We start from the raw sequence: 144,179 nt of genomic DNA on the forward strand, positions 1-144,179 counted from the left end.
CAGATAAATACAGAGTATGAGAGAAGGCTAGGTGAAAGGAAAGAAGCTGGGATTGAATAATTATTGGAAGGTGAAGGAGTGATGCTGTGGATGCAGTGAGTGATGGTCCAAAAGAGAAACAGACGTAGAGGCAGTCACGGCAGGAAGCCTGGAGGTCAAGTGAGCAAGGCCGGGGAGAGATACGGATAATGATAGAGACAGAGAAACATAGTAATGGCTGTGGGCAGTATTTAAATGAGTCTGTGTGGCGGTCCAGTGCACAGATTGACTGTGAATTATAACCACTGTGTGCTCACTGGGGCTGCTTGCCTGCTAGGCCACTGGGCACTTCGTAATTCAGAAAGACAGAAACAAAGAAAGGAGGGCAGGGAATTAGAAAACCTGAAAAAGAGTATGCCATGTTAAATGACATTATTCTCTTCAAGATAATGAATTACTTTGTAACTTGTTACCCCCATGGTAGTCAATTCAAGTTTAGAACACAGCATCCTACAGTGTCTCAATGGGCTTTACAAGTTGCAATGTGCCCAACCCAGCCAACACTCTCAAAGAAAACAAGACTCCCCACGTCCACCCCGATGACGAAAGCTGCAAATGAGGAAATGTCAGTTGTGTACCGAATTAGAAAATTGTAACTGTTTTACAAGATACAACATCTAAACATATGATTATCCCATGTCTTTATAGTTTTTGCAGTGTTTCTTTTCATTTTGTCTCACCCTCTCGCTATTTTCTTTAGAGGGAGGGAGAGAGAGAAGTGTGTGTGTGTGTGTGTGTGTGTGTGTGTGTGTGTGTGTGTGTGTGTGTGTGTGTGTGTGTGTGTGTGGAAATAAAGAGCTTAGATCTCTGGCAGAGTGGAGGCCGTGGGCAGAAGCAGGGCGCTGGCCCCTGAGTCCCAAAACCATCACCAATACTGCTGCCCTCAGCTAGAACCACACACACACACACACATACACACAGGCACACACACACACACCTCAAACAGCACACATATCTGTGTGTCTGTGTTTCTTTAGTTTTTGTGTTTGCTTGTTAATATATGAAAAAAGTGTGACTTTGTGAATTATGTTCATGTGCATGCACATATTCTGGCACGTTCACAGGCTACTATGCTGGAACCATTATGTATGTAAGGCATTCAGTCCAGTTGTTATCATATGTTTTATCACCATCAATCATTTCCACAGCTTCTTCAATTCTTAAATTCAACCGTCCTTTTTTTACCATCATGTCATTAAACTGCACTTCTTCTGCATTTTCTGCATCACTGTGCAAATTAGCGTGCTGCTTAAACTTCAATCTCTATTCATTGTTTGAAATGCATTTCAATTTCAAGTCAGTATCACGTCACGAGGGGGGGGGACCTGTTGTTGTTTGGTGTGCAGGCTCTTAGTTGTAGTGTGTTTAGGCTGAATAATAAAAGCTCTTCTTTTTGTTGGGGAGTAAACAGCTGCCTGAGGAGGCTTTGTCTTTTCCCACCTGGATACTTTGTTAGCTGTCTAACTACTATCAGCTAAAGGAAACTCTATAAGACAGGCTTCTCTGCAAAAAAGGCTTAGATATATGCACATTTCTTCTTTTTTTCTTGTCTATGTCTTCATGCCCAGCGTGTGTCTGCCTTTGTCTGCAGTATACTGTGCTTACATCTACACTGTTGCCTCTCTGTCTCGCTCTCACACTGTCTGGCCCCCCATGAGTCTGTTTTCCTTCCTTGACTTATTGATTCTGATTTTGGCACTATACCACAATGTTTAAGCGAATGGTACTTCCCGCTGAGGCACCTGGGTGTTTGGTTGTGTGCATGTGTTTTTATCCTATAAGTGTGTGTGGACCCCCCTCTGTCTCTGCTTGGGCAATAGAAAGAGATAAGTTGTCACTACTTGTTGACACTATTCTGTACCAATGTCTTTTTTAGCTGTCTGGAGTTAAATTAGTGTGAGTGGTTCAGAAATATGGCTGTAAAATCTGCCTTTTAAACCATAATATCATTTAATATAATCTGTCATGCTGTTGGCTGTACATCTGCTCACTTACAAAACATGTCATTACAAATGGCAACATTGGCTGAAATTACTGATATGCAACTGGTAACATTTTGTTTTCACTGTTAAACCACATCTTTGGCAGAAAAACCACAAACGTGCATCCAATCCCCCCCCCCCCCCCCCCCCCCCCCCCGAACTTGCATGATGTATAATGAAGCCTCAACTCTCTCTAGAGAATTGCCGGAGAATTCATGATCTTCCATATTTTTCCTCCTCCAAGGTGCTTTTACCACAGATCCACCCTTGTAATGTATGCAGTCAGCAGAGAGATCAAAGATACATCATATTTTGGTGTGTGCATTCATACATGTATGGGAGCTGCTAACAGGCATGCGTGTGTGTCTTCAAAAGCACCATGGCTATAGACCCCGAGGCAAGAGGGCAATGAATACTGGTTTCATGTCAGATGCCTCTACAGTATGTGCCGCCTTCGTGCAGTCACATTAGCTCCAGCTTCAGCTCCAAGCTCCAGCACGAAGGTGAATCACCAAATATGAACTATCAAAGCCGTGCCAGTTTGTGACCACTGACCTTCAGTAAATACAACGCTGCATGTTACAAGTCCTGGGAACACGCCGCTAAGGGCCTCGGGGCTATAAATAATACAATGCGTGGCTTTATCACATAAAGGGTATAGCGATGTGTATTTCAAAAAATAGTTTTGTGAAACACGCTTATTTGCTTCTTTCTTGCAGAGAGTCAGATGAGAAGATCGATACCACTCCCATGCTTGCACAGTAAATATGAAGCTACTGCCAGGAGCTGGTTGTATTAGATTAGCATAAAGACTGAAAACAGGGGGCGGGAAGAGCTACCCTTGCTCTTTTGAAAGGTTAAAAAAATAAAGGCCCACCAGCACCTCTGAAGCTCAATAAACACATTATATCTCAATTATTTAATCTGTACGAAAGCTTGTTTCATGTGGACTAATTTGGGGATTTTTGTTATCACCGTCATCAGCGAAGACTCAGAAAGTCACTGCCAAGAACTAGTCTGGCACATATTCCCAAATTATGCTTCTCTGGGCTGCATGTAAGGGAACAAAAATGGGTGATGTTCAGACATATTTGTGTGTGTGTGTGTTTCCTTTCAATTTATGTTTCTACTAAGAGGCAATGTATGGTTGCCTATAACACCCCTCTCTGCTTAGGTAAGTCAGGTATATTGTTAGTGGGCAGATGTTGGTACCTTTGGATGGAGCCAAGCTAGCTATTCCCCCCACTTTGTATGCTAAGCTAGGCTAACTGGCTGATGACTGTAGCCTTATATCTAACAGACAAATATGAGTGAACTCTCAGCAAGAAAGCATGTACGTGTACTTACCAAAATGTTGAACTATTACCTTACTGTTTAAGATATCATTCACCGACCATAAATATTTCATCATAAGTATTTACACAAACTCATATGTAACAGAAAAAGTGATGTAAATCAAACTGTTGCCCCATCTTGTTCTTCACTGCTTAATCACTGTTGGTCGTTTAATACCAGACACATATTGAGGTGCATTGTACCATTTCCTGGCACTGCACCGCGCTGCACGCATTGTATTGATTTGGTCTTCATTTTAGAGTGCTAGATGTCATGTTTGGTGGATAATAGACTGGGCTGAGCATTCAGTGAAAAATTGCTGCAATCATGGCAGGGTGCTGTTCAGAAATTTGATGTAAGAAACCAATCCAAAAGGCTTTTAAAGGTTAGGTCATTGCTCGTGACAGTTGGAGGAGAAATAAAATATCTGCTGGGATTGTGCTCAGTCTGTCAGGCTAGAGATGAGGGAGGGAGATAGAGAGACATAGAGAAAGAGAAGCAAATGTGTTCAGGGGAAATAACAAAGTCTGATAAAGCCAATGAGCGCAAGAATAAAAGAATTGTTGATTTCTATGCCCTGGATTAAAGGCTGGACTGTCACTCATGAACAGTCAATTTGCACATGTGAAGTTGTGTCCTTTTTTTCAAGCGTAGAAGGGTTTCAGTTTCCCTCCAGGGGGCTAAAAAGTGTTTTTCTGTAAATATGAACGACACCAAAGCACAGAAATAAATTGAATCCCTGCTCCCCCAACAACATGTTGGACATAATCTATTTACTTCCCTCTCAAAGGGAATGTATGATGGTGAGAACCGAAGGTTGATATCTGTCTGGATTAAACATACACTACCTGAGGCGATAAATCATAATCATGGGAACACAGCCGCTGTTTCCTTCCCACTGTACATTTCTCCAGGTGCCAGTCCGTCTGTCTCTCCATCACTCACCTGACCTCTCATACATCAGTTCAGCCACCGAAAAATGGTCATCTCCTCTGTTATAACCTTGCCTTGTAGCTGCAGCTGCATCTCAAATATGAACTATGAAAGACAGCAGTACATCTGACAGTCAAGGTTTAAGTACAGCAGATGAAACCACGAGGGCCTGACACAAAGGCACGGGCAGGCCTGATATCCAGCTGCCCTGACATTTGGAAGAGGAGGCTTTTTGATGTGGGAGGCAGAATGGAGTTTTTTTTTTTTTTCTGCCTCTCTGTTGCTGCAAATCTGTCCAGAGCTGTCTCTCTCTTTCTACGCCTCTCACTGCATGTCTGTCTTTGTTTCTGTCAGTTTCATAATTTCTCTCCTTTTTTCCTTTTATATCGTTTCTGTTTCTGAATGCCTGAAATAGGGTGCTGTGTGTGAGTGCAGATTGAGTATATCTCTGTATTGCAGTCCTCTCTGCACTGAGTGGAGCAGCAATTAGCGGACCCCTTCACCTCACTGTCAGAGGGTTATAAGAGTAAAGCCTGGTGTGTCTCCCACTGAGCCAGGGGGCACAGATCTTCCCTCCATCGGCTTTCATCTGGGCCTGAATGCAGCTGCACTGAAAGCACACACACACACACACACGCACACACACGCACACACATATTGTTTATTTGCCAAACTGTCACATTCATTTCCAACCCCCTTTCCCCTACTTTTTTACTCCCAATTTCTATTATCTTTGCTTTCTTTCAAGAACATTTGATGCTTAAAGTGGTGCTCAAAAGCACACATGTGCAGCAAAAGCTTCTAGCGTTAATGAATGTTGATTTTTCAGCGACAATTATTTGGTATTGACAAGTTGATTGGAGTGTTGTTTGTTCAGTGATAGAGCCGATGCAGCTCTGGGTTGAGTGTTCTAAATTATCCAAAAAGTGTTCGCTTGACTCTGATGGTGCACACATTAACATGGACTGACTTAGTGCTGAATTTGCATCCTTAGTTAAATTAGCATTGATTATTTCACCGGGATAACATGTGCACAGAGTAAAATACAGAGTCACAGCATTGAAAAAAACAAACACTGAAACACATACATCATGCTGTGTGAAACTCATAAATTTACCATTTCCGCTGACATTATAGTGGTCTATTGTGTATGACTGTGCAGCACAAAGACCTGTAAATGATATATGTATACAACATGTGAGACAGAGCTCCCCAAGACAGGAAATCTGGGCTGTTTCATATCCTGCTGGGATTTGTAATTCTGTTGACTTATCTGTCCAGATCAGTCTTTCCTGCTTCTGGTTTTGCTGACAGGCCAAAGCCACTCTTTGGTACCCAACCATGCTCAAAAACACATGGACACACAGAATAATAGCCTCAACAAAACCCCTTAGTTGTGTACTGTCTCTCTGAACAGTTTGAAGCATGGGTGCAAAATAAAATGAAGCAATTTTCAAACTACAAGGATTCAGTTCATTTTCTTTCTTCAGCAGCTGATTTTGAGGCCCGGAGGTCTATGTGTCAGACCTGCAGCAGCATATGAGCTCATCAGAATAACAATGACAAAGATAATCGTATAATGTCGGAAATCCCAGATCTTAATCAGCACCAAAATGTAATTAACTAATCAAACTTGACTTTGGGTTATCTCTCCACCCAATTTGAGTTAAATGAAATCAGAACAGCAATGTTAGACTAGTTTGTTACCTTAAAATAAAGTCATATTAAAAAAATAATGTAGCCAGCTGATAGATGAAGGTTTGTCAATCATTAAGTTTTACTTCAGAATAACACATAAATGTAAACACTTACACATAAGCACGTGGACATAAAACATGTTCTCACACGTTTCATAAACCACCTACTTAACATATTCACTGGGATCATGCGGCATAATGATTTTTATAAAAAGCAGAGCATTATGGAAATTCTCATTTGCCTTATATTTTTCTGGGTATCATCTCATTCTCTCTCTGCAGCCATGTTTTTACCAGAGCTAACCTAACTGCTGACTTTCTGCTGAATCTAAGCATTAGCGATTACGGTGTGTAATTCCAGCCGCTCGGGTTGATGGCTCTGCATGTTGTCACAGGTGTCACAGGCTACAGTTAAATGTGTCAGCATGTTTTTATGTCATTAGTGCAAGTAAACATACACCCCTGGTAATCACACCCCTCGTGACATTTTTGTTCACCCAGGGCCTAATGCATCCAAAAAAGTAGAAATGATCAGCTCGCCCGCTGGTGAATCTTATACGCCACCTCTTTCTAAAGATTACAGGATGTAGGTGGGGCTGGTACTCTCATCGCAGCACAGACTGCTCCTCACACCAACACCCACGTGCCAACAGGCGGACAGAACAGCTAAACACCAACCAGAAAAGAGCAAACAGCACTTAGCTGAGAGCTGGTTGCGCTACTGCTGGTCTGTAGTTTTTACAGATATGAGTAAGACGGATGACTAAGCAGAGAAACAAAAGATTGCATGTTTGTGTGCTTTCTACTATTTACATGTTATTCAATCAGGTGATGAATCTTTAATTTGAATAAAAGTCAAAACAAGTGGAACAAATCAAGAAACTAAGTACAGTTTGATTCCTCTTCCCTTCATCTTTCTTTTTGTTGGATTTTCTGTCAGCAGAATTTTGGTTCTGTGCTTTTTCTATCCACTTCTACTTTTGTATTCCTAATAATCCACTTTTAGCACATATACAATGTTGTCACTTCCTTTATAGTAGCTAATTTTACCATTGGAAAGTCCATTGTTTTTGCTGAAACAACCAATGGTATTGGTTTAATGAACAAACACGGATGTCAGACAGTAGTAAACAAAAGCAGCTTCTCAGTAGCTGCAAATTGTTGATTTGGGAGCTGAAATGACTACTGCCTAACATTAGTTCAATTTGCTGTTTGAAAACATTGTCTCCAGCTGACTTTTTGATGGTTCAAGCTGTTCTGTTTTAAATCAACCTCATGCAAACTGCTTCAGCATGTGGATAAATCCAAAGTTTAGCAAGCTTGCTGTGCCTGGTTACGGTTGCTAAATGGGCAATCTATGTTTTTGCAAACGGTCAACTGGATATTTCAGCCATAAAGTATTAAAGTGTTACTTTTAAGTCATAAAATATGACTTGTTATTTTTTCTGTGTGTGTGTGTGCTGCGATGAGATGAAACATGCATGTGGGCCGGTGGGGAGGTGTCGGGAGGGGACACATTGCAAAGGATTGCTTTCAACTTGCTAACAGATACAGCCATTTATGACAGCCATCTGTCCAGCATGTGTGTGTGTGTGTGTGTGTGTGTGTGCATGCACTCGCAGGCACAATTATGTTTTTCGCTGGTGGGTGTTGGGGTCCAGGTGGCTGTATATTGTAATATTGCACCCACAGTGTGCAACAGCACGAGGAACGTGGGAGCCCTGCAGACCATGTTAGTCATAAAAGCACATTCATAGACGCCCAATCTGGGGCTTGTACTAACCATGAACCAAAAACTGTAACTTGAGAAAAATGTGACTTTTGGGGATACAACTAGAGTCTAAAGACAATTGTTTAGGTGGCCGCATCCAACACAGTTTGTGTTTTCCATACAGTCAAAAACCCCATGATCATCATGGACTAGGGGACTCACAATCATACAAAGCAGGGGAAGCGTTTTAAATGAAGTCGTCTCGATTGTTACCAGGGTGGCAAATGACCACATCATATATTTTGTGGGCAGCTGAAGAGCTCGTCTGTTTGGAGGCTCACTGGAGGCAAAGCGGATGAAAAAGACCACTTCATAGGCTAAAGGAGATAACAGATGACGTTTGGCATAAAGGGGACTGAGCAGCTCCTTTTGACTCCACTTGTTGATATCTTGAAACACGATCTGGGTTCAGATCCCTTGGGCATCAAAGATCTTTGGGAATGTGGTGAAAACTGAAACCCTGTATGACTGAAGAAGCAAAGATGTCTTTCCTGATGTAAATAGCAGCTGGAAACGAGCAGTCGCCGAAAACAAGAAATAATAACTTAACCGACTGAAGTCGACTGAAGACTAGATAGGAGAGAACATGGGAGGAAACACTGTACCTTTCAGTCTTTTGATTCCCATAGTGAACATTTTTCAGGTGACAGGATCCATTTCATCCATCAGTGTATTCCGTGATGATGCTAAGGAAGGTGACGGAGGAGGTCTATTTTTACATCTAGCCAAAACAAGGTTTGATACGAAGGTCCAGCGGAGAGAGGAGGAAAATGTTGAGCTGATGTGCCACTCTCACCCAGAGTCTGCAGATGCTACTCTGTCATTCATGTTGTTCAGATGGAGACTGTTAAGGATAATACTCAGATACCTGGCATTAGGTTTTGAAGGGTTTTCAGCAGCAGTAGAAGTGAGGGTGGAAGGATGGATGAGTGTTGAAGCCATGAGATTTGGTACACACGTTCACATTCCCCTCAGAGTGGTTTTTGTAACTTTTTATGATCCCTAAACTTTTCACCGAACACAATCATCAGCTTAAAATATGAGTGTAATTTGCTTTATGACTACAAACCAAAGGCAGCTAATGACATTCTCATAAGTCGCACCTTTACTTTGTGTTTTGCGTAAAGTTAGCACGCTAACCGGTAAACTAAGACAGTACACATAACATCAGCAATGTCACATTGTCACTGTGTGCATTTTAGCACACTGATATTAGCATGTAGTTCAAAGCCGCTAGCATGGCCCCAGCAGTCATTTGAAGATTTAAGCGATTCATTTTAATTTCCCCCCCATTTGATTTCTTTTTAATGCTTTTACGTGTCTGTGTTGACAAATTTATATTTCTGTCAAATTCACGTTGTTCTTTCACAGTGCTTGTATTGTTTGTGGATCCCACATTGGCTGCTGTTTATTGTACACCATGTGTTATACATAATATGTGTCCATGTATATGTGTATACATACATATATGTATGTATAGATCCACATGTTTGTATGACTGGGCTTTTATGGGTAGATTATATCCTAAGAAGGCATTACACATGATATAGAAATAGCAAATGACTAATTTCTTTCAAAGCTACAGTTAACGTGCCAATACTGTCAATGTGCTGTCTAGGAAAAGCAAAGTAATTAAGGCTACTGTTCCCTTATGAAGATCCTTCATCACACGTATGGGGCTATGAAATGCATCCTTCATATGCACAATGTACAGTGAGGGGTGTTGTTCTTGTAAGGCACAGCCTATTTTCATGGCTATTTTTAGAGGCCTGTTTCTTATGGAGGTGAGGATATTGCCTGCTGTGTGTGAGCTGAGGGAAGCATATGTTTTTTTCCCCCATCTGACCTGCACTTCCTGGTGTGAATTAAATCAAAGCTGAGAAGTGCTTAGAAGAGGTGATAGGCAGTGGTCTCTTGAGATAAGCCTTGAGTATCGTTTTTTGCTCCAACCGGCCAGCAAAGTAAATCAACCTTGTGTAGTCTCACTTTCTGACAAATAAACCGGGTTGTAGTTAGAGTGTTTTAATGCCCAAAGGGGGAAAATGAGAAGACAGAAGAAATCAGGGTTGCCCTTCAATGAAACCTGAAAACTCTAATTTGCCTTGACAACGCATCACTAACCATGTCGTCTCGTATCTCCTTTACAACTCGTTTCAAAAGTGGTGGAGTCCTGGTTGATGCTAAAGCAGTTAGCCATTTTGATTCATGCGTCACAGATGTTGGGTTTATATGTGGCCATGGGCCAGAGATGAAAAGAGACTGGTGGTTGAGTGGTTGGAAATGCTGAGCAATCTTCACCGTCCATCTGGGCTAGTGGAACTGTCTGTGTAAATGGCCGACTCCATCTTCTCTCCATCATCTTCAGTCACGCTCCCAACTATGACACCCTGCAGGGAACATGTGGGACCCCTGATGAAACTCGGAGCAAACACAAAGGTGTGTACGACCACTGGGGATGGACAAGGGATAAGAGGGAAGGGAAGGGTGAAAAGATAAAGGGAAGGAGAAATCAAGCCCTAAATAGAACCCTGGGTGTCTCAACCTGTCCTCAGTCCACCATTAAATCCTTTCAATAAACAGATATGAAACCTCTGATCCGCCTTCTTCCCACTTTTTCCATCTTCAGCCCCTCAGCTGCCACTTCATTGTTCTCAATGTCATCACAGACATTGAAAGGACGGTGAATTTGTCGATAAATGTACTATGAATTAGTATTTTACTAAATTTTAGTTAAATATGGATTAGAATTTTTAGCCACAATAGCAATTTGGTTGAAGGGATGGCAATGTTGATTGGTTGATCTGTTGATCGGTTAATCACTTTGATCCAGGCTAACTTATCTCAACTATTGGATGAATCGTCATCAAATGTTGGACAAACATCATCATCAAGGAAATGCTTTCCTATTATGCTATTGATTGACAGTATACAAACAGATGTGTTTTAGAGGCAATGATAAAAAGCATGTAATCACTGTTCTTTCCAAATATTGCATTTCAGTCAGGTCCCGTTTAGCTGTAGGCAGTCAACAACATCTTTCTTATCTGTTCCACTCCTGTTTTCTTGTTTACCTTGCCACATTTTTCCACCTCCATCACAAGCAAAATGCGATGGCAGCCCATAGTTTGCGCAGTGACTCGCTGATGCAGATCACAGTCTAGTTTCCAGTTGCTAAAAGAGCAGACTTGTCCCAATCTCCTGTCCTCGCAGGGATGAATCCATCGGGCTTCTATCTCACTTTGCTCCACCGGCTTATGATTTATTCATATGTGAAGTAGAACATTCCAACAACCCCCTACACCCCACCCTTTACCCACAACCCCCCACCTCTCCAATCAGAAATATCGAAGGAGGCCGAATGGGGATGAAGCGCTGCAACAGGGATACGCACTGCAAAATGAATCCTGCTCTATCTGCTCCTGCGAATACAATATTTAATCAAATGTTGTATTCCGTGGCATTTACTTTACATGCTGTATTGTTGTGTACAGTGAGAGAAACAGGGCAGAGAAGAAAAGGGGGATGACATGCGACACATGAAGCCGTAAGCACATGGTTTGTACTTTAACCTACCTAGCCAGCAGCGAGCTTCGACTTGCTTTTTCATGGCACATGCATTCATAATTCACCATGTAAACTACAAAGCCGGATGGGTAAGTGGACATGCGAACTAGTGATGAGAGACAGAGAAAAGAGAGGCACATTTGACACTTCAAAGCATTTTAATGCACCATTTGCAGCATGGGAAATGAACGTGCATTAGAATGGGTTTTGACAAAAAAAAATCCTTTGTACTCAACACAACACCAGCAAAACCCCAGCAGATGATGAGAGTTAGTAGGGAATAAATAAAAAGGGTTGGGGGTGGGGGGTGTATGAGTGCCATGGATTTATTAGATGGTGAGGACACTGCTCGTAAAAAATGTGTGACATTGGGTGTACATGCACGCCTCCACTTGCAACACAAGCATGCACAAACTCACCACACCGTGCACATATAAGCACACGCATAGCTGTGTTGAACTCTTTAATTTTTGGCTTTGGAACTCCCTCCAGTATTCTGCTTCCTCTCATTCAGTCTCATGTATGTTTCATGAACCAGTTGTCCAAGCAGAAGGCCTGTGGGTCCAAGTTGGGATTCTCTACTGTTACAAGGTCATGTTCTACACTGATACCCTGAAATGTCTATTGGGAATGTGTGCTTACATGTATTGTTATCGGAGGAATATGAGAGATTCCCCAGAAAACAATAAATTCATCTTTCTTTCTTTTTTCTTTCTTATAAGCTAACTACTCATAGAAAAGCCAAAAACGCCAAATACTCTCACGACTGTAAAGATACGGATAAAATGTGATTTTCATATCCAAATTGACATCACTGGGTTATACTACAAGTCCCAGAATGCTTTGCTCTCGTTTCTCGCTGCATTCAAGTACTCCTCGGGGCTTCCTATTTCCTATTTTGTAAATCACAGCTACTGCTTGCAAACTCAAGTGGTTGTGATATAAATCAATAAAAACCCAGGTGGGACATCTTGGTAAATCGTCTACAGTAATGGAAAAGTCCGTTGCAGTGCTGTGGCAGAATGAGGAGGACTTATGTAAGTTGTCATCATTGTATAACTTGTTTTATAGCAATTATTTCACCCTGTGTGTGGATTTGGTGATACCTGTGGGGAATGTCACTAATGTGTCATGTCAGTAATATAAGCTGTTGTCTATAACTTAACAGAAAATCATCAAAAACTATTTTGTAAAAATGGTAAAGGCAGCTAGCATGTTTAAACTGTTTCATGCTAGAATACTAGCTTACGTTAACGCATGCTTTTCTGTGTTAAAAATGAATGGCTAATGTTAGTGGCACCATTACTAGCCTAATTAGTCTGCGTTAGCTTTAACTATTGTGTCAGAAATTCACTATATATATATATATATATATATATATATATATATATATATATATATATATATATATATATATAAACCTATTTCTTGTTTAAAAGTTGTATTATTATTTTGAAGCAACTTCAAGTCAGTAACACCAATATATACACTAATGTTAATGCTTAACCTATAGCTTACATGTGGGGGAATGGTAAACCACTAGCACCAATGAAAACTTACAGGCTATAGAGAAGCTAATGATGCCAACATGTCTGCCTATAAATCCAATATTTTCTTAATTTAACATCGCAACATCAAATTGCTTGTGTAACGAAACAACTCGGAACTAAAAGTTGATGGTGAAATGAAGAACAAAAGTATTGACACACGTCAATTGAAACATTAGCTACTGGCACGTAACTCATGCTCTCTGCCCCCTTATGTCACGAAGCAGTTGAATGACGAGACAATCTCATTTCGCCGGGCCCTTCGCGTGCCGCTGACCTCGTAATCCTCACATTTCCGACAGCACTAGAAGGCAGCAAGTCTCCGTACCACTACGAGCAGCGGCAGCAGCAGCAGCGGCAGCAGCGCTCTCTCCCTCTGTAACCTAAACAATGCCTCCTACTACAGACCGGAGGAGAGCACGCCAGTAGAATGCGTTACACAGCACCAAAAACCTGCATTTCCCCGCGATTCCGACCGCTCACTTAAATGTGCCGAGACCGTAAACATGTGGATACCTACGGAACATGAAAAATACGGCGTCGGTGAGTTTTCGTGCTCTATGTTTATTTTTTATTTATTTTTTTAAACTGCTATCCTTCAGTTGTAGGGCATGTGTGAATGTGTGGACGGGTTTTCTCGAGGTGAACTGGCTCTACGGATGATGATTACCAGCATGGCGAATTGTTTTATGAATTCTTTTTTTTCTGTTATCGGAAGGCAGCATCAGCTCCATGATGAGAGCTTGGATCGCATCTGACTGCCACATTGCAGAGCATAGGGTTGTCGCTCTGACCCCCCACGGGTTTTTGCTATATGAACAGCCACATTTTATTTATTTGTTTTTCCTACTCGTGATTTCCCCCTCGTTCCCCTTGCATTGTCAGGATCATAACTAGTGGGCTATTTTGACTCAAAGGGCTTTGTGATCGCTCTCGTTATGTTATGTCTGTTTTGAATGAGGGGGGGGGGGGCACACACACAATCAGCTGCTTTGCTGTGTTTGTCTGTATTTGCGAAAACCTCTGCCAGTTCTTCGAAATAAATACAAATCTGAGAAAACAAACAAAGAAGAGAGCTTTATTTTGATGTGGGATCGAGATCGCAGTGGACCTTGAGAGGTCCTGGTTGTGTGTGTGTGTGTGTGTGTGTGTGTGTGTGTGTGTGTGTGTGTGTGTGTGTGTCTCTCTCTCTCGGTGCATTGTTCCAGGCAGTCAGAGGCTCTGGATCAAACACTGAAGTGAGACAAACAAGCGACAACAACGCAACCGACCAAACGTAAGGGGGGGGGAAATCCCACACAGACTTTATCTTGTTGGTGTGTTTGGAATTTCTTCTTTGCATGTCTTTACCCGCAAAAAACAGGGGCTCATTGAGATGCTGGAGCTGAGAGGCGGCTTATATGTCTCATAATTATATTCCCCAGAGATATTGGTGTGTGTGTGTGTGTGTGTGTGTGTGTGTGTGTGTGTGTGTGTGTGTGTGTGTGTGTGTGATGCGATGCTCTGGTCCCTATACATGATCCCACAGCCTCCGTGAAAAGCAGCCAATAATCATTTAGTAATCTTTGCAAAGGGATGCCAGGAAAAAGTGATCTTTAAAAACTACTATACAGCTGTGATGTGATAAGAGATTATACATGTTTTTCTTTTGCCTCATTGTGCTCTGTTTCTGGTCTGGTTGCATAATAAAGCTGGCTCCCAGGCCTTTCTTAAATTTTGTTTACTGTCCCACCCCAAAAAAATGCTACCTTGCCACCACGACCTGAAATCAGCGAACCAGAAACTAGCCTTCGGCCTCTCTCTGTCACACTCCATGGTCCGGTCACTTGACTGCTAAATTTCCCCCCTGGTGTCGACTTGTTTCCCTTCTCTGTCTGTGTAAGTGCTAAAGCCCTGATACTTTTAGTATCGTCTCTGTGCAGTTGTATTACACTTAATCCTGTGCAGTGCAAAGTCCCCCAGAGCCCACGGCTCCCATAGCTTGATATAGGACAGAATGAATTTATTCCATTTCACTTCCTAAACCCATCTGTCAAAGTTCAATTGACTGGATGAAAGGAAGACATTTATTTTGAAGGCTAAATACTCACCATTGTCCCCAAACTGGGAGGGAGGGTTCTGTTAATTGGATTAAGTTTCTCCCCAAATCCCGTATTGTTCCCGCTGTGACATCAATAAGACTTAATTGGCTGTGATTAGTTTTTTGAAGACATGTTTTGGCAACATGGCACTTCTTTGTGGTCTTTTCCCTTTTTTTTTTTTAAGGAAGGAACTAGGATGTTGCCTGTTATGCAATTCAGATTACGTGATACGATACACACACACACACACAGAAATACACGACGAGGAGCTGTTTGATTGTGCATGTTAGTTTTAGTTATGATAAGAACAATTTGAAAGTGTCGGTGTTGTTTCAGGCTGATGCTCAGAAAGCTTGATGCGCTTGTGATGTGTGGTTTTGTTTGTGCTGTACATTCTCTGTCTGGAGAGGAAGTCATTCATCCGGATTAAGTGGGTAAATGGAGACTTAAGAGAGGCTTCGAAAAGTCACAGAAATTGTTGAACAAAGTTCCCTCTTCCAGTTCCTGTAGGAAAGATGTGAGGGGGGGGTTCCCAAAGCTGTCTGACCTTCTGACGAGCACTTCTTAGGAAACATACTGACATAACACAAAGCTAGTCCTGTATTTAATATTCATCAGATAGTCCCAATGAAATTTGTGAAGTATTTGCTGATTGCAGCTCAGTTAGCCTGGTTATTACACAGGCCAGGGTTAGATATTCCATTAGCTGGTCTCCATGTTCACCTTTTCTTACAGGGGACAAGGATGAATGAATCTTTATCATTGTGGCAAAATAACCTCTCACCAGCACTGACCTTTGACCCCCAGACTGAGTCTCATCCTAAATTATTCAAGCCAGCAGGAACAACTGTTGCCTCTCTACAGGTCTCCACACACACCTCAGGAGAATTAACATCATTGAGCTTACGCCTGTTATTTCTCTTTATGTCCAGTCCTGTAGGGCCTTTTATGAATATCCATCACTGTGATATCTAAATATTGGTACAAGTAAGTCCCCACCTTCGCCATTATTAGATGTGATCTCCTCCAGGTGCTCCCAGCAAACATTTTATCCCCTTTTGACAGTTAGGCCGGCCGACTGAAAGGGGCTTGGAAATCCTCTGGATCCTTGCGGGAACATTTGATCTCGAGCCAAATCAAGACGAGATCAGAACATCTCGCTGTGTAATTTGGAAGGTTGCAACTTTTGATGTTCGATTTTGCCTTACGAGTGAAGCGGGGGCCCTGGGAGGACGGGGGCCCGCTGCCATTGATGAAATATGAATGAGCTCTTGGCGAGTTGGTGTTAAGGCGGCTATTATAGCCCGCCAGTGGAGTGATTACTGCTTTTTAACCTGAAGCAAGAAGGTTGGAAGATTGATGAGATGATGTTAATATCTGATTCCTAAATGGAGACGTTAGATTGAGCAAAGAGGGAGAAAATCTTTGACATCAAAGTCATGTTTTTGAACACAAAAGAAGGGTTCGGTTTCCAGTAAAACTGATAAGATTAGGCAACAGAGGATTAAAGGAGGCATGAGGTATAATGGTGAGATTACTGGATCACAGATGTACCCAAGAAAGTCTTTCCAAAATGCACAACGGATAATCTGCCACAAATGTCACTGAGGACGAACACACTTTGACTCAATCGCTGGCTACAGAACACACCGGAGGCTGCATTGTGTCGAGTTTGGAGTGGAAGTAGACTTAAAGCTGTCGACAGACAGAGTTTCTCCTCATTAAGACCCTCTGATACAACCAATCAAGCATGTCATTGCTCATCATAATTTAGACACATAATTAAGCCGTCTTTAACGAGTCGGTTTGGATCGGCGGGGTTGGGCTCTCCACCGATTTGGCCGGAGAGGCTCGATTCAGTGCTCCTGGTTTGTTCTTTTGAGTGTTGTGGGAGAAGCAACTACATCAGATAAACACAGAACGTGCACAGCGACCTGATTGAATGCTCCCCGCTCGAGGCCCCGCTGCGATGGAGGGCCAGTGTCGGGCCTAAGGGTTTCCTGCTCTCCCAGGGCCGACATCGCTGGTTCCTTCCCTTAGGGGAGATGTCTCTGCGTTTGATGGGGGGGGGGGGGGGGGGGTGATGTGTGGTTGAGGGTGCTGGCGCGTGTCAGGGGTGGGACTCATTGTCGGAGGGGGGCGTCCGCCCTGCCCTGTTACCCTCCGAATTCAGCCCCCTTCCCACTCCACAGGGGATTAGCAGGTTGTTTTGGAGGGGGGAGCCCCCGAGGCCCATTCCACCATTATACCCATGATTCCCTAATGCAGCAAGCCCCAAGGCGATGTATATGAGAGGGTGTGTGGGTGGGGGGGGGCGAAGTGAAGCCTACCAGCTTGTAATTGCTTCCTCGCCCGCTGCCTCGTCTCCATGTGCAGAGATTGCACCCCTTCTCCTCACACATTCAACATGGAGGGAGACTGTGGGAGGCTCCCCTGTGACTTGAACAGATGCCGAAAAAATAAATAGAGAGCAAGAGAGTTAACCAACTAGCCCACTATTATACACAAGCTGTTCCCCGATGTGTGCATGATGTATGGGTTAAATAAATCGACACGGACATGTGACATATGACGGGCTCAGCGAGCGCTCTGCTCATTGCTGATTCACCCTCCCAATAATAAGCCACTGTGGCACAAACACGGCCTGAGACGTGAGCACGGAGTTGGAGAAATGCCACTGCTGGTTCGTTCTGTGTTGTCCAATTAAGTCACGCTCTATTTATCATGGAGCCCTCAATTATGAAAGAAAACACCCAAACATAGTCTGTTTGTTTAGACCCATCACCAGCAACCATACACACAGTAGCGTCATCTCAGTTATATTTTGTGGAAATGATCATATTTTACCTGTTTTCTTTTCACACACTCTTGTGTATCCCAGAATGCATGTGGCTATTATAACATGAAGTATTGCTTTCAAATGCTTGTCTAATATGTTTCTTAGAGGCTCACTTTTGCACTGGTTTTAGATCACGAAATGAAATGATGGCAAATAGATTGTTTTTGTTAATTAGATTTTCTTTCCTTTTAAGATACTGAATGAAATGTGTGGCTTATTTTTTTAGGCTATAGCTTCGCTGTTATGAAACAGGCCTGTGGTGGAGTGGTGCAGTTGAGGTTCAATCCTCGATCCCTGTGTGAAAGAGGTTAATGGGATATGTCCTATTAGGAATTCAGCAGCTTAACTGATCAGCAGCGCTCCTCTGTGTGTGTGTGTGTGTGTGTGTGTGTGTGTGTGTGTGTGTGTGTGTGTGTGTGTGTGTGTGTTTTTATCTTCTGCGTGGGCCGGGGGGGGATGACTGACATGCCATTTTCATAAACGAAGGGCGTCTGCCGGTGACAATCACTGTGATTGGCGGGTGAGAAGAGCTGTTTATGCATCGAGAGACACTTGTTTTTATTTGTTGCTCATTTACATCAGTTAAAATAAAGCCTGCACTGGTCTGTGTATTGCGGCTGTAATCTAGGCGTGCGCGTATTGACCGTATAGGAAGTGTAAATTGATTTGTGTGAGCGTTTGTGAGGCTGACCCTGTGCAAGATAATGACCTCAAGGCCTCCATTTTCCCATAAACCTCTCTTCAGTAATAGCCACCTCTGCTCACCCTCAAGTTACTAAATCCAGTGTGCTTAATTCATTATTAACATGCTGATAAAAAAAGTAGTTATTGTCTGTTCAGCATAAATCTTATCCCACTAATGTAGCATTGATGGCTGATAAAATGTCACGGCTTGCTTAAAGGACATATGCATAATTTAAGGCTGTGCAGGACTAATGGTCGTCGTTGTGTCTGTATTTAATCACCCTGTTAATACTTGAAGATCTGACACCGTCATTCACACAGTCACAGTGGGGGATGTGCAAGAGGAGACTCGTACAGATCACTTTGGTCCTGTTCTTTGTTTTGCTCTGTCATCTATTTCTATTTGGGATGATTGACCCTCATCAGGCCACATCTGTATTGGGGCAGTTTCCTCAGAGCATCATTTCTCTTCATCCCAGCCCTGTGTGGTTCTATGAGGACACTAAGGACATATCCTCCCCAATGCAAACTGTATATACGTCCACACAGTGAACTGATCGCGTGTTCTCTTTTTTCTTGTTTTCTTTTAGTTTTCTGATGATTGGCAAACAACAAACTGGTTTGTTGTTTGCCAACAACAAAAAAATGGTGGTTGGACTCTGGTGACATAACAGTACTCAGCTCAGCTTTATCCTAATCATCTGTATTAGCAGCTTATAGTAGCTGATCACATATGTAGGTGCTGCCATTAATACATGTATGTGTGAAAAATGCTTTTATTCTTCAAATCAAAAACCCTAAATTCCTTTCACTGACGAGATACTTTTAACAACAAAACGGTCCCCCGAAAAGACTCTGGTTCAGTTCCTCTGAAAAGCTCGGGTCACTGAGGACGTTGTTGGGAGTTGATGAGCAGGGCGACGGTCAGGATGTGTGTCAGCGAGAAAGGCCGAGACAGTGGAAGAGGGTGAAAGGTCTCCAGACAGAAAGCTTGTTGACGCCATTGCTGGACCTTGACTGGCCGATCGCTCACAGCACCGTCCACACCTCATCTGTTCTTCAATTCCTAAATTAAATGAAGCTGCTTTTGTATTTTTTGTGTTATTGAATTGGCTCCTTTAGCTTCTCCTCTTTGTATCCTTTTCCCTCCACGCTCCTGCTCCTGCAGAGTGAACTGTTTCCAGAGACAGCAGGTCACACCGTGATGACCCTTATCTCATTTTCTGCCTCTTTTTTCCCCTCATCTATCGCTCACTCATTCCTTTTCCTGTCTGGGTTTTGTTCTATTCTCCTTTTTTTCAGCAGCCAACTTCCCTCTATCTGTGCTGCAGTCTGTTCCACCTTTATCTCTCTTCCACATGTCTCTTTCTCTCTCCTTTCCCCCCCTCTTCCTCCTCTGGATCCACAATCACCTGTCCTAGATATCCCCAGATACTGTGTGTGTGTGTGTGTGTGTGTGTGTGTGTGTGTGTGTGTGTGTGTGTGTGTGTGTGTGTGTGTGTGTGTGTGTGTGTGTGTATGTATATTGTTGCGTATTCAGGTTTATATGCCTGTGTGCACGTTTTGTATGTCGTATGTCTGTGTGTGTCTGCAGCAGCCTCAGAGGACTGGAAGTCTGAAGATGATGAAGCACTGAGACGCCCCACAGGCTTTGGAGTGGAGCTTTTTCTGCAGCAGATGTCGTACGTCTTTTTGTTGTGCTGCATACTCGCGTTTCCCATCAAATCCCACTCAACAGTGTTTCCCTTTTGAAGGAAGCACATCGTCCTAAAGTGAGATCTGAGAACTGTCGTTTTGAAGTTGTAGCTAGTGCAAAATGTAAAATCCTTGTTTTAGATTAAGAGACTTGGCAGTGGATAAGATACAAACATTTTAGGCCAAGGATTCTCACTATTTTGAAAATATCACAAATTACCCAAATTGATCATCTAGCACTTTAAACTTGTTACCAGATATAGCTTTACTTTTTCCGTTATTTCCCTCCACATCTTCAAAGGCCTCTCTCTCCTCTAAAAGTGAAAATACGAACAATAAAGCCTTTATTGTGTTAAGTTTATTAATCTCACCTCTCTGAGAAAAATCAATGCTCGCCGGCTAAAAACGAGGAGCTCGCTCTGGTCTTCCTCTGCGTGAAATTCGTTTCCCATTGTTTGAAAAAAAAGTAGCTGTAAATGTCGAGTGGTAAGTCGGCCACTGTTTCCGCTGCAGACTGCACATGTGCACCAACGGAAAGCTTGACAGGCATAGCAACGGTAACTATGACGGACAGGATGTGTCTGTCATAAGTCCATTAATTTGACGTGTGCATAGCAGGCAGACATATGGCTCGTTCTGTCCCATTGTGTCTGTTCTATTTCTGGCCTTGGTACCCGTTTCATCAGTGTTTTCTTAATGGCAGAGGCAGCTGTTTCCCAGCTACAATGCAGAAACGACAGCAGAATAACACTTCATCTTTTTAATTTATGCTCCGCTGTTTATGACTTTTGCCTCTATAAAAAGCGAAGGTGTGATCTTTGTCGTCTTCTCTCGTCTATCTGTCCGTTTTGTCTTCCTCTGTGTGCACATATTCGAATCGGAGTTGATTTTCTTTAGTGACGACCTGTTCAGAATTGACCACGTTCACCACAGGTATGCCACATTAGCAGTGTATATCGGCCGTGGGCCCGCGAGCTGTGGCCGTGACATTGATCGGTTTAGATCCCTCTCTGTCTCTCAGGCGAGATTGAACTGTTTTCCTCATCTCCATCACTCTCTCTGTCTCTGTAAAGATCACATTGGGAGGATCAGCTGCCGCCCGGCTGATTTCTGGCCGGCGGCCTCTCCGACCTTGGCTACTGTTGGCTGTCTTATTACACCTGCACGTGTGTGTGTGTGTGTGTGTGTGTGTGTGTGTGTGTGTGTGTGTGTGTGTGTGTGTGTGTGTGTGTGTGTGTGTGTACGTACACCTCTTCTGCAGTTGCATCAGTGTTTATACAGCTTTTACATTTGATCTTTGTCCAACTCGAGGTGCATGTGTGTGTGCGTGTGTGTGTGTGTGTGTGCGTGTGTGTGTGCGAGCGATCTGCTTCCTGCTCTCGCTGTGCCGTCGAGATGATGGCCTGCCTCTCCTCTGTCGGCCTGCTGCATGCGAGGTGTTGGCTCGCCGCCTGTCCTCCTCCTCCTCCTCCTCCTCCTCGCCTCTGTCGGCTCCCCTCACTTCCTCTCTCTCTCTGGCCTGTGCACAGAAAAAGCCAGTTTGATGTCAGGTTGACTTTCAAAAGGGCTTTTCACTGCAGCCCACTATACCGCTCGCTTTCGACACAGCTTCTTTTTTCTTTCTTTTTTTCAGCCAATTTGAGACTGAAGTGTTGAGGCCGATTGCAATTGATTTTTTTTGGCGAGCAAGAGTGCTCAGCTGATTGAAATAGCTTTATTCTAGAAGAAGAAGGCACAGGATGTGTAGTGTTCTGCATTTATTTATTTTTTTCTTCTTTTAGATTTATGGGGCAAAAAGAAAAGAGGACTTCCAACTTTGAAATGAGATTAACTCCGGTCTCGGTGACAAAGCCCCAAAAACATGATTACTTCTAACTGACTGTTCTCCTCAGCCCAATGATTCTTATGAATCCCTAAATTAATTGTGTGGGAGTTGTGGAGTGTTATTGCCTCGGAGAGTCTGTTTAATACATCAGGTTGACTAAACCTCCGACTGCGACCCAGTTCACTTCTTACGTCTCCTCTTTTCAACCCGACCCGTTTTCGGGGACTGTTCCCGTTTGGAATGTTTATCCAGTTAAGAGGAAAGCCTTGAAACCACGCAGAGACAGAAACAGATCTCTTAGCTAAATACTCGTCTTGAATTAATAAGTCCCCCCCCAAACATCTGAGCTACTGGATTGTTTGAAGTTTTGTTTGTCTGAGGGGAGACGACCACGTATCTTCCCGCTTGTCATCGTTGATTGAATGGGGCCTTTTCCAGCCTTCTTCTAGCAACACCAAAGGTTGGCATGGCAGTGCATTGTGGGCTTGATTGGCTTTGTTTTTTGCCCCTTTTCTGGAAGTTGCACACTGAGAATTGCTTATGTTGATTCAGTAGGCTGGGTTTGACTTCTCCTACCATTTACCACCAGAGAAGTGCAAAGAGAGGGAGCTAACCGGCTTCTGCCTGGAGCTTTACTGCACACAATATGAACCCTAATCCTATATTATTAAAAGATATGTACTGATGTTGCGACGGATACTAACCCAGGCACCAGGGTCACTCCAGGCGCTGGTATCGGTTTCTTTTCCTCCTGCCAGACATCCAACCACTGTGGGATTGGCTTGAAGTGGCTCTGTTTGCCACAAGCCCATCCTCTTCTCCAAGCATCCACCTGGTGCCTTGAATCCCCCCTTCCACTAGTCGCACCCTCAGGGGAGGGAATCTGAAGAACCAAAAGCGCAAAGTGGCGCTGCTAAAAGCGGTTGAAATGGATCCCCTTTGTGCGGGGGCGAGAGGGGAAATAAGAAGGAAACCCCCACTGTGGGAGCCTTTTGTGCGGGGAGTGAAATCACTTGGTCTGGGCGGTGGATGGACACCTCAGGCTGTTGGTTCAGTTGTGCAGAGGAGATGACAGCAGAGCAGAGTTATTGTTTGTATGTATGCTGGCTATGGACACAACATAAGCACAAAACCTGATCCCAGGGCAGCTTCCCTCCTGGCGGATGGTTTCCATACCTCGTGAGGCCCCCCTGGCTATTCTCGCTAACAAGCAATTTGTATATACAGACGCTGGCGTGGAAATAGTGCAGGCGCTTTGATGTCGGTGAGAAAATGCCCACTTTAACTGGTAATCGGAGCAAAAGATTCCTTCTTTTTGGACAGCAGATGGTTTCGTTGGTCAGGTGATAGATTGTGTTTGTGGTGGTTACTGTTTTGTCCCCAAGGGCATCTGAATTTCAGAAATAGCATCAGAGCCCTTCTAGAAGTACTCTGTGCCCAGAGAGTAATCTCTGCTGTTAATGGATCAATAATGCAGATCTCCTTTTGGATCATGTATCCCCCTACCTATTTATCTGCAGCCTAATGACCTGTCAGCGCTTCCCATTTTGACCTTGATGGTCATTACAAAGCCCGGTATCATATTTCAGTCTTGGAGCACTTTTTGAGCTTTTTTTTGAAGAAAGACGCTTTCATGTTGTTTCAGTAGTTGCACTTGAAAGGGCAGCGAGACGGATAGCTTAGCATCAGTGATTTATGCCTCCTGTCACGCGTCCCATCCTCTTTGGCTTTGTTCACGGCGGCACCTCCAGAGCTCGCTGGTATATGCAGCTACAGCAGCGAAACGAGGCGTATTTGTTTTGCCGTCACCCTCAAAAATAAACTTAATTGGAGGAGTGAAGGGCGAAACACATTCTTCGCAGCCAGGATACATGCACGCCGTAGCAGATGCCCGAGTTGAGGCAGAACCGTGCATTGTCTTTCTTCCTGTCTCTCTCTCTCTCTCTCTCGGCTCACTCAGACCAGCTCGGGCCTTCTGCTGTATCGTGCTGACATAATGAGTGTGGGGATGCTAAAAATACTGATGCACAAGCGGAGCATGCTGCACTGCACACGTTTAGGACATATGTTTTTAGCGTGGCCGCGCTGATGCGGCTGTTGTTTCCCCGAAGCGGAAAAAAAGAAGAATGTCTTGCCTTGTGATTCTGATCAAAGGTGCAACGGCTTCCTTTCTGAATCCGCAAACAGTAACCTGGGCTGCACATATCTACGATTGCTAGTTGAAAAAACAATATCAACACGTACAAGGAATTCCCCGATTCCCGCCTGATTTACTCCGGCTTGTGTTGAGTTCAAAGGTTAGCGTGGTGATGGTGGTGATTGAATGGACGTTTGGAACCAGGCCATTGATTTGTAGAGGAATGTTTCCAGGCATCATCAGTGGTGATGCGTCACCCGTAAAAAGCTCCCCCCGGGACCCTCATCTGGACTACAGCCACAATCCTCTTTGCACAGGCCGTCCTAATGCACTAGTAACCTCACCATCACCACCACCTGGGAATACAGACTGGGTGACTGCGTCGGGCTATAACTGTGCTTGCTTTGCACACAGCTGTGAGATTGGACACGCATGTACACACACATAGATATGTTTAAGGCCAGGATAGTACTCCACATAAATACAGATGCCAACATCAATATCACATTTCTGAATGCAAGAACAAATACACCGTCCTGTCATCCTGTTCTTTTACATACGGGAAGAGCTTTGTCTGCATTTAGCATCAGTTATAACATTTCATAGGTGATCTTATGCGATTTAGGGCTGCAACTAATTATTATTTATTATTTTCCTGATTATTTTTTTCACATAATTAACTGTTTGGTTTAGGAAATGTCAAAAAAATAGCAAAACGTTTCCAAGTTGATATGTTGTTTTGTCCAACCAATAGTTCAAAAGACTAAATATTCAGATTATGATGATATAACAAAGAGAAAGTCAGTATATCTTCATAATTGGATACTGGAACTGGAGAATGTTTGGTGATTTTGGCAGAAAAGATTTACTTAAAAGATTAAATTGCTATCTAGAAAAGGAATTAAGGCTGTCACGATATTAGAATTTCACTAAAGGTTTTCAAGAAAACGACATTATCGCGCTTTGATTGGTAGGAAGACTATAAAGGCACAATACAAGTACAAGTGCATTTACCATTTAGTTACATACAGAGATCCCAAGCTCTGACTATGTGAGCCTTTAGAGCTGACATTGGCTCATCGTGATATGAAGGATGGGGAAAAAATGAAAGGGAGGTGCATGTGGATGAGATGGAGGAAGAGATATAGCGATGCGGAGAGAATCAGACACTGTGATGGTTGACGGGCTGTCAATCGACGGTCCACATGGGGTTCCTCCTCCTCAGAGTATAGAGCTGCCGAGGCTGGCCGAACATCGTCCCAGTGCACCTCTATCTGCCCGCTGGAGTTTCAGGAACTCTTCCTCCATAGCTCATTAGGATCTTTATTACCCCCCCCCCCCACACACACACACACACACACACACACACACCCAGGGAGCACCAGGCGCTGAATGGGCACACAAATGAGGCTACCTTTCTACTTAGTGGAATGGTGCTCACTCGCAACTGTGGGAGGAGAAAAACAAAGATGAAATTAATCACTCTCGTGTCTTCCCTCCCACTTCAAGTCCACAGCTCCTGCAGACTTTTTAACTAGTTTTATTTAATTACAGACTGCATTAGGGTGCACACAACTGGCGTTGACCTACATCAGGAAACTGGGGCGTTTTTATTTTTGTTTTTTTTCTACTCGCCCCCCTTCAACTTCTTACCCCACTCTATTGATTTTGTCTGTGTGAGCATGAGCAAATTATCTGAGCATGGCCATCAGTTTGACACCCGCTGTCTGTCACTGGCTGTCCGTCTGCCTCTGTCTTTTGCTGCAGCATAGCCTAGTTTAGCCTAGCCACAGCTGTCCCCCCCCCACCTCAAATTTGATCTGGAGGATGTGTAGAGGAGTTGCGAATGTTACACTGACAGGACGAGAGGCATTATACAACAAACTGGAGGGCAGTCTCTTTGTTCGCACTGATGCCGTCGCAGTAATGGCCAAGATTAAGGCAAAGTGTGAAGCGGCTCCTCGAGCTAAAGCGAAATTCAAAGCAGGCACTAGGGATTTTCTTGCGTGACAGTTGAGTATTGGTTAATTATTTTTACGGTTCGAGATGGCTCGAGTGGCTAATCTCTCTCTCTCTCTCTCTCTCTCTCTCTCTCTCTCGCTCACTCGCTCACGCTCTGTGTCTTTTGCTCAGTGTAGCTCTTGGCTGTGTGATTTCCTACGTGGTTTGCTTTGACACACACACACACACACACACACACTCACGCACACACTCCGCAGTCCCTTTTGCTTGAGTTCGATTCCTGAAAGAAAGCGTTGTCTTCTCTTTTTCTCTTCTTCTTCTTCTTTTTCTTTTTCTTTTTTTCCTCCATCTCTGCGATCCCAAAGTTATCCAAGCCCAGGAATAATCCTCCCTGATCCACCAATGGCATGCGGTGCACAGGAAAAATAGCCCTGGCGACAGCTGAACCCCTTTAGCCCCGCAGGAATGTTCGGCCACGTGCACACAGGCCATACATTCAGGCACACAGTGCGCAGCCCAACAGAGCGCCTCATTCTGAAAGATGGCTGTGTTGGAATCAGTGGCAACCAGCCATCTGCCGGTGTTTACATTAGCGCCTTTAGGCCTACGTTTCCTGACAACAAGCGCCATGCGAGGTGACCGAAGCACGTAGAAGGAAGGAAATCCATTTCCTACAGGAAGCCATTACAATTGTAATACTAATGATTTCCCTGATATTGTTTTGATAAACTAAATTTGTACACAAGAGAGTAATTATTTGACTTTTTTTTTGTGTAGGTTCCAGTCCATCAGTGTTTTCTAATCTGCCCCTACACTTGCCCATATTTCGGCATGATGGTGACATGTGTGCTCCATCCATTATTGATCTGTCAACGTTACAGCCGGTGTCAGAGGAACTGGTATGCCAACCAGCCGCGGAATCCAAACCCTCATTTTTCAGTGTGTGAGGCTCTCTTTAAAGGGAAAGAATGAGAATCAGTGCCAATATAGACACGGATACACACATACATACATACATACACACACACACACACACACACACACACACACACACACACACACACACACACACACACACACATTCATTCTCCAAATCTTGTGGCTCATGGAAAGGGGAATGCATACCACATGAAAACATTTTATTTTTATTCTGAGGCTTGGGCTCGATGACATGGTTTCGTACTTGTCGTATATATCTTGGTTCAGCCGGCCCTCATCGCTGTCACTATCTTGTCATTGTCAGTGATGCTCTACTGTAATCCCCCCCCTGTTAAACGGCCTCCTCTGTCGACTCTGCTGAGCTTGAGGGACTTGTGGCAGAGCTCACAAACTGTTGCTGTTGCTCAGTGTTGCCTGATACCCAGCGGTACACCCTGTACTTGGACATGCCTGTTGAATGGCTCTTTGTTTAGAGGCCTTTAGGAAAGTGTATTGGTTCCAGATTTGCAGACTGTAAACTATGGACTTGCAAAGCAATAGTCCTTAACTTATGGCAACACAATGCTTCATTCAGAGTTACAAACACAAGAGTTATTACAATTTAGGGACTTATATATACTTATGATTATGATGACTTCCCTGTTATCCCTTCTAGTTCCCTCTCTATCAAAGATGGGAGATACAAGAACTACAACGATGCTCAGACATCTCTCTTTATATAAGCCGGAGTCGGCTGTGTTGTGCGCTGTGGTTTGTGTTTTTTAATTTAATTCCTTCCTCATTTGCTCTTCCTCTTCTTTACGCTCTGTCTCACTTCTCTTCAGTGATGTATTAATTGGAAAACATGATGCGCAGTGTTCACTTAACACATTTATTGGGTTTGGGTGGCAGTACTTTGCTTTGTCTTATATCTATTGTAATATTTATCTGTGCTGATAACATGGGATTTTGTCTGGCTTCAATAGAAAATTCCCACTGTGATGAGATTTTTAAAGCTGGATTCATAGGGAATTATTAAATGGCAGAATGTACACAAACGCCCACAAACATACATTGTTGAGTGTTCAGTGTGTCCAGCGAACATCTTGCAGCTCTGCGCACACACACACACACACACAGTTAATGGTTATAACCACTGTCAGGCCTGTCTCTAAATCATTAAACAAATCATCCATCCATCCATCCATCATATATCCTCCAGTCTAGTGTCCCATTTAATTGCTATGCTACACAGGATTCCCTTTAGGTTGTTAGCTTAGCTGCTCTTTTCCCACGTCAAGGGAAGCCGGCGTATTTAAAACTGCAGATAGGCTCCTATTGTGAAGCGGTGACTGAGCTAGCTTAGCTGATGATACGCTACGCTCCGGTGGCTTGTGTTTGTGTAGCACCTGCCATCTGTGTGTCCTTGAGTGGAGCCGCTATGTATGTGCGAGTGTTCAGAGTTGCTCCTCACTGCAACTTCCTGTGAAGTGTCTTCAATTTGCCCTGGCTGTGCTCGGAGGCTACCACCGTCTGTCAGTGTGTGTGTGTGTGTGTGTGTGTGTGTGTGTGTGTGTGTGTGTGTGTGCTTTTTAGCAATCACGCATGTTCATAAACACGTCCTGTTCGTGTGACAGTCGGTGCTTCTTCCCGTGTCTCAGGCCCCAATGCGCTCAGCGCAGGCGACCCACACTGTGGTCTTTTCATTCACTCTCCGTGCTTTTCATTCACTCCCGAGTGACTCGAATGACTCTCTGATGTCTGAGTGCTCTCTCTTCCCTCATACAGTCTCTCTGTCTCTGCTTGTCACTCAACTCTTTGTTTTATCTCCTCGGGAGGAGCGCGGGATGAAGGCTACTAGGCCAGGACGGGAAGTGAACATGTACAATAATGGCTAATATTTGGGATACAAGTCCAGTGGGACTCTCTCTCTCTCTCTTTCTCGTCTGTGTATGATGCTTCTTTTATTCTTTTGCTTTGTGTTCTATCTTGTTTTGCAACAAACTAGGCTGAATAAGACTCTTAAGATTGGCAACTTTGCGCAGACATGAAAACAAGTAATATAATTGCTTCAATTGTCTTCAACTCTATAATTAGCTTCAGGCCTATCACCGACATTGTAATTTTCCCTCCTCCACTCTTTCTTTTGTCATTGTCTCTTTTTCCTTTGCACTCCGGTTACTGCGTCTTCTGGGAGGCTTAGCATTTAGCGGTAGCGGCATGGGGTCATTTCTCTGTGACTGGCTTATATCGTGCTTCAAAGGGACATGTACGGTCAGCCTCGTCCCTAATGGAAGACTTATGATCCGAGGGGGGAATTAGATGAAAATGGCTTACGAGGCCGAAGTCAATATTAACCGCATGGTCCACTGCTGACATTTATCTTCAGGAACCGTCTTCTAAATGCAACTTATATTCTCTTCTTTTTTTCTTTTTTAATTTGACATCTTCCCCATATTCTCACATTTGACACCTTTTCACCTTCTCTTCTCTTTTCTATGAAACTTCCTCGTCCTTTCATTTTCATTAGTTCATCGACCCACGTTGATCGACCCGACTCTTCCCCACTCCCAGGCTAACCTTTCCCCTCATCCTTCCCTTTCTCTGCTTATGTGTGTGTGTATTGCTCTAGATCTGTGGGTTGGTAATCAGGTTAGGCAGAAGCCCATAGGGACGATGTTAACACAGCCTCTTGTTTGGATACTGCTGGCATGAACGCACTTTAACCGACAGACACACACAAATACATATTGTACAGGCGCATACGATGCCACAGGTATGTTTGTGTTAATAGCAAAGAGGCCAGGCTGTGTTTTTTACAGAAATGAAGCTGTAAAGTTTCACTTTTCTCAGCCCCATAGCCCGATACCCTACAGAGCTAAAGACTATTACTGCCCTTTTATTACCACGCATGCATGATGGAATTAGCCCTAAAGTACGTCTATGTGTTTATCTGCTCCCATTTAGCGCCAGGAAACATGTACGGATCTCCTTCTGCAGTGAGGAATGCCGCACAATCGTTTTCATTTCAGCTCTGAGGAGGTGTTTGTGTGTGCTGTTGAGTTGCCGAAAGTTCATCCGTTGTCTGTGGGCTTTTGTGTCACGGCTCGCACCCTACAATTTTAGAGTGCGGGCGCGCGATGTTGTTGCGGCGCGTTGCCTTAACAACAATAAAACAAAAAAAAACACCCCTGCATCTGTGAGTAATAAAATGCCTAACTTGTTCCTAGGCTACTCGTGCAACAATCCAGCGGGTTTAACTAAGAAGAAGGCCTCCATATGGTTGTTCATGGCTCGGTGCAGATTCAGAGATGGCGGGCTAACCCCCCCTGTTTGTGTGTGTGTGTGTGTGTGTGTCATGGGCCTCCGCAGTGCAATCTCATGCATGTGTGCATGCTGAGATGCTGTATGTGTGCAGTACAACATGCTTTTCATCAGAGTGGGGGTAGGTGGGGGGTGGGAAATGTTTTTTAATGAGGTGATAAGCACCAGCTGTCCAGCATGGTATGTCAGAATTGAATGGTATGACTCCATAGCATTAACGTAGTAACACACGCTGAGTGTACAAATGAGAACCATCCTTCAAAACGCTGAGACAGCTCATGTAATACAAGGTCCAACTGATTCATTCCAGAAAGCATACAAATGAGAGTTCTCCTGCTCTTATCACCCAACTCTGAAAAAAGATGTATTTTAAGGAAAGGTGCTAAGTGCTTCTTAATCATTGACTTGAGTGAGAAGCGGTGAGCACCTTGGGATGGATACACAGAGCAATATCTATTCCATAAAATGACAATCCGGCATTAATTCTGCGTCTAGAGGATGATGTCTTGCATAATCTCTCAGGACATCTTGGATAACTGACCATAAAGTGGATTCAGACCAAAAGCAGCCCTGTGTTAAAACAACGCGGGGGGGGGGGGGGGGGGGGGGGTTCTGAGATTCAAATGATCTCGGTAAAAGAACTGCAGCTTTCAAATTGTGTTACAGTCGAAGTAGACATAGAGACGGGTGACAAATTAAAGAACGACAGGTCTCTCTCTCTCTCTCTTATATATATATATATATATATATATATATATATATATAACTGTTATATAACAAGTGGGAGCTTTGCTATTTTCTGATTCTGTTCCCCTGCTTTAATGATGCCAGAGCTATTGTGAAGTCCAAGCCTTTCATCCAGCAACAAGTAACCTCTTACAGCTGATGAATGCTACTGCTTTTTTTTCAAGATACAAAAATAATATAATCAGTATCTTTTTCACATGTTGGTGCATTGTCTGTATGGAGAGCTTCTCCGACCACAGTGAGCCCGTGTAGCTGTGTAGCAACAGTAATTAAGGGATTAAGGGGAGCTGGGCACCGCAGAAGTCAACTTTCAAACTCCAATTTTTCTCGGTTCATTCTTCTCCGTGTCACGCAGCTCCCTCCTCTTCTCTTTCGTCCCCGTGATTGATTGGACTGCTGTGTGTGTGTGTGTGTGTGTGTGTGTGTGTGTGTGTGTGTGTCCCCGCTGGCCCAGCCGTCGGCGTGTGCGCTTGATTGAGAGCCGACAAGAGAGCGCCTCTCTTCCCCTCAAGCCGCCATGCAGCGCGGGGGCCAAACAAAGTGTAACGAGACACACGAGAGCTGACAGCTACTTAACTTTGCCTCTCTTTTTGATGCCTCCCTCCCTCTGTTCCGTTTCTCCCTCCCAATGCCGTCCCATCTCTCCCCACCGCTCACTGTTCTCTCTCTCTCTCTCTCTCTCTCTCTCTCTCTCTCTCTCTCTCTCTCTCTCTCTCTCTCTCTCTCTCTCTCTCTCTCTCTCTCTCTCTCTCTCTCTCTCTCTCTTTCTGTCTGTCTTTACCCAGACTCTCTCCTCTTTGCTCCTCAGAAAGCACATATCCCACTAGTGTGTGTCCATACAGGCTGTTGCTGCAGGCTACATAACACAAATACAAATCTAAAATAAGCCATCGGACCTTTTTTTTTTACCTGCTCTGCTTTTAACATCCAATTGATTTAGCTTCACCTTGGGGGCATCTTTTCCCCTTTCCTTCCCCCCTTTTTTATTTTTATAAAGGCCACACCTTCAGTGTTTGAAACTGGAGATGCTGTTTTGGTTGGATTGTGTTTCATCACTTTTTCATCATCGTTTCATCACCCTCAATGTGAGCCCGACTGCCATCTGAGTGGCTATAGCCCGGAGCACATGTGTGTGTGTTTTTTTCCAGTGGTGGGTGAGGGTCTGTAGCCGATGTCATGTCAGGCTCCGTTTTAATAGTGCTGCCGACAGCTAAACTTACAACCTGCCAGATGCATCATGAATCCACGTGGATCGAGTGTGCACGTGTGTGTGTGTGTGTGTGTGTGTGTGTGTGTGTGTGTGTGTGTGTGTGTGTGTGTGTGTGTGTGCTCGGACACACTCACAAAGGTCACTGGCTCGCAGGTGCGCACGTGTTTCTGCTCCGTTCTGTTCGGGTCACGTGTTCCCTCTTGTCGATTTCCCGTCAGCTTTGGGTGTGCGCGAGTGTGTTTGCATGAAGTGCATAATTTGTCGTAATTTGATTCAAAAGAGCTTGAAGTGCAGATAGAGGTTAGCCACACCTCCTCTTCCCCCGAAAGAGAGCGGCTGAAAAGGAAGTGAGTGAGAGCGAAACAGATTGATGCAGTGGGTTTCATTCGACACTCCCACATTTAGCCGTTACACCTGAAGGAAGAAAAGCAGATGTTTGCCCGTTAGTCTTTCAGCTCTTTAAAAAAAAAAAAATTCTCCATCTGTCAGTGGGAGATGCGGCCTACTCTCCACTTATCCATCTCTGTCTTCTGGTTTTCCCTCCATCCCTCTTTCTCTCTGTCTCCCCAAATGTTTCTCTTGTATTGCTTCATCATAAAACACACCCACACCCTTCATTTTCCCTCCTCTCTCCCTCTATATATTTTAGCCTTTCTTCCTCCACTCTCCATCTCTTTCTCTCGCTCTCTCTGCAGGGTGGGAGGATGTGTAGGCACCAGTGTGACTTTAGCTCTCTAAAGCTGCAGCTCCCAGCATTTGCATCTGGAGTGTTAAGAGCATTAGAAAGAGAAGGAATAGATGTTTTTGTGAGTGTGGGTTGACAAAAACAAAAAGTAACCACAATACAATACAGTGGTGGGTGAGGGGCTATAGTGCAATATAAGGATAATTCCAGTTTATCATATTATTTAAACAAGATACATACCTGATGGAGATCAACTTTCCTTCACACTTGACTTTTTTGGTCCACTTTGGAGTGTGTTTATTATTTACAGACATAAAAAGCACTTGTCCTCCAGGGAGAGCTGGCGTCAGATTGCTTCCCAATGAATTCCGGGCTGTTTTAGTTTTTTTTAGGCAAGAATGCCATTCAACCCAGTCACAGGAAGTGTCCATTATGTTACCATGCATCTTAATGGCCGTGATCAGCTATCTCAAGGTATAAATGAGATGACCACAGGAAAGTGATATGGGATTAGAGAGGATGATTGGTGGCTAGAGTCTGTTAAAGTCGCTCAAGAATGTGCACAAACCACTTGAACACTGCTAGTGACTGCCTCAGAAAATGGCAAATTTATACAGCAGGTGAGATAAACCCCCCGAGAGGATTAAAGTAATCAACTCATCGCAACTACGGCATCAGTGGGCTATCTAATGCGAGCACTTAGTTATCTTTGAAGCTGCACACATACACACAGACAGATTATGGCCTGTGAATGAGGTGAGGTTTAGTGCACTGACCTATATTTCTATTTAATCCGAGTCCTTTATGATGTCTCCTGCTCGGGCCGGTAGGACAGACTGTTGCTTTTATTGTTCTCTTGTTTTCCTGCTCGTTATGACTGGTGTTACCTTAGTGTGTAATCACGCTTATTAAAAGGCTTATGGGAAGAAAAAACAATCTTTTTTCCAGATTAAATGCGTTCCGCGCTTTATTTAGAAAGTGTAAATTGCAAGCTTAAAAAGTGTCTGTGTGTGTCGCCTGCACGGCTTGTATTTATTTGTGAGTTCTTTCATGAGTCACACACTGTTGGTATATAAAGTTTCACATGCAGTCTTCTGCGATGCTGAAATGATACCGAGCCCTGAGCTGCACTTTTTTTGTTGTTGTTGTCATGCAGCCATTTAAAAGTAATAACATTCCTCACACAACTCCGCTCTGAGAGCTTCTTCTCCAGCAGCCTGATTTGAGCAAAGGGTTATTGTCGCCTGTGAGCGGTTTCGCAGTGAGGTTGCAATCTCCACACACACAAAGGCAGCGAAAGGAACCTGGCGGCCGGCGATGGAGAAAAGCGAAATGAAAGCCGTTCCTCCTGGGTGATTCCGCCGGCCCGGCTTTTGTCTGCGCTGCCTATCAGACTTCTATGTCTGCACACACGTGTGTGTGTGTGTGTGTGTGTGTGTGTGTGTGTGCGCAGACACATTTTTTTTGTCTCTTTCTGTGTGCACCGACTGCCAAGTCGAGTTGTGTTCAAGGCCTCCTCAGCGCCGCTACTTTCTGCTGTCTCTCTCCTCTCCCGCTGCCGACCCCCGTCGATTCCCCCGCTTCCCAGCATTCCAAGCTCAAACCAAAGAAATCACCTTTTCGCAGATGCGCACGAGTGCACACACACACACACACACACACACACACACACACACACACACACACACACGCACTGACTTAATCTGTCTCCGGCTCACACTCAAGCTGTCGGATACCTCTCCTGCTCTGTCACACTCGTGTGATATTGTGTGCATAAACACGTCTTTGTGGTTTTCGTACTTTACATGATCCCTGAGTTAGTCCTTGTGTGTTTTTAACCACATTCTCCATGAGGCATCGGGACACTTACAGTACTTTGACATGACGTGAAGGCATCTTAGCCCCTTTCACCTCGCCACATAGAAAGATAGATGCCTGAAGCCTTTGGTTTTGGAACGCAGCGTGCATGGAGTTGGCTGAGACGGAACATAGCTGAGCTGGTTTTGGTCTGAGTCGGAATGTTTTAGTCACATTGCTGGAATAATGTGCAATTTTTGGTTTGGCAAAGCCAGATCGCACAGTGTTGATGTCTTTGGACGGTGGACGTGCAGCACGCAGAATGTGCAGCATGAGGAAGTGATGAGGTTTCTTTGGCGTAGTAAACTTTCAGTTCTCTGTGTGTTAGGTGCTTTTCAGCAACGTTCACCTTGTAAATGTGGAAAAAACAGGATGCAAACATGCACTGCTTCCCCATTCTGGCTATCACTATTCTTCCCTTCCTCCTAATCAGCTCATTCAGCTGTTTTTTTTCTTCTTCAAATCGTACAAATGTGTGTTTGCACGCATGTCTGTGCACATTTATTAACGCTCACATGTATATTCCCACGCGCAAATGAGATATTCCTGATCCTTACTCCTGGCAGCAATGGAGGCCAATGGAGCACCACCGGTTGCTCTGTTGTCCAATTAGCAATGTTAATAATATAAGTGCTGTATAATTAACACGTGGGAGGGGATTATGCACGTGAATCATTGTCAGATCCGTCAGGGAGAAGAAAGGTTCATGCAAATGAGTTTAAAAAGAACATTAACAAGCACTTTGAATGAAATTTGCCATGTCATTTAGTACAAAAAAAGCTGTTAAAAGCCGGGGGGCTGAGACAGAAATCAGTGGCTTCTTCATGCGTCTTTAATGTTTTTTTTATGGTGAAATCTCTGTAAAATTGAGTCTTGCAGCAACCATATTATCATGCTTTGATAACTGGCAGCATACCTACCTTTTTTTTGGAGGAGGAGGAGGAGGAGGAGGAGGAGGAGCACTGGTGTTCCTGTTATTTGGGGCCTGTGGCAGTGTTTGTTCTTCTGAGGGGCTTAAGGGGGAGCGTTGGAGCAAACCAAATGTGACGCGGTATGACAGGCCTCGACTGCAAGTGGCAGCCCGAAACACATGCCTAATCTGAGCCAGTATGCGGCTTTCTAGGGATTTCGACTTACTCAGCAGAATGCGCTCGCAAAACATCTAATGCACATGAAGGCCTGATGGATCGAGGCGGAAGCGTATCAAGGAGATCGAAACGCGACCTCTGACTCCAAGGGGTCCGCGTAGACACAGTCGCTGTCAATTAACGAACCGAATTTGTCTGAATCAGATATGTGAGTGAGGGCTGCAAATAATGTTTTTTTTCGTTATGGATGAGGCGATCAATACTTTTAAATAATTAACCATTTAGTCTATTCAGTGCCTGAATTAAGAATTCTCAACTCAAGTTCCCAAAAGCCCAAAGAGATGTTTTCAGATCTTAAATGGACCAGTGGAAACCCAATGTGCATACATTTATTTTCACATGTAATTTACACGTCATAATTAATTGATAATTAATTTAAAATTCAACCTCAAATAAATCACCTGTTCAAGTCTCATTGTATATAAGTGTATATGCTATTTAAAATATGGTGAGGTCTTGATAAAGAATATAATGTTGACCTTCAGTTTTATTATGTTCTCTCAGTATCTCTCTCTCTTTACAACCTTCACATGAACTGAGAAGTGTTGTGATGGATGTGGGTGCTGCCATGTTAGCCCTGAAGACCCAGTGACACACTGCATTAGTGTTAAACCACCCGCTCTCCGCCAGAGACCCTCCGAATTTTAGCTCATACTCTATATTTGCACCCCCATACTCTGCAGCATCCGGTTGAAACAAACACGAATGGCATCTTGTTTCCCATTTGTACTCGCTGATCTCTTCTTTTCCCAAATTACACATGCCGCATTCCCAGCAAACGGGACTACACAACAACAAATAAGTTCAAGCATAAGCACCTTTCTGGTCCTCTCGGTGCATCGTTTGGCGGTTAGCCGGCACAGACCGGTTGACAGACGGGCAGTCTGAGGCAGACTGATGACAGGCACTTGGAGACCCACGGACAGACAGCAGCTGGCTCCTAGATTGACAGGCAGGAAGCTTTCATTTCACAGCAGAAAAAAAAAAGGCGACTTGAAGCTGAATAATTTAGTCGACTGCAGCTGGGAAAGTCACTTGGATAATTCATGCATTGGGCACACTTTGTGAGCTGTGATTGCCGCTCTGCGTGCATGTGTGTGCGCGGGTGATTGGGCTTTGAATGAATTACGAAAAAGTAGGCAAGTTTCGGGGGTTTTCCGTGCACGTGTGCACGCCAGCGGTTGGTCTTTGAGTGAATTACAAAGTCAGATGTGTGCTTGTGACAAATCCCTTGTAAAGATAGTGTTTCTGCAGCTCGAGGGATAACAAGCAGTTGGCGAAGCTTCAGCGTCGAAGGACAGAGTGTAAAGCACACACACACACACACACACACACACACACACACACACACACACACACACACACACACACACACACACACAGTTACAGACAGCACAGAGTGTCTAGCTGCTGTTTGATTTCATCAGCAGACCTGATATCAATGTCAACATGAGAGAGAGGGTGGGTGGATAAACTGAATCCTCTCTTGGGTGGTGGGTTTCTTCCAGAAAAAACAATTAAACATGCGATTTTCTGCTGATATTTCTCTGATTAGTAAAGTTCATCTTTTTTGTTTTTGCCACTTTTCATAAGAAAGGTTCCCACATTTTTCGATTGAGTTTTAGATCCACTGAGCGTTAAATGCTCTTCTGCGGTCAACAGTCCATGAAACGTCACCCATGTGTGCCACATGTCTGTACCCTAGGTCTCCTGGTGTCTTTAAATTGAGCTGGATTAAATGTGGTTCCTCTACAGAGGGCGGGGGGATTCTCTCAGTGCTGTTTGGACGGTGCGTTCAGGTACACTGAACGCCCCGGAGGGCAGAAGAAATGAAATTATCTGTAAACTCTTTAGCTGTAGCGGGATCCCTCTCAGTTCTGCATGGCAGGGATTCTTGTTATATGTTTCCTTTCCAAATCCCAGTAAAGCTGTCTTTTTTTTCCTCTGCGCGTGTGCGCATGTGTGTGTGTGTGTGTGTGTGTGTGTGTGTGTCTGTGTGTGAATGCACGTCTGTGTATGTCTGTGTGTGCTTGCTTACATAGCAGTTTGAATAGGCTTCTTGTGTGAATTTTGCTGCCTGTGTAAGAGAGTATGTAGACCTTTCTGCAGCTTGTGTGTGTGTGTGTGTGTGTGTGTGTGTGTGTGTGTGTGTGTGTGTGTGTGTGTGTGTGGATGGATCATAAACTGTATCCAGTCAGTTGGGTGGCTCTGTCAGTTTCTGCTTCTGTATCTGTATGCACATCCATGTGCAGAGCTGGTTATCTGACACTCACTTCTGATGGCTGTTACACTCTCACAGCGCAAAGAAGCAATCACTGCTAATGGACCATCAGCATCTCTCTGTCTCTCTGTATGAGTAAGGAGGTCGTCCTTACTTATTCTCCTTTTATATGCATTTCATCATCTTAAAACGGTTTTATTTGAGCTTCAATTGTACAATGCAACTCTATTATTTTCCGTTATCAGATCCTCCATCTCTGGTAAGTGGCCATGTCATGCAATATGCTATTTTACCCAGTGGAGTGAAAGCTTGGCCCGTGGTGCTGCTGCTTGCAGCTTTCTCAACAAACGCTTATGCAATCAATTTCACACGAGCTTCATTGGGTCCTCAGTAATACACCTGCCGTGACATAGTTGCATCACACATCCAAGTTGCAGCTACTCACTTTAAAAAAAAAAAAAGAATTGACTAAATACACTTTGGTTTCAGGTAAAAAAATAAAAATTCCACTTCATATATTCTGTATGACACAGAATGTATTTACGTAAGTGTGTTTGTGTGTTGCTGTTTTGAGTTTGTGCAGAAATACAGTGATGTTTCATTATTTATATAAGCTTTGATTTTTATTTCACCTACACAGATTATTGATTGCACCTCCTCTCTCTGTGTCGGTTTTGTTTTGTATCGCTCCGCTTGTGTCTCAGGACCTTTTCCTAACTCTGCATAACTCGGCTCAGAATGTTAAAATAACTTGTGTGGGTGTTTTGTGCCTCTTTCTCTTGCAGTGCTGGCCAGTTTCCGAGGGACCGTCCAGCACGGGCTCCCGCTGGAAATCGGAGACACAGTGCAGATCCTGGAGAAATGTGAAGGTACAGTATGTGTAAACTGTGTGTTACTTTCAAGTCACAAATCAGTTGCTTCATTAAATATCCAGATCAAGCGATAACAGCTGTTACACTTTTGGATTAACCCTATTAAATCGATCCCAAATAATTGGTAAAGCCATGCACACACTGGGCTGCATATGCACTTGCTCACACACTCACGTCAATCCGCAGATTTATGAATGCAACCACAAACAGGCCCGGAAACAGACACGCTACTTGGCAAAGATTTGCACAAACGCATACAAAGTTAACCTGGCGGATATCACACTTCTCTTATGTCTTTTTGAGGATTCTATCATGGTGCAGCATTTGCATGAAATGAGCAGCGTCACGTCTTTGGTGAACGCCTGTGGAAGTCATGTTTGCTGCCGTTTCCTGCACCACAGACTGGCCGCTTTTCCCGCCTTCCTGCCCACGCTGAGTCTGTTTTTCTCCTCTACTTGCTTTCTCTGTAATGTGACTCTGTATTGTCTATCTCTGTCTATAGGCCATTTTTCTCTTTTATATTCAGAATGATATGAACTCATCTAACCACAGCAAAGCCGCACTGTTACGCACACTTCAACACAGATAAGCAGCCATGCACAAAACGCCTCCCCTCTTCCGGAGCTCTTGACACCCTCTGCCTCACTTCCTGTTGGGAGACAACACTCGCACCGAGCGAGTCTGCCAGTCAAGCAGTCAGACGTGCAGCCAGCCAGTCAGAGGGCTGTAATGTTTGCGGTTAAAAAAAAAAAAAAAAAAAGAGCCCAGAGGAAGTAGACAATAGCAAAGCCAGCGGAATTCATGGCCCAGAAGGGAGGAACAAAAATCAAATTCCTGCCAGCAGCGAGCAGGCTGAGGGACAGGCTGCTGACAGCAGTGGAGACAGACTAAATGGGTCTGCCTCATGTTGATGCTGTTGACACTTCGGAACACAGGAGCTTATCATGTGAACGTGTCTTTGCTGACTCAGGGCTCCCGTCTGTAAAAGGTGCTGCCCCCAGTAATTGAATTTTGACTTTCGGTTCTAACTTGAACTTTTGTTAAGTTCCTGACAGCAGTGAATGCATTTGTGTACAGTATATAGTTAAGTTTTTATCTAAAGTCCTCCCACCACAGCCCTATCAGATGAGCCCAAGTACCTCTTCATAGACACCACCTAATGCTCCATGTTCCTAATGTGGATGTGTCAGTAAAATGCACATAAAAATTCCTTCAAAGCTACTTCAATCTTGCAGAAGTACCCCTGGTTGGTCATTGATCAGTTGTCACAGCCTACTGATTTCTTACTGATGTCTTACTACCCGTCACTGACATTAAACGTTTCAGAATGCCGTCACAGTACTTGACCTCTGCTGCTGAAAAAAGAAATTGACTCACCTCGGAAATACCGAGCATGTGTTCCACAGTGCAGACCCAGACAAATTACTCAACCCCGTTGCGAGCACGCATGCCCGAAACAAAATGGGAGAGAAAGCACTCCCGAAGTCTTAGACGCTCTGGTGAAAACCCAACAGTGATTAGAATAATCTAATGCATTTACATTTGAGCTATTTAGCTAATGCTCTTATCTGGAGGGACTTACAATGACTGCAACAGTGGAATGAGCTCCAATCGTCAGTTTGGGAAAGAGCATCAAGCTCAAAGCCTCAGATATAAATGTATTAGATCGTTTCTATCAGGACTGGGATTTGCTGAAGCATCGAGCATGTACTAATTTGAGCCCAGATTGGAGTGTGTAATGGCGTGGGCATATGCAAACTGTAGCCTCTGCTTTTTTTTTTTTTCATACTTGCTAAGGACAAGTGTTACAGGTTCACAGGGTTCTCAGTGGCTTTGCCTCACAGGTCCCTTCCCTTCACTCTGCTGTGCATTAGCCTGTGGTCGCTGCAAACAAGTTACCTTGTACCGCAGTGTTCTCGAGTGCTTCGATGACATGTGACAAAATCTAAAAAAAATGGTGTTGACATTTGTATTTGGCGGTGAGATACCCAGTCAGAGATCCGTTTATGTCTCAGGCCCCTCTTTCACATGACACTGAATTGGAATACAACTATATGTCTGGTGGGCTTGTGATGCAATTTGTTTGTATATACAGCTGTCCGGATCATTGTCATTAAATCTCACACACGCACACATGCATCCCCTTCCCTGTCCATCTCTTATTAAAATAGTATTCCATATATCTCCACCGTCTCTCCTTGCAGTTTAAGCCAGATATAAAGATGTCAGGGTGTATTATTCATATGCACATGCTGTAAATTTAAATGGTGCTTTGTCTCCACAGGCTGGTACCGAGGTTTCATCCTGAAGAATCCAAATTTCAAGGTGAGCAAACTTTTTCGGACTGTGTGTGTGTTTTGCTTTGTACCGTCATTTAGTTTTGTTAGCCGCCGCAACTAGCAATTTCACCCACTCTCAGTGACAGATACCTGCAGCTGTGCTTACTCTTGTGTGGTAAAAGTGCTCAGCGTGTTGGTAACATAAGCCGGATGTGGTCAGCTGTAAGGCCCTACACGCCTACGGTCCATCCACACAGGTGTTTTGCATTTTTTAGACAGATAAGAGCAGAACCGTGGTTATTGTTTTAATTACACTTCACCATCTATGACCATCCCAAATGTCTGCAATAAAAAAGGTCCATTAGTTGATAAAGTAACTTCACATAATTTCCCGCAGAGCTCTAGAAGTCAAATGGAAACTAATCTCACGAAAGCAACTTCTTTGTCAATAGGTTTTTTTAATAATTCATAAATTATTTTCTTTTAATCAATTAAATACGACAGCATAGGTTTATGCCGACAGCACGAATCAGAATGTGATTTGTGAAACAAATAGTTAGACTGCTGGAAAAAAAAGGTAAAAAGTTAAGTGGATGACAGCTCTTACATGTAAAAATAAAAACCCCGTCCTTGCTCAAGACCAACCAATTAAACCAAAGTGACAGTAATAGATGTGGCTTTTAAAAGCTCTTGCTCAGCAGAGCATGTGATAACACAAACTGAGTTGGGAGTGTTGTGTTCAGAGTCTCTCTGTGTGTGTGCGAGTGTGTTGCATTTATCCTCAGTTACTTAAACGTAAGTTCTGCTTTGATCTCCCCGAGTCAATAGGGAGCAACTTGCAGTTTATTAGCGTCAAACAGGGCACGCACACACACAAGCACACTTTTCATCTTTTTTTTTTTTTTTGGGTCTCCTAAATCCCCAATGCTACTTTCTTTTATCTCCTCGTCTGCTCACGTTTCCTCTCTTTCTCTCTCCTTCTTCTAACCCACAAACACACCGTATTGATTGAATGCATCATTGCTGCAGGCTAACAGAATGACTTACTCAGCTAAATTAGAAGAACTTCTCATTAACTTGTTCATCTTCTGCTCAAAGGGGATCTTTCCGTCCAGCTACATCCACTTGAAGAATGCCCACGTCAAGAACAAAGGGTAAGTAGTCCCATTCTTTTGTTTCTCTTCTCCCGTTCCCGTGTGTCTCCATAGAGGTTTGAACTCTATTTGTGTGTTTAAAGGCAATTTGAGACGGTCATCCCTGTTGAAGACTCTGTCATCACAGAGATGACCTCAACGTTGCGAGACTGGGGTGCCATGTGGAAACAACTCTATGTGGTAAGAATCCACACACACACACACACATTACATTACATTACATTACAGTCATTTAGCAGACGCTTTTATCCAAAGCGACTTACAATAAGTGCATTCAACATTGGTAATCAAAAGAACTCCTAGTCGCCAGAAGTCATAAGTACATTTCCTTTTCCAAACAAGCATCTAAGAGCATGAAGCAGAGCATAACTCAGAGCCAAAGTACAGTACAGAAACAAAGAAAAACAGTTAGTGCTATAAGTAATACGAATACAATAAGTGCAACAAGCTAGTATGAAAACAATAAGCGCTAAGTGGAAGGCTCAGGGTAGCACTTCCTGAAGAGGTGGGTTTTCAGCCTGCGCCGAAAGATGGGCAGCGACTCCGCTGTCCTGACGTCAGTGGAAAGTTCATTCCACCACTGTGGGGCCAGGACAGAAAACAGCCGTGACCGGGTCGATCGGCCGCCAGGACCTCTGAGCGACGGGGCAACCGATCGCCCCGAGGCAGCAGAGCGAAGTGGTCGGGCGGGGGTGTAAGGCTTGACCATGGCCTGGAGATAGGAAGGAGCTGTTCCTTTCACTGCCCTGTAGGCTAGCACCAGAGTCTTAAACTGGATGCGAGCTCTTACAGGTAGCCAGTGTAGAGAACGGAGAAAGGAAGTTGTGTGGGAGAACTTGGGGCGATTGAACACCAGGCGAGCTGCAGCTTTCTGGACAAGCTCCAGAGGTCTGATGGCCGACGCCGGGGCTCCGGCGAGTAGAGAGTTGCAGTAGTCCAGGCGGGAGATGACAAGAGCCTGGATGAGAACCTGCGCCGTCTCGTCAGTCAGGAAGGGACGAATCCTCCTGATGTTGTAGAGCAGGAATCTGCAGGAGCGTGTAACGGATGAAATGTTTGCCGAGAATGACAGTTGGTCATCCAGGGTCACACCCAGGTTCCTCGCAGTCCGAGTTGGCGTCACCACGGTATCATCAATGGTGATGGACAGGTCCCGGTGTGGGCAACCCTTCCCCGGGAGGAACAGTAGCTCAGTTTTGTCTAGGTTGAGCTTGAGGTGGTGTGTCGTCATCCACTTCGAGATGTCAGCCAAACACGCAGCGATGCGCGTCTCCACTTGGGTGTCACCGGGGGGAAATGACAAGACCAGCTGGGTGTCATCGGCATAACAATGGTAGGAGAAGTCATGCGAGCGAATAACAGAACCCAGAGATGTTGTGTAGAGCGAGAAGAGAAGGGGGCCCAGGACTGACCCTTGCGGAACCCCCGTAGTCAGCATGCGTGGTTCCGACACGGCCCCCCTCCAGGTCACCTGGTAGGATCGACCCGTCAGGTAGGATGCAAACAGGGAGAGTGCAGAGCCTGAGACGCCCATCCCCTCGAGGGATGAGAGGAGGATTTGATGGTTCACAGTGTCAAACGCCGCAGACAAGTCCAGGAGAATCAGGACAGAGGAGAGAGAGTTAGCTCTTGCGGCGTGAAGCGACTCTGTCACCGCAAGGAGGGCCGTCTCTGTCGAGTGACCCACTTTGAACCCGGACTGGTGGGGGTCCAAAAGGCTGTTTTGGTGGAGATAGGAAGACAGTTGGTTAAAGACAGCACGTTCAAGTGTTTTGGATAGAAAGGGTAGAAGAGAAACCGGTCTGAAGTTCTTGACATCAGAGGGGTCAAGTGATGGTTTCTTCAGAAGGGGGGTGACTCTGGCGGTCTTGAAGGCCGTGGGAAAGCATCCTGAAACAAGAGATGTGTTGATGAGGTGGGTGAGGAAAGGAAGGAGTTCAGTCGCAATAGACTGAAGAAGAGGGGAAGGGATCGGGTCAAGGGAGCACGTGGTGGGGCGGTTAGACGTAACAAGGTTGAGGACCTCGTTAGGGGAGAGAGGAGCCAGAAAGGGTAAGATGGGGCGTGGAGATGGGAGGGAGAGCTGTGGGGGCAGGATTGGACAGGGAGAGAGGGGCTGAGAGAAGGAGGATCTGATATTGTTTACCTTCTTGTCAAAGAAGTTGGCAAAATCATCAGGGAGAAGGGAGGAAGTAGGAGGAGGGGGTGGGGGTTGGAGGAGTGAAGTGAAAGTTTCAAAGAGTTTTTTAGGATTGGAAGCAGAGGTTAGGATTTTAGAGCGGAAGAACGCAGCTTTAGCAGTAGATAGAGAGGATGAAAAAGTGGAAAGAAGAGCTTGGAAGTTAAGAAGGTCCTCCGGGAGTTTGCCTTTTCTCCATTTACGCTCAGCCTCTCTTAGGCTCCGTCTATCAGTACGCACTGAGTCCGACAGCCACGGGGCAGGTGGAGTTGGGCGTGCAGGCCTGGAGGTGAAGGGACAGAGTTTGTCCAAAGAAGAAGTAAGGGTGGAGAGGAGAAGATCAGTAGCAGTATCAGGGGATAGGAGAGAGAAGGATTCAGGGTCAGGGAGAGCAGAGGTGACAGAAGAGGAAAGATCAGCAGGGGAGAGGGAGCGGAGATGACTCCGGGTAGAAACCATGTGGGTAGGTGGAGGAAGTGATGGAGCAGAGGATAGGGAGAGGGAGTAGGACATGAAATAGTGGTCAGAGAGCTGGAGGGGAGTGACACACACACACACACACACACACACACACACACACACACACACACACACACACACACACACACACACACACACACAGTTTGCATTAATTTTGAATGTCACTACCGCCTAAGCAAAGCTTCATTCTGGGTAATTCAAAAGCCGCAAACATTCTAAGCTTTTTTCATACACATTCATTAGTTGGATTGATCGTGTTTGTGGCATATTAAGCTATCTGGGGTGCTGATTAAATTGAGCAGATGAATACTCGCGGATCAAAAGTGCATCCATTTGTGGCAAAAAGCAGCAGGACACTGGAGCTAATTTGCACAAATCCATTTTAAGTTTCTCTGTCTTCCTCTCTCTCTGTGGGTCGCCATGTTCCTCTTTGGCTCTCTAATGTGCGTTCTGTCACTTTGTTTTCACTTAGGCTTTCGGGTGGCAAGATGCGGCTGTGTGTTTGTGTCTTCTTATCTGTGTCTTTCCCTCTGTCTTAAGTCCTTTTAGTCCCCGCCTTTTACTGCCTCACTGTGATTCTCCACTCATTTTTTTCTTCCTCTGTCCCTCCCCACTGTGTCCTGTGTCTGCAGAAGAATGAGGGGGATTTGTTCCATCGACTTTGGCACGTGATGAATGAAATCCTGGACCTGAGGCGGCAGGTGCTGGTGGGCCACCTTACCCATGACCGCATGAGGGACGTCAAGCAGCACATTACGGCGAGATTGGACTGGGGCAACGAGTGAGTTCTCATCTCAAAAGACCATATCTGTGTTTTTATGTTTGTTTTTCTATGTTTGAAGTCATTAATCTTTCATCAGTTGAACTACTACTGGGTTTAAGACTGATTTTCTGCCCTCTGCTCAGCCACCGGATTATATTTGCTTTATAGTGTTGTATGAAAATCAAATACCAGCGACCAGAGGCTGGCTTGCTTGAGAGCAGCAATTCATCACAGGGCACATTCAGTCAGCCTTACTTTTTTGTAAAAGTTATGTTTTTATTGCACGGTAATGCAGTTTTGAACCAGAACAATTTTAAGTCTTGCTTTTTGGTGCGTTCAACAAAAAACATCTGAAATGCAGACATCAAATGCAAGGCACTACCAAATCTATGTCATCCTTATTGTATCATTTATATTGGCTCTTTGCTTATCTTCCATTTGCCTGTATCCACGGCAGGAACTTTTCAAGAAAGCCAGAACCATTAAAGCAATACAGGAAACTTAACATGTGAGACTGGAGGAACCTATGTGTAAATTCCTAAAAAACTCTGCTTTTCAACCACTCGCTAAAATCTTAAGTGTCTGAGTTTCTTTGAATGCACCACTGATGAATCATTCCCAGCCCCTGCTCACATCTGCATAACCACATTAATACCCTGCATCTTCTACAAAGTACATGTTCACTGTGAGGAATAACCTGCAGAAAGTTTAAAGTCTCTGACCTGTTAGGAAGGAAGGCGGGGAAAGAAATGTAAAAACTTGGGAATAAAAGTTGGGAAGGGGTTATCAATAATATAAAGCACATTTGTAGTTAATGAGAAATAGCCCAGTGAGGTCTAATAACAACATTAGTTTAACTTAATGAACACTTGTATTGAACATGACGTTGGAAAATTAATCTCACGTTTCTTCACATATTTTAGGAACAATAGAAAATTGTAATCATTCAGAATATTCCATTCAGTTATTCTGTCTTCTAAGCAAGAGCCCCCTGCAACTCTCCAACTCGTCTCTTCCTTCTTTCACAGACTCTCCCTCTTTTACTCTTCTCTCATTGTACCACCATCTTTTGTTGTCACCTACCATCCCTGCAGGCACACTCCTCACTCAATCAAGTCTCACAGACAGCGCCCTCTCCATCCTCCCTCTCTCTTTCTTCTCTCTTTCCTCTCCATGCCATGGGGGTGAAATATTTCAATCCCCCAACTTCTGGCATTCTCTCTTGCTATCTGTCCTTACCCTTCACTGTCCTTCTTGCCCCCTGCTGTGGGCCCTCCTCAAACACACACGCACACACACACACACACACACACACACACACACACACACACACACACACACACACACACCTCTCCTTAGTGAGGAGATTGGTGGACAGTCCCTCGCTGTGGGTTGTTGTATGCTTGACCAGGCCTGTCTCTTTTATTGCTGACAAGGAGGCACACTGTAGCGTGCCGTTTTGGTCCACTGAAAGGGCCAGCCTAGAGGACGATAAGAAGAAGGAAAGGAGAGGGAAGGAGGGAGGAAGTGAGAGGGAGAGTAGTAGTATGAAGAGAGAGGGAGAGAGAGAGTGAGAGAGAGAGAAAGACAGAGACAGAGAGAGAAGTTGGAGGACGAAGGATAAAGAGAACAGCGGGTAAAGCAGGGGGGCTAAAGATAGAGGACACTTTACTTTCATTTGTCAAGTTTATTCCAACGACTGACACAGGTGATCTGGCAGCACTGGTGTGTGTCTGTGCATGTGTGAGTCTACATGCTGTGTGTTCATTCACTTTGTTGTCAATGCTTTCTCACTGCTCGCGTGAATCTGTGTGCTACAGGCAACTCGGATTGGACCTGGTCCCCAGGCGAGAGTTCAGCATGGTGGACCCCGATGAAATCAGCGTCACAGAGCTTTACAGACTGGTGAGTGGTCCTCCAAGCCCTCCGCGCAGTACCGAGCTGCTTTGTTCTCATTAAGGGAGCAGGGTGGTGAGAAGAGCATGGCCTGTATAGTGGGCCAAGGGTTTGGTCCGTGGCATCAGATTGGACTGATGTTATAAATCTGTGTGTGTTTGTGTGATCTGCCTTTTTCTGAATCAGTTTGTTTATAATTCAATGCCATGAAAACGATATACGGTCACTACTGCAGTGCCTCGGCCATTTATATGTCAAATTTGTCATGTTTCAACGAGCTGGTTAACATTATTTTTAGCCAAATATTATGAAAAGGATATAGGATCTATGAATAAAGGATATTGTAGATGTTCAACATTTCCACAACCTTTGAGCACTTTAAAGACTTTTCATCCATGTTGGCTTAAAAGTAGGGAATTCAAAGTTCATTCGTGGAAACAGCAGTTTGCGAGACAATCTCACCACTGCACTGAAGCTTTCGATCGCATCGCACAATCTCTCCTCATTTTTCTCAGTGCTTCAAGGACTTCATGTTGGCTTAAAGGTTTAGACTGAAAGATTGCAAAGAATAGCTTTGGCGATTGTGTTTTTTTTCTTCTTTTTTCTATTTTAGATACTTTCCAAAGTATTAATACACAACAAACTCCGTGTTAGCCACTCAGTGTTGCACGTAGAAATATAAAGAATATAGAATGTCTGAATCTCTCCCATCTCCGTCTCCTCTCTCTTGCTCATTCTCTCCTTCCTTGTTTGCTCCTTGCTTCCCCCTTCCCATTTTCCCCAAGCCCCAACCGCTGTTACCATGGCAACCACTTCTCTGCCCTGATACAGTGCGTGGAGAATTGTATCACACACACACACACACACACACACACACACACACACACACTGTGACGGCTTTCCCTTTGCAGGGATAATTGAAGCTCTTAATCCATCTGTTTCTTTTTTTGTTAGTCAAAACAAAAGCAGGCATAGCAGGAAGAAAGCGTAATGCACCTCTATTAAAAGGCGTACCAAATGAGCAAATGACTGCAATTCCCCTACACTGAGACATGATGAAGGGACTGGTGTTCACTGCCGCCATCCACATACAAAATCACACACACACACACACACACACACACTCGCGAACACCAAGACACAAAACAACACGATATTGAGCCCAAATTAAGACAATATTTTTCAGTGAGATCTTTTGTTTATGAGAACATCTTCTTTGTTTCTTGTTGTGCTACAGTGGTGTGGCTTTATTCAATTGAGATGGGGATTACCTGCTGTGTGTGTGTGTGTGTGTGTGTGTGTGTGTGTGTGTGTGTGTGTGTGTGTGTGTGTGTGTGTGTTACTCTGGGAAAGTGTAGCTTGACTGCCAGAATGTATCAAGGAATTATGTTATGTTCGCCCAGTGAGAAATACAGACGATAAGAAAGAAAGAAAAGAAGGAAAAGAAAGACATTCAGTTGCCGTTTTTTATTTCGCCATACATAATCAGTGATCAATATTTTAAATGCATTAATAGATTAAATGATTGTGTTTTGTGAAAGGTATGACGTGAAGTTCCCACACCTGTACTGTAGTTCCCCTCAGCTCGCTCACATCCACCTTGTTTCCAGCTGTAGGGAGGCAGCTGTTTTCAGCAAAGACAAAATAAAAAAAGAAGCAATGATTCTGTAAAACTACTGTGCCCTACCTGACCAGCACCCAATGGCACACAAGTGAGCGACTGGCTGTCAAGTGAACATAGTGGTGTGTTTAGCGTCTAAAGAGGCAGATACTTGAAGGAGACTGACCGTAGCTCAAATGAGGGTAAATATTTGACTGAATGAATGTTAATGTTGGTATGTAAGTATTGGTAAATTTATAAGTGGTCAATTGAAAAGCTTACCTGAGGGCCAGTCAGTCTGGAGATTGAGGCCTGAATTGTAGTTGTTGACTTGACACCCGTTTGAAACATTTTTCTTGGTTGTAGCTTTAAGTGAGCTAAAAACCTTTTATCAAATCCCTAATTTTCTCATGCTGAGTCTGCTCAGTTGCTCAACTTGTCTGTAGTGCAACAGCAAGACGGCTTCCAACGCCCCTGGAGAGGGAGTCCAGTGCAGAGCGGAGCAGACCAGGGTTGAGATCCCAGAGCGACGCATTCATTACCGGTGGCAGTGACGGATAGCTCGAGGCCCGTCCCTGGACGCGTGGTAGTAAAATGTCCTCTGTGACTTCACTTATCGCCGAAGTGATGCGAGCTTTAAAAGCTCCAGCTCACGTCTCTTGCTTCCCGTTCGTGTCACACAGGTCTCCTTGCCGCGAGCTTAAAAGAGGGCCAAAAAGAGGGTTAAATAGTGATGGAGAACTAAAGGATGAAAGGAGAGATGTAGAAAGACCAGAAGTTTCTTTGTCGCCTCAGTTTGACCCCCCCCCTCGCACCCGTTTTTTACGGGCAGTCACTCCGCTCGGTGCTGCCTCATGCTGTTTGGGAAAAAATTACAGAGTGAACAATAATGAGACGGTTGGGAAAGCACTCACATGGTTGTGCTCTCTCCGTGCAGCTATATCTCTTTGGTCTCCTTGTTTCCCGTACAATTTTCATGTTACCAGCAGGGCTGGCGGGCTGTCACGGCCAGCGTTTGTGTCTAGTCACGCTGAAGCTGCCGCACAACCACACGCTGCTCCGGTCGGGCATCTTAAATGACACACTGGAAATAACCCCGTAATGAAATCCCACAGCATAAATTAGGCCTTCCCAGACGAAAAGCAGCAGCAGTCAGGGCCCAAACAAAACATATTCATCATTTTGACAGATATTGCTCATGTAAAATGATTTGCGGTGTTATTTTCAAGCATGTTTAAGTCTTAGAGGACAATGTTAGTGGGGTTTTTTCTGCATATGTTTGTATTTATAGTGCAACCAACTGTTTTCCAAAGCACATCATCAATTTTAGATTACCCTCTAGGCAATCACTGCTTAGCTCACATTTCCCTACCACATAAAAATTTCATCTTCCAGAGACTTGAACCTTCTCTGAGGGAGCATTTTTGATGCCTTTTTAGTTTCTGTCAAAGCAATATCGTCATCACGTAATGCACTCCTGAGTGCGTTCAAAACATCAGTGCCGAGTCAAAACAGCATATTTGTAACGTGGGAAGAACCACTTCAAGTTGCATTTTTCCTTCATCCATGTTTGCGTATTCTTTTTTTCTCCAGGTTTCTGTCTCCAGGAATATATTTTACTGAAAAAAAAGCCCATTTCTTTCAATCACTGCAGTTTTCTACATTCTATAATTTAATTCAGAATCAGGAATATGAGCCCACGTGAAAATTAACTCCTCAACCTCAGCTGTCCAACTTCCTTGCAGAGAGGTTATTCTTTATTATTATTGTCCTCTGGGACTTTCAATCCCGCCCAAGTTTTTTTTTTTCAGGCAATCGAAATGATCCCAATCTCGTATTATGCACCTTTCAAAAGAATAGTTAAATGTTTTTGGAAATGTGACGAGTTAGATGAAAGTATCGTATGGTAAATATTTAGCTGGAGCCAGCAGTTGATTAGCTCAGATTAGCATAAAGATTGTTAGCCAGGCAACCAGAGGTGATTTAGCAATTTGTTGCAAATGAGTTATGGAATGTTAATTAGTGAGCTTTGGATGTGCTGGTAGGTGGATTTTGTACGTGTTGGACAGCTCCAGGCTCGCCTATTCCCCCTGTTTCCTGTCTTTATGCTAAACTTAGCTTGGGAGGTGGGAGTGAAATCGATCCTTGCAATAAAGCAAAGAAGGTTATTTACCCAAATGTTGACCTATTCTTTTAAATACACCAATAAAGAAGGTTCCAACATGTTTTCCCCTGCAGAGCCACCCAACGTAACTTTGACGACATAATGCAAATAACAAAACCTTCACAGGTCAGAAGAATTCAGATTTTTTACATAAAATACCTAATACAATACTGTTGGGGGTGATTGGTGGCAATTTCTTCTTTGTGTGTGTGTTGACTTTTGATTCTCAGTGATGCTTTACTGCACTTCGCCCTTGCATTGTCTTTATTATTTTCCTTTCCTTCGCTCCTCAACCTCCCCCAGCCCCCCCCAGACCCATCTCTTCCTGCTACAGAAGTGAATGTGGAGCATAATTTGGCAGCGGCTCTACTGGCCATCTGGTCCTCTGTGTGTGTGTGTGTGTGTGTGTGTGTGTGTGTGTGTGTGTGTGTGTGTGTGTGTGTGTGTGTGTGTGTGTGTGTGTGTGTGTGTGTGTGTGTGCGCGCACACGTGTGTGTTTGTCCTCGTATTTTTGGATGTTGACGGGGGATTAGGATGAACCTCTCATAAACAGAGCTGCGGCACGTGTGTTGATCTGGGTGGTATTTACAACGCCGCACCATGCTGCGTGAGGCTTTATTGATCTGCATTATTGATTTGTTCCGATATAGATTGACTTAATATAGCATGTAATACCAGGCACAAGTGCCCATGCACTACGAGGCAATGAGATGTGACTTTCTGCTGCATTGTGGGACGGTCACATTTATATTCAGGGTGAATTTCAGTGCTTCTGTTTCTGTTTCTCTGAGATTAAGCCACCAGTTGAAACATTATTTATTTATTTTTGTCAAGAAAATAATGAACCTACTTACAGATAAATAAATAAAGAAGTGGGCCATGTTAAGTGCTTTTAGTCCCGGTGATGAAAATGCTTGAATATAAATACCTGTTTATAAAGTGTTTGTTTATGTGCAGCAATAAGTGTTTCCTGTGTTTCTTTGGCACCAAGATTGCAACAAAGAAACCATAAAACACAGCTCGAACTCTCACATCTTAGCCTCTGGTGTTGCTGACAGTCTGCGTTATTATTACACATTATATTAGCTCCATCTATATCAACAAAATATATATCTTAGCCTGAGTCTTTAAATATACATGCAAATCTGCAGCAAATCTCCCAACTACGAGGAATCTCAGAGGGATACTCAATACTAAACACAGCAGCTCTTGAATGTGATTGGCCAGTATTAAAAGAGATGTAACCAAATTTCCCTGGTATTAACTGTATTTGATAAGCTTTGATCCTGCTTTTTGAGGATCTCTCTGGATTTAGAGCTTATGGATTTTACTGGGTTTTTTTTTTTTTTTTTTTAACCTTTCCAAATCCATTCCTTCAATCCTATATCCGAACAGCACAATGTGTACTTCTATCTGTTTTATTTATTTCATTTTAGCATGTTCTGTATAGTTGCGGATCAAGTCTGATATAGAAAGATTTCCCTGCCCAGAATAGCATTCTGTGAAATTGATTTGTGCTGATATTTGTTTCTCTTCTCTGCAGATGGAACATCGGCATCGTAAGAAGGAAACCCCTGCGGCCGCTAGCACCCATCACTTGTTCGTCCACGTGAAGAGTCTGATGAGTGCAAACCTGGGGGAAGAGCTAGAAGTCTTCTTCCATATTTATGATGGACGGGAGAACCGGCCGCTCAGGTACGACACTTAAGAGAAAAGAATCCCCCGTGATGAAGTAGTGAAGGAACATGCGTCACTTGTGTATACTTGTAGGCTAAAATAGTAGCCAATGTTTACTCGTCCATAGCAATGTAAGTGAGGTGGACTGGTGATTGCAGGGGGATATTTCAAAGGGCTCCCCTTCTGATGTCAAGAGGACCGCTCTAATTATATTCATGAAGATTGATTAAATGAAGCAGGTAGTTAAAGCGCACTTGGACACATAAAAGTGGGCGAGGCCGTGCTATTTTGTCTTGTATAAAGTGTCTGTGCCGTCCACATGAAAGAGCCTATCGCCCTGGGAGTCTGCACCCGTCACTCGCGCAATGACACACGCACGCCCACGTGCTCCTGATGGGGTGCCGGCCAAATGCAAGACTGTCTTTAAACTACCAACAACAGTGAAACTTTGATAAGTCATGCTTGTGTTTGACGCTTACTCTCCGCCCCACAGGGTCACATCAGAAGAACCAGGGTGACATTGATTCTTTTATTATTTTGTTTCAGTATACAGTAGCTCCACTTCTGGTTCTAAAGAAATCCAATTCATTATTCATCACATCACTGGCAGAAAAAATCTAACTTTTTGTGTGAGCTTGGTTGACCTGAGCTTTAGTTTCTTTAGAACCCCTGCGTGGAGAGTCTGTGGTTTCCTTCATAATATGAATAATGGCACACAACAAAAGAGGTTCTATTTTTACAAGGAGTGCGCAAGGTTTGGTTTTCATGATGTGGTCTGTCTGAGAGAAAGACGAGTCCCTCAGCAAATAAGATATGCGTGTGTACGCACAAGCGCACACACGCATACCGTGTGTCATCAGTGGATCAGAAGCACTTTTAATTAGGAGGTATATTTAAATGTGCTCTCCGGCCTCCTTTCAGCTCATGCATCCAAGTTCCTGATGTACGGTAAGAGGTTTGCCAATAATGAAGGTACATTTTGGCGACTATTCCTGATCCGCACTTTGACTTGAAGTGGGTAATTAGAGTCCAGTGGCATCATATCAAGTTCCACTCGAAACAATATGCCTGCATGTGAAATGGATTTACAGCTCTGTCACGTAATTAATTCGGCTTTCGTTGTTAAGCTAATGTTATGCGCTTTTATCTACACTGAATACAAATAATAACAATATGATATCATATGATGATGTCATATACAATTAATATTCTTCTCACAGTTTATCTAAATACCATTTTTTTTGTCAGTATTGGAGGGGAAAAGGCTGTCGGAGGCCTTAACCACTGGGCCTTATTGGTTTTGTCTTCAAGGAAGATTTCACAATGGCAGCTGGCCAACATTGTCTCTCACTGTCTGGTCACACACATAAACAGAGACACACACATTTAGGCAAGATGCCAGGCATGAAGCCATTTCGACACTTCCTTCTGTGCTGGTGATTTCTGTGTGTGTGTGTGTGTGTGTGTGTGTGTGTGTGTGTGTGTCAGGGACCAGATGGGGGTCCGACCCGTTGTCTCAGTACCATGCCAACACCAGCAGCCCCCGTGCACCATGCTAGCTGCTTTGTGTTTGATACAGGCTCCTTGTCTGGATTTCCCAGCATGACACACACTGTGGCATACTCTACCATGCTCACACATGATCCTGTTGCTCTTTCTATGCTATGCCAGATCAAACTGCCTCGCTCCGGTCCCTCCGTAGATACTTGCACTTCCCACTTCCTAATCATAACCTCCACTCAACTCCAACAAAGTGCACTGAATGAGTGGACGTGTGTGTGTGTGTTTTATGTTCCTATTAGTGTGAACAGCAGAGGCCCAGTGTGTGTTTTTCACAAAGAGACACATGTGGTTGATAGGTCTGGCCTGGTGTGTTCTCTACCTGTTCACCACACCGTCTAATCCAGGCCTTCTCTCATCTTTCAACTTGGCCTCTGGGGGTAGATTAAGGTTTTTTCGACTGTGGGGAGGGAGGGAGACAACGGTGTCAGTTAATTTAGCCAGTATTTTACACGCCAGTCACTCAGAACCCCTCCTCCGCCCCCTCGACGGGTGATCGCACAGCTTCTAATGCAATCATCGATATCAGGAGAGGGAATAGCAGGCTCCGTGTGGGCCCAGAGGGGAGGGAAGTCGGCCATTCATGTTATGCTAATGTAGGCCGTGATAGAGGGAGATACGGTTCCACTGGGGGGGGGGCACTGCTGGTCCTCTTAGCTCGGGTGATCAACACGCTGCAGCTGTGTGGGATGGCAGGGGAGGGGGGGCGTGTAAGGGACTCGCACATGTGTGTCTGTGTTTGCAGGAGTGGCTGTTAATTGGCAGTTGGTGTTTCCACAATAGAGTGCTAAATAGGGTTGGGGAAAACCTGTGCACGTCTCATGTCTAATGCATAGGAATCCGCCTCCATATGGCTGGATAAATGGCCTGGAAAGTTACAGAGAGCAGCTAATGAGGAACAACCGCATCTAAATCCAACCGGCTCTCAACCGGCTCGTTCCAATTCGGACGATGAGAAGGAAAACTTTACCGAAAGGAGCACATGTCTGAAAAATCATGAGCATTTGTATAATTAATTATCAGAACCGTAATTAATTCAAACAGCGCCCGCTGCCCTACATACACAAAACACTGAATTACAGTGCAGGAAGCAGCCTCTTATTTACATCACAGACAAGACATGGTAACTTTTAAGCCCTTGTAATAAGAGCTTTTAATAGCTCAGACTATTCTGAAACATCCTAATCCATTGTAGCCGTTTGCAGCATGAAGTCAAGTTATATAGGCTCTGTTGGGGTAAATGCTGCTCTTGTGTGAATGGGTCTACTGTAGCTCACGCCTACTAACCGTGCCAGAGACTCGGCTCATTGTCAGGCACTGGTGCATTACAAGGTTTTTCTCCCTGCTTATCGGTGGACTGTGAAAGTCACCTAACTGGATTAGCCCCCAGCTCGCCAGCCAGGATGAGACGGGGCCCAGCAGGATACCTCCGCTGCCTCTCTTTGAGCTTGTGTGCGAGATAGAAAGAGAAGGACGGAGTACAAAGAGAATGAAAAGGCGTTCTGTGTCCGTCCTTTCTGTTTTTTCACCCGACATACACTTAATTACACGCCTGCACGAAGGCGGGGTGCGGGGCATCTGAGGCCAGAGTTGTCATTTCGAGTCAGTTCACTCTGCCCTGTGAAGCTCTCGAATTTCATATTCTAAAGTTGCACTGTAGAGTATGTGCAAACTGTCCAAAGTATGATTCAGAGTTGTTTAGCCAGAAAGCCAGACAATTTACTTTTCCAATTGTCTCAGTGTGGCGGCTTATGGTTTTATTTTTAGCCATGCTAGCGTCATAGCTTGAGGGGTGGCAGTGTTGATCCGTATGTCGGTTGGTTAATCCGCCACTTTGGTCCTGATGTAAATGTTTCAACAGCTATTGGGTAGACATTCATGGTCCCCAGATGATATATCCTAATGTCTGTTGCGATCCTCTGACTCTTCTGAAGGTTGACTTCACTTGAGTGAAGTGTCTCAACAGCTATTGAACGATACAGACCCTCGGTATGAATTGAAATAACTTTGTTGATCCTCTGACTTTCCTTTTAGCTCAACCATCAGAACAATTTTTTTTTTGGTTTCTTGGCAGTTATGAGACTGAGGTTGTAGTTTTTTGTTGTTGTAACCCATCACTATTTTTGCTGACAGTCGAGTATGCGAGCTAAAACGTGTCAGAGAGAACCCACGATATGCAGCAACACACTGAATATTCAAGCCAGCCGTGGAGGAGCCACGTGTGGATTTACTTGTTGTCAGATATGTTACAGACAGCCTGTGTTGGGGATTTGGTTCAGTAATTCAAGCTTTGTATATATTTTTGTCTCCCTCTATCCCTCTGTCTCTGATCCTTCTCTGCCTGTCTTGCTGCAGCCTCATATTCCGTTTTCAGACAGCTTTTGGTTTGAAGCTTTCACTTTGAAGCGTTTTCTCCAGTGCCCACCGTTCAGCGCTTGACTTTTCTGACACCGTTTCTAATCTTTATTCTGTTCCGGTTAGTGGTGGCTTGGATGCAGTTGTTTATAATGACACCCAGCCATCACTTCTGACCCCATTCATCTCATTGTGTGTTCCCACACTCTTGTCTCTCCCCTTATACAGTGAAAGGTTCTTTGTCAAGCTGAATAAGAGCGGGTTGCCCAAGTCGCCAGAGAAGACAGAAAGACAATGCACGCTATTCGTGGTGAGTAGCGAACATGGCTTTGCGTTTACGAAGATTGATTGGGGAGTAATTTAAAGCAATGTACAGTAAAGTCATGCTCCATTACCCTGAAAACTAAGAGCTAAGTCAGCTCTCTGGAGCTTGTTTACAATGATTGAATCTGATGTGGAAATATGTTTTCCTGCTTCTTTTTTTTCAGGATTTGGGAAGCAGTGATCTCCGAAAAGATGTCTACATCGTTGTGCACATCGTAAGAATAGGTGGGAGTTATGATGCTGCTTCTTTATTTTACTGAGCGCTTCATGTCTATTAAATCTCCTGGGCTTTCATATCAGTAGCGATGGGACGATTTATGACACTCACAATAAGTGGTGGGGAATTTCATGAATATTGAGTGACTTCAAAAAACTGTCCAGCTCGCTATCATAGTAGAGAAGTGAAAAAAAGAACCTCATTAATTATGATGTAAGACACAGCAGACTCGCACAATATTTTATTTACCAATGCGAGGGGGGCCTTATGATTTATGATTACCTTATGTAAGATTGTTTTTCCCAAAAAAGGATGTTCACTAAAAAAGCTGTGTGTGTTCAATCTCTTATCTAAAATGATGTGTTTCAAAAGTAAGGTATGGTGATTCCATATGTTTTAGTGCCATGCATATTTGGATTATTATCAGGATAATATTGCGAGTTATCGCAGTTATTTTGGGTAGGATAATCATGACATGACTTTTTCTTTTTGTGTGTGTGTGTGTGTAGGGAGAATGGGAGCAGGGGAGAAGAAGAATCTGTGTAGCGTACAGTACAGGAGGCCGTTTGGCTGTGCTGTCGTCAGCATCGCCGACCTCCTCACTGCTGACTCCAAGGATGACCACCTGCTCAAGGTTTATGCGTAAGTCACTGTAAACAACCAGCATTTCATTACAAAGTCTGAAAACAACAGATTGCGGCTGAGCTGACTGTGATGGAGCTCTAGCTTAATATTTAACAGGCACTTATGTAAGTGGGAGATTTTCTCCTCTCTCTTTTGGCAAGAAAGCGTTTTAAGGGAGTCACTGGTCTTCCAAATTAGCAATAAGTTAAGCTTTTATTCTAAATACCAACCACACTTCTTGCAAAAAAGCACATTTTTACAAAGAAAAATTCACAATAAAAATGCACCTTTCCCTTTTTTTCATCAGCAGTGAAAGGACTTTGTGGTCCAACCTAGTCTACACGATGCCCTGAGGGTTAAAAAAAAGTCTAGTTGACACAGTAGTTTGACCTAAATTATAGCTGGATCAGACTGAGGGGCCAAATCATTTAGCTCAGAAGAAAATACAACTACTTTCTTTATACCTGCAGTAACACCAGAGAGGTTTTAGTCGGATAAGCATTTAAGTTCTGAACTGGATGTTTTCAGAATTAAGTCCAGACAAGACGTCACAGTAAATACCGTAAGAATTTGTTGGCTTGACCTGCCCTCGTTCAGCGTTATAACTATTTTAAGTCACTGTCAAACCCATAACTTTTTACTTGCACCTGTGGTTCATCTAACAGTGAATCACTGTGTTACATTATAAGCCATCACTTGCTAAGAGTGCAACAGAATGGCCATCGACCATTCTTTCAGTAATCTGTCCTTGTGAGTCCTCCTACTTTGACGAAGTGAAATCCTAAATTGCTGAAGTGTCCCTTTAAGTATAAAATCTATACAAACTATTTATTTTCTTTTACTTTGTGTCATCTTTCTGTCTCAGGTGTAACACAGAGAGCGAGTGGCACCAGATCCATGAGAACATAATCAAAAAGGCGAATTCCAGGTACAACCTGTCGGGCTCCAACACCGGTAAGAACCACAAGTGTTTTGTGAACATTAAATTTAGTAATCAGATTTGGTAATGCTACGATCTTTAGCGTTGTGTGATTTGATTTTAAAGCCAACATACTTGTTCACTTGTTGTTTTGTATCATCTTTTTATTCTCATGGAACAACCTTTAAAGCTGTTAATTCAACAGTCTGGTGATAATCAGGCTTATTCCTTTCACAAAACCGTCATTGTGCCCCGATGACAAACTCAGCAGCTCGGCTGCATCACCGGTCTCTTACTGTGCAACAGTCAGCTTCCGGTCCGTCTGAGTAGGAGCGAAGTTCCTCTTTAGGGAGGCGGATCAGTCTTCACATGGTCGTGTCTTCAGGAAGCCTGCTGTTGCAAATGCATTCAGATGACTTTTATAAATAGCTGCATTTGCACCATACTGAACCACAGCATCAGCAGTTTCCCATAGCAACAGGTTGGTGGAGAATCAGAACATTCAGTTCTTCAAACCTCCAAGAAATGTCATGCGACGTGCAAAGAGGTTTGTTCCGCAATGAGATTCATCCTTAATTTCAGATATAGATGCAGCTGTCGTTGTTCCCACATGTTTGTTTACATGAAATTATAGCCCAAGATGAACTTCTGATTAGGACCTCAAAATATGATCTGCAGTGTGGGAAGCACGAATGGGGCACAGAGAGTGACGTGAGAGAACATAATCATGAATTAAACAGTGTCGGCTAGTCTGCAGCTGTTTGCAGTGAGGGCCAAATGTGCAACCAACAGTAAGCAATCAGCAACAGTTCATTAGAAGTTTGTCTTAAAGCTGATTTACATAGTGCTTTTGTGAAGTGTTGCTGCAAACTTGCTGCAGGCTGTTATTTTCCTCAAGAACATTTTGCGTATTGAAAGAGTTCATTGTCTTCTAACATCTCCATCATGTATTCTTAGAGGAACACCATAACCTGCTGCATAGAAAATAGCTGATCATTTTTTGAGGGAGAAGAGATTATAGGAACGTCGAGAATCCGTGAGAATCTACTGACTCAGCTCCTCTTTTCACATCGTATCAGAAGACCAATAATTAATTACTCGAGGAGAAGTCACTCGAGGGACTCAAAATTATCATGAATAATCTTGCATATAGGAGTGCAGTAATCAAACAGTGTGACACAAAGCCATTTAACGCGGTCTGCGTTATCCAAGCAGCATCTTTAACACGGCGTTGCTTCATAACAGAACTGCAGCATCCAGCTAAAAATTCTATATGACGGTGCTGCTGCTGAATGGAGACGCCATGTGGCTTTGCTTCAGCTGAGCTGATAAGTGCAACAGAAGTAAAGGAATGACACTAGAAATAGAAATATTACGCAACCACTTAACTGTTTCCTTATCTCGTATTGAACTCCAACAAAATCTTAAGTTCTTGCATCAGCTATATTTGCCGTGTAAACTGTTGACTGGCTGCATTATCAAAGCGACGCATGCTTTATCTGATTTAATTACAGATGAAGCAGACAGATAATGTGGTGCTTTCGTTGTTGACGTTAAACTTCCGAGACCTTCGAGGTGACTCCGCAGACATGTGACTTACTCAGTGTTTCGCGCCTGATGGATGACGGTGACATTTTCAAGCTTTAAGATTCTGATTCTGTAATCATAAACAATTAATCACACCAATTAGGAAGACAACACAGAAGATAGCATGTTGCCTTTCTCAAAATGTATCCAACATTCACCGGTTTGCTCCAGGCTTCTTTTTTTGACAGAATTATGCACACATGTCATAAACACATGAAAGTGAATTGGATTTATAGAGTTGCTCCCTTCTTTGGCTGCTGTGCGTGCAGTTTATCACAAACACTTGTTTGCTATTGAGTAGCTGCCAGCTGAAGACATTGATCCCGCTGAACAGCTGATTAGTCTCGGTGCTTTCTCCATCAGCGTGTGTTAGAGGAGAGCTGTGCGTCTTTTGCCACAATACTCATGCATGATTCAGGCGAGTTCATTCAAAAATGTACACTCGCACCACTTAACTGAACTTGACACTGATCTTACAAAGTGAACGCTTTAGTCAGATAAGTAGAGGTCATTTAAATTTCTAAGATAATGAGCTCTGACTATTAAGTTTCATTTTTGTACTGTGAGCAACATTTATCTGTCTGGACTAAATTAATTCATTCTGATTTTATTAGCAATGACAGCTTTTGACTGCAATCTTATTGCCTCTTTTTAACTTCTTCTATTTCACACACACCTGCTTCCACTCTAGTAGCACCGATGACAGCGGCGACACAAGCTGCTAACAGCCTGATATCATATCCACATTTATTAAGATGCATATTCAGCAACAACTTCTCCGTCAAACCCCAAAACTTGCCACTTGTTTTAAAAATGTACCTTAACTGTGCTCTCTTTACATTCAGTACAGCGCTGCTCAACATCACTCGCAGCACACTTTTACTGTGTACATTCTCCTCTGAAACGTCAATTCCCTCCCAAAGGGCCATTATTCTCCTGCGGAGCAACATTACAGCATAGATAACACTCGAGTCACTTGTCTAGTCTCGACACCAAATGTGCAAACCAGGGAGAATATTTAATCTTTAGCAAACAGGTCAGTGTCTCCTCTCCACATTGTCCCTTTGAAAATGTCCATGCAGGAGTTATGGAACATCATGCATAATTTAAGGACCACAATTTATTACACTTAGTGTCAGTAGGGCAATTAAAAGAAAGTGTGCAGTGAAGTAAGATAACGTAATGTGTATTTCAGTGTGTATACGTTTACACGTTTGTATATGTGTGTGCGCATCCCGGTGTGTGTCTGAAGTTGTCTCGCTGTGTGGTTCTCCTTTTAAAGCAGACCTGGCAGTGTGCCAGAAGTCTCTTATTAGCAGCCAATTAGCAGGGGAGAGATGAATGCACTGCCCTCAAAATATAAAGAACACTGGGCTGTTTGGGTAACAAAGATGCGGAGAGACAGTCTATGTGGGGAGACGGTTACTTTGTTCACATGTAGACTAATGACTACCCCCCATTTTTCTTTATCCGTGTGTTTCAGGGTCATGGTGGCTTTTTGGGTAATGAAATTGGAAAGCCGACAGCGGGAGTTGATGCGAGGAGATGGTGATTTTTGTTTACGCGTAGCCCAAAAATCCATAAAAGGGATTTCATAAGAATCTGGCTCTGCATGAGTCAGGTCAGGTAGATAATTCAGCTCCCACCTCCGTGCGAGCGTAGGCAGTGACAGAAGAGGCTGCGACAACTCCACTGTTTTGTTTTTGAGTTTTTGAGGAGGCAGGCCGGGTGGGCTAAGCGCAGCAAAGGTTGAGGGTGTTTTTGTCAGCATCAGCTACATCTAGGTGGAATAGTAATGAAGCTGTTTAGCCTTATTGTAGCCCGGGCAGTAGCTTTTAGAGCCCATCTGTGTGTATGTTTGTTATGTGCGAATAAATGCCAAAGGCTTGATCCACATTAAAAAATCTCTCCTGGACCTAATGGTGACTCTCCTTTCATTTCCCACCAGGCCTTTGTGCCAGGTTGAACACACCATTGGTTAACTGTATGTGTTATTTTTTAATTATTTAGATAAGAGGACTGTAGTGTCCTCCCCACCCTCTCAACTTCCTGTAGTGTCTCTGCCACCCTTCATAACCTCTGTATGTACGTTTTTGGGGTTTGTCTCAGAGATGTCGTCCTTGCCTCGTAGTGCGGAGCTGTGTAATACCATACGAAGACAAAATGCACATCTTGGTCAGATATCAGACCACTATCTATCTTTGTATTACCATATGATGCCAATTATGAAAAAAAGCATCTTAACTGCAGTAACCACAAAACCAAGCCACAGTAACTACACACTGGTGAAATGTGAACCACCATCACAATAACTGCACTTTCTGCTTCAGAGAAACAGCCAAGTAGACAAAGCAAGAGTGCTATCAAGTGAAAGCTAGCCACTGAGGTAGCTTGGCTAGCCTTAGCGAAACCTAAAATTGTATTTACTTTTTAAATTTTTTCCCTAACTGTTAGGTGTAATTGAAAGTGACACCTTGATAGTTTGGTTTATTTTTCCACAAAACTAAATGAGGCAGCAGCTAAATCAAATCGACTCCCGCTAAAGATAACAACTAGCTTAATGTTAGCAAGAGTAGCAGTGGAATTTATGTGACTTGGTTTGGTTAAACTACCGTTCACACACACACACACACACACACACACACACACACACACACACACACACACACACACACACAACACACTCAATGTTTTTTTGTAAATTAATTCATTTGATTGATTTCAATATGAATATACAGTCGACAAAAAGAGACGCCGTAGATATATTTAACCCATGTGAACTATGGGATGTAAATAATCAAAATAGGTATATTTTCTGAAGCATTTTTCCTTGCATTGCAATTTTATCAGCCTAAAAAGGCTACAAGTTAAGGCATTACAACAGTTCTATCTTAAACCTTCACAGCCTTCTTCCTGCTTTATTCCTCTGTAGTGCCGTCAATTTTGGTATATTGCAAACAAGTCACGTTGCTTTGTTGACTCTTAGTGGCCAAAACCTTTCACAGCTAATGAACCGTTTCACCACTGCTTCCCAACAATAATAATCACCATCATCTTGTACCTGACACACTCACTTGCTGTTAATCTGTTTGTGTATTTGCCTCTCCTCGTAAGCACAGACAGGCTCGCTTGGACGTCGACGGAGATGCGGTTTTCAGCTTTAAGTAGAAGCCGGTGCTTTAATTTCGCTGCGCTGACATTTGGAGTTATTGCGCAAGGATATTGATTTGAAACGACAGCCTTCATGTAGGATTTCCTCGCAATAAAAAGAGCTGGAGATGATTCACAGGCTGTTTAAATTTTTTGGTTTATGTATATGTGGGGGTGTCTGTTTCCTTCCATACACATGAGCATTGATGTTGGCAGGTATTACTGTAGTTGTCTGGTTAGCAAGTTCATGTGGCTGTAATAAAACTGAAAATATGCCCTTGTGAATATATTTATTATTGTGTTTGGAATAGGGTTATGATATATTTTGAGATGTTTATTGAGTGGCTATGGTAAGGGATAAAGGAGGGAATATCAAGTCTGTAATATATGAATATGGTATTTCAGATTTTTATTGTTATTATTCCTTTGTTAGGTCTGGCAGTGGCTCTCCAGCTCCTCCACGGGGACATAGAGCAGCTGAGACGAGAGTACATGGTCCTCTTCACGCGGGGCGTGTCCATCACCAGGAAACTGGGCTTCTCTGATGTCATCATGCCAGGTAGGACACCACAAACAAGCTCACTTAACGTCAGCTGTCTGTCCTGTTGCTCAGCATTCAACTTCTCTTTAGGCGCGGTGGTGGGTATGCATGTCATCCCTGCACACTGCTGATTTACGAAGCTAGTTTCCTAGCTGCACAACAGGAAATGCATCTATAGATATTATTACATCCAACCTTGAACAAAAAAACTCTTATTGTAATACCAGCTGATCAATTAATCTTCTAACCACTTCAGCAATAACATATTCAACACGTTGCTGAAAGTCACTGCTGTGGTGTTCTGCCACTACACATCCCAGAGATCACTTTGCTTTCAAAAAATTGCTTACGCTGACACTTCTGTCCTTTTGATTTTCTGTTGAAGCAGTTTTTTCCCCCCCCCCGTGGTGACTCTTTGTGACATTACAAACCACCCTGTTCTCCTTCCATTCATTTATTATTTAAACGCTACTATGCATATAGATGACAAACAAAGCCACATTCACACTTACATACAATTTACTTTCCAATTCACCTAAGAGACAGGACTACCTGCATGAAAAACAGACATGGACAGAACATGTTTGCTCTTTCCCCATAAATTGCTGCTCAGCTGTTGGAGACATTATATAACTTATGTATTTCTATACAACAGATGGAAAGACTCACTGGGCAGCAGGTGTGTAGAGTGGTAAACTGGGGGTTCAGAGTAATAAAACATTGATTTCTCTATAAAAGGTCATTCATTATGATATCATAGCTGACACCTTTTGAGACTCTAAACTTAATAATGTATTTTCCAGTGTTTGTATTGTGTACATTGATAACATCCACTGTAGTATCCTTGGTAACACTTGACACCCCTACCTGATGCTTCAGCGTGATATTTGAATTACCCTCAGAAAGATGAAATATTCAGATTGTTTCAGGTAGATAGGCATCAACTAGATGGCTTCTTCTCGAGAACGACACAGGCCCCGGCAGAAACCCTCAGACTGAGCTGGATTTGGGCCTTGTTGCCGTGGTAACGCATGCACAATCACCTGAATGTGAGATGAAACAAAGAACTCATGACTTACGTGTTTACATTGACATGTACCGTGACAGAAAGCACAGAAAGTGCTGTTGGAATTAGCTCTCTGACTCTTTGTCTGTTCGTTCATTTAATGAGAGCTGGTCATCAGGGGACTGCTCCTTTTTTATATAAGTGAGGTGTGCTGGTCACACAGATACAGAGGAGCCACAGACTGTGGGTCCCCCAGCGCCTCACTAACACAGATTTATGTTCACTGTCTCTTTCTTTGTCTGACTACAAACCCTTAATGCTGAGTGCTCTCACCCTCTCTGCCCGTTTAAGTCTGCCCTTGGGCGAAGGAAAACGTCTCTCTCTCTCTCTTTTTGTGTCTCTCTTTTCTGGATTTCTATCCCGCTGTATCTCTCTCCTCATTTTCTCCTTTCAGCTGCTCTCGCCCCACCCTCTCAACTTCCCTTTTTTCCTTATTGTACATTAAGAGACTTCCCCATTGTGTGTCTGCTTTTCTGCAATATTTGTGTGTGTGTGTGAGAGAAGCAAGGGTACAGTATGAGTGTGTATATAATGCCCCATGTTGCCATGGTTACCGTTGTTAAGAGCAGAAAATCAATGTTGACCCTAGAAATAAAGATATGATGAGCACACACACACACACACACACACACTCACAGAGGTTATATAGGGAACATATTTAACGTGTCTGACCGCAGATTGGCTGCAGAGGAAACGGGCATAATCTTTTTCTTACCCAGAGCGCTTTGCACCATTTTGACTTCTCCTACAGTAGGAAATAAATGTGTGCCTGGCCCCGTCATTGTGCACACAGCTGCAGTTCTAACAAAAAGATGTAGAATATCACCTCCTGGGGTTATTTTCCCTGACTGTTTGTACAGATTGCAGCACCGGCCTCAAGTAAAAGGTTTATTTGTCAGAGTTCTGTGTTTGTGAATCCCAGACACTGAGCTCATTGTTTACACACTTGATTTGACCAAATTATTTGAATATGTACGCACAAGAAAGAACGGTATTTTATTTATTTTTTAGGATGTATGGTTGATAGTTAACTCTGAATCTTGTGGCTATAGGATAAACTCCTTGCTCTCTCAAGCACTCTTTCTCTTCTTCTGGACAGATTATGTTCTCTTCTTACGTATTGACCAGATATGCACTTACATCTGCATGTAGGAATGAAAAGCAGTGTATAAAGGGGAACTTTAATCCACCAATGTTTTTAAGTCTGCTAACAGATCTTCAGGATCTGTTATGCCACTGCACCCAAATCTCTGACCGAGCTGTTATGTATATATATATATATATATATATATATATATATATATATATATATATATATATATATATATATATATATATATATATACGTATATATATATATATACATATATATATATATATACATATATATATATATATATATGTATATATATATGTATATATATGTATATATATATATATGTATATATATATATGTCTACTACATTGATTTTGTAGAATATGGCCTCCTGTTACTCTGCTGTAATCAAAGCATATGTCACAAGGTCGTGGCTCAGGCGTCGATTTCACATCAGCAGAAAATATATCATTCAATGTCACTTATCTAAATGCTGTCCACTCCTGTCATGAAGCATTACACCAAAAAAAATAATTGTGGTCAAGCTGCTGAGCGGTCATTAATAATGCTTGCTCGTATGCATAATCGATGCCTTGTTGCCTCTTTTTACCTTCCTGTTCCTGCAGGAGAGATGAGGAATGACCTTTACATCACACTGGAGAAAGGCGAGTTTGAGAAGGGCGGGAAAAGCGTTGCCAGGAACGTAGAGATCACTGTCTATGTGCTGGATATCGATGGGCAGATCCTCAAGGTAAAAACACATTTCTTTTTTTTCACAGTTATGTTTTCATTCTGCGTAAAATATATCGTTTGAAATGACTAACCACTTTGTTTAACGATAGCAAATGCCTTATTAAGTCCTTTTTTTTTTTTCCTTAATAGCGGGTGGCTTATTTTGGAGCAAAACTCCTCATTTAAATATCGCTGACCCAGATGAGAACTAAGTGTCTCTCCCGTGTGTTGCCCAATTCTGGTGCAGCGCTGTGATAGTCTGCTCTTGTGGTTTCCTGCGCTGCCTCGGCCTTGAAGAGAAAATAGACTCAAATATAACCCTGCTGCCACGCATCCCTCTGACACACATAATCACACACATGAAAACCCCGTCGTTCTCACTTTATTGGCACTCGCAGTGTGTGGACGGTTTTTAATGCGCCCCTGTCTTTTCATGTCTGACTCATTAATTCATTGTGTCCTTCAAATCTGCCCCTTACCTCATCCCAGAGCCTGGCCTCTCATTTCCTCTCCTCACTTCCTGTTTTTTTTTCTTTCCATTCTTCCCCTTCGCCTTTGTCTTGATTCTTGCTCTTCTTTGTGTCTCTCTCAGACTCACGTGGCTGCCGGCTCTGGTGAACCAGGTGGGGATGAGTACCACTCCTTGGTGCTGTACCACAACAACAGCCCGCGCTGGGCGGAGCAGATCAAGCTGCCTATCCCGGTCGACATGTTTCGCGGGTCCCACGTCAGGTTTGAGTTCCGACACTGCTCTAGTAAGTGGGAACAGAATTTGGCTAACCTTTTATTTATTTTTTTCCAGGCTTTCACGCATATTTCAGACATGATCTGTTCAGGTGTGAATGCCCGAGGTGCTGCTTCTCTGTTCAGTTGATTATCCTGGGGAGTTGGAGGCAAAGAGAGGCATTGTTGTGGAGGGAGAGAAGTACAATAAACACTCGCTACCCCACCCGCTTGAATCCGCCAACACACCAGCCTCAAGCCCAGAGGCCGCTGCCACCCCAAATAGATGGCGTCCAAGTGCATAAGTGTGCGCTTATTTAAGCGTTTTCATAATGAGACTAGTTTGTCCAACTTCTCACCTCCTAATGAGACAAAACTTTAATTATGACCAAAATATTGCTCTCTCTCTCTCTCTCCCCCTCTCTCTGAGCTGCAGGGAGAGAGGGCAGTCTCTTCTCTCATAACAAGCTGATATTATTATGCGGTTTGCAGCCAAGCTGGGAGGCTGTGTGGCTGTGTGCAGCAGATATAGTAGCCTTATTACTGCTCGCAGTGCTAGTATTACTACCAAAGGGCTGCCCGTTAAGAGCCCAATTTAAGGCCTGTGGTGACACCAGACTGGAGAGACCTTATTACACATCCTATTAGGGCTCCCAAACTCTGGGACAACCTGCCTGTAGAAATAGGATTAGCAGACACTCTCATTTTCAATAAATGCAAAACAGGAAGCTCATTTTTTTTATGAATATCCTTTAAAATTCCATCTTGTATTTGCACTCATTATGCAGCAGTGGTAATTGTTCATTTGTTTGTGGGGAGCCCAGTGTTGTCCCTAAATGGGACTAAAGGGGGCTGCAAAGGCCAGTCAGCATCAACAGTGCAATACTTTGTTTCATTATAGCTGATTGTTTGTTGATTGGTTCTGTGATATTTCAAACAACTGAAACAATTTGCAAATATTACGAACACTTTATTGTTAGTAATGCTATTGCTGCTGTAATAGCAGCTGTTTTTTCTCTCTCGCTGGACAGTTTAAAGATATGATAAGTGATGATAAGTATTTACTTGTTTGCAATTAAGAAAGAAACACACTATGTAATTGTGCTATATAATAGCTTAGTGTTTTTGGTGGAGTGGTTTCGGGATATAACACACATCAATCTCCACCTGCTCTGCCGAGCTCAGCGAGTTTCACACAGTACACCTTAATCTTTCCTAATCTCCCGGCGCCCAAGGCAAACAAAAATGACAAAGTTTGCAGTCTTGTAAGCAATATCTTTCCTGGTGTAAAAACTTAATCACAGCAGAGCAGGACAGAAAAAAAAATGGCCACGGTGCAATACTATTTTCTAAGTTTAATACAACTTGTGCTGCTCCTGGGAGAGTACACACAGACACACACACACACACACACACACACACACACACACACACACACACACACACACATACAGAGGCCTGGTAGACGGCGCTTAAGTGGTGTGTTGCAATGACACCGCTACACTTCTCACTTCCTATTGTGCGCAAATTAGCACTTTATTGCTGAAGCAGCAGATAAATCAGATTACATGTGGTCATAATGCAATGCAAATTATGCCCAGAGCTTTCAGAAAGCTTCTTAAAAACTGAGCGCCCACGTCAATTAGTCAATCAGTCAATCAGTCAATCAGGCCCTCGAAGAGTAACTTAACAGCTAGACATCTTGTTTTCTTTGTTTTTTGCCGGTGGTAGAAGTTGTGTACTGACTGTGTGTTCAGTGCACACTAAAGTTAAAGACACAAATGTGTTGACAGCATTTCCTTCCTTATAAAATATTTGCAGAGTTAACTTTTAAAAAACCTGAGTTGTTGGCGTTACGTTTGCTAGCTAGTTGTCTTCATTTGCCTTTTGCTGATGCATTGCTGCATTTGTTGGCGCTCTTCCATTGTCGACAGGAGTGTGCATCACCTGCATGCTTGTGTGTGTGTGTGTGTGTGTGTGTGTGTGTGTGTGTGTGTGTGTGCACGTGCACGACAGTGCTTATTCAGCTTGGTGCTAGGTTTGCATCGAGTAGAATACTTACACTGAAGGCTGAGCATCAGATTCACTTTTTCAACGTGTTCATTTCTATTGCATAATCTGAAAAGAACTGGTTTCATAACGTTGCTCTCTGTTTGATGTGCTTTCAGGCAGTCTGTGCTTGTGTATTTTGGACTCAATGCCGTGTCCATGTGTTGTTGTTTGACAGCTAAAGACAAGGGAGAGAAGAAACTGTTTGGCTACTCCTTTGTTCCTCTGATGCAGGAGGATGGCAGGACTCTGCCAGATGGCACCCATGAGCTCATTATCCATAAGGTAAAACCAAAACAACACAAAGGTTTTGACTGAACAAGGTGGAATAGATCTGACTGTGTGCTTTCCAGGATGTGTTTTTGGCACGCATATTGTCCTTAGACATTGCGCTGCAGAAGTATTCATCTTGATGTCTAATTCCATCCAAAATTTGAGTCTTATTTAAAGCAATAGGATAGGATAGTTTTACTGTTTTCAATGCATGACATGGTATTCAACAGGAAAAGATTTCAGTGGACAGAAAGAAAAAAAAGTCCCATGGTCATTCTGTCCATTGGTAAATTGCTCTTAAGTGAAAACTCAGCTGTTTTGCACCATACGGGTGACGCCAAGGCTATTTAGAATGGGATTACATGCTGTATATGATTATGTGAATCCTGGGTTCTGTTATCTCACCGTGTGGTGCCATGGGTTGAAAAACAGCTCCACATCACTCCATTACAGGCCGACTGGCCCGTGAGTCATGTCCACTTACATAAGATTTCTTAAGCTGTGGGGTTGAACCGAACCTTGAGTGAGTATGTATTGTATGTGTAAGAGACAGTTGAGCGCATACACATTTCATTCAAGGAAGTCTATCTCCGTATTTAGCATGACCTTTATGTCCCTTTTCTGCATTTTATAGACCTTAAGACGCCCCCACTCATCTTTTCACACATTTTTGGTTTCGAAACATCAAGAGACTAAAGCAAATAAAATGGCCTGCATCCTCAGTTAAAACACTGCTGCGAGACCGTCTCGGGTGTAATTCAGAATAATTGCAGACTGCACGGTTTTCCTCAGCTGCAGGCGAAGGGTGTGTGCATAAACCTCAGGCTTTGCGGCGGACAGAAATGCATTGAGCGCATTCATACATTTTTATTGGCAGTGAGGCAGAACAGTGACCAGAAAGTCTGATTATTTATATTGCTGTTAGCTTAATTATCTTCAACAGTCTTTAAAAACAAAAACTGCTGCTTTTTATTGTCTGCTTTTCCTGTCAGGCGGCCAGATTCAAGTCCTACCAAACCCTCTAACCTGAGCCTGCCAGTTTTAGAGGACAACTCTGGTAGCCCTGTGTGTTCCCACCGTTCAGAGCGGGGGGGGAGGCCCGTTCCAATGCCAGATGGAAGTTGCTGAAAAGCTCAATGAAGCTGGCATGGCCTAGTTTCTCCCCAGACCCAAAATAGACACCAAAGAATCAGTCCAAACTGTGTGGTAGCTTTTGGAGCTCAAACGGCCTCAGCTGTAGGCATTAAAGCAGCACATTAAATCCCCCAAAATAACAGTAGTGTTCTGTGATTGATTGTGTGCAACAGCTTGGACGTCTCAATCGTGATTGATATACGGCCTACAACCCTACGACGTATTGTGCAATCATAAAAATCACCCACATATAGGGTTGCGTTTTGACATATTGGTAATAAAACAGTGAACACACTACCTTAATGTTTTGACAGTATAACATTATTCCGCTCCTCTCCTCTACATCGTCTGTGCCAGTTTACCAAATGGGTGCTTTTCTTGCTTTCTGTCCTCATTCCCAGTGTGAGGAGAATACCAGCTTGGCAGACTATCCTCGCTACCTGAAGCTGCCGTTCTCCAAGGCCAACCTCCCGTCCAACAACCAGACTCTGAAAGGCACCAAGGAGTCTTTCTGGATCACCAGCTTTCTCTGCTCCACCAAGCTCACGCAGAACGGTAAACAATACTTTTTTTTTTTTTTTGGTCACTTGCCTGGTGAGGTGTTTTGGCTGCTACGCTCGTACTCTCGTCACATTATTTTTTTTGAAGTTAGCTTGTACACGAGCTGGTCCCGTGCTTCTGAGCAGCTCTGTGTGTGTGTGTGTGTGTGTGTGTGGGGGGGGGGGGGGGGGGGGGGGGGGGGGGTATAGAACTACTGCCAAAGATAGGGATCAACACTTCCCAAAAGACTGACAAAATGGTGAGATGCCATATATTTTACTAAGAGAAAGGAGCGAGTGGCAAGTTCTGTGCAGGTGAGAAAGTGATATTTCCATCCAAACTATGCGATTGTGTGAAAAAACAACATGTGAATATGCAGGGTGGTGGGAATAGCCTCCAGTTCGCACTGCTCACTAATGAACCAATAAATCCTTGCTTTCATAAATTGGTGGGTAGCAGAGTGGGAATTGTCTTATTTCAGTAGGACTAGCTTATACCTGATAATGTTTGCCCTCATTTATACTGCAGTAAACAATAGCCAACAATAATCATTAAAATATATAAGGTGTGCAGCAAAGGAGACATTTGTTTTATCCCCACTGAGACTCAGTAGACACTGTCACTGTTGTACCAGAGAACAGTATTGTCAGACTTAAAAAAAAAACAGTCAATGATAAATCATCTTTTACCTCATTAAGTAGAGAGTAGAATATATAAACAGAAAAGCTTCAGGCACATTTTACTTGCAACAGGCTGTTAATTTCCTGCATGCATTTGATTTTGTTTGTGAATTGATGACAGAAGTATGGCAGAGTTTTTGATGCCAAAATACACTTGACAGATTGGTTAATGCAGTCATGCGCGCACACAGACACAGGTTTACATGTAAAGTTTTTGAAAAGACCCACTTCAGGTTGAACGGGATCCGAAGAGACAGCTGAAAGACTTTCTTCTTGTGGCTTATGTTTTATTCATGCGTATGTCTGGGGACCCTGGCTCAGGGAAAATTACTTTTTATCTCCTTTATCCTGCCGCACTTGAAAATGTCATCATTTGTTTGGATTCTGTGGAGGTTTTGGGCTATAATTGAAGGGTGTGGTGATGCTTTGTGATCTGAGGTGCGCGTCGCTCTCATAATCCTGCATTTCTTTATAGACAAACATAAGATGTTTCTTGATCTCTTGTGCTTTTTCACGGTCGTTTTTATTCTGTATCTCCTTCATTTACTGTTCTATCTTTTGATTCCCCCTCTTTTTGTCTTTCTCAGGAGACATGCTGGACCTGCTGAAGTGGCGAGCCCACCCCGAAAGGATCAACGACAGCCTCTCTAAGCTGAAGGAGATCGACGGCTCGGAGATTGTCAAAGTAGGCCCTACTTGGCATTTGTAGTGTTGATCGTTTCGGACATGTTTTTTTAAGTTCAAGCTAAGAGGATGAGAATGTTTAAAGACTGAAAAGCTAAGTCAATAGAAAGCTGCCGCTCACACATACGACCTCCTTTTTTTTTACAGTTTCTACAGGACACCCTGGACACCCTCTTCGGTATTCTGGACGAAAGCTCCCAGAGATACGGGCTCAAGGTGTTCGATTCTCTGGTAAGCAAGTTGTTCTAATTAATCTTTATTCTCCTTTCCTCCTTCATGTGTCGAGCACAATGTCATAGTGTTTGAGTCAATCAAAAAAAAAAACACAAACACAAACTTTCTGACGGAGAAAGATGGAGTGATGCGACGCCACGGAGCTCGTCGAACCAATCTCACCCTTGTCACGCTGCACTGCGCTGATAGAGTGAGCCCCCCCCCCTCCGATCAATCTCTCTCTCTCCGACTCTCTTTGTTTGTGTGTCGCTCTCTCGACATCAGTCTCACACTGACACATGCGCGCGCTTTCTCCTCTCAGCGTTGCGTTATCAATGATGAAAAGGTCTAGCGAGGCGGTGCAGCCATCAAGTTTCCGTTTTGTGGTTTTGAGATCAATCCAGCAAGTCTGACATGTGGACTTAATCTTCTGTGGTCGGACAAATTCAGTGCATTTCACAAGAACCCTGCACACAAAGGGAAGCATGGAATAAATGCTGCAGCGACTGTCAAAATGTTTTTGGTTGTTTTGTTATATTTTAGATATCTGTACATGTGATCATTTTTATATGATACTACTTTTTTTTGTAATATGTCTTCTCTGTTTATTTCCAGGTCCATATCATCAACTTGCTCCAGGACAGCAAATTCCAGCACTTCAAACCAGTCATGGACACCTACATCGAGAGCCACTTTGCCGGAGCTTTGTCCTACAGGTACACAACGTTTCAGCCTCCCCTTCTCAAGGTGTTGCTGTTCGAGGCCACAGTGCAGCCTTACTCACGTATTGTGTTGTAATGACATACTGTATCACAGGCAATCAGAGAGGCCGACATGCGTTGGCGCTGAGAGGCAGCTCTGCTCAGCTCTGTGCTGCGATAGAGTCAACAGGAATGTGAATGAAATGCTCATGGTGCCCCCTGGCTGACGTGAAGTGAAATGTGAAAATGGGCTCACTTGCTTCCTGCCTACCTCATTTCCTCTCCTATGTCTGTCACATTCGTACACACACACACACACACACACACACACACACACACACACACACACACACACACACACACACACACACAAACACAGGCAAAGACACACATATTCACAACCTGCTGTTCTCACCGGCTGTCTTCTTCACACTCTCTGTACCTGCTAAGATAACGTTTTGGTGTGTCTTCTTCTTCTCTCTCTTTTTACTTTTCAATCTTTGCAACGCATCCACACGGAATCCTGCTTTCATCTGCTTTAAACTCTTTTACCTGTGATACTGTTTAATTCAAAGTGTCACACCTTAATTACTTAACACAGGCATTATTGTCACTATCTGAAGTTGTTAATAGAGAACCAAGATGTCGTCTAGTCATGATTAAAAGGAGAAAACTTCTCTCATTCTGTAATCCAAACTTCTTTGTCACCAGCTTACTGTTTTACAAAGACGATGCCTCCCTTTTTTATTTAGTTTTATTCTAAACTCCTCCGATTTTAAAAAGTGGCGCAAACAACGAAAGGTTTTTATTGAATTTGTCTTTCATCCTAAGACTGCAACATTTGAATAGGCAGTATTTATGAAGAGCCAGTCATTTTATCTGAAATTGATTCAAATCATTGTTTCATTGCAAAACACTGCATTGCCTCATCTTTATTTGCTAAATCCAGTGAGGGAAGCAATGTGTGATGTAGCTGGGGCATGAGTGGTGATACTGTGCGTGCCTTTGTGTTTTCTCTAGGGACCTGATCAAAGTGCTGAAGTGGTATGTGGACCGCATCGTTGACGCCGAGCATCAGGATCACATACAGCAGGTGCTCAAGGTGAGGCATCTGCTTCGAGGACGCACACGTGCGCACACACAGGAAATGCGCAAAAGGCAGCCGGAGTGATGTTTTCAAAAGACACACGGTCACAAACATTTATACAATAACACCATCAACACAGATGCATGCAGGAATGCAAATTAATAAAGTTGCTCCCTCTTGCTGCCACTCCTCCTAATTACCCCCCCCCCCCCACACACACACACACACAGTTATTCCCCTCCTCACTCTATTACGCCGCATGCAATTTTAATCAGCAGAAAATGCAGTGCCTCTGGTGTTGGGAATCAACATCACAACATTCTAATGACTCATGCAGATGCGCCGTCGGAGGAGCACGTTGCGGCTTCTCTGCTGTGGTTTTCCATTTGTCATTCACGCAGTACATTCTTCACCAGAAGTAAATTGTTACTCTGTCATGCAGTCAATTATAAATGAGCGATGCACCGCAGATATGTTTGCATGGGGTGTCTGTCGGAGTGATCCATAGAATGTATTTCATTAGGTTTTGCTGTGTGATCACTGTCAGTGTGTATTTAAAACTCTATACACTATAGGGCCACAACTATAGTCAATCTGACAGTTATTTTTTCAATAACTAAAATTATAATAAATGCCTACCACAAGATCCAAGAGCCCAATATGAGATGTTCAGACTGCTTATGTCCACTGATCACTCGTTCGAAACTGATAAATATTCTAGTAAAGAAGATATAAAACAGAGGAAAATATTTGGGCATTTTTGCTTCATAAATGACATAAAAAATTTAATCCACTATTAAAGTTGTCATTTAAACAAAAGTGAACTCCACTTTTTGCTTTCAGATGAATGGATAAGCATCAGGGGCAAATTAAATGTCACATCATTCTTTAGTCATTTCCGCTGAAAGGGAAGTCTGACTTTCTTGGCTTATTCATCACAGAACGGATGATAAACGACTGTTTTTCTTTCCGTCCTCCAGGCCAGCGAGTACATCTTCAAGTACATTATCCAGTCTCGCCGGCTGTTCTCATTGGCCACGGGAGGCCAGAATGAGGAGGAGTTCCGAGTCTGCATCCACGAGCTCTTCATGTCCATCCGCTTCTTCCTCTCGCAGGAAAACAAAAGCACCACTCCGGTTGCACAAACACAGGTGTGTGTTGTGCATCTGAAATCATGAGCATCTTAGTGTGCACATATGTGAATGTGGAACTCTGTGCCTGTTACTTGATGTTTTTCTGTATTGGGTGGGCTCCTGTTAATGCAGTTGTGATAGGTGAGAAATTGTCTGTAATTGAATTTCATGCCGCCAGAGGGTGTGGAGTCGGAACAGAAATTTCTGTTGCAACTTTTCCATTTCCGCTGGAAGGTCTGCACAGCAGGGCAGCTGCCTTCGCTGATTTCCGACAAGCAAACCAAAACAAACAAGCTAAAGATGCCAAAGATAATCCTAATTACACACCAGAAACAGCTGCTTGTGTGGTTTTGTGTATATTTGTGCACACTTGAAACGAGGGATATACCTGCATTTTTTTCCCACTGCAGAACCTGTTCCTATTCCTCTGCCGTCCCCCTTATTCCCTATCATCTTTTGTTTTGCTGTTTTGTATTCTCATTTGCCTCTTTTTTTTTCTTTCAATAATTTCTCTTTAGTCCATTCGAGTCATGTACTCTTTTAATCAACCAGGTTGCTCTCAGCACTCAAGTCGGACAAGCATCTAAATGTGTATTAATTCCCCTAAGTATGCTCACAATTTGTTTTCTTTATTGCCTTGTTTGCCTCACCCATGCGCCCTCACCTCAACATACGTTCTGTTCTAGCATTTGGGAGAAATCTTTTCTATTACTCCATCAGGTTTTATTTTCACAGCTCATTTGATCAATTATAACAATCTACTCAAGAAACCGACAATCTTGTTTTAAACCCTCCAGTCACTTTGTAATTATTTCAGCTCACTCTGAGGCCACGGGAATGAGTGTAACATTAGCTATTCCATTTATGCCCTCTTCATGCCGTCTGAAAAGCTCCACTTCATCCCTCCACTGACTCCTGATCTCGGGCTAATTGGTATTCTCAACACAACAGTGGCTGTGGGAAGATGCAGGCCGGGCTAATGCTAATCCAAGTTGACATCCTGGCACACAAACAAGCAAATCCATTTACACATATTTCGGCACCTGTAACCTGATATGTGTGTTATAGTTTTCATCACAGGATGACTCGGCATGTGATGTTTAGAGCACTGAACACTCAAAGGGATGCTGTTCCATCAATACTAGAGACCCTTGCATTAAAGGAACAAGTGGTTTCTCTAAACAATGAACACAGGACCCAGTTATGTTCCAAATATGTCATGTACAGAGCAATTAAATGTGTTATGTAATCAGAACATAGTTGAGCTATGACTGGTGTGCAATATATCAATCTTCTGGGACTCCTGTCTGAGTCTAGACCCTGTAGGAGAGAAACCCTCTGAATTAGTTATCACCACCAAGGAGCCGTCAATAAGTAGCAATACTATGGAACTTCTTTTTGCTGCAGCTGAACTGCTCTTTTGTCAAAGGTGAACACCCGTGACAGTGAAACAAGGTGTTGCTGAAAAATGACTTCTATCTTCTGCCAGGCTTTCCTGGAAAAATGAACGTAAAAAGAAACAAAGCGACACGGTGACTCACCCCTCTGGATTTTTAGCAATCTTCATTTTTCAATTGTGCGGCGAGAATCTGACAGAACTTGACAGGAAGACGGAGCATCAGACTGAGAGCTGCAAACCAGCGGCAGGCAGACAGCAATCCCCCTGGAGTGGCCCTCAAATTGAATCCACGTAATCCCTGACGGCCTGACGACTGTTCAAACCAAATCCAGTCTAGGCCAGTGATTCATTGCACTATAGCCGATATTTACCTTTTCCAACAGACCAGTATAACTGCAAAGACTATTGGCTTATGGTTGCATTTCTCAGACAACTTAAAAGAATCTTGTGTGATGACCTTTTTAAAGCCCCGAGGTACTGAAAATGTGTTATTTTTCCCCATCACCTTGAGCATAGAGGCCCCTTATGAGATTAAATGGACATTTTGTAGTGCTGTGCTGATTTAGTGGAGAATGAATTGACATTACATATAAAACATGCATGTTCACATCTTGAAATGCTCTGTTCGATACAATTTGCAATTTGAATGCGTTTCGACAAAGTGATTCCAGCCTTTGAGAACAAAACTTTTTGGCGATGGATTCATAGTGCCTCCAAATGATTGAACCTGTTCTCTCCAGGCGGTGTTCCTGCGGACGTTCCCAGCGGTTTATGGCGAGCTGCTGAAGATCTTCACAGTGCGGGAGGTGGCCGGCTTCGTCAGGGAGACGCTGGGCAGCCTGCCTACAGCTGTCCACGCTGACTGCCTGGAGGCTGTCAAGTTGCAGTGCATTGCCAAGACGGTGGAAAGCCAGCTTTACACTAACCCGGGTAAAGAACTGTTCAAACAAACAGATGCACAGTTCAGTATGCAGACATAACTAAAGCTTGTAGACGCACTGAAACCCCAGCACAAAAACATTTGTGAGCAAATAGCACAAATACAGATTATGAACGTAGGAAAGCACACAGCACAGATTTGAACAAGCTGCATCATGTACAAACGGGCTATATTAGTCCGTATTATACTGATTGGTTGTGCACTCCTGCAGTGCATTCATTTGAAAACACACCTTGGCTAATGTAACCCACAGTGCACCTTACTCCAGGCCATTAAAGTGTTCTTAATGTAGGCTGTACACTGAAGCAAATTACAGTCAACGTTTTATTCCCAGCATGCTCCCAAAGGCTACACGTAGCAAGAAAACATCCCATTAAGGCTACATGAAGAATTACATACAGATGCATTTATTTATATGTAAGAAACATTTGTGAAAGCAAAACTAATACAGCCGCAGACGATCAGTTTGTTTTCCCTTTTTGGTCTCTGTTGTGTTCTCCCCTTATATATCATTAGGTCTTTGATGTATGACAAAGGTGTGTGTGTGTGTGTGTGTGTGTGTGTGTGTGTGCGTGTGCGTGCTACAGAGTCGCGGTGCATCCTGTTGCCGGTGGTGCTCCGTGTCCTTCAGGCACACATGCAGGAGCAGAGAGACCTGGTCATGTGTGCCCGCATCCTCACCAGCATGCTCTCACTCATCAAGAAGGAGGAGAACGGCACTGCGGTGAGTATTACAGAGGTAACTGGTGACCGTTAAACTGTACAAGCCCACCTCATCCTTAAATGAGAAGTTTGACATCTTGCTGACATCATGTTTGTACGGTAATATATAAATATATGCAAATATGAGATTGGCATGCATCAAGCTTCCGATCTGACTTTCGCCAAGAAAATAATTATGAGTTTCCTGAAATGTTGAACTATTTTTTTAAGCTGTCCTGCGTGCTCACCGCAGTGGCAGCTGTAGAAACTCAACTTCAGCAAATCAGCATATTGTCGAATAAAACTACTTTGCAAGATTTAAAGATTTTTTTTATTGTAGATGAAGTGACTTTATACCTAGACATTATCCAGCATTGTTAAAATGAATTCCCCTTGCTATTCTACAAGACTGTATAAGAGAATCAGCAACAAGGGAATTAGCACCATAATAACTGGAAATAACTTTAAAGGAAGTCGAAGCTTGAGGAATTAGTCTTAAGGCAGTTTCCTCACCAATACATTGCAGTAGCAGATTGCTTTGTTGTGTATATGGTCAATTAGTCTTTGTAACAAGGACATTGGCAGCCGTGCGGTTCAGTAATGAGCCCCATCAATTTAGCAACGGGCATTGTCGAAATGGCAGTCACTTCGAGGTGTGTGTGTGTGTGTGTGTGTGTGTGTGTGTGTGTGTGTGTTTGTGTGTTTGCCTGGTTTGTGTGTGTGTGTGTGTGTGTGTAGCACCTCGGGTTGCCTGACTTGGACTGTTTGCTGCCAGAGGGGCAGCTAGTGGTAAAGGAGCCCAGTAGGACACACACAGACAATACACACACACACACACACACACACACACACACACACACACACACAGACTGGTGGCACATCTAAAGGGAAGTGACAGCAGTGGCAGCCAATGTGCCAGTCTGAAGCTCCTTCTCATTATCGCTCCGTCCAAGACCTGTCTGTCTTGTCAGGGGCGACTAGAGGGAGGTGGACACACACAAACATGTACACTTACACACACAAACACACACAGCAGTTTATCCTCCACTCTCTTTGAGTTGCTTTTCATCTTTCACTGTCTCTCTCTCTCCTTTGTATTCCATCTTCTTTTAATATTTTCCATTCTCCTCTTTCTCTGTGAATTTGAGAGTTTCAAAATGTCGCTCTTAGCCTTGAAACTTCTCATTAGTCCCCAAACATACTTGTTCAAGACTCATTAAAAACTGCGGTGAAAGTAAGATTACAGGGCGAGGAGTGACATCAGTTGCCCATCATGGTTCAATGTTGTGCCAATAGAAGCAGAATGCAAATTAGTCAGGAAAACCAACATCCAGGTAACTTTGAGAGAGCAATGTCTTTGAATTTCAAGGATAACCCTGACGTTTTAAATTCACTTAACAAGTGCTCTTTCTTTTCTTCTGTGTGCTAATAAAGTGAAAGTAGAGTTATGCTGTTGCCTGTAATTCATGTGCAAGTGTTTCCTCCTTTGTGTAGGAGCCGGTGGTCTCAGAAGAGGTGGAGCTAATTGTCGAGAGCCTGCTCGGAGTTTTACTGAGAACCATCCTGGAAATTAGCAACCGGCCCCAGCCTGCTGGACCTGCCATGAGACTACAGTTCCAGGATGTCACTGTATGTTTGTTCTACCAGTACAGTGTGTGTGTGTGTGTGTGTGTGTGTGTGTGTGTGTGTGTGCTTACTACTATAAATAGTTTTGGGACTTCACAAAATGTGCAGGAGTAGTTACAGATTTATAATTGAGTTGCTGCTGTGGCAACTATAATTCCGCCAACATGATTAACATTAATGACGAACAATAATTAAGATTTATTATACAACACAGCGCGAAAGGGGAATAATAATGAGATCCCCATCATCATCATTGTGTGATGATGGAGACGCAAGGAGGGCTTGTTCCACTTGTAATAGAGCTCCACTAATGTTGCCGCAATTCTTACCGGTTGCCAATAGAGGTTAATAAAGGGTATTCTGCAAATGCAATATAACAAAGTGCTTCCTTTCCTCTCTTTTGTTATAAAGATATAAAAGGACCATCCTTTGCAAAAGCGCCATAGTTCAGCGTTGACGTTGCAATGCGTCCTGCATGACTACTTTCTACATATATGTTTAGAACCGCAATAGCTCATTTATTTAGCAATTTAGAGCAGCCCTGAAGATAATCCTGGTTATATCACACCATTAAAATTGTAGACGGCACAATGTTTTCTCTCTTTTTATACATCTCGGTGTGTTCCGTCCTGTCAGGGGGAGTTTGTGGCATGTTTGTTGGCCCTTCTGCGACAGATGAGTGACAGACACTACCAGCAGCTGCTGCAGGCGTTCAGCAGCAAAGACAACCTGAGGGTAAGACCACCACATCAATCTCTCTGTCTCCCTCTCCCTCTCTCTCTCTCTCCCATCTGTTTGTGGCAGTGGTTCCTTCCCTCTCCTAACCGTCACTGAGACCACACCAAATCCCTATTCCTATATTTATCGCCCTCTATCCGCACTGCTTCATATTCTGTTGATACTTGACCTATGTGTGTATTGGCATGGAAATATTGGGCAGAGGGAGAGAAGAATTACCTTATTCATGTTGTTTTTTGGATTTGACATTCTAATCTGTGTCTTCCTGCCCTCTTTGAGTCATCGCTCTAGCTCTCCGCCTCTCTTTCAGAAACTTTCCAACAAGTGACTCACTCATTCACTGCACTTATAAATATATATGTTTATGTCCTGTACATATAAGTATTTGTGTCTCTGTGTGCTTACACGTGCGTATTTGAGCTCTACTGCAAGGTCAGTAGTGGCAAGTTCCACAATGAAAAAGGAGCAGAGAGCCGAGAACACAGGAAAAAAAAGAGTCACAAGTTCATCCCAGTGAGAAATGTCAATTGGCAGAATGTCAGAAAAAGCAGAGAGGTAATCTGATCTTGTTAGCTTGAGAGCACAATTTCCACGCTTTATTTCCGGTACTTAAATCAAAAGTATCCAAAGTAAGTGCCCAGAAGATATTGAGCAATCACTGGAAAAACGGCAAATTGAGATGTGGCGATAAACTAAAATAGCTTTTAAGTGAGAGACGCTGGATTTCATAGTTTCAGCACCATGGAGAGAGACGGACATCCACTGCATTTGATTCCACACTAATCCTTAGAGTTAAGTGTGTGGCATGTTAACAGTGGTACATTTGTGTCATACATTTATGCAGAAACATCTCTGTTTCTCCTTAAACCAAAACACCTGACAATGATCAATAGATGTCTTAAATCTTAATTGAGTGAACAATATAGTGATAGATTCACAGAGCTTGATTTGAAATGTTTCAGCACCATTCAGAGATGCAGCGACTGTTTTGAAACACAGCACAAAGCCTGACCCAATGGATTTGAGTTTTCAATGACGCCGTGTTCCCTGCGTGTGTTTGTGTGTCCCAGGACTTTCTTCTTCAGATCTTCACGGTCTTCAGGATCCTAATACGACCAGAAATGTTTTCGAAGGACTGGACCGTCATGCGGTTGGTGACCAACAAGTAAGGCCTCACACGCGCAAATGTGCACACACTTTCATCCGCCTCACAGCGCATGTAGAGCCGTGTCTCTCGACGGTCTCCTTTTAAAAAGGTTGATGCGATCTCTTTATTACGTGGTCCTACATATCAGCAGCAAGGTGGAGGTTTAGATGAACCAGAAAGTAGTGGAACCTTGATGTATCTTACATTTTTTGAAAGACATGATCAGATGTAGTGCATAGATGATCTGAACACATTAAGTTGAATGACATGCTTGTATCTACCTAACCATGAAGGCCTATGTGTTGCTAGGCACATACTAGAGCAATTGCAAATGTCTCTTTGCTTCATCACTCTTTAAACGGGCCTTTTGAATAACATGTAAATTGTTGAAGGTGATGCATTTTCCCCCAGGATTAACACAACAACCCTCTCAACCTACTCTTCTCTTTCTCTTGTTGTTTTAGTGTCATCATCACAACTGTCCTCTACCTTTCTGACGCTCTGAGGAAGAACTTTCTCAATGACAAGTTTGACTACAAGGTAAGGGGCTCTGTGGATGTGTGTGTGTGTGTGTGTGTGTGTGTGTGTGTGTGTGTGTGTGTGTGTGTGTGTGTGTAGGTAGATCTAAACAGTGCTATAGTACTACAGAGCTGTTTCAACACATACTCGCACACAAACGGACAAACAGCCAGATACAGTCATTAATTTATTTATTTTTGTTTCAAAACAAAAGCCTTCACAGAGACACATAAATCAGAGCTAATACTGTTAGTCACAAGCTTATGGCAGACTGTAGAATTAGCTGTTGCTCTCCAACATGCCACTAAAAACTCAAATCCATGGATACCTGTAGAAAATGTTCTTGTTTTTTTGCCTCAAGTTGGAGAAGGGCATTTTTCTTTGCACAGCGTTGACATGATGCAATTTGTTTGCTGTCATTTTCAGGTGTGGGACTCGTACTTCTATCTGTCTGTAATATTTATCAACCAGCCCTGTCTTCAGCTGGAGTCCTTCTCTCCCTCCAAGAGGAAGAAGATTCTGGAAAAGTGAGTTCTGGTTGTTTTTGCAGAATGCGTGTGCACACACCCTGCGTTCTTTCTGTTGCACATGTTAGGATGGCCTGGCTGTAACAAGCCATGTGCTTTCTCAACAAGCCATCCTATCCTGCTGCCGTTCTCTGTCAAATTTCAAAACAGTCTCACACACACACACACACACACACACACACACACACACACACACACACACACACACACACACACACACACACACAAACACACATATACACACACACACACAAAGGTTACTGCAGGCCACATACAGTATAATGAGTACTTAACATGCTGTTCTCACTGATTCTCTTGGTATTTACCTACAGCAAGCACACATTTCTAACAATGACACGCTATCATGCAGGTATGGAGACATGAGGGTGATGATGGGCTGTGAGATCTTCAGCATGTGGCAGAATTTAGGTAAGATGATAAAACATTGTGTTATATTGTGTAAAATATCTCCATAATTATTCCTCTTCAGAAGCAAAAGTAGTGTTCTTGAGCTGATCGGTACTTTAAAAAAAAAACAACCAAAAACACTCAGCCTTTTTTTCTTTATGCCAACAACTATTTGTAACCATGGCAACCAAACGGGGGCTCTCAACCTTTTGTTCTGCTCCGAGTTTGTGATGGATCTGTGCAATTTTGTGTTTTTTTATTATAATTTCTAGTGTTTTTATGTATATTAAAGTGTTTTTTTGCCCAATTTTAAATTCACTTTATTTTTTGTTGTATTTGATGTCAATGTGAATTGAAGTGTCCCCACTAACACTAATGCGTTTTAAGTAACACAGGCGCTGTGATTATTATTTAAAATACTGCATCAATTTGGTTAGAGTGCAGCACAGTGCTTCAAATTAGAGTCGAGTCGGCCAAATTGCCTCTGAAATAAACAATACGCTGTCATCGGGGACAAAGTGAGAGCCTCTGTGTTGACTTCTGTCTCTCCTTCAGGGGAACACAAGTTGAACTTCATCCCAGCGATGATCGGTCCATTCCTGGAGGTGACGCTGGTGCCTCAGCCCGATCTGAGGAATGTCATGATCCCCATCTTCCATGACATGATGGACTGGGAGCAGAGACGCAGTGGCAATTTCAAACAGGTATAACACTGAAACTTTAATTTAATTGCTCTTTCATTAGTGGGTTAAAGGTCATCTCACAATGTTTTTGTTAACAGCATGTTAATTCTGCTCAAAATAAGGATTTAAAAGGATGTTTATTTAACATTCTCATTATCAGAGCTGCAAATATGAAAATCTTTTTAGGTTATTGTGTGCTACGGTGTAGCTTAGTTACCAAGCTACCTTATAAGGGCAACAATTCAACTACAGTAATGCGAGCTGCCAAGCTTTTAGGTCATTTGTTTATAATAAAAGACACTATTTCGATTTTCGCAAGGTACAAAAACCTCTAGATAACACATAAATGTATCAAATGTAAAATTATATTGCTGTGTACACTAATATGTGAGTGGTGATGCCAATCACAGTGGGATGGATAGGGGAGCGAGGACAGGGAGGATAAGGTATATTTTTTTCCCACCATGCACCCTGGTGATGGTTTTCATGAATGCAAGATTTCATCATAAAAGCGATAACATATCAGAGGCTGTTGCCTCCACTTTGACGTGACGTGAAGTGATTTGAATCGACCAGCTGGAAACCACCCATGCTGCTCCTCCTCCTCGGCCATTTTATCAATATCGTTTGAACCCCTTTGAGATTGAAACGGTTCTTCTTTTTTTTTCTTTCTCACAGGTCGAGGCCAAGCTAATCGACAAGCTGGACAGCCTGATGTCTGAGGGCAAAGGAGATGAGACGTACAGGGAGCTTTTCAACAGCATGTGAGTTAGAGACAGGAACAGATAGTAACAGAAGATATGGAGAAGAGGGGTGCATGGGTGCACACTTACTTGCATTTTGTCTAATTACCTTGGATTTTAAAGGAAATGGGATTAGATCAGGGGGCCACTCAAGAACTAGCCGTAAAATCACAGTAAATGCTTAAGTAAAGATGCCAGTTCAGGATACCAGGACACTTCCACTAACAGACGAAATAGCTGTTTATTGAGTCCAATGACCTAAATGATGCCGCTGCAACTCGCAGCTCATTTGCCTCAGTAAGTGGCCGCTTTATCTGAAAGTGGACATGTACTCTGCTTTGAAAATTAGCTTTTTAACCCTGGTAGCCAAACAGCACAGATAACAGCATGAATGCTTGTTTACCTAAAAGAACTGTTAAATGTGTCGAGCTGACTGATAGATTACAGAACATGCGGCCAATATTATTTTTTTACAATCCCATCATTAGTATTAAAGAATAGGCAGTGGGTAGTTCCTTGTTGATAGAATAATAAAGATAAGGTAAGTGATCAGTATTCACCTTCATCTTCACTCACACCTCCTCTGTGGCTGGTCCTGGTCCACTCTGTCCTTGTATCTCAGGTTTGTGCTCCTGCATGCTTAGCGTATGTGCTCACGCTAATGTGTGTGTGTGTGTGTGTGTGTGTGTGTGTGTGTGTGTGTGTGTGTGTGTGTGTGTGTGTGTTAGTGCTTATGTGTGTATCCCTGCTTCATTTTTTGCCTGCTCATATTTTTATGTCCACCTTCACAAACTATATTTGGCCCTACATTTCAACGTAGCTTCCAAACAACACTATTGCATTATACAAAGCCATTTCTTCTGGTTCACACACACATTGTATGTTGAGCTTACTATCACATAGATGTGAATCAAATTGTCTTGATAAGGATTTTATCAATATTTATCTCCTGTAGTTGTCTCGTTGTCTTTCATAGTCAATCATTTTCTTTCCCACCATATTTATGTGTGAAACATCACAGAAAACAGTGTAATATCACTGCATATTATGAAGATATGTCGAATCTATATTGTGCAATATGATATAATTATGCATTAGGGATCATTATTATTTAAATGCAATTATTCAATGCTTATGTTTATGATTTTAGCCTATTTTTTCTCTTTTCTTGCTAATGTTTTAGTTTGTTTTCCTCATACTAACACCGCTAACCCCTTAACTAACCCGTGTGAGTGTGCGCTGACATTAATCGTATTAATATTAATTTATTCCGCCTATGCTTCCCGCCTGGAGTAGAATTCCTCTGTTTGGTCCGTACCCTAGGTAAGACGCTCTCCTCTATGTTCTCTCTGTGTCGTCTGTGTGAGGGGGTATAACTTCAGCCAAACGCTGGTTTAGCATTATTGTTCATCCAGTTGAGATAACCAATCAATTAGAAAATATCTATTTAGGTGGCAAAACAGTATATCAGCTATTGTGATTTTTTTCTTTTTTTCTTTTGCCACCTTGGGTATTTTATATGGTTAACTCCCACAGGCAGGCCAGTAAGCATAGGTGATACTGATGTGACTGGGATTGATTTGCTTCGCCTCCTTTTTTTTTTCTAGTAATTTCTTCTTCCTTTTCCCTCACCCTCCTCCTCCGCCCCACCTTTCCTTTCCCATTTCCTCTCTTTTTTATCTCTTGTCTCTTTTGATCTCAACATCTCTTTATCTTGTCCTCCAGCCTGCTGAAGAAGATTGAGAGGGAGACCTGGAGGGAGAGCGGCATCTCTCTGATCGCTACCGTCACTCGCCTAATGGAGAGGTTGCTGGACTATAGGTGAGAGTGCGCACGTACACTCTCCGACACATGCATACATGCTTTATCAATTTGAATCATGTTTGTGATTATTGTTTTTTGTTTTTTTTGATCATAGCTTTGCATGTCTTATTATGTTTATATCACAGGGATTGTATGAAGCTGGGAGAAGTGGATGGAAAAAAGATTGGATGTACCGTCAGTTTACTGGTGAGTAGCAGTCACTCCAAGAGTCTGTTTGGTCGTCTAAATCTGCATAAGTTGATGTTGGCTCTTACAAAACCAGATCTTCAACAGAATTATTGTCTAAAGGCAAGGATTTTTGACTTTTTAATAATGGCTTGAGTTTTTTTCCGTAGGTTTTCCATCATAAAGTATGAGAGCTGTCTTCATTTGTGCTAAAGAGAACAGAATATATGAGTATATTAATCATACTTAATCTGTCCTAATCTGTTGCTATAAAGAGTCCTATAAAGTTCCACTCTTTTGTTGATAAAATGTGACATGATTGATTTCTTCAGTTCAGGCTGTTAAACATAATTTTTATTGGTTTTTATAGTTGTGTGTTTTCTGTTTAATGGTGTGAAAAGTGTATTTCATGTCGTTGACTCATAGGCATTACAACAATCTATTGTTTCTATTGTCAAGCCCTTCTGCCTACTAGGTTTTCCTTACGTAACTGCAGCCATCTGTAAGAGTTCCCGGGTGTGTAGGCAGACGGATCAGAAGTCACTGCTGTTCAGCAGCTGAAATATATTGTTGCACCGCCTCTACCATAGAACAATCTGTCACTTTTTTAAAAGTTCTCTTCATGTTCATCTCCAACTCTCTCTATAATTCTCTCTCTCTCTCTCTCTCTCTCTCTCTCTCTCTCTCTCTCGCTCTCTCTCTCTCTCTCTCTTTTGTGATTCCTTTGTCCCTAATCATCACTGAATCACTACTGCCCCCGTCAGAACTTCTACAAAACTGAGCTCAACAAAGAGGAGATGTACATCCGCTACATTCACAAATTGTACGACCTGCACTTTAAAGCACAAAACTACACAGGTACGTACGTCTAAGGGAGCGACTCAGTGTGTGTGTTTACATGTGGGATGTATACATTATTGTGATCCTGCTCTATGTGGCAATTAGGGGAGACCCCGAATAGTCAAATAATTGACGATTAAGGAGCCTGATTCGACTATGTAGTGGCGGAAATAACGTATATGAAGATCCATTCTGGCTATATGGGGATGCTGAATGTCTGATTTTACGTAGAATTGGTTGGTGTCGCCCAATAAATCATGATATAGTGCCTATTTTGGTGTTAATATCTTAATAAAACTGTTAGGATATCTCACATCCATTTTAATCTTATTATAAAATACAGTCTATGCCAAGTCAAGAGGACAACCTGCTAATTGGGTGTTTGAGCTCTTTTGTCTGATATGTAAAAAATGTCGATTATAGACAAGACTTGACCTATCAGATTTGTAAATATTTACCCCACTTACTGTCCTCTCATCTTGTTGTCCTGGCAACACTGTACATCCTCATGTATTTCCTGAATAATATGCATTTAATCTCCCGACTGTTTGTTTGTGTTTCTGTGTGCCACAGAGGCATCGTACACCCTGCTGCTGTACGATGAGTTACTGGAATGGTCAGAGAGGCCGCTCAGAGAGTTCCTCAACTACCCCATGCAGAGCGAGTGGCAAAGAAAGGAGTATCTGCACCTCACTATCGTCCAGAACTTCGACAGGGGGAAGGTAGGCTTTCTCACTGCCACCCGGTGTAAACAGAAACAAGAAAATTCCTCTCTTCAGCCCTTTTGTGGCACACTGTAGCACTGGCTTTTGCATGGGTACATAAAGACAGTTGCATGGAGCTTAAAGATATGTTGGTATCTACAAGCTAATACCCTCTAACACTTTAATGTAAAGAAACATGACAAAATATACTGCTCCTGCCTCAATCAGATTTTGTATTGGAAAAATAAATCAAATAAACTTTAGAAGATACCAAAACAAAGAAACACACTGAAAACAAGCTTCAAAACCATCAGGACTTCTCATGTGTATTATAAAATGTAACTCCAAATCATACCTGGCACTGGCAAAGAAGCACAGCCATATTATTAATGGTAATTTAGAATAAATACATACCAGCCTTTAATACATGGAATTTAAGCTCATTAGCTTCAACATTAAACATTAATACTCATGGATGGAAGATGGAGGGTGAGAGGACTGGAGTTCCCCCGCCTGTCATTGACATGAAATTAAATCCCCCCTCATAAGAAGGCCGAGCTGTAAGCTGCACAGAGCAACAAAAATACGTATCACTTGCGGTCAGAGATTTAATTTCTACCTGTAGTGAACGATGACAACGACTTGTGGCATCAACACATCCTCGGGTTAATCAGACGAATGTCTGGCGGCTGTAATTAAAGCAGGATCCATATCGTCCCACAATATCCTACACAATATTCCTTAAAGAAATATCATGGGAGACGACGACAGCGAGAGTGACGGGTGAAGCGTGACTGGCATTGGTGGTGTTGCTTTTTGGCAGCTATTGAGAATGAACCGTGAGATTGGCAGCTTTAAGCGAGCTCAACGAGTTCAGGATGCAGCAGCATTTCAGAAGCGGTTCACAGACTTTCTTTCTGTTACTCAAGGAAGGACATTTTTGTGACCTACTCCCACTACTCCTCTCTGCTGATTTTATCTCTTCATTCTAACTACCTTTGTCACTGTTCTGCCCTCTCGGGGGGGAAAAGTGCCATTATGGAAACCCTCCAAAATCACACACAGGCACAAAAAAAAACAACCCACATCAGCATTCCTTGATGAAATAACATAACTCTACGGAATCATTAAAACGGCTCCCCTCGTTACTCATAGTCCAATTTCCCTTCACTTTCACGAGCTCTGCCATCTGCCGGTTGCTGTCGCACGGGGATCAGGAGGCAGCGGGAACAGAAAGCTTTTCATTTAATTAGCAAGATGGCTGGGTGCTGCGTGTACCTGCATGATGAGGTTAGATTTCACTCTCGATATTGACTCGCCAGTGCCATCCGGTGGGGGGACTGCAGCCTAGCAGCGCCACTGCAGAGCAACTTTCAATAAGCCCTCTATTCATATTTACTCTGTCAATCAAATGGATAGGCATGAGCGTCCTTAATATTTTCTATATTTGCTTCTTTTTTGAGGCAGGACACAGTCAGCATGAGGGTGAATAAGTGTGTGTCTTTCTGTCTTCAGTGTTGGGAGAACGGCATCATCCTGTGCAGAGAGCTGGCTGACCAATACGAGTCTTACTACGACTACAGGAACTTGAGCAAGATGAGGGTGAGTTGTCCACAATGAACAAGATATAGAGACTGAAGAAGCTTTGTTAGCTGAAGTCTTTACATGTGATGATGGGGTCATATAGGGAAAACTAGAAACAAAACAAAAGAAGTACTTTTATTCATATTGTGCACCTAATAATTCATCTATTTTGCTTTTGTCTATGCACCAAACCCCTTATTGGTTGCACACTGTTGGTTTATATTCAATATTGTCATTTATTTCCATTGACAGATGATGGAAGCCTCTCTCTATGACAAGATCATGGACCAGCAAAGACTAGAACCTGAATTTTTCCGAGTGGGTTTCTATGGAAAGAAGTTTCCTTTCTTCTTACGGGTAAAGAAATCTCCATATTCTTTCTTTGTCATATTCCCTCTTTGTCAGTAACATTTTTGAATAGAGTCATATGTTTACCCTCTCCAAAGAAGAAAGAGACTTACAGGAAGAATTAACTTTTTCTTATGTAAGACTCCTCTAGTGTAAGGTGACATTCAGCCACTCTTATTCAATACCATTTAATGATGTAACGGATGTCCTTTGTGTGGTTTGCAGCTAGAAGCTGCAGTTGCAGTGTGCGACCACTAGATGTCAAGCTAACCCCACGCTGCGCTCTGCTCCCCACTCTCTCTCTGCAGAATAAAGAGTTTGTGTGCCGCGGCCATGACTACGAGAGGCTGGAGGCTTTCCAGCAGCGGATGCTCAACGAGTTTCCCCACGCCATCGCCATGCAGCATGTCAACCAGCCAGACCAGACCATATACCAGGCGGACGCGCAGTGTATCCTTTCTGTAGACAGAGGCGCATGCAAAATTCATCCGCAAGCGTGGAGCACAAGCTGAGCACACACAAGTCAAATGTGCAGAAATGCATAAATAAAATGGAAACAGCACGGGATGGATACACATGTGCGCAGACAGACACACACACACACACACACACACACACACACACACACACACACACACACACACACACACACACACACACACACACACACACACACACACACACACTCTCTCACACACACACACACACACACACACACACACACACACACACACACACACGGAGGCTTCCACGCAGCGTGCTTTGTGTTTACATCCATGCAATTACCTGTAATGAGGCACACGCTATCCTTCTATCTCTCGCAATCTCTTTCTTGTCATTATCAAAGGCTCATTTCCAGGAACACACACACACACACACACACATACTGTTCTGAATATTACGTGCAGCATATCGAATTCTCAGAAGAAAGCACTGTCAAATGCACAATGGACACATTTCCTTAAGCACAAAGGGCCGCATTTCAAACGTTTTTTTTTTCTTGCTGGCTATAATGAGAGAAGCTCTAAAAAGATAGAAATGTTGATACGACAGTCATTGGGGTCCCTCAGTCATTTCATTGTGTGCAATGAGCTTAAAAGCAGCAGTGGGTGCCTCAAGGACTTTTTTACCTTGGGGTTTTTCTCTGCCCTACCTTTTGATTTTTGGCAGTTGTAGAAACATAAAGATACTAATGTTCAAATAAAGTTACGGTGTAACTGGCGGTGTGGCCCTGCTCATGTGATGCTCTGGAACAGATCTGAGCAGGCTTGTCACTGACACATATGACAGGAACATACAGAATTCTCGAACAGGCCTCAGCACTGTTGCATAAGAGACTGAAAGAGTGCCAAACGTTTATTTCCAGACACACGTGATGGGAGGTGTGTATGGAACATGTGACTATGAAATTCCTTCTGTGCCTGCTTAAAGTCCTGTGAGACTGTCGCATCTTTTGCTTGTGTTTGGCTTCATTTTGTGCCCCCAATTCTGAAACCAAACATACATAAATCAAGTCACCGAATTCAGCTGCACAATATGGGAGCCTTTTTTTAATAATTCACCCTGATGTCTCCAGAGAGCAACACTACAAGAAAGCCAGATGGAGGACAGAGACACATGTTTAAGATGCTCTGCTTTTTTTTTTTGTAATGTATGCATGTGATGTGTTTGCTTGTATGTGCTTCCCTTATTGAAAGGGACAGGGATCTTATGAATGAATTAGGACACCGCTGTGTTATTCACACGCTAATCAATAGAGTCTCTGAGATCGCCCACCCATCTGTACGCCCTTGTTGCAAACACTCATGCATATGAATGTATGTACATCAGCTGTCCCATCTCGTAGGTCTCTGGTCAGGTGGCTCATGAGTGCAGGGGTTGCTTGTGATGAAGGTTGTGACCGTGTTCTTCTTTCTTGGTCTGAGTGCACTGATTGTGTACAAGCATGAAGTACGTTAGCACTTATTGGTTGTTAAGAAACAGAATTTGCTGCTTTTGGTGCCATTTTGCTATTGTGAGGCATCCTTGGTTTAGGTCCAGGTATTGTTTTATTGGATATTTTAGCCTCTTATAATATATCCTTGGCAGGGTATTGTTTCCATGTGGATACAGATCAAAGTGTGTGTGACTAATGAAACAAAATATATTGCAGGAGAGACGTACTTATCTCAAAGACGCATACTTAATCACCCTGTAAACCCCTGCCTGTGTGTGTGTGTGTGTGTGTGTGTGTGTGTGTGTGTGTGTGTGTGTGTGTCCTTGTCCTCTGTGTGATCTGCAATCTCCCATGTTCTTTCTGGTCACTGAAGGATTCTTGTGAGTTGTAGTCCGCAGCGCTTTCCCTTGCACTTGCCTTAACTTCCGGTACTTCCAGACCTGCAGATCTATGCTGTAACCCCCATCCCAGAGAGTCAGGATGTTCTGCAGAGAGACGGAGTGCCTGACAACATCAAAAGCTTCTACAAGTTCAATCACATCTGGAGGTTCAGATATGACCGGCCCTTTCACAAGGGCACCAAAGACAAGGAGAATGAATTTAAGGTACAGAGGGGAGAAAAACAAGGAATTCACTAGAAAGAAAGATGACGATGATGATGATAGACATTGACACATAAAGCAGAAAAAGTAGACACACACGCACAACACACACATTGTGAGAGGACAATGTGACATAGATGTTTCTCTGCATTTGTGTAATTTCTTCCACTCTTCACTCCATGAATTTGTCAGTGCGGGGCAATGAAAACGAGCTTTTAGATAATGAAATTGCAGCCAATTACAGCTTGTGGAGTAGCTGTAAAATGTCATGTGCTAAGAAATAAAGAGTAAGACATTTTTTTTTTTTTTTTATGTTTTAGAATTTAAAATTATACATTTCTGATCATTAGCATTTTTTTGAAGTGAAACAGCTTAATTTTCATCCTTCTCTACCGTGTTCATCGAGCATAGGCTTCTTAGGTAATGATAGTTTGACCCTGCGCCCACGTATGAGACCGTGTACAACGCATGTTTTATTCATCATGTGTCCCGTATCACTAATTATACTTAGGTTTTAGTCGGAATGAAGTCTTGGCAGCCTGATTGACTCACACATGCAAACCCACACAGCTGCACACACTCCAAACACATACATACACACACACACACCGCAAAGACCCTGATATTAGGCTCATAAATATTCAATATTAATACACACACGCACCATGCAGTCATTTCATCTCCGTTCCATCAAAGCTATTTGGTCAAATTGAATTACGATATCACATTTCCATCAGGGCTGGATGTCTCGGGCCCTCAGGAATAAAATGTATGATACACTTTTTGCATGGTGATAAGAGTGTGCAGCAGCCAGTATGGTGTGATCAGCCGTAATAAAGTAGAAGAGAACCCCATTTCAGAAATCCAAAACAGAAGTTTCTATCTGCAAAAAAATACAATGTTTCCAAAAAAGTCGACTTTTCAACTTCCCGCTCTTAAACTGTAATACATGTTGTTTTTGTTGTTGTTTTTTTCTCCAAGAGAAGTTCAGGTGGGTTTCATAGCCTTAAAAAGCAGAAAATCAATAAAGGGCAGCCGGTTTGTGTAGTGAGTCGGAAGGTACACTGAGGACACTGGATCGATACTGCATGTCAGCACTCATCTGCTCTGCTGGAGTGCCCTTGAGCAAAACACTGGGTTCTAAACTGAACTTAAAATAAGTTAGTTTAGTGCTAGTTAGCAGATGTCAGCATGTTAACAGGCTAAACTAACACGTGAACATTGCAAAATGCTGTTGTTGATATTAGCATTTAGCTCAAATGTGCCTAAATACAGCCTCATAGGGATTCTTAGCTAACTCTTGATTAGAAACAGTAGTTTGACAAAATAAATAAAGCTTGAGAAAGTACGTAGACTACGATCAAGATTTGATGATTAAGTAATCTTTAAAATGTCAGTAAATAGAATACACAAATTAAAAAAAAATGTTCAACTACTTTCCGTTCTTCCTGTCTCTAGATGTGTTTACAACAAACATAGTGTGAACGTTACTGCAGGTGCTCCACCATGGCGTGAATCCGTTATGTTAATAGCCTGCAGTGAATGCTGGGAGCTTTTATAGTTTACGTGCTGTCAGAATAACCTTGTGGGATGTTGGTTTATTGACGCGCATGCTGGCTGACGGGGTAAGTGGTGGAACATGAATGATGATATGAGATATAAGACGTGACATCTGACCTGCTCCTTCAAGTGGGTGTTTGGCAGCAGTACTCTACATGTTCCCCTCAAACCATGTATACGTAATTACATTTTGTGGTGTCTGCTGGAGATGGAGTGCATGTGTGCATCAGGCATAAAAAACAACTATAGATTCTTGAATAAAATTTTATAAGTGTGTTAAGCAATCAGCTAACCCTCACAAGTACTGTGTGTTAATGCAGAGCCTGTGGGTGGAGAGGACAACCCTGACTCTGGTCCAGAGTCTTCCGGGCATCTCCCGCTGGTTTGAAGTGGATAAGAGAGAGCTGGTGAGTGTGACCACCTCTGATGAAATAACCATGAAGACATAACTGCAACACACAGGCATCTCACACAAGGGACACTGCAATACACTTTTATTTTGCAGGTTGCAATTTAGACTACTGCCAGCCAATACCCAGGTATTGATTTAAGTCGTTTCATTGAACAACAATAATGACCTGGGTCATGACTTTCGGGCTATTGGACACATTTCATTTCCTCCACTGAATAGATTAGATGTCGTGCTAAGAATCTAATTACGTTGCCTTTATTGCCAACGTCCAATTTTTAAAATAGATTTTTGTATCGGGGCATTTTACCAATACTTTTTTTTTTTGCCTGAAATCACAATCGTATTTGGCACAAGTCCATTGCTCCACGTAAATCCCCTCAAAAGCTTTCTGTCTCGGATCTTCTCTTTCAGATCTCTGAGGAGTGGGAGGATTTTGAATGATATTTGTCCAGCGTATGCAAAACACGACACAGTATCCCTGTTGGTCTAAGAACATATTCTAGTGAATAGCTGCTGAGCGTGGTCTGAAACTGTGGATTGTGAAACCAGTGTTATTCTACGATAGTTATGCAATGCAATAGCATTTATAATACAGAACTGGAAAAAGCTGTATTAGCAAGAGGATTAAACTTTGTGTGAGATGGAGGAAGAAAAAGAGAGGAAAAAGCATGATAAAGGGAAAAACGTTTTTTTATGTATCCATGAGTAAACGGAACAGTGACCATGTACTAAATATGTTGTTTGGAATAATACAGTGTGTGCCTTATACTTAAATCTGCTATTATCAAGTTGATTGATAGATAGGGAAAACCATGGTATTAGCAGATTTATAGCCCGCAACTTTTCTGTTTTGATTCAGTCTGACTGCACTTCTCAGTGTCAACGTCTGCAGCTTTTTTCAGTAAAAAAACTAAATCCACTGGGTATGACTAATTTAGACAGACAAAGAGAGCAACTACTGGTAAACGCAGCTAAAGATATGATGTTTCATATTAAGGACTTTTCTGTCAGATCTTAAAGGCAAGACTCAAAGTTGTCCCCTACTGGCCATCAGGTGAAAGCCAACCCCAGATTCACTAACACGCAAATCTGTTGAGCATGTAGACTTTACAGAGCTCCCTTTAGAGCTACAGACAAAGTGGCCCCTTAAAAGTCTTTGATTTTATCTACGACATCCCCCTTCGCAGGTGGAGGTAAGCCCGCTGGAGAATGCCATCGAGGTGATCGAGAACAAGAACTTACAACTACGCACATTGATCACCCAGTGTCAGAGCCGGCAGATGCAGAACATCAACCCCCTCACCATGTGCCTCAACGGGGTCATCGACGCCGCTGTCAATGGAGGGCTGGCCCGCTACCAAGAGGTATGGATTGACGCATGGAGGATATGGTTGGTGGGTTTTTGACACCGTGGCAGAAGTTAGGAGTGATGACATATGGCTTAATGATCCATGAAGGTGGGTTTTAGTGGAGGGACGCATGGGCAGAGAGTGTTTTGCGAAAGGGAGGAGTGGATGAACAGATGGATGAGTGGATACATAAATGGCCGGGTGAAGCGGGAGGGGTGGAAGTGGGGAAATTAGATGGATGGGTAATGTAGGGATGGGTGGATGGATGGGGGGAGAAAGAGGGGTCAGGTCAGAATATGGCAGATTGAGGAGGGGAAGGAAGGAGTATGGTGAAATGAATGGCTAATAATGGATGAATGAATGAGATGGGAGTGTTTATGCAGCTGCTATATTATATGCTGAAGTGGTAACAGACCGACACACAGATTGATAGAGAAGAACTGGAATACGGTCAATCTCGTTGACAAACATTTGCATCTACTGCCGCTCCAATAGTTCCTTGACAGTAGATAATAGCAGGGTAACAATACAGTGCAATTCCACAACCAGGAGGAGCTCAATTGAAGAAAACGGCTTCTAAAAATGCTTTTTACCGTCAACAAACTGAGTGGACTCAGTGTCTTGCTCGTGTCGCATAGCAACCACCCTTTTCCACTCGGAGCGCGTTTGTGGGGGTTAATTTTTGTGTGTGTGTGTGGGTACTTACTGTATTTGTATGTGCGTGTGTTTGTGAGTGCATCTTGGGTTTGTGCAGAAGAGCGTGCTTCTGTGTAGAAGTAGCCTATTAAGGTATGTAGGAAACTTGACAGAGCCGCAAGGGTAGCTGAAGTGCTTTCCACCTTCACTGCCATTATTTTGTTAGAAAAATGATAGCATATTTCAATGATTATTGGCTTCCGATATACTTATAGAGCAGCTCTTTACTTTGATATACTGTTGGCAACATCATGCATCTATTTCTGTGTGTAATTGTATAAATGACATCTCTCTGGTTAAAGATTGATCCCCAACTTTCCTTAATTTGTATTTTTATTTTATACACAATACAAAATATTTCTATTATTTATCATGAGGTGGACACAGACGGGGCTGGTTCTTCTGCAGCCGACACACAATGTTCTTTTTTCTTTGCATAGCATCGCATGCAGTGCCCTGAATCAATTAATTTCCTAACGCCGATTGACAGCTGCAGAGGTTTGCTTGGCTACAAATGAAAGAGAAATTGTCATTATTAATATTCAGATGTGTTGCTTTAGTTTAAGTTGAAGGGGGAATGCCGTCTGATTTATCCCCTCCCCGCCCCGCTTCCCCTTAGCGCTCCATCTCTAATTGGACTTTTCTAATGATTAACTGAGCTACTCCATGGTGACAAAATTTTTTCCATCAGTCGTAGGAAGCTTATTGATTTTTTATTTTTTTTGCTGCCTTTTGCAATGTTCCTTGGATGGAGTTTCCCTTCTCTCTTGTAAAATGACTGCCTTGGTACTGATGTATATGCTCTTTATAGTACATTGCTTTTAAAGAGCGCGATAACATTTATGCAATAAAAAAAAAGTAATTTCTTTTCAATCCATTTTGCATGGTTCAATAAAAGAGTAACGTGCTATTGTGAACAGTGCATACTAATATAGGCTATCTTGATAAAGATGGCCATCTGGGGATGTTTGTCTGGAATAATAATTGTCCTCGTTTTTATTTTAGGATTCATAGTCGCATGCATTCATTGAAAGGCATCCTCGTTTGAATGTGACACATTGGAAGCAGCATGGAGAATCTTTTCTCCTTAACTGTCATCTGGATGTGTCTCTTTGGAGATAAGCAGCTGTGTCCTTGGGAGAGGAACCGCGCTGATCTTTTATAGCGAACTCCCCCTTTACCTTTCCGTCCCTTATTTTTGTGTGACTTTCCCTCTGTGGCAGATTTGAAAGCAGATTTGGTGAGCTGGGCCTTTCCCCGGCTCGCCGTCTCTCCTCTTTGTGTACTCTGATGCAGATTGAAAAAGGATTTAACATAATCTGTTGACACATCACAAGTGTCGATGGCATTGTAAACAGCGACGGACTGGCATTTAATGTATGGGTGCCACAAAATTGGATCATTCAAAGCAGATCAGGTCGTTTCTCAGCTTATCTGTTTCCCCTTGAAGTCGCCTTTTTTGAAGAAAATGTCTGGAGGAGCGAATAGGAAGGGCACTCTCAAACCCATAATCCAGAAGTGTGATGTTTCTGAAGAGACACAATTTTTAGCAGGAAGCAGTCACATGAATGCACGCTTTTATAATTTTCCCCCTAAATCAAAGTAACATCAATCCCTTGATCCCACTATTTGGCACAGTCTCTCTATTTTTAGCCACCATGTGCTTTTATTCTGGTCCCTGAACTTGATTTTTTGATATGATAACACAAAGAACCCAGACAGGAGCATAACACCCCGTTTGAGCTGGATGTTTAGTTTACTCCATTTGGATACTTGCTCATTTCGCTCGTGAATGTTTTTCAAGGATTCTACAGAAATGTGTGGACACTAATTCACTGCGTCAGCCCAGCGGGTGTTCAGGTAGCACTGCAGCGCAGCAGAATGCCTGAGCGTCAGCTCCCGGTCTGTGCATAACAGATGTTCTGCATTTTGTCTCCGCTCAGGCCTTCTTCGTGAAGGACTACGTTATGAATCACCCTGAGGACGGCGAGAAGATCGGGCGACTGAGGGAACTGATGTTTGAACAGGTCTGTAATAAAAGATACAGTATGTACGTTAAGTGTAGTGTATTCTCATGATGTGCTTTCAATGCGAAAGGAAATGTATAAAAAGACCATGAACATGGTGATCAGGAATGGGCCACCTTATATCAAACAGCGTGTTTATTGATTCCTCACTAAACACTCTCAACTTAAGGTTCACTTACGCGCTTGTTCTGGAGCGTTCTCAATAAGGAGAACAAGTGAGGAACTGGACCTAGCGTTGCCAAACACAAACTGGGCAGATACCTGTGTCTGAGAGTTAAAAAAACATGGATTATATCGGCCAGTATTCGTCATTAACGTGTTCGTATACAAACATTTATGATAGGGGTCCCTTAACACTGTTAAGGGACTGCAATTATTTGGTCCAGCTCTAATGATAATTATAATAATAATACTACTAATTTCAAAGTGCTTTTTAGACCAAAGCGCCCTAGCTCTAGTAGCTATATAAAGTGAGATTAGCTTGGCCTATCTCATTTTATTCACAAAGTTCTTAATTGTTTTTTAGTTGTTTTTTTTAAAGTCGCATAAATAAATGGCCAAACAAAAACTCAATTCACAATTAAATGTGTTAAGTGGAAAGTATTCCACTGAATTTGACAATTTGCAGACTCATTTTAACCAAGCGCCTCTGGAACAAATGAGCTGAATATTTAGCAATTTACGCAGATGATTTACAGATGAAGTAGGAGGAATAAAAGCTCAGTTTATCTCTCAACTCGGTTGTTTGTAGTATCTCGAGAAGTTAATCAGCTTTTGTTCTGCAGGCACACATTCTGGAGTACGGCCTCGCTGTGCATGAGAAGTTTGTTCCCCAGGACATGAGACCTCTCCACAAGAAGTTAGTGGACCAGTTCCATCTGATGAAATCCAGTCTTGGCATACAGGTGAGCCGGAAAACAAGGTGACACTTCTGTACGTCTTTAACAGTCCCACTTGTGTTAAAGATTTCACTCAAATAATTTAACCTTACATGGAAGTGCACACTGTGTGTGACAACAGATGCCGACCGCTGTGTTTAGACTTCCGAGTGAACGGCCCCTTTAGTCCTCCGGGAGAAAGCCACCCCTCATTAAACATACTTCCTTCTTCTGGTTTTGTGTACTTTATTGACATACCTCATGCTGGCATCAAGCATTTAATCATGTGCACTGCCTCATCTCCAATTTGAAAACCCCAGGAGTTTCCGGCTTATGTGCGTGCAAGCCCAGTACACTTCACCAACGGGAGCCCACGAACATGCAGGAACTCTGTGCCCAACATCATCAGCCCAGACGGTGGCAGAGGGCTTGCCAGGCGGAGGTGATGACCTCTTTTGGCTTCTTTTATTTTTTGTATTTTATTGATGTTATGTGTTTCTTTCTTTTGTCCGAGAAATTTAAAACACACCCAAAAATCTCTTTTACTTCAGCATTAAGTTTCTCCTTCATAGTTTCCGCACCTCGAACACCACTCTCTGTGCATTTGCTCTCTTCCCCTTTCCGTTTTTTACCGGTGTGGCTCCATCTGGGCTTACAATAAGGGGGGGGCTGCCAGGCTGGCACCCACGGTGATATTTCTGTGTGGCTGCTGCTGAGCCGGCAGGCAGACTGTGTGTGTGTGTGTGTGTGTGTGTGTGTGTGTGTGTGTGTGTGTGTGTGTGTGTGTGTGTGTGTGTGTGTGTGTGTGTGTGTGTGTGTGTGTGTGTGTGGTTTTGATGTGTTCAGTGACCCTGCCACTCTGTCTACCTGCGACATTCTTCCTCCACAGTCTGATCCCAGGGGGCAAAGCCACACATACAGACTCACACATCACCCCAGTCTCCCAGTGGCATTTCACGTTTTACTTATTGAGTTTTGATTTCTTTTTCGTTCTCTGTGTGGCAACACAAAAACAAGTTACACATTTTGGTGAGGACTCCTGCTTTCACCTTCCTCTATAAAACCCCGTTGTGTTTGTTCTCTAACCTTTCTTTTACACTTGTGTCTGACAAGTGCTTGATGGAATGCTGTGATTGCTGCATCGATTATCTTCTCGGGATCTGACATTTTCTGTCGCTGTTTGTCTTTTTCCCTGCCTGCCTGCCTTTTTTGTGTGCTGAATCTTTTGGTGAGTGAAACCTCTGAAAACTAATGAAACAAAATACCACAACCTAAGTCCCTTTATTGAAAGCCACCATAAGCATCGCTCTCTGTCTTGCTGTCACCCTCAGCCTCCCCAGCTACCCTGCGGTGAACCGCTACTCCTCGTCCTCTCTGTCGTCTCAGGCCTCCAATGAAGTCAGCAACATCACAGGGCAATCAGAGAGTTCGGATGAAGTCTTCAACATGCAGGTAATCTCCCTCTCTCTGTCTCTCCTATCCACACTTACATGCAACCTCTTTTATCTTTCCACAAAGGTTCTTGAGGTAAGAAGAGTCCCCGCAGATTTCACGTGCAATACTTTTTAATCCTCCTCACTCCGCTCAACCCTCGTTTCTCCCCTCCTCTGATCCTTTCTCTCTGTCGTCCACTCCGCTCGTTCAGAGCTTTTTCCGGCCGAGCAAATTGTTGTGATTATCAACCCAAAAGAAGGACACAGTGCTTTGTGTGGTCTGTCCAGGCAGCTTGCTGGAGTTTGGCAGTAATCTAAACTAGATTTGGCCCATTCAGAAAGCTGCTGACAACTCCTGGCAAGCAGTCTGAGCGCACCTGGCAGGCCTCGAATAACAGGACGCAGACACAAACACGAGAGGAAAAGTCCTGTTGTCGGGGGATCTGACTGAACCTATTGCGGTGTTATTTTTTAACATCATGGCTGTTATTTTACAGATCAAGTGCAAGTCACTGAACAATGATCTTACAGACAAGTATCAGTGCAGAATACTTCAAGTGACAAAGTGCATTAAGCTCTTAACCCCCCACCCTTCTGGAGACATGTATTTTGAAGGTTTCAGTAGCAGACTGCGATAGATAGATAACAACAGTGTTTTTTGTTTGTATCCATTATCTGTGCCACTCTCTGTACTGTAAATATGAGGAACACTTTCTACGACGTCCATGTCTACAATACATTAAAAACGTACTTATAACCCTCTTATAGAACAGTGTAATAATAGCTATAAGCACTCATACATATGCATATGCTTTATAATATTATTCATAACAAATCCTTAAACAGTTTATAATGACTTATGATATAGAATAGTACTTCTTAACTGCTGGTCAGCCACTTATGCATGATTTTATATGTCGTTCTTTTTCACTTTACTTAAAGCAACAAATGGCCACTTCTAGTGACTTCCAGCCAGCCTGTAATGTAATCTGCCGATACCTCAGGAACGTCATTAACTGACAGCATCTAATGACCACTTAGACTAATCACATTACAATGCATTCTAACCGTGATTGTGATGCATTTTAAAATTATTATATAATGTAATACGGCTGTGTGAATTATAATACACTAGGATCCTTGCAAAAATGTTATTTAGTGACCAGCAATTATGAAGTATTAAGATAACTGACCTCATTATACAATGTTTTATAATGTGTTATGAGTATTGTAATTTAGCATTATAAATATGAATGCTTCTAACTATAACTATACAGTTCTGTAAGAACATCATAAACTATAAGTATGTTTATAATGCTCATGATGTTCTGGTTCATGTTAGTGATGTTGTTGTTGTTTTTGTCGTCCCACCTACAGCCCAGTCCGTCTACCTCAAGCCTCAGCTCCAACCACTCTGCCTCGCCCAATGTCACCAGCTCAGCCCCTTCCAGTGCCAGAGGTGAGACTGGCCCTCTCCAGAAAGCACTCATTTTACGATCTTATACACTGTAGGCTTTTAGCTGGTATTTCACTCCGGAGTGACTTGCGTGGAGGCAGAAGACAGAGGTTCCAGCTGGACGCGCTGAACATGGGGACCGAAACCTTTGACATTTTTTTTCTTGTGACACATTGTTCTCTCAAACCACCGCAGCATCCTGTCTGGTGAGGTCAGCGAGGTTAGACGGCAGCCAGGGAACATGAGCAGGAGAGGATGATTGGGTAGAAGAAGGGAACGGGCGAGGGGAGCAGGGTTGAATGGAAAGTTGGAGACTGAAAAATAGAGGGAATACAAAATGAGCTGCGATGAAAAATGAAATGGTGCTGCGACGTGGTGGTGACAAACGCTGTTGAAAGAGTCATGGGAGCCAGTGAAAATGCAAGACACAGCAAGAGAGAGTAAGAGATGATCAGAGGTCTGTGGGGTATCTCTCTTGGACCTCAACACTATCTCCAGTCCGGCCCGGGCCGTCCAAGCCTCCTCTTCAGAGTGTGAATATCTAACGCTTTCCCTGTCTGCCCTCTTATCTCAAATGGGCAAACGTGTTTCTACCTGATCCACATCATAAAAAGTGAGGATATATGAAGACGTTTATGGAAGCTTATACACTCCCCTTTGGCAGGCTGCAGGCTGCAGGCAGCAGGCAGTGCCCTTATAAAAGTGGCCTCTGTCTACCCATAAAGCCTGTAGAGAATTATTGCTTGTGTGGTCTTATCTGAATGAGAGCCAGCGATGGGTATCTCATACTCGTATGATAGCCCTCCAAGTGCTATCGCATTCGCTAATGGATCAAGATCCCTACAGTGGCTAACACCAGATGAGGGGGAAGTGCTGTGAAAATGGTGCCAGCGAGTACTTTGCACGTGTGTTTGTGTGTGTGTGTGTGTGTGTGTGTGTGTGTGTGTGTGTGTGTGTGTGTGTGTGTGTGGGCTTTTGCATTTCTTTCGATGCATGTGTTACACGTGTTTCTGTGTCAAGGTTTAGCACGTCTGTCTGTCTGTTGTAATTGTTCAGTCTAACTGAGGAGGTGAGGGAGTGAGGAGGGTGTGTGTGTGTGTGTGTGTGTGTGTGTGTGTGTGTGTGTGTGTGTGTGTGTGTGTGTGTGTGTGTGTGTGTGTGTGTGTGGAGGGAGGGAGGGAGGGAGGGAGGGAGGGAGCAGGCCATTTATCATGTCGTAGAGCTAGTGAGGCGGAAAGAATGGTAGAGAGGCTTGGAGGGAGAAAGAGAGATTGGCCTTTCCTGATTGCCAGTATTCATGGGTAATAGTCTAACACCTTGCTACTATTTGGTCCCTTATGTGTTGCACATGCTCTCGTGTGTGTGTGTGTGTGTGTGTGCGTCTGTGTGTATGTGTGCGTGTGTGTGTGTGAGAGACCGCTCAAACATCTCATACTGTCCATTCCAGGTTCACCCCAGATGGCAGAGAAACACAAGCATTCCAGAGAAAATGCCTGTCTGTCTCCACGAGACCGACCGGTCAGCGCCATTTTCCCCAATCCCATGGACCCTGCACAGGTTAACACGCACACACACACACACACACACACACACACACACAGTACTGGTAAAACAAACATACAGTGACATCCTCGTTAAAGTGTGGTTGTTATAACCACAAGGAATGGCACATTATATCCATTAAGGTTATAACGGATAGAAGGATGGTCCAGTCAAATAAAGTACAGTGCAACTGTCCCCCCTTAGGTTAAAGCAGATGGATGTTTGCATTCAAAGAAAAGGTGGATAAAAAATAGTCAGCTTAGAAACGGCGGCCAAGGCTAATATGCTTAGTAGTATTCAGAGCCGTCTGTGTTTCTATACAAAGTAAGACTATAATAACAAGAAATATAAATGCAGAATGGGGAAAGCCCTTCACTATTTGTTTTTAGGAGGGTAATGGAAAAGGAACACTCTCACTCGCGGCTCTTACGGATGGTTGTGTCCTCTTCAGTCAAGCTCACTTGGATCCACCTGTCCTCCAAATTTGTGACTGTGTGATTTGGAATAAGACAAGATCTCTATATGTTTTGACACTTTGCTCCTTATTGGCAGCCGCCCGTAATGGGCATGCAGAAATGAAGGTCCTCTTCGTATTGTACAGCATATCTTAATGGCTGACTTCCGTCTTAGGAAAAATCGGCTCATGCCATGATGCCATTTGTAGCCGAGAATTGCAGATTTTCAAGAGCGGCAGTCCAGCTTTGCCTCATTTTCAGTGAAAGAAACAAACATTCCAGTAAAGCAAGAACCAGTGCCGACAAGAACAACATGATATTGCAGCGTCTCCTCTCGCTGACGGGCAGTATGTAACGTAATCACACACTCTATCCTCAGTGACAAAGCTACTGTAGCAGAAAAATAAGTTTGTTTTTCAAGGCCCTTCATCTCTTGCGGTCAGCACTGCCAGCACACTTCACCTGTTTTTTTTGTGTGTTGAATCAAAAGAATTGTTCTACAGAGTAGCAAAAGACCGTCTATTAGCGGCTAATGGAACATTGATCATTAGAAACATTGATCACTTGTTACATTTACTGTAATGAGAATTATAATTTTTTGGGGGATGGAGGGGGAGTGCTCATCACTTCTACAAATATCACACCCCTGATAGACATAAAGGTCATTACGCATTCAGCTCTCTGACTCTGTTGCCGTCTGTGCTCTCCCTCTGCTCTGCTCTATTGAATTTGTAAAGGGGAAAGATTTCACACCTTGATATTTATTTTAACCGTTCAATATTCAATTACTCCTCTCTGCTTCAGAGCTGGAATTTACCTACGTTATCTCAAACACACTGTTTCACGCTGTACATATTTGACAGTCATTTGGACTATTTCTTCTGTGTGCAGAGAGCCGCCCCACATCAGATAGGTGATGCCACTTTACCAAGGAGTGACCCCAACCTGTCGGCGCCAGACAAAGGTAAAACGCCATGTTCAGCATATTCTGTTACACCCTTCTCGTTCCATTCAACCCTTGACATACACCCTCACCTTGAAGGGAATCTCCTCTAGAAGAATAATAGTGCCAAAGTGAGGTGAGATAGGTTATGGTAAAGTGCAAACATTTTTTTTATTATTTATTGTTTTTTTTAGTGTCCACGGCTGTTAGAGCAGTGATGCAGGGGGGCATCTCCTCTATTACTCACAGACGCTTACACCACTGTCCAGGCTGGCGGCCATTTGTTCGGACACGCAGTGTGTGTGACAGTTTCACCTCAGAGTGACTTGAGACGTCTGTCTTCACACAGCTGCTTCAGGGAGCGCCTCAGGATACACACACACACACACACACACAGAAACACATATTCTCACACACACACACACACACACACACACACAGACACATATTCTCACACACACACATACTGGGCTCCATTTTTTCCTTCAACTCCTTACAGCTTTTCATCTTCCCTCATCCTAAAAGAGTAATTAAAATGGCAGGTACTATTCCTGCAACGCTGATGGACATGTGTGACATTCATATGTATGAGTCCATATCTATTAGTTAAGCCCCCCCCACCTGGTTGTCATTTTGCTCGAGAGATGCTTATATCATGCATTTTCTGTATATATGCCTGTGAATTGAGACTGAAAGCTTATAGCCCCCACATTACTTTACATTACATTACAGTCATTTAGCAGACGCTTTTATCCAAAGCGACTTACAATAAGTGTATTCAACATAGGTATTATGTGTAATTAACAAAACAAAAAAACCTGAACAGTTTGATTGCTTTTCTCTGAACTTTGGCACAAAAAATAGAGTGCATCAGAGCATTCTCAGGAACACTTTGTGCAATAATTAGCGAGGAGTGCGGAAGAGACACGTTAAAATAAAGAGTGAAGAGTGCGGATACGATAGCTTCCTTGTGACTCGCACACCTTTCCATGTGACTCGATCTGTGAAACAATGCAGTGAGATAGATGAACTGGTGACGTGACAGCTTTACGCGCGCGACAATGACGAAAGGTGCTAGGATTGACACAACGCCTGTGATCGTGTTAACGTGTTGTTTGCATCATCTACCACCTCCACCTTTAAATCATAACTCCAGATACCAAATATAGTGTTGTTAAAATACGACGCCTCTTTGACTCTTAGTTTGAAGACAAGGCAAGTTTATTTGTATAGCACATTTCAACAACAAGGTAATTCAAAGTGCTTCACATAAAACCATTAAAAGCATCAAAACATAATGCAAAAGAAAAGGAGATTTAAAAACAATTAAGAACATTCATTGAAACATTGAAATGCAGTGTAAGAAATAAAATCCAGTAGTAAAATGCAGAAATGGAGGAAATTGATTAATATCCTTGAATGTGGTTCAATCAAAGGCAGCAGCAAACAGAAAAGTCTTCAATCTTGATTTAAAGGAGCTGAGTGTCTCTGCAGACCTGCAGCTTTCTGGGACTTTGTTCCAGATATGTGGAGCAGAAGAACTGAACGCTGCTTCTCCATGTTTAGTTCTGACTCTGGGAACAGACAGTAGACCGGTCCCAGACGACCTAAGGGGTCGGGATGGTTAATGATAAGGTAGCAGCAGATCAGAGATGTATTTTGGCCCTAAACCATTCAGTGCTTTATAAACCAACAGCAGGATATTAAAGTCAATTCTTTGTTGGACAGGAAACCAGTGCAAAGACCTTAGAACTGGAGTGATATAATCCACTTTCTGTGAAATTAAATGATGCCTGTTCACCAGCAGGCATCTCTCTTTTCTATTCCCTCGCTCTATTTGTATGCTTTTGTTCAAAAGCAATTTTTTACCTACCACAAATATCACTTCTGTAGAGGTTTGTTTTGCTGCTTGACCTGAAGCAACACGTTGCATGTTTATGTCGTGTCTCTGCCAGTAATGTTGGCGAATATTAATAGAAGGAGTACAGAAACACATTTATGGACTAAAATAATATACCGACCATCTGAAAAGCACAAGAGAGACGGGACTAGAAGTAAAAAAACAGCAAAACAGCTGGGAAACGTCAAAAACAGGCCTCAGAATTCCAGGAAGACAAAATCAAAATAGGATGTCAAAATGTACTGAGCTGTGCTCTCTTGGGATGCTCTGTGAGCCATAGTGGCTGTCTTGACAGTCAAAGTTTGTTTTTAGTGTAATCCCAAATGCGCTGACAATGCATGTCCAAAGGAGTTCTAGCAGTGTCAGGAGGCAGAAATAATGCCTCCTTTAGTCTCGCTGTATAGGACGAACTCTCTGAGGTCCCAGAGTTATATGACTCTGGTCCTTCTATGAAATACAAATAAATAAATCTCAAGCATGGCATAATATATTAGAGCAGAAGAGGATACCGGGCTGAAAAATGAATTTTATGACTGTTGACATTCTGAATGTGCTCAGTGGAAGAGTTGATGCTTAAAGCTCCTTCTTCAGATTTCTTCATCGTAAACGGTGCACGCGAGTAAGCGACATCACCTTTTTTCATGCCACAGAGAAGAAAAAAATACAGAAATCAGTCAAGTGAAATAATGCAATCTGTTTGGGAGAAGATAGCGTGTTCTTGTTGGATTCCATCGCTCACCGTAGGAAGCTGAAGCCTGTAGGACTTTAAACTTCACTCAATCTCAAACAATATATACTGTACACTCCTGCACGTTTGGTCTGAAACCAGTGTTACTGCCATTTGTTTCCAGTTATCATAGCAACCATCTGAAATGTGTTTCTCCATGTTGTCTTGTGTAACCCCATAATCTTTTGAGTGACTTGTAATGTTTCTGTGTGTCGTAAGTGCGACCCACACCCAGTAGCTGGAGCCTAGACAGTGTCAAAGAGGGCGCCCCATCCTTCTCTGACTCTTTTGGCAAAATGCTATGCCCTCCTGTTCCTCCTAGGCCACCGTACTCAGGTAAAGTGGCTGAATCATGATGGAATTCTCCGATTGAAGAATGATACTAATTTCTCCGCTCTGACTTTTGACACCTGGGGCTTCCCTTCGCATCTTCCTACAATGACATTTTCCCATCTAAGGCTCTCAGCTGCTGCTTGCTGCTCCTAACGTCATGCACATACATGATGGCAACAGCTTTTGCTTCACTAACTGGCTTTGGTAGTTTTATGGTATGAGATGCGCGAGGTCAGCTCACAACAAGTCTGAAAGTCTCTGTGGACCTTGAGAGGGCGGAAGTCAATCCCAATTGAAATTCCAGTCAATTCCCAGATTTTGACCCCTGAGAAATGCACGTCATTACGTTTCATCCACTGTCGACTCACACTGTATTTCAGTTGTTTACTTATTTACAGATTCAACAGATTTGACTTATCCCCCAGTGCTTTCTGATATATCGTGCTGGCCAGCAGCGTAATAAGCAGATGGAGTGGCCCCCCTCCATCCCCCATCCTCCTCCTCTTCCTCCTCCTCCTCCTCCTCCTCCCCCAAACACACACATACCCACACACACTTCTGCCCTCATTGCGTAGAGCGGAAACAGCTGTTTGATGTAGAAACAGCTTAAGGCAGCCTAAAGGACCTGCAGAACATCAGCGCTTCATTGATGCTTTAAGCCAATGGCCCTCTCAGCTCCATGTGTGTATGTTTGCATGACTCACGCTGTGTCACCACAGTGAATGGACGAAAATGGCTGCCTAATTTGAATTTTCCTTCTTCTCTCTCTCTCTCTCTCTCTCTCTCTCTCTCTCTCTCTCTCTCTCTCTCTCTCTCTCTCTCTCTCTCTCTCGCTCTCATATCTGCTTGTCAGCAGGCTCCTCGGCTAAAAACATGAGGTCGCAGTCTCCTGTCTCCGCGTCCAGATCGCCACAAAAGGTTGGTTCTGTTTCTGTCACTCACTCCCTCTGTCCGTTTGGTGTGAGTTTCAGGCTTTTTTTCTTCTTCTTTTTTATTGTTCCATTGTCTTTCCCTGAGATTGCCTGACCTTGCTTAGTGACAGCCTCGGGGCCTTTGTACTGCACTGCACAGGTCTTACCGGCCAGCTCCAGGGTCTTTATCCTACTCTGTGTCAACCCGAGGCCTGGGAGCTTTGCATTACTGTTCACTGAAGCTGCTAACTGCTCCAGTGCTGCTGATTTTGTAGCTTTTTTTATGACCCGGCCGTCCCAAAGAGGACCCAAAACGGTACTGGCTGGAGGGCACTCATCGTGATAGCTGAATGTACACCTGGTAGCCGCCAACCGTTTTCCACTGTTTAATTCTGGCTCTGAGAGGAGGTCACCTCCTGGCATGCTTGCCAAAAATATGCATAAACAGATGGATTTATTCAACTTCACTTCATGTACTTGTCAGTTAATTTAAATTTCAAAGACTGAACCCTATTTGTTATGGGTTGTTTTTTTTCTTCGCTATTGATGCAATGAGACCTGCGTGTGTTGTACCAAATGTTCCCTCTCGCATCTCTCAACTGAGATGTGTTGAAACAAGTTTTTGACACCTCAGACCTCAAGTGTTTTTATGTTTATCTGCAGATTAGTCTCGCTTTGTCTCCAAGCTCTGATTTGCTGTTAATGAGCCTCTTAGTAGTTAATACCAGACTGCAGAAGCAGGAGAGGTCCAGCAAAAGTTAACTAAGCACCGAGTGAGCTTTTAATGAGGGGTAAAAAGTTGTTTTGAAACTCTGGTGAACCGAAGCTTGTCTACTGCTAACTGGTATCTCCTTCGCGGGCTTGCCACGAGTGACGGTGAAAAGCTCCCACCTTAGTTGTGGGCACGATGTTTCCCCACGTGTGACAACTGCCATGTGTGAATGCGTTTGTTTTTGGTGTGTGTTTGTGTGGTCTGCCGTGTGAGGTGGAAAGAGAGAGTGCGAAAGAACAACTCTGGAAAGTGTGAGTGACAACTTGGGACTCAGCGTGCTCTGTCAATCACATCTGTGTGTGCGTGCTGATAGAAGAGGCCCGAAGCGAAGTACCTCGCTGCCCATCACGGCACAGCCTGAGACGGGTCCTCCGTGGACCTCCAGCAGGCCCCATTATCCCAGCACACACACACACACACCAGTCAGTGCAGCCGGGGGCCCATTACCAGACCACAAACCCCAGGACAGATAGTGAACCTGCAGAAAACACATGGTGCCAGTCTCACAGGGCTGCACCTACTCATCTGCAAGGGGTAGAAATGATATTCGATGGGAGCCTCTCTCTGGAGAACTGGGTCAGGAGTTTAAACTGCTTGTCAGCACTATATTAAATACACAGATTTTCATCATGGTCGCCCCAGATGTGGGAAAAAAAGGTTTGTCCAGTCGTGCATGATAAATGGATACCTCTCTTAGTGCGTGCCCCCTGAAGCATGAGCAATACGACCTTACTGATCAATTGTATACTCCGCTAGATCCAATTAAATTTTAGCAGATATAATGGCAGCGTGGTGTAATTGCTTAGAAAAACATTTTGATGAGTGATCGGATTTTTTAGGGGGCATATTGTGTTTTTTCGTCTCGGTGCACAGGGCCGGTTGATGGAGTGTAAAAACCTGGCCCTCTCAATCTGTTCACTGACTCTCCTTTTTTTTTTAAAAAGTACTTATCGGCTGTAGGGCTGAGTCAGCACACATGTTGGAGACAGCAGAATAGGGGATGCATACAATATGGTTGCATACGTTCCATAATTCTTTTTAATAATGCCATTATATGTCGAGTTACTTTTTTTTCAGACTTTAAACTAGTTTTTGCCTCTTTCTTCTGAAATGCTGGATGCTTTAACTTAACTAACAATTCTTCAAAAATCAACAATCATTCTGCTGGTATCAAACATTGTCAGACTGTGCGATGGGAATTTTTCACAATTTTTTTTTTTTTTTTTTTTTAAACCAAACCAATTCATTGGTTCTTCAAAAATAATTCCAGAGTAAAAATTAAGATAATAGTTACCATAGGACAGAGAAAACAGCAAATCATTACAATAGAGAAGCTGGAAACAGGGCTGTTAGGATGCTTTTCAAACAATTAATTGATAATCAAAGGGTTTGTTGTTTGGCTAATCCATTAATTGACCAATAGCTTTGGCTGCTTGAAAGGACCAGGAGCCTAAAAGGTTGTTCATCACATCTCTTAAGCAATGAACATATTGGATGTTCACATGAATAGAATACATGATTTCCTTGTCATTCTTTCTCTCCCTGTAGACCACAGTGCCACCTTTCACCCCTTCACCCACCGAGTGCCAGTCCACCAGTCTGGTCTCCAACTCCCCCGTCCTCTCCGGCAGCTACAGCAGTGGCATCTCCTCGCTCAGCCGCTGCAGCGTGTCGGAGGCTTCGGGCACCGAGCTGCCCGTGGGCGACCACCCGGCCTACCCGCTTCCTCCCCCCAGCACCTTGCCAAACTCCGTGTCCAGCAGCTCAGACGAGCCGATCCGCCGAGAGAATAAGACGCCTCCCCCCTACAGCGTGTACGAGAGGAACAACCCCCGCAGGCCCGTGCCGCTGCCCCACAGTCTGTCCATCCCCCCACAGGCGGACCCCCCGGCCCTGCCGCCCAAGCCTCACCAGCTCCGCACCGGCAGCATGAAGCTGGACGGGACCTCTGACCCACGAGTTCCCAGACCGAGGCCTCTGCCCAGGAAGGTGTCCCAGCTATAGGTGCTGGTTCGGGTCCAGGTCTGGAGAAGAAACACACACTGGCGTATTTTGCACTTTTCTACTGGGCACTCACTTGTTTGTTTTTTTGTGATCTACAGTTTGGCATTCCTGACCTACACTCCAATAAAAGACATGGGCCTATAGATTAACAGGCAGTCAAAAAACAATAACAACAACTGAAGAAACGGTCAAATATTGAAAGTTTCTTTTTGTATTTGCTAGAGGGCATTGCATTGACTTTGACTTGGTCATTCTGCACTTTTAGCTCTAGTATGTATAATAGGTCACCACGGTCAGTCGCAACATATGTTTACCAGAACACTCTAGACAAAACACAGTTTTGATAGATGTAATAATCTCAAATATATGTATATTGGTATATATGAGAATTGTTTTTGCCTTAAGTATTGGAAACAGAGTCTTTTATCCGTGAGTCTTGCACGTTTTTTTTTGTTTTTTTTAACGACTCCGTACATTTGTGTACTATATGGCTAAAAAGGTGCTAGAGGCCTCGAGTATGCATTTCAGTGAAGTGTAGTAGAAACGGGTGTGTTCCCATAGTCATATCCACACGACAAGTGGTACAGAAAAATGTAACATGCTAACAAAAATGTATTACCGTTAAATGAAAAAAAAAAATACTGTTATTTCTGCCGGATGAAAAATGTCATTGTTATGCAGTGATTTCAAACGTTTGGTAAAGATAACTTCAGCACAGTAATGGGAGCAATTTGGACTCTGTGTTATTTAACTCCACATGGTCATATGTAAATCAGAAAACGAGAGAGGTTTTCAGTGGGAAGTTAATCAAAGCACTCTACTGCCCTTCTCTTTCTCTCTTAAAATCGGCCTGTCACACTTACCAAAAATTGTCAACATTAACAATAAAATCATGAGCCTGGACCAAACACAGGGGCAAAAACTGGTGCAATTGCATGCTTAGAACTTTGCCTTTGACCATTGACATTTAGATGAACACACCCTATCCCTCCTGCATGATGTACATGACAACAGATCTTTAGGGGGTGTACCAAGTATTTTGCCAAAGGAAAATGTACAATGTGCTGTCAAGAAACTTTTGTTCAACTGGGAGCAGACAAAATTTAGATTTCACAAAGGTGATTTCACCCCCAAAAATATCCCAATTAAACTGTTATGTATTGATCAGATGAGCACAAACAAGACTTAATCATCTGTATTTTGACCATTACTGTTTTTATGAACTCTCTATTTGACAAAAGCAGTAATTAGAACAGAGTTTCACTCTCAGCAGCAACCTTAAAACACACAAGGACTGACACTCTATTGAAGAAATATTTACAAACTAATCATTGTCAAATATTTGTACGGTTGAGATTTACTTTGTGTTGATTAAAAAGATGGACGTGAGTTGACTGCACTATAGATAGTTGCACAGTTCAACCACATTGCATTGCTGCAGTGAAGTAAGTTTTCTGTGGCAGGCACATTTCACATTGTTTTGTAAAATAGAGGACATTTTGGCTTAAAATATTCATCAATCGTAAATTCCGTGCACCATTTTATTTTATTGTTTGGGGTGGGTAGCTTTGATATTGTTTATATGTTTCATTTTTTGTATTGTTAATTTAGTTTTTGATTTGTTGTGAATTTTTGAGATTAAATATTCACATTAATCAGTACTTGAGAACCTGTAAATTATATGATGAGATTAATGTAAGTATGCCAAATATAAAGTTTGTGTATTACAATTAATGTAAATATTGTGTTTTTAACAAAATGTAGCTATAACAATTTACAGCTTTGAATGTAATGTTGAAGCAGCAAATTATTATTATAAATGTTCAAACTTTTATGGTTTTGTGAGTGTAGAAAAACTTATGGTCATGCATAATGACAGCTAACACATTTACAAGTTCAATAAACTGCCCTATGTAATACAAATGGACTGATTGGCAGTTTTCTATGTGATGGGACCGTGGAGATTTGTGACATAGTACTTTATGGGGTGCTGAGGTTTCACATACACACACGCTCTCCCAGCACTGCAGACATCAGAGAGATGAGACACAATGCACCCCGAGGAACTAACTGAAACGGCCGCACCTTGGCTCACGTCCTACTCTGCAAGGAAGCAGAAGTGATTTAGGGAAGAAGGACTAGCAATTGTTGGCGGGAACCATTTGGAATGTCAATCTATCACCACTTGAAAGCACTGTTAGTTAATGAGAAAGGTTTTCTTTTTATACTTTACTATATTCAAACTTGCTAAGGTTGAATACTGATGGTTTTGTGCTTGGTGGAATCCACTGTCTTTGGATTTCCTTGAGATAAACTAAAATAGATTGGCTGTGGATTATACATCCATGAGATTGACATATTTATCAATAAGACTTTTGGAAATGGTCATTTGGGGCAGAGCCCCACCTGATGGCAGCAAAAAAAGTTTTTTAGGTGTACTGAGTCCTTGGTAATTAATATAATTCTGGATTAATGCTGCTGTTATTTATCATTATTCTATAATCTAAGGTCAGTGGCTGATAAAATACTTTTAACATGGCGTGTTACTTATGCTTAGCTGACGAGGATTTTAGAGTCGGAAAAACAATAGGCATGCCCAAAGGTAATGTGGGCGGATGGCACGTGCGTCCGCGTGCCTATTGCCCCGTGCATTGTGTGGCAGGTAACGATGTATTCTGTAGCTGTCAGAAGTCAGTTTCGTTCAAAGAAGATGCCGCCATGTAGTAACTACGATCACCTTGAAAACCGTGGATTATCTTCTTCAGCATTATTGTGAAAGTCTGCTTTATCAAGACCACCTCGAGATGACCACAGGATATTGTAATAAACTGAACCACTGGTTTAAAAAAACGTTTAACATGGAGTGGTTCTCCAGGAAAAAGGCTAACTGCTAGCTTTTTAAGAAGACTGTGCAGTATGTCATTCTGAGGAGAACAGGTATGTGCCCATTGGGAATATCACCTACATTATGTCACTGTGTTACTTTGTGTCCACATTTGCTGGGCCTTTGTACAAAGTAACGTTAGTTGTTGCATTTTTTTAATACCTAAAAACGCCACTGGATATGATACAATTGGGGGAAATGACGTTAGCATTCGGTTATTGTTTGATACAAAGCAGGTGACAATTATTTTCAGTCACGCTAACGGTGTACCTCGTCACTTTGCCACTTTTTTTTAAGTTTTATTTTAATTTATGACCAAACTAATGACATTTCCATCAGCCTCTCCGTGTTTAGGCTAACGTTAATAAGCTATTTAGCACGCCAAACAATGACTATGCATTCGGGTAACATTGACTTAAACCTGCCACACACACAAGCGCGCTAGCAAGCTGCCATGTATTAAGCTTCAAGTTTCTCACAGCAGCTCGTGTTACTTTAGACTTGTGTAAATAATGGAGCAGAGGTCCATAGCTGGACTATATAAAAGCTACACATAGTGGGAAATAAATAACCGGTCATTTTCACAGAAGGCATGTTGGCTTGTTACAGCATGCAGAGTGAGCACAGGTGTGAATAATCAATTTCAAATGAATGATGGCTGAGTGCCATTTAGCTGCTTGGATGTCAGATTTCTGCTATTGTGCGTGCCACTCTCACTGGAACACGTGAATAGAAAAGAGCTGTTTGCGTTATTAGTAACACCTGTGTGTTTCCCACTCTGACTAAATGTCGGAGAGAAAGGCCTATTTTTGAATTATGTCGGCCTTTTCATACTAAGTAAGTTAACGATCAATTTATCTTTTGAAAATCCCTTTGTACCATCACCTCTGCTGTTATGCGATGGAATAGGCCCCTTTTCACAGCAGCCATTTTGACAGGGTAAACACAGGTTTAATTGATTAAACTGATTAAGGTCCCATTCTATTTAGTGTCACGGCCATTACAGTGAGCCAGCATGCACAATACCTGGGCCCCAGCCCATCTAAATGGAAGAGGGCCATAATTAATTGGGTTTTTTTTTCAATCACACCTGTGTTTACCGTGCAATTACATGTCCTAATGGCCCTATAGTGTGCTTTCAGGTCAAAAAGACAACAAAAAATGCAAGTTGAAGTATGAACTAGTATGCCACTGTGTTTTGCTGCATCAAAGAAAGAACTGTGGATACACAGAATAAAAAAAACAACACCCGTGGTTTGTAAATTCTATTTTCTGTAGAGGTGTATTTGGCTCAGTTGTTAATCTGCTCCTCTCCATAGATTCCACATCCTTTTTAGCATCCATGGTCATGCCTTTAAACATGTAATAATCTCCCTCTGGAGCACACGCGGTTCAGAGGGCTGTGGATGAGTTACTGGTGCGTGATGAAAGAAGACGCGTTCACACAAGGGAGAGAGAGTTCTCTGTTTCATTACCCCACCACCACCACAGTCAGCTCAACAGTTGTGTGTTGATGGAGCTGTGCTGCTTGACCAGGGGACCTTGAACAATTGTAAATTGTGTTGGTGTGTGTGTGTGTGTGTGTGTGTGTGTGTGTGTGTGTGTGTGTGTGTGTGTGTGTGTGTGTGTGTGTGTGTATTGTGTGCATTCCCTCATTCTAGTGTGTGTGTGTGTGTGTGTGTGTGTGTGTGTGTGTGTGTGTGTGTGTGTGTGTGTGTGTGCGCGCGCGCGCGCACCAAGGCGATTTGGGAGACGCGCACACACTTCACCTGTCGGCACCCATCATAACTGTTGGTGGTTGGCTGCAATTTGACAGCAATTATCATGTTGGGAATGAATTCCCGGCTAGACGCAGAGTCTCCTTGCAACAGAGGGCGCATACCGCAGCGACGGGAGGGACATGCCTCTGCCATTCAGCGAGCCTGGGAGGATTGTTGTCCGTTACAAACCTCCCCGGGCTTGTCAGTCTGCCCATTATCGAGAGAAGAGCTGCATCCTGCTCGTGTAAGGCATCAAACAAAGCCCGTCCTGTTTTTTAAGGCAGCGCAGGTAGCTTGCCGTGAACAAAAGGAACCGTAGCTGGAAGGCACAGAGCCGTAATAACATGTAAATATTTTGAACCTGTAATTCTGGAGACGTTAGGCACATTTCTTGAAAGATGCAACATTCATTATCTACGGCACAAGATTCTTGCGGAACAGTTTAGCCCTATTATAAAGGCACGAAACATCTTCCGTTTATAGCATTCGCGGGTGATGATACATATTATCAGGGGGAAGGCAGTGCTAGGTATTAATTTAAAGTTGCCTGGGGCGAATTTTGGAGAACACACAGCCGCAGAGAAACCCAAGGTGTTTGTCTCACTCTGCAAATCTCTCCAGGGAGAGAATAAGCTGGAGCAGCTCTGCAGGGAGCGCAGAACCTCCATCTCGGAGGCACACCGAAGAGAACTTTCAAAGAGAAACTCGCAAGAATAGATGGCGCGTCTTATCTTCCTGCTCCACTCGTATATATCTGCTCTGTTGTGTTTAGCAGCTTACGGGAGATATTCACTTGCCAGCTTCAAATACTCCAGGTTATTTTAATGAGTGAAGTTTAATTTTTTTGACTTGTGCTGTCCTCAGAGTAGGACTATTGCCTCAGCTGAATGAGGAGTTGACTGCTAGTTTGAAATGCTTTGAATGCTGAAGAGGAGTACAAGACAAAAGATCAGGTGTGTGTGTGTGTGTGTGTGTGTGTGTGTGTGTGTGTGTGTGTGTGTGTGTGTGAGATAGAGAGAGAGAGAGAGAGACTGCACATTCTTGGAAGAGACTTATTTTATTTCTACAGATTTGTTTTTGTATTTTTCTAAAACCCCTGCAGGAATCACACAGCACAGTTTCACAGCACAAAGAACTTCTTAATGTTGTTGTTGAGCTTCATCTATAATCAGTAATTTAAGCAATTTTTTCAACTATTAAAAACAGATAATGTTCATTATTGTCAGCATCATGTTGAGAGTTGATCTCCAAAAAAAGACATGAAAGCAAGCAGAAAATCTCAAATGAGATTCTTCTTTCTGATTCAAATTAAATTTGAAGACTTGCTCTCATATCTGCATTTGAACAATTGTTTGCGTTTCTGTTGCATGATATTCATTTCAAACTGGCTCTACATCACAGTGTTTGGTATTCTCTTCTAAATAAAGTAAAGGCCAAAGCTTCAAATACCTGTACCTGCTACAGCATATCAGCCAAAAATAATTAAAAGCATTAACATTGCTATGTTTGTAACGGTATACCAGTGTCAGTGACCGAGCGGGTACACCAGAGAGACGCAGGTGTTTTTTTTGTTTTAGAAAGACAAAATAAAGTAACTTCTGGCAAACACTCATAAATGAGGTGAGAAAAATGAAAAACGTGCTGTCATTGTATAACACATTAAAGTTATATTAAAGTTATAACACAGTCTTTTTACTAATTCAGTTCTCATACCTTTTGGCGATCGTTGCAACTGATAATCGTACTAATTAACCCCATTTACCCTGGTGATATCGTACCATTCCAACCCCACTTGAGACTGTGCTCTTGAACCACACTACTGCAGTCCTCTCATTATCATATGCGCCTGTCCTTTCCAGTGAGTCATCCTCCGAAGGTCAGCCAATGGCGACCCCGTTCACTGAGCTTCTGGATCCCGTCTTCCACTCCCGCCCCTGTGGTTCAGCAGTCTGCACAGCAGGACCGGAGGGCAGCTGCATCAAGACTTGCATCAGGCCGGCCATGATAAGAGGTACTCTTTTGCCCTTCTCTAACACCTCGCCGTCACCCGCTCTCATTCTCTGCGGGGGTGTATATTAGATTAAATGTTAGGCTCTCTCTCCCCCCCCGCTCTCTTGGGTGATTGCCTTAGTTCTGTCTAGCTAGTTCAGCTGTGAAGAGGCCTTGTTTTCTTGTTTCTCCTACACACATGAATAAACATGAGGTCAGGTGAGATTTTGAAGGGTTGTCCCCGTAAGGGTTTGCTGTTGAGTGGAGAAAAAAAAGAAGAAAACTGCTCAGAGTTACATAAGGGCAGGAAGGATGGCACAGCGAGGGCAGTGGGGAAGTAAATCTGTCAGGATAATGTCGACTACTTTGGGCCGTAGTAGCTCAAGTTAAGCATACAATTCAAAAAGCTTAAAGGGGAATCGCCCCGACTGGACAGTGACGTAATTGGATATTGGAGTCTCCAACTATAAAACGAAAAGACCACACCAAGATTTAACTTTGAATTCAAACTTGAAAATTGTCATTATGAATGGGTATTATGTCAATACTAGCTCAACCAGCTAATACTGGTTCATATTTAGAACCAAAGACAAAACGCACCATTGGCAGGAAAAGCTTTAGGGAATAACTCCATGGTGAAATCTGTCCATGTCTGTGTCAGACAACAGTGAGGAGGAGCTGTGGGAGAAGAAAACTGAAACATTTAGATGAGCAGCATTCGGGCACACTAGAGGAAGCACGAGCAACACAAGGAATAGAAAATAATTTTAGAAGTTGCACAAAAAGGTGCTGGACAAAGGGGCTGAGTGGAATAACACTATAGGGATCAAATTTCAGATCACAAAGGGTAGTATACATTTGGTTGGAACCGTTGAAATGATCTGTAGATGGAGGGCAAGCATCTTCCTTGCCAATGGTGTTTTCTTTAAAGATTTCCTGGTTCTATAAATACAAGTAACATTGAAGATTTCTATTCACTGGCGTCCAGACTCTTAAATCTGAGTTTGGCTTCAGAGCTGACAGCAGCTGGAAAGCTCGCAGCAGCTGCTTGTATCTCCCTCAAATTTACAAAGTGGATACGACTTCTCTGCAGAGTTCAACAAAAGCAGCTAACTGGTTGCCAAAAGAACAGCAGAAACACTTTTTGTTCCTTTGCCTTTCTGCAAACTTTTCATTTCATCGCTTGTTTTTGACTGCCCTCAAATTGTAAACAGTTTTTCAAAAGAAAATGCATTCAGAATTTGGTGTCCTAGTATGTAATGTCAGTGGGGGGTGGGGGTAAGCCTCGGGAAGGATAATGCACTGCTTCAGCACGCATGGTTTGATTCCTGCAGGAGAATGGCTTTACTGGGCTATTACTGCTTCAGCTAGAGAGCACTGAATTGTTCTTTTGTTTTGGTAGTGAAGCTCTGAGGGGGTTTCTCACAATGAGTTCCTATTGATTTTTCTACTCATGTCATCAAATTGTATGTGGCTTGAATCGTGACTACTGTTTTCTCATCTGCTCCCCGAGGTTCCTCTTCTCTATTAACTTTTTTTGAATCCTATTTGGATGAGGCAAAACTACACAAAAGACGAGGAGAATGAAAGCTGGGCTGAAAACTGGAAAATAAAAGTAAACACAATGCAGACCTGCCGTGTAAATCGCATTCATCAAGTGTCCTGGAATAAAGTTAACATTGGCTCCAGACTTGGTGTTGAATTGAGACTTTGTAACTTTTGAAAGAAGAAATGAAACAAACATTGTGAATGATAAATAGAATTCATGAGCATTAACTTAACAAATTGCTCAATTTTGTTCAGTAGTTGATCCATTACAGTCTTGTGTGTCCTCATGTTGGCTAATATTATCAAACCACAAGTTTAATAATATGAAACTATCATAAACTAACAAACATTGCTTTGTAACAGATATTCCTCTCAATTTCCTGACTCTGACTCCTGATGTTATAGATAAACCTTAATCACTTTATTATAAAAGGCAAGGGAAGTGTGTTGTATAACACAGAGAAATACAAGGCACTATGAAAAGAAACAGACTGTATGAACATAGTTTAATAACATTCATTTATTAGGTGGAAGATGAAAATAAATCGCAATGGAATAAAAGTGTCAAAACACAAGAATAATTGCAATTACAGCACAGTGAGAAAATGTAGCTGCGTACATTGTGCTCAGCAACTTAGAATATGTCTGTCGGTACTGCATGCTTTGGTGAGTCCGTGCGGCATACTATAATATTCACACCAGGCATCTTCTCACTAACTCACTCTCGGTGTGATACTGTGGCCATCTGTTAATGTGCTGCAGTCTTAATTATGCTCTCATCGCACTAAGTCTATCAGAGACGGCCTGAGCCCACTGTAACACACCTAGCGGGGGCTTTTGCCGATCAATACGCTCTCCTCCCGGGGCTGCTGCAGCTCTCACCAGCTCTGGCCCTCGCTGGGTCTCAGCACACTGGTGGGGAATTGTGCCGTGTTTTGGTAGAGGTGTTGTTTGGTATCTGAAAGCTAAATATGTAGACACTGTCTGTGTTCCTTCATGTACCTTTTATTTCATGTGTTGCATCTCACTCAGTCGAGCTGTTTCATGGTTAACTGGTTTCATGGTCAGTGATCCAGCAGTCACGGCTCCACTATATATGCCATGTTGCTTCAATGCATATGGAATTGAGGGTGTGTATTAGTGAAATGCTCTGTCTGCTGTGCTGTCACAAGCTTATTTCTATGTGTTACGGTTATTGTTGTTTTTTTGGCGAGCTTGGTAAAGTGATGTATTACATCAGCTGGCCTTCTTGTGTGGTTCTGCATAGCTGTGTGTAACATTTTCCAAACAATGGTAGCAATTGAAGCCAACGCTAACAATTCAAAAAGTGCATTTTAAAATAATGAGCTGTGTGGGCAGCAATGTAAGCTACTTATATCCTGAACCACAGATTAACATAAGGTAGGAGCCATCATCCTTCAGAGAAAACAAAATGCATTTCCCTGAACACACAGCTATATATAGATGTCATTTTCTCACCATTACTTACTTGTCGCCCCCATTGCACCGACTCCCCATTGTTTGGATAGCATCCATCCATGAAGTACATAAGAGGTTTTTAGAGAAAGGAAAAACATCACAGCGAACACGGTTATACAGCAACGTACTGCCTGGACGTTCTGTAACAACATGAGCGTTTGTTATTGGCAAACGGCATCAAATACTGTTGTCATTGAGAAGTCATGGTCGTCTTTCATCTGAAATGAGTTGAATGCATCGGATGCTGTTCATTTACCTACCGGTAACTTTCACGATCTTCCTAAAATGTCTTGGTTTCACTCAACCATTGACATCCGGCCGACCTCATTCCATATCCTCTCCTTGGTTCAAAAGTTCATGGGAAGAGGTGCCTGCATACCAAGCGCTCTGCCCAGTCTCTCTCTCTCCCTCAGCGGGCTATCAGGGCTCCATCGGCGGCTTGGCTCTAATCTGCAGGCTCGGGGGTGTGTTTCCTGCGTCGGGGCTGTGGCCCAATCCATCTGTCTTCATCAGTGAGCCGGGGTGGCTGTGGGCTTGGGCCAACAGGACCCCACTAAGCACCAGCTGCTAGCTGCCTTTTACACTGATTCCCACCAAGTGGGATATATTTACAGTACAGAAAGCTGCATGGTAAGATTGGAGGACCTTTCAGCTTTTTAAGGCCTGGATTTTTCCTTTTTCTCTTGCGGTTTCGTTCTTTCTGTTAAAGTGTACCCCTTAGACTCTCAACAGCCACCACGGCCTTCGCTTTATCTGCCTTTATTTCAATGTCATTCTGCCTGCGTATTTGGCTCGGCAGCTTTCATATTTCAGGATATAGAGGTTTACATGAGTACATAAAGGGTGTGCACTTCCGTTAGTTGTTGGTCCTTCACACTAGACAGGGCTTGCGACAGTTTACAATGGATGGACCTTATAGTTGTGGGTTTAATGATGCTATTTATTTACTGAGACTGCCAAAGATTTTTTTTTCTCTCTCTGTTCTGCTCGGCTCCCTTCTCACATGGAGCCAAACAAAAAGTTCAGAACAATCTATAGATATAAAATAATGTGTATTTTCAGTTGTCATTCCAACCATTATTGCTGCTGCAGTGACTTCAGTGTGTGACGGAGAGGCTCCTACACTTTCTCTCCTCCTCTGTCTGCTTATTGTCCATCTGTTCATGTTCTATCACACTTTCACTATAATTATGAAAGTCACCACTTGGGTCAACAGTTTCTGCCTATTGCTCTCTGGCATAAAGGAGAGCTTTTGTTGACAGCTCCTCAGAATGAAAAAGAAAGGGCTTCTTTATATAATCGCCTGTTCAACAATCACAATGCTTGAGAGCAAAGAAAAGAACTGATGCAAACACACTACATCCTGCTTCTTCCTGTGCTCAGTTGCTGGCGGAGGCGGATGACCCTGTAGAGTGGGTCACATTGACTGGATTGATTTTGGAGGGGCTGCTACTTAGCATGGTAAGACACTAAGCTAATTACCTTCCTTATAAACACCAGCATGGCCTTTAGCTCCTATTGAATAAGGCCATGGGCTCTGAACGATGAGACTGGGCTGCAGAGGCCGAGCCTCCTTCCTATGGAAATCAATTTTGGTCTAAATGGCAACGAGATTAGCGCAGTACTGATCTGATCCTTTGATTTTCTTTGCCACCGCCCCACAAGCTCCCCTTTCTGTTTCAGCTGCCCTGCAGCATTGTCCTGTGAGCAAATGTAGATTAGTGTCTTCATCTGACTGGAGACATAAAGGAAACTCCACTAGAAAGTGTTCTGGCAAATCAATGTTGATTATTTGTAATAAATGGTGATTCCCCAAATGGTTGGAACTAAATTTAAATATGTCCAGTACACTTGTTTATGATCAAATATCTACCCATAAGCCTCAGCTGTACTTGTGTTTAGTGCTTTCTAGAAAATGATAGCATGGTAACATGTTACAGTAAACTAAAGTGATCAACATGGTTAACATTTTACCCGCTGCATCAGCATGTTAGCTTTGTCGTTATGAGCATAGCATTTGACTCAAAGCACCACCAGTACAGCCTCACAGAGCCGCTAGCATGACTTGTCCTGCTAACATTCTTTAACATTTTAAATGGTTAAATTCAGTTTTGTAAAACAGACCAGGCCAAAATGGCATAAGCTAATCTACATGGGAACAACAATGACATGTAGCACAATAAAATAGGTAAAAAATATCCTTACGGTTGTTCTAAAGCAATTTTAGAATGGTATAATGGTAACCTGTCCAAACATTTGTCTTGTTGATTATTCCAGTATTAAAAGGCAGTTTTACTAAAGTCAAAATGAGATTTAGGTTCTAATAAAGATTGTCCATCGCATGTTTACTCATACAATCCATACATACATGACAGCAACAATATTCACCTTGTTGCTACAGTAAAAAAAAAGCCTTCACTGTGACATACACTATGTGCTCTTTTTAGATGAAAATGGAGATTGCATTTCCCTTGTGGTTGTAGCAGGAGCCATCAACTCCGTAATTCACCTAGAGCATATGCGTTTGATGCTCCCGGAAATAATGAAATGTGCTGTATCTGCTGGCATTCTTTCACGTTGCTGGTCTGGTCTTGATGGTTTTAACAGCGAGGGATGAGGGTTATGCACTCTAGCGTTGTCAGTCACGCTACAATAAACCACGGTGTGTGACAACAGCAGAAATCCGATTCATACTGATCGCACAATGACATCTCTTGGCAGGCAAATAAAAGGAAATGTCGAGCCAACCATCATGGAGTGCTGCTCATCTTATAGTGAAGCATCAGGATGGGCTGGGTTGACTGGGAGCCCAGGCATGTGTATGTGGTACAGTGAGTGATGTAATTGCATTGTGTGTGTGTGTGTGTGTGTGTGTGTGTGTGTGTGTGTGTGTGTGTGTGTGTGTGTGTGTGTGTGTGTGTGTGTGTGTGTGTGTGTGTGTGTGTGCTTCTCTGACAAATGGAAATGTGAGTGTACATCTTTGTTGTGTGTGTGTGTGTGTTTGAGTGAGCTGCCAGTCTTGGCAGGAATATAACGTGGAGAAGGTGCCACTTCACGGTGCCCATTCGGCACTTATGGTATTTCATATAGCTAACTCTCTATTTATGTTTCATGCACATCAACTAAACTCTAGCGCAAGTGAGCGAGTCTTGTAAATATTTGCACAGCTTAGTGAAGTGCCAATTTAACAATCCGACTGCTGTGGACGTCTTTAATAATATTATTTGTGTGCGCATTTGTCGAAACTGACTTGGGTGTGTTTCAAAGGGAAATCGCAGAGGGAATCGGGAGGCTCTGAGCAGGTTGTGCAGTATGTACAGCAGCAGAGAGGTGGCATCAAGTGGGAATAGTCGGCTCTCTGCCTGGAAGAGAACAAAAGACGGGTTCTACCTCAGGTCTCATTCTAACACATGAGATAAGGGATGGCTTCTCTTCTGCCCACCTCCGTTTCTCTGGGGTTGTGGTGCAGTGACAGTGAGCAACAAGGCTAATTGTGTTGGATCCAGCCTGACTGAATTTGCATGGGCTTCCATTTCTTATCCTTTTTGGCATAGCTGTCTTATTTCTTTTTTAGTTTTTTAAGGGCAATTGGAGTTGGATCAGGCACTGCAGAGGCTTTTTCTTTCAGTTATTAGACCCACTCTCGTCATCACTTGATTGAAGTCTGCTTTATTGCACCTTACCTATGTTGAAACGAAGCCGAAACACTGCTGTCCTGCAGCATGTTACTCGGTTTTTCATCATTTTCTCATAATCTTCCTTTTTTTTTTTTTTTCTCTCTCTCTGAGGGATTATCCCTGAACCTTAAGATCGTGTTCCATCCTAACTGTGTCAAACTCTTAAGATATGCAGTAAACAACGCTGGCATCACAAAGCGGAGTAGAATAGAGAGTGTGCCATATGTGCGGTGCTCGGGATGCATGTTTCTCAACGGAGAGGCTAACCTTTTCAAATGTTAATTGTTGTGCTCCTTGTTTAATCATGGGAGAGAACCTACCTCCTAAATATAACCATACTTCCTGTCCGTGCCCACTCAAATAGAACAGGGCTGATTTACACTGCAAAGGGATGACATTAACGGCCGCTTCCCACAGGACTCTAACATCAATATTCTATTCACATTTTCAAAGCAGCGTTGAGCTAAAAGCTGTCCTAGATGTGCTGTGTTGCTGTGTGGATAGTATGGGAAAGCAAACATGAAGAGAATCAAGCGGAATATAAAACGGAACATAAAGGCATCTTGTATGCTTTTGTCTCTCCTTTTTTTCTATCTATCTATGTATTTATACAACTCCACCCCTCACTCTCGGCTTTCATCTTGCTCAAATACTGTCCATGTGCCCCCTCTCCCCTTCAACCCTTTCTATTTCCATCTCTCTTCCAGCAGATGATTTATAATGGCCGTTCAGTGAAGGCATCATAGTGCCACTGAAAGCAGGATGCCGTTTGCAGGGCACCAGCGGCGCCTTTGTCTGCGAGGCATGCCGCTACGAGCAGGCCTCCGGTTGCTTGTTGCCATTTCCACTCTTAAATTTGATTTCTGCAGACAAATGAAAGCCATGTCATACCACACCCCATGTGGGGTGCAGAATTGAATATTTCCCTTCTTTTATTCATTGCTCATTTCCCTTTATCAGACTGATTTAAAGCCGATCTAGAAGTAATATCAGATGTAATTTTGTCTTTGTGTCCGTGTAATGCTGTGAGCAGTTGTCAATGATATGGATTTTACAGTATGTAAGATTAGACTCTTGGGTTATTCCTTCCAAATTGTGTTACTTGTTTTTTTTTTACAGTTTGTTCCAATTGGATGACAACAATTACAAATCAAATTGGAAATAAATTACTGCTCTGGTTTTTATAGATCTTGATGAGGCGGATTTTACAGTGCGTTGCTCTGGCCTCTATCTTTGCATTGGAGCAGACGTCTTTAAATAATAATAACTTGATTGGCTGATTGCTTTGAATGATGAATCATGTAATGCTTCCCATTCATAATCCTCTCTTTATCGGCAAAGGGTTAGATCAACAATATTCTTCACAGTAAAATTAAAGTGTATGAGTCACTCTGTTCTATTCACTGCACATCTGTCCTATGAATTTGCTTTTGTCCATGATGCCTTACTACAAGCTCCCATTACAGTAATACTATTTGAGCCTATTTCAAATAGATATCTTATTTAAAGCTGCACTAATTAATTAATAAAAAAATGGCATTAACTATTCTTTCAAATTCAGATGGAGAACACAGCCATGTCAGAACATTCACAATTGTATACAAAGCAAGTTGTCACCCAGAGGATCAAAATCAATAGAAGAGGTTCTTCTTCATAAGAGATCTGGAGATGTGCTGTTTTCCTGGCTCACATGACAGGATGGAGAGGAGCCACAGCACACTGACCCCATCACAGAACCAGCCTGTTCTAATTAGAGACACTGAAGGCACGGAGTCAACTTCACAATGTGAAAACCTTTACCTATGTTTATCGCTTCATCTCAGTTTTGAAAATATGCTAATTCGTAATTCATGAGGACAAACGAGCCTGCCTAACATAAACCTGGGTTTCATTTGTGAAGGAGCAAATCCTCCTGGACTTCCCGTTGTTTTTGTTTTTTTAGTGATGGGTGACCAATTAATGTAGCTTGTGGCTGTGGGCAAATATGCTGTCAGTGCAGCTGTTTGTTGTGGAGCTCGTAATAAGTTAGAACTGTAAGAATTGCTTGACCTCGAAGAAATAAATTCATTAACATCAACAACTAAATTCATGCGGTAAAACACCGAAACTCTTGCTTTCAGCGAAGATCGATGATGCACATACAATAGAATCATAAACAGTTTTATAAATGATGTGGCCTTGTAATTTATTTTGAACTCAAACTCACCACTCAAGAAGTACAGACTGAAAATGAGTTAAGTTTAACAGACCTCCCAGTATTATATAGTATACTTGTGTGTGTGTGTGTGTGTGTGTGTATGTGTGTGTGTGTGTGTATATATATATATATATATATATATATATATATATATATACATATATATATATATATATATATTATTCATGATTCTTAAGATTTCTCCAGTTTATGTGTTAGGGTGAAATCTCACACCCTGTCTTCCCCCTACAGGTGTTGTTTATCTTCAGGGAGCTGAAAACGTGGCTGTTAATTAACTCACTGTCGATCCCACTCTTGTAGCTCTCTGTCAACACTTCCTTTGCCGGAATAATCTAAGTGGTCTGGGAAGTCGCAAGTTCACACTTCTGTGTGTGTGTGTGTGTGTGTGTGTGTGTGTGTGTGTGTGTGTGTGTGTGTGTGTGTGTGTGTGTGTGTGTGTGTGTGAGAAACACACTATGTCTGCATCCAGCTTTCTTAATTTTTTGTGTGAAAACGATTTGCTTCCTCATTAGCGTTTCCAGGTCATGTTCACAGTGAAACACCTGAAATCGCTGAATGCAGTCTAAATAGCACCTCCTCACAAACACATCCGCACACAGCCACATGAAAACAAGCAGGGGTTTGGGTGAAGCAGTTGCTTTCTCTGGAAACACAAATCACCTGGTTTCCCAGAACACATTTGCGAACAGAACAACACATGGCACTGGCTTTGTTTTTCACGTTGTGCACGGGTTTATTGGCTGAACTGGTTACATTTTTCACACACAAGCCCAGAGTGCAAAATCATGTGAAATCTGGTATCACATGACTAGATTGTCCCTTCATCTTGTTTCTGGAATGCATGTCAGTTGCATGCATTCACCCGTCTACATCAGAGTAGAGTAGCACTCGCCTGACCACAGCTGGTCTGCTTCAAATACTGTAAGATAGCTTCCTGCTATCGCTGGTTGCTCTGCCCACACTGAAGTACAAGTTCCACTTTTCACTGCGTGACTTGGCTTCAATCCCAAGAAGCATTGTTTTATAATGCGTGTCTGTATGGGTGGAGCCCTGATGGTATTGGCTCAGAGAGCTTCACTGTGAAGTTCAGTCGTTGGAGAGCGGATGGATGCGAGGAGACAGCTGGAGTGATGCTGGCACATACACAAACTAACACACACAACGGTCCCTAGGGATCGTATGCACTGTGCCAGGTAGGACAAATGCACAATTTGTGCATGCGCACCGACACACGCATATCCACAAACAGGCCCCTCAGGCTGACATACATAGAGCCAGGGCTGGTTCAGCTGGGGATCAGAGCTGACTGTGCTTAGCCAAGGAAATACAAGGACACAGGCTACCAATTAATCTATATAGTTTGTAGGAAAGCAGCCTTCTAAAGGAAACTATTTCATGCTTAACAGCCACGGTGTGGTCAGTATACAATGATTATAACATCAGAATGCTGAAAAGATTTACATTTTGGATCAAAGCTGTTCATATTTGTTCTGCCCAGGTATCCTATGGACTTCTGTCATCATTATCCAAACAAGAGCGAGCCAGTGGTTTCCCTTTCTTCTTTGCTCAAATGAATGATATCCAATAGGCTTGATCTAATCCCAGGGACATTTGTTCACTGGAGCCTTTTCTTCCTGTTCCAAACAGAAAATATCCTCAGTCCTCTGCTCTCAGAATTCCCTTGTTAATAGATGAGGTTAACTCAGGACGTGCTCATGCAGGACACATCTCTTAGCACCCAATACTCGTCTCTAACACAACATGATGCCGGCAAGCAAGTATTGAATTACCTTCAGTGCTCTCAGACTGTCCTTACCATCTCAAGCATCCGCAGACAGGGCAAGGGATTTTTTTTTCTTTCACTCTATTTTTGCAGCATCTCAAAGACTTGCTTCACCTCCAAGCCTGCCGAAACCAACAGCCCACAGTCATCCTTTACCTGCCACAACATTTCCAAACACTGACATAAACCTTCTTAAAAACATTGACATATTAGGAAAACACCTGTCTTTAAATGGAGTATAAGAAAACAAGAGCAGGAAACACTACTTTTCTGTGAAAAATGCATTCTTACTTATAGCCAAAGATAATATGAGGCTTTGCTGTCAGTTTCTTTGTGCTGGGAGCCTGTGTGGGTTAATTATGGGTAACTTTTTTTGTGCTGGCAATCCAACTAAGAGGTGGTATTTATCTGCTGTGGTCTTTGGTGACAAAAATAATGATTTTCATACTCAAAAGGCTATATTAATGTGCTGGTATATAATATTATTATTATTATTATCAATTTTACGCATGGAACTAGGACTATGGATTTTATACCTCATTTCAAAGTATAGAGTATTTTAAGTAGTTTAAGATGAACTTGAGGAAATCTATCTTTTAAGAGTCTGCCCTTGCCACGAGTTTTCTTGTTCACTTTATTTTGGGAACGGGTGTAAGGTTGTGTTCTGAAGGACAACGTGGGGCATGAGTCACACTGAGTGCCTCATAAGGGTGGCCTTGATTTGTTGGAACAGGAATAAAACTGTGAGACCACAGTTAATTATTATTATTGGTTATTAGCTTCTTAGCCTTCAAACTTCCATTTTAGGGAAACAAGGATTTGTACTTTTTTTTTTTTTTTTTTTTCTTTAGAAGTCCCAGTATGAGCAACCGTGAAAAGGATAAATAAATAATAATATCCTGCCCACAATTGCTAACTATAGCACACTGCCTCTGAGGGATTAGCATTTCTCCATGCAATGCAAGGAATCCTGTCCCTCAGGGCTCAGTCCTTGGACAAGTAATAATGTCCCTTTCTAGACTCTGTGTCCTCCTTGCTCTGAGCCGAATTTTATTCTGCTGATGACTCTTAGCTGCTTTTGCTAACTTGCAATGTATGTATGTACTTATGAACCCAATGTAAAACGCTGGATATCAGAAAATGGCGAGGTTTTTCATGCATAATGAATTCCAAGGCGGCCGCCTCCGTTAAATGTGATTCTTTCTCCGGCTCTTGACAAAACTCTGACGGTTGTCTTCATGGAAAACACTATTTTCAAAAAAGCATTGTACTTAGTGAATTTCTGTCATTGTGATACATTTATTTAGTATATCAATATTTGTGGTCATGTTCTCAGTCTCAGACATAGTTAACCATGTCATATGATATGCTGCGTAAAGAGAACAGCTATCACTACTGTAGGGACCACTGCAGAAAATTGCTAATGAATATTTAATATAAAGGAATTAACATTATAGATATGACCACTAGCTATCCATGTAATTGTCATTTTCTTCAGTCCCATAAATATGTTGTTTGAAAGAAGTATGTGCTTGAGCCAGTTGAAGGCCTGTCGCCACAGTTTCTCATGTGTGCACATGATCCTCATTTTGAGTGAGGAAAAACCCTGAATAATGGTGTATTATTTGGCTCTGAACTGCTTAATGCTTTACCTGCAAGTAGTCAGTTAAAGATCCCAAATTTCACCCTTAATTCTACTATATGTTCTAAGTATGTAGGTAGGTTATGCGGAGAAAAAGGAGCAACTCTTACAAGCTTTGGCCTGTATCACATTTGTGAATTACTTGTTCTCTCTTCTTTTCAGTACTCTGCTCATCTTAATTCACGACCTCTGTTCTTTAAGCACCTAGTGAAACACCTGCTTTAAGAGCACTTTATGAATACATTTAAGTCTAGCAAGCACACTAACCTTTCCACCTTCTGCTCTCACTCGATACATGCCTGTTATAGAACGGTTGTGGTGAGTTTCCAGAAGTATTACGAGGAAGACATCGCCCTCGGTTACCCCCCAACACCTCCTTCCTGCAGCATTCCTTTTACCCAACTATTCTACAGCCATGTCAGATTCATCTGTAGCTGGAAGAGGACTTTGTATCTTTGGTAATCAGAATAAACACAAACATTTAGCATCAGGGTTTGAATGTTACCAGATATAAAACGGGACGGTAGTATTCTAAAATACCTGAAGAATCAGTGGTGAAAAGGTTAAGGAGTCTATGCAGCATCAGGAAAAGGAATACTTGGTAAAGTCCAAACATAAAGCCGACATGTCTTAAAATGTGTCTGTCTGAACTAGTCTACAGTAATGCTACTTTGTCTAAAGTGAGCAAGAGCATTGCTCCACAAAGCATTGTAGCCAGTGCCGTGTGATGAACATCACAACACCCCTGCTGATTGTTTTCTATTTAAACTCCTGCATACTGGCTGTCTTGACACACACGTCAGCTATTAGAAACCAAGTGTGCTGCGGGCGCCATTATGTGACTGAGTGTGTTCAACTAAAAGGAAGGAGTTTCATTATCTCAGCAGAGCAAAAACAGGCACATATCTAAGCAATGACAATGAACAAAAATCAAACTCAAAATGTGGGTACAGGCCGGCAGACAGAAATATGGATTAGTGCTCCTATTGATGATTATTTTTTACTAAAATCCTTCAATTAGTCTACAAAATGTCAGATAAGATAGAAAATGGTCTAATATCCCTCTAATGTCAGCACCCACCTTGCTTTAAAGACACTTTGATTCTACGACAACACTGCAAATCTAGATGAATCACTTTAAAAGACGCAGTTTAAATTGTCGAGTATATAATCTCCATTAGCAGCCCAGAGGGGGCAGTGTGTCACTGTGCGGGGGACGGTGAGCCCCAGGTCAGGGGGAAACTGCAACATTTATCCCCTCTTACATCACCTCTCGTCTTGACAAAGTGCACTGAGCGCCTCGGGGGCATACTAATTCGCCTGATGTGTATTAGCTCCCCATATCTGCCATTCAACACAATGACGGTAATTTGGCAGAAAGGTGAAAACAAGTCTAGACCCGATCACAGACATCCAGTCAGCACAGAAGCTTATATTTAGCTCAAGATCTCCGCTTGTGAAGACGAAGAACAATGTCCAAACACTACGTACATGTGAACACAGGCAGACAATGAGAGCGATTATTGCCACTTTCTTGACTTGATCATCCTACATATCTGCTGAAATTTGACTCTTTTTAAAAGGTCGGAAATAGATGTGTATCGTAATGTCACAGACTGCATTTTTGTATATGCCAACATGTAAATACCAAACTAAAATAGTGCTTGCAGGAGTTTGCATGTGTTAGTGTTGTGAGTCGGAGTACCAGAGGAGTGATCTGTGTCACAAGACGCACAATAAGAGACATATTATTTTTTCCACAGTCGCGTGTCTTATTTAGCGTTTCGATTTCAAACGTGTTTGTTTCTGGTGCAGATTGTAATTCCCACACATCATTGATATTCACTCTTGATAGCAAATATTTCAAGGAAACATTGGGTTTCACAGAGACTTAATACCCTTCATTTTCAAGAGGAGGCGTCTGACTCGACGCTGGTCGCTCCGTGAGCCCGTATGGGGCTCAGTGCTTCTCTTAGACGTTTTGTCATGCCTACAGTAGTGGCCATTACACACCTGATTTATCCGGCATGCTGCTGTGAGCACACCCATCTGTGACCTGCTTGTAAAACTGATTCGTGCAAAGGATCAATTTCCATCTGATGGTTCTATTTGTCCGCTAACAATACGTGTTACGAGAAATGTTCAGCATGGATCCATCATATGCTGTGTGCGTTGGCTTGATATAGTGTCATTATTGTACATCAGCCATCTAATTTTAGCTGTGTCCCTCTACCGAAATACAAATTGCATCTTCTGCTTCACTGCATGGCGTCTCGCTTATAACCACGGACATATTTTCAGGTTTTTTCATTTGTTTAGTGTCATCTTTTGAAATTAAATATTCATTGTAATGAAGTACGGTATATGCAGATATTTCTGCATGAGCAATGGAGAACCAGGCAAACAAACTTTTAAAGACCAAGTCCATGACATGATGGTTCATTCATGATCCATGTGCTGCTATCTTGGTGTATTAGCATCCTTCAAATGCAGGCTGTATCTTTCTTTTGTCCTTTTGTGTTTCATTCCCTCTCCCCTCTCCAGAGCCAACTTCAAACTCTCGTTTCCCACATGCAACACCAAAAACAACTAAAACCCAAGATGTCTGGTTTATTTTCACTTTCAGAAAACATGACTGATGAAAAATAGAGGGAGAGAGAAAATATTCCAGTCAGCGGCGACAGCTTTGGAGCCTCGGAGAGCCCGCTGCAACCAATCTCGGCTTCACAGGCGTGCAGTGGTGCGCTGTGGGAAGTCGGGGTGGGGCGTGGTCGCGTTTCAGGAGGAGAGGGAGAGAATGAGGGGAAAATGGCAGCAAATGAAGTTGGCGGGCTGTGGAGTATTGTTCCCTCCTGCTCCCAGTAATGAACAGACTGGGGAAATTGGTCCCCAGTGGGCCTCGAACCTTCTCTTTATCAACCGTCAGGTGTGTTCGCTGCTGCACATGGAAGCAAACGTATACCTGTGCACACACATGCATGAAGATCGCCTACACCCACTGGCATACACTCAAACATGCACACCGTGAGGAAGGCTTTACTCTAGGACAGACTGTACACAGCAGGTAGGGTCCTCTTTCAGCCCTTTGCATCTGTGTGTCGGGGGATGTCTAGTCACTATAAAGGCATTGTAATCGAATGTGTAGATGCACTAGACTCTAGTGCATCTACACATTCAGCTGTGGTCAGCTGCAGATGGAGACGGATGATAGTACACGATGTCGGCTAATAGTGCCCAGCTTCAAACCTAACCTTCCATGATACACCCAGCTCTTATTCTGTCTACCTCGGTGTTTATTGACCACAGCTACTTGCTGAGTCTGAAATAGTTTGTTAGTAACGCTCATCCATAAAATATAATCCAGTGATGTGTGTACGAATCCTGCATCTTCATTTCAACAGTCAAGGCTACAGACGTGGTATTGGTAAATAAACTCATGCAGCCGCTGATCAATGCTGTATTAACTTATGTTGATGATTGCCCGATGATGCTTTACCATCCAGGGGACGCAGACTGTTGAAAACATATTTTCACCTCTGCTGGCCGTTTTCTTACCGTCCGCATCTGTATCTCACACAAGACCAGATCCCGTTTTGTTGAATCAATGGGAGAAAGGAAATTGTAAAAACTCCTCTCACAAATAAAAAGAAAGTGAGCATTTGAATCAAATGTTGTTCTAGTAAATATATACAGTATAGTATCACAGTTTGAAATGTTTTTTTAGATTCTGAAAAATATCTAATTACATATATTACAAAATGTTGATTTGAATATGTTATTCTTAAAAGAAGATATTGATATTCTGATCAAACACACGTTTACACTAAAACTTTTGAAAAGAAGTCATAGGGGACCTACTGAATACCCACATGTGGGCCCCAGGGACTCACCACATTGGAAACTTGGCAATGTCATTGATAATAGAGAAACCTTTGACACATGCATAATTAATTCTTTTTTTCTTTTAAAGGTTTGTGATTTGCACAGTGTGTTCACCTGCTCTAATGCTAGCTGCAAATGTTAGCATGTCTGGCTAACTATCCTATTTACAGTTGTATTTACAGGCATTATTTCTAAAGGCAAGAAAAAAAATTCTTTTATGTTGCTATAATTGTTGAGAAAAGGGGGCCCTTCAGAGCAATGCAAAGCTGTTATGTAGCGTTATTGTGCAACTGAAGTCGTTTTCGCTAACTCTTGGATGTTCTGATTGCAGTAATTAAATTGCCCAATGGAGGAGTAAGAGCTTGGCCTTCACTTCCAGCACTGTAATGTCCGCCCCCTCTTTCACATGGCAAGCATTATGACTCATAGGGCCTCATTACAAACAAGGCTGGACTCTAATATGTAAAATTAAAGAGGTGTTCTCACTTCAAGCATGCGTTGACCTCCAAACCTCTATTATTGCAGCAACACGATGAGCAGAATCTTGATCCGTTCTGTTGCTGTGTGTCTACAGTGTGTCTGTCTTCTTATGTTCCCGGTCCTCTTTCTCTCCTTCCCTCCTCTTCTTTTCCTCTCTCCTTCTCTTCTCTCCTCTTTCGCCCTTCTCCGAGTGACTCGGCTACACATCAATCACAGCAATGTTTATTGTCAATGAAATATTTAGTACGAGAGGGCCTGTGTGCACAGATTGCAGATTTCATCTCATCCTGAAACAATCCATGGTTTGTTTTGACTGATTTTAGAGGCAGGATCCTAAAAGTCAAGTATCTTGATGGGTTTGTATGCTGTTTCTGTGATTGGGCTGGTATACAGCATCACATCTCAACGCTCATCTAAGATTGGACACGGCTGTCGACACGTAAATAACATGCCTGGAGGTGTCGGTGTGGGTTATGGATGTTGAAGCGGTAGACCTGTGCACCGTGCAAGCACAGAAATAAAAACGCATGGAACCAAACATGAAAGAGCCAGTTTGCAAATCTGTCATAACAAATACAGTGAAATATGAAACAATATGATGCAAGCTTTCTCATTAAGTTTCATAAGCCATGCCACGATTTTAATCTTTCCCATTACACTATATTTTAACCTACCCGTTTCCCGTTTACCATTCATAAGCGGTGTATAAAAACATAACTGGTTTATTACATACATTTTTAAGTGTTTTATTTATGTAATTGTAAACAGTTACGTGTCTTATGAAGCATACCTAACTGTAGAATTCATTGTCTGTGTAAATTAACAATTAACAAATGCTTGACAACGCATAACATGTGTGTTTGATTACAAACAGCATGTATTCATTTTTTGTTTCAACACATGCACAACAGGCAGGTTTAAAAGATACATGTGTTCATAACTCTCAAAGAGATATTCTATATGCAATTACAACTGTTTAATATTTAATTATGTGGTATTATTTTAGTATTTATTAACTGCTTTCATCAGTTATAGATGCTTCATAAGAGAAACATTGAAGTGTTCAACAATACATCAATAAACACTTAACATTGTTGTTTAATAAACAATTAATTTTATTAATACTGCTTATGATTGCTAAATGGGTCTGTTAATATAAAGTGCTTTTTTTTTGGTAGGTTCATTATCCTACTGTAAAGACTCAGAAAAGAAGTGGATTATACAAGCTCTTTATATAGCATGGAGGCATACAGTTTAAATAAATGTAATTTTTATGGAAAAAATTGGGCATTCATTCAAGAGACTCTCTTCCGACTCGCTATTTTGGGAGGAACCAAGGCCTCACATTAAAAATTGGAGAGTTTTCAAGTGGTGAGAAGAACACAAGGCAACAGTAAGACATTTAGTAGCCAAGTTTAATTAAGTGCTGCTGCGGATGTGTTGCATGGAAGTCTGAGTGAATGGAAAGCACGTTAAAAAGGCTCACTAAAGCTGGTGCAAGCAGAGAACTCATGATTCAGATTAGTGAGTGTGTGCATATAGATCATAATATATTGTGTGTGTGTGTGTGTGTGTGTGTGTGTGTGTGTGTGTGTGTGTGTGTGTGTGTGTGTGTGTGTGTGTGTCATGAATATAAACATACAGGCACAACTTTTATCTGTCGGCAAATTAAGATAAACGAAACATGACAGATGAGAGAGATGCTGATAGTGAATTATTGACTGTACAGAATTAAGGCTGAATGGAGCTGGTGAATGATGGCAAAATACCACATAATTAAGAATGGCTCTTTTAAAACACATTATGGCCCTGAAAAGGAAAAAAATAAAGCCACAAATCATGTACTGCAGCAATCATCCTAAATGTGTCATTTTGTGTAATAACATATCTTAAATTTGACTTAATGCACCTTTTTTTAATTGTGCAGTATTGTAATCCTTTAACACAGCTACAGTTGGTGCTGATGGATAGAAGAGCCCAGAATGTTGTTTAAGTACAGCCTCGCTTTGAGCTTATGGACTAGAACCAGTCCGGGTAAAGACTGAAGTTTTCCAAACATAAAGCTTTGGATAACTAGGGTATTTAATGCTTCCTCAACAGAGAAGAGGGCATTCATAGCTGGCGACTTAGGAAGTCTGTCCAAAAAAACAGAGCCTGAGAAAATCATAATGGATGGAACGCCTACTGGGCTTAAATTGAAAATATACTGCAGGGGACAGTGTGATACAGGGAGATATGGAGTGGGTGGGGAGCAATCACTTGGCTATAAGCAACCTGGCCAAATGGTGAAGGGGACAGAGTGAATAAACCAAAGCGCTTTTAAACGGGTTCGACACACGCCCCGGGCCGTCTCCTCGCTGCACAGCTCACCCCACCTACTGCCACCCACGCACCCTCTAATGGCACTCAAACTGCCCACCTCTCTCCCCCCCTTAGGGTCACAGTATGCTTGCTGTAAAATGTAGACCTCCGACAAACGACACAATACATTTGCAGGAGATTTTGGAAGCGCTTCTTCGAGTTTGGACAGTGTGCACAGGCTTGCTAGAAGAAAAATAAAGTGGAAAATCCTTTTTTTTGTTCTGTTTTGTTCTTCAGCTTGTTATACAGCTCCAGGATGAAGTACCGTATAGCACAAAACACAGCTAATTATGTTTTCAGTGAGTTAAACAAAATTCGAAAATAGACCAGCACCTCGTAAACTCACTAATTACTGAAACCTGTTGTACCTTGTTTGTTTAATCCAGACACAAAGTAACTCACAGTGTTAATTAGAGATTTTGAGACGTTTGTTGGCACATTTCTGAACTTTGATAGAGCCAGACTAGCTGGCTCCCCCTGCTTCCAGTCTGTACACTAAACTAAGTACATTTCTAACTAAGTACATTTCCCTCCTGACTCTAGCTTCAGAGAGTTGAAGAGTAAAACCACTCACGTCTGTAGGTTGAATTCAGGATGCAGCCGACTAGTTTACCTCAGCAGAAAGACTGGAAACGGGGAAATGGCGAGCCAGGTCTGTCTGAAGGTAGCAAAATCTGCCAACTTGTTGGTAACGGTTAATAATCGGTGAATGAGGGACAGCTATCTGTCTGAAAAACAATTAGCATCCCTATGTTCTGCAATAAACAATTTCCCTTCAGGGACAAATACGGTTTAAAGTGAAATTACTTTTAAAAGCTCATTTGTTGTCGTCCGCTCAGTCAGACCTGTTTTTAATGTCCAATTAAAGTTTCTTTTGGTGCAATTAAAGAGCAGTTGAGGACACAGACACAAACACTTACACAGCACCATTGGCATGGTGTCTTGAATTTCAACAGATTTTGGTTGGAATGTAACTAATCGGAAGCAGAAACTCAAAACGGACTCCTAATTTGGAGGCATATGCTGAAACACAGGGGAAGGCTCTCTGAAATATCAGGTGTGTTCTCTGCTGCTTCTTACTGCTACTTTCAATTATTCAGTGGAGTTTGTCATGTGAATATAATCTAAAGGTTATTAAAGTCTACAAAATACACCAATTCATCCCGCTATTAATTGTAACCATCCAACCGGTCAACCCCACAGTATGTTGCTGCCAATAACGTGGATAAGTCCATGGCTGCAGCCTGAGAGCAGTTTGATGGTCTGCTATGAAGTCCATCCATCCGCACTGCTTGAACACGACAGTTCGATCAGTGACTGATTTTAAAAAAATGTTTGAAAGCTTGGTTTACCGCCATCTTTCTCCTCCTCCAGCCCCCACATACTGACACACTTAAATGCTTAAGGACGACCTCCATCACATTGGCAGGGACACCGATGAGACAACTAGGCCACTGCTTTGACACATTGAGAACAAAAAAAAAGAGAGGTGGGTAATTATCTCTCTTAATTTGTGCCACATCATTAGTTCAGATCAACTGATGAATGGCACCATTAGAAAAGACTGTTGACATTCACCGTTCTGACCCAAACTTGTATTTTAAAAAAAGACCCAATGACTCTGGATTTAAGTTTGAGTAGAATAAAGAGGGACTCACTTTAACCGCTTCCCTATGGAGAGGAGGAAAAAACATCTGTTTTTGTACCCAGGACAGTTATGAAGATTGATCAGTCAATTTGTAATGACTGAACCCTATCTCCTCTGGAAAATTGTCTCAAAGCATGTGGTCTTAAAATAAAAATTGCCTCTGAGCAGAGTGCCTCAGCAGCTTTGTGTGCAGGTGTTTGTGGCATGTATTTACGCTTCTTTTTGTGTGTGGGTGTTTTCTTACGTGTTTGCGCGCAGGCGTGCTGTTTTTGTGGTCCTGCACATGCATGCTTTGTCGTACATGGGCATTGTTTGTATCCAGGAGCTGTCCTCCCTGTCAACTCTCAGGTATTTATAAATCTCGACAGTGGAAGACGGATCACCAAGCCTCAAGCTGCCACACATCCATCCTTCCAAGGGCTTCCAAAGACAGCCTTCAACATGCATTACTCATTCCCATGCTGCTGCAAACCCCAAACATTTCAGCGGCTTTCCATCGGTTTTGCCTCGCATGCTGGGAGTTTGCGTCAGCGGGAAACACGGATGTGATGATGGCAGCAGAGTTGCGTGTATCTTCAGAGGTGCAACTTTGTTCCTTTTGAATTTCTTGCTTTCCCTCTTGCCACGTTGAATGACACTGTCCCCTGTGAAGAGTGCTTACATCTCCTGCGGTGCGCCGTCTGCTACCTCAAGTTGGTTTCGCCTGTGTTTGTTTGCATATCTGTGTACGCCTCTCCGTGTGCGGCGGAGTCTGAGAGTGCCTGTTGTGTTTACGGTATTGGGGGGAAAATAGTTTTTAAGAGATTTGTGCCCAAGCTGGATTTGCTGTACATCACATAAACGTGCATTATGGATATCAAAAACATTTTGATCTGTTTGTTAGCAAATCTGGTAGCGTAATAAAGAAATCAAGTATTATAAGTCAGTGAGTAGGCCTGTTTTATTTATGTATTTCCCTGCTGTGGCCTGGTGTGCATTCATCTTGCAAGAAGAAGGCTTTGTGTACCATGAGAAATGTTAACCAGCCGATGTTGTCAGCTCAACAAAAAAGATCAGTGATTGAGTGACTTCTGTTAAAAAGCCGTGTCTCCCTGTTGTCTCTCTCATTCTTTGTGTGTGCTGAAACAGTGCGGCACATTTTACACCTGCTATTCCCTGCCATTACATTTCAGAAGCAGTTTCCTCTGCAGCAGTGGTCAGTCTGCTGTGATAAATCAGGTGCTGAGGGTATTCTTGTACATTTCCATACCCTCATCCCATGAAGCGAAACATGCAGTTGGAAGTGGTGTGCATATTCGTGTTTGTCCTTGTGTATTAAAGAATCACACCATTTGACTGTTTAAACTGGCTGTAAATTTTGAGTAAGTATCCCCTAAAGACTCAACAGCCATGCTCGCTGCCCTGTGAGGCGAAAAACAAACTTGTAGACAAATTATTTTCTAATTAGTACAATGAAAAAGTACTTGACCGTCTGGCATCGGGCATCCCTCGAGCCCCTCTGCTCGTGTCGCTAAAAATATTGAGTTCTCACACCAGACATTTTAGCCCTCTTGTTCAGTGACTATTGAATGGGCATTAGCCTGGAGAACTTGGCAGGATGCTGGATGGTTGCCAGCTCCAATCCTCAGACCAGTCAGAAAAGTAAATGAGAATGCTGTTTGAGTAATAACCATAGAAATCCTATGTTGAAGTTGCCTAAAGCCAGGTGCTTTAATCCCTGACTGCTGCAGAAAAGCTGCTTAGTTGCAGGAGACAGGAGATGACTCTGGTTACTCTTAAGCAGCCGTTGGGTGTGATGCGTGTAACGCTTTAATAGTTCCAGGAGACCGGAGCTCAAACAAGCCTGGGTGTTCAGCAGAAATCCCTGATCGAAATGAGAAAATGATGATGAATGAAATGGCAAAGATTAGTGTTGGTCGTATTCTCTTGTAGCGATGTTATCTTAACTAAAAAAATAGGGAAGGGCTTGACGTGAACCTTTTCCCCAAGGAGCACATGGGCTGCATAAAGAACTTTAGATGCTCAATGAAAATGGATCCAAAATATTGGTACAAAATGTACACTGTACGCAAGGGCCACTCGTCCTGGATTGTAGCTATAGTGCACCCTGCTCTGAAGGATAGAACGGAGCAGTTGAGTTTGCAAAGTGTCTCAAATGGAATTGCAGTGTCTTATCAAATCAATTCTTCTTCTCAACATGCCTCCCCAGATCTGCCCCGCTGTCGACTTCGGAGGTAAGTTGGCTGTTGGACTGTTCTTCTGGCCATGTGTTGGGGTTTAGCACTCTCTCAAGCAAGCCATCTGGCTTTGGCTTCATCTTGAGTGCCTCCAGTCTGGTTGCATTTTTTTTTTCAAACTCTTGAGGTGGCTTGGGGAAGAATCAGATTGTTCCTCTGTGGAGGGAGGCAGAAGCTTTGTTTGTGCTTGCCTCAGCGCCATAGCGCAAGCCTCCGCAGATGGCGAGCGAGCTCCGAGCATGTACTGAGGTGTTTATACTCGATGCGCTGTTTGCTGCATTATTCTCCAAACGCCAGAGAGCGTACAAACAAAATGAACTGAAGAAAAAAAGACGAGTGTAACCCATAGATATGCCCATAGACTGTCGGTGTAACCGGCAAAAAAACGCAAACTAACTTACTTAAAAACTATTAAACGATGCTGAGGAGGCGATTATCTTTAAACTTGTACATCATGTTCATGGACTACTTTATTGCCTTTACACAAGCCCTGTAAAGAAAAGAAAAGTTAAGTATTACATGATCACGTGCGGCAGCCAAGTTCCAAAGAAATTCAGACGTGCACGACCAAGCACTGCGACCCTTGTAGAAAATTCCGAAATTTTCTGGCGCGCGTGCTGGCTTCACTGCGGCGAGTATAAACTACGCCCTTTTAAAAACGAGGCCTATTTGCAGGCCTCAGCTCGAAAAAAGATAAGAAATACCTAATTAAGTGTATAATTAAATAAAAAAAAAAAAAAAAAAAAAAAATATATATATATATATATATATATATACACACATTTGAGATGTGAAAAGTCATGGAAATATCAGTATACATGTTACAGGTTAACATAAGATAAGGATGGAACACAGCACAACTTGGAAAATTCAAAAGCTCGCCCTGGAAAAACAGCAATTTCAGGATATTGTTTTTTGGAAATTATGGAAATCCAAGATTTAAAATATTCCCAGCTCTTATAACAACTGATAAAGGCTCTCTATACACAGTTATACATAGATACAGTGAAACATTTATAAAATATAGAGCATATAAAATTAAAAAACTGATTAAATATTCCAATATTTGAATAAAAAAATATTTTTTTAATTCAAAAACACTCTA

The 144,179-nt window shown here is 42.8% G+C and overlaps 1 protein-coding gene across 7 annotated transcripts; it reads left to right on the forward strand.

Moving 5' to 3' along the window:
- Positions 1-13,187: 13,187 nt before the first annotated feature.
- On the forward strand, positions 13,188-115,409 carry dock4b (dedicator of cytokinesis 4b). 7 transcript variants are annotated; one of them, XM_068716827.1, is made up of 53 exons: positions 13,188-13,411; positions 38,987-39,070; positions 41,358-41,398; positions 42,451-42,506; positions 42,590-42,686; positions 45,798-45,946; positions 47,749-47,833; positions 53,132-53,283; positions 57,409-57,490; positions 57,669-57,729; positions 58,231-58,363; positions 59,211-59,299; positions 64,435-64,560; positions 67,331-67,455; positions 68,029-68,191; positions 70,387-70,493; positions 72,017-72,170; positions 73,423-73,520; positions 73,667-73,750; positions 74,348-74,448; positions 75,454-75,535; positions 76,501-76,671; positions 78,793-78,982; positions 79,580-79,716; positions 81,189-81,323; positions 81,957-82,055; positions 83,129-83,223; positions 83,670-83,745; positions 84,151-84,251; positions 84,622-84,680; positions 85,215-85,363; positions 86,021-86,106; positions 87,382-87,408; positions 87,811-87,906; positions 88,035-88,095; positions 88,839-88,932; positions 89,488-89,636; positions 91,134-91,220; positions 91,455-91,559; positions 91,859-92,000; positions 93,925-94,091; positions 95,969-96,055; positions 97,248-97,424; positions 100,049-100,132; positions 100,918-101,037; positions 101,331-101,452; positions 102,342-102,462; positions 103,821-103,902; positions 105,347-105,456; positions 106,788-106,860; positions 109,686-109,802; positions 110,653-110,717; positions 113,031-115,409. In XM_068716827.1, exons 1-53 carry the CDS (start codon positions 13,375-13,377, stop codon positions 113,484-113,486), a joined length of 5,946 nt encoding a protein of 1,981 aa, XP_068572928.1. In that variant the 5' UTR covers positions 13,188-13,374; the 3' UTR covers positions 113,487-115,409. The 7 variants fall into 7 exon arrangements, with proteins under 7 accessions (XP_068572928.1, XP_068572929.1, XP_068572930.1 ...); XM_068716828.1 differs by having other exon boundaries at positions 110,656-110,717; XM_068716829.1 differs by having other exon boundaries at positions 102,351-102,462.
- Positions 115,410-144,179: the final 28,770 nt, after the last annotated feature.

Source organism: Cebidichthys violaceus, unplaced genomic scaffold (genome assembly GCF_023349555.1).
Source record: "Cebidichthys violaceus isolate CVI_PGR_0920_01 unplaced genomic scaffold, fCebVio1.0.p SCAF_21, whole genome shotgun sequence".
Classification (NCBI taxonomy): domain Eukaryota; kingdom Metazoa; phylum Chordata; class Actinopteri; order Perciformes; family Stichaeidae; genus Cebidichthys; species Cebidichthys violaceus.

Excerpts from the sequence above, each read along its gene's own strand:
- dock4b (XM_068716827.1), top strand. The coding sequence starts at position 13,375 with ATGTGGATACCTACGGAACATGAAAAATACGGCGTCG. Across the intron at positions 83,746-84,150 it reads ATGACAAGTTTGACTACAAG|GTGTGGGACTCGTACTTCTA; the intron begins GTAAGGGGCTCT and ends TGTCATTTTCAG. Across the intron at positions 94,092-95,968 it reads ACAAGGAGAATGAATTTAAG|AGCCTGTGGGTGGAGAGGAC; the intron begins GTACAGAGGGGA and ends GTGTTAATGCAG.